At 36.3% G+C, this 121,896-nt stretch overlaps 2 protein-coding genes across 3 annotated transcripts; one reads left to right on the top strand and one right to left on the bottom strand.

Annotated features, from left to right (window-relative positions):
• Nucleotides 1–3,703: 3,703 nt before the first annotated feature.
• On the top strand, nucleotides 3,704–62,197 carry LOC133517444 (paired box protein Pax-6-like). 2 transcript variants are annotated; one of them, XM_061850771.1, is made up of 6 exons: nucleotides 3,704–4,058; nucleotides 22,303–22,488; nucleotides 42,053–42,193; nucleotides 59,892–60,167; nucleotides 60,268–60,452; nucleotides 60,677–60,984. In XM_061850771.1, the coding sequence occupies exons 1-6, from the start codon at nucleotides 3,929–3,931 to the stop codon at nucleotides 60,839–60,841; spliced, it is 1,083 nt and encodes a 360-aa protein (XP_061706755.1). In that variant the 5' UTR covers nucleotides 3,704–3,928; the 3' UTR covers nucleotides 60,842–60,984. The 2 variants fall into 2 exon arrangements, with proteins under 2 accessions (XP_061706755.1, XP_061706754.1); XM_061850770.1 differs by having other exon boundaries at nucleotides 3,708–4,058; nucleotides 60,660–62,197.
• A 13,457-nt stretch (nucleotides 62,198–75,654) lies between these two features.
• Nucleotides 75,655–78,148, bottom strand: LOC133517235 (golgin subfamily A member 6-like protein 6). The gene is given in 2 exon segments (XM_061850453.1): nucleotides 75,655–76,088; nucleotides 76,090–78,148. Coding segments are annotated over 2 exon segments (1,785 nt in total). The 5' UTR covers nucleotides 77,524–78,148; the 3' UTR covers nucleotides 75,655–75,737.
• Between the last annotated feature and the right edge of the window lie 43,748 nt (nucleotides 78,149–121,896).

Genomic DNA, 121,896 nt, shown 5'->3' with positions numbered 1-121,896 from the left:
TTGTTTAAGACATTGAAATCATTTTGTGATGTAGATATAGGTACATACAGCATACTCATGCATCACTGTAGGTATCTATAGTCTGTATCTTTAGGTATTTAAAAAAAAGGTAAACAAAATCTACCCTCAAATGGCTCCTTAAGGCAGTTGAGGGTAGATGAAAACATTACATGATGAAATAATGTAGGTTTAAAGTCAGGTCGTTTAGTGACAGATCCAGGCGGTTTTGTATTTGGTTGGTTAACCAATAAATATTAAAATTACCCGAAAATGTACAAATTGTTTGTTTACCTTTTTTTAAATACCTAAAGATACAGACATTATGTAATAGTAGTTTTTAAAGGCACTATATATAAGCTGTATGTTTAGTTAGTTACACGGCAAGATAGGTACAATGTACATGTCCTTCGGCAAGGCGGTGTCAGATAAAAGTCGGCGAGTGTCCGAGGTATAAATAAATATATTCATTAGGCGACACCCACGCTGTACCGCGGCACTAAATCGTACGTGTATCGCCCCTGTCCCGGCGCTACAAGGCGATGCGGCCACTTTCAAGCGGCCGAGAAAAAAAACACGGACCTGCCTTCTTATCCTTTACTAATATGAATTGGAAGAGTTTTGGTACGCACACTTGAAAGTTAAGTGATTTTGTAAGTGTCTCATACGTATGCCGAAATACACACATAATCAGTGTAGGCGGTTCGCATAAATATATTTTTATGCGATATGGATGCGCAGGCACTGAGTAAACAAAAGCAAATAATATGTTTCTTAGCTTATCTTACCTACGAGTTGTTAGTGCTCATTCCACTATTCATATTATAAATAAAAAAAGTATATTTATTTTAATGCTTAGAGAAAGCTTAGGTTTTTGTTTTACATTATTTACATACTTAGGTATAAATATTGACTTGAAATCAAATAATATTGACTTCTTAATAAAAACTTGTCAATTTAGGTATTCAATCCAGTTCCAACTAGTATGCGACGGCTCTTCTATACGCGTTCATTTTAAGTGGATTTACTTTGTAGTTATTATATGTAGTTGTTCATGATACAAAATAGTGTAAACGAAGCCACAAATCATTATAATCATGTGACATGACAATTACGTAAGTTCATATTTTTTTGTACGCTTATTATTGGGTTTTAGTCTACATACTTTGGTTTGTACCTATATTTAATAAGGTTCTGTACTTGAAGTGGGAATTTTACACTGCGTTTAATATACCTTAATAAATAAATAAATAAAATAGAACAAGCAAGCGCCTTTAGATACATCGGTAGGTTACATACATACATTCATACATATAATCACGCCTGTTTCCCGGAGGAGTAGGCAGAGACCAATAGATTTCCACTTGCTACGATCCTGACATACCTCTTTCGCTTCCTTCACTTTCATAACATTTCTCATAAACGCTCGCCAAGAGCAGCCTAAGCTCTTGACCTGGCCTTTCTCCAGGATTTACCCGATTTGATCAGAGAAAGTTCGCCGAGGTCTACCTCTTCTACCTCCCTCTTCTACTTCTCCCTTATACACTCTCTTTATTAGCTTTAATTCTAAAATTAAGTCCTAATTTCATTGAAGTTTGACGTATAAATAACACTTGCACTGCGTGTGCTATCAAAATCGTTGCAGACTTGTCTTGGTCTGACTCTAGTCTACATACCTTGGTTCTATATTTAATACTTCAAGTGGGCCTTTTATACTGCGTTCAATACTTATTAAAATAAATAAGAATAGGCATGACCTTTAGGTACACTGGTATTGTTACTTCTTCTAAAATTAACTTTAGCTAGCCTACTTCATTTATAAACGCTCAAAGACATGTTTATTAAAATTCGCGGCTCAAGAGAATTGCAAATAACTAGTTGCAATCAATATTTCATACTAGATACCAGCTCGATTCGAACTTTAAGATACGCCAAACATTTGCTACAGATACGATATGGATTAGATATGTCAGTGTCAAAAAGTACGTATTTGTTTGAAGAACACTTTTGACACTGAACGTCACTTTCGTGAACGCTGCTCGTACTGTTAGTGCTTGAGAAAGGAGACCTAAGTTCTCCGAAACATGTCGCACGAGTGACTAAAAATACGTGAGTGTAATCCGTAGAATTATTTTAATGTTAGTGAGACATCACAACAGTTTAAATTCGACATTTAATCCATATCGTGTCTTTAGCAAATGTTTGAAGAAGTTGATATTCACCGGCTAATTGTCTTCAGAAAGCACGTGCCTTCCTAAACCTTGACGTTGGCGGAATCATCGACAATATCGATGGAGCCATAACGCCCAAAGATTAATTAATTGAAGAAACGTCACTTTTGATACTGACATATCCAATCCATATCGTATCTTTAGGAAATTTTTGACGTATCTTAAAGTTCGAATCGGGGCGTTTGAGTTAGCACGCCTTAGTAAACTGTATTACATTTGTTTATGTCTCAGTGTCAAAGTAGTGTGTATTTATAAACAGGCAGATTTGTAGAGTTCATCAAAAGGTTTCGATACTGTAATTACTAGCCGTTTCCTGTAATTACCTAGGGTATTCAAAATAAATCCTTCCAGGTCCAACATATTGCATTCAATAGTAGGTACCTACCACATGGCGTTCTACTTAAAGACGGTGATTTTATTCCACATATGGACACAATGGGAATCCTTAATTGTGCTTGCACTATTGTTATGTATTTTATTTCTTTTGTTCTTGAATGAATGAAACCAAACTCAGTTGGTAAAAAAACAGATTTTAAAGTGAAGTTCAATAGAAATTGAAAATAATGTAAACAAACCAATTTACCTTCATAACTTCGTAATCTTGTGTTTTTTAAGGACAACAATGACCTTATTAATAGTTAAAATATTTTTAAATGGTTTATTGATTCATTTTTTATTTAAAATATATGTGGATTATTAATATTTCAGTTATAACAACCTTTGGTAAAATTTTCGGTTACCTATATGTCAAATGCTAACAAAATCAGTCATAATTGTTTACATTATTCGTAATTTCTATTTAACTTTACAGTACAGTACTAAGAATTAATCAAATTGTAACTCAACTCAATAATTATTTTCGACCAGTTTTGAATTAAGTTTTGGGCTTCGGCTAAAGTAAAAATAATCAGAACTACGAATGTACTCTTCAAATTAATTAAATATGAAAGCAACCTTACTACGCACCGCGTTTATTAGAACGGATGTTAAGCATGGTTAACTCGAGCCACTTTTAATTAAAAAGCATACATTACACTGTATCTGTCTCTCAATATAGCTGTTATCTATTGCGTGCCAGACAGGGATAGACTTACATTAACACCTTCGCTAAAGAGTGGTAAAAGATCACCTGTGCTCACTACCGTAATTCTACCGGCGGCGGTAGTGCACCTGTCCCTTTCATGCGATTCAAGCTTAAGCTGAACCAAACGAGTGCGAGTAGGAGTAGTTCCGTTTGCTCTCGATTCCAAAACATCCGTAGTGCAACGTTTTTGTAATTGTGAAATGAACCGTAATTGTAGGAACTTTATGATTCTGAATCGTGTTTGGCAAAGTAAACCTTTCGAATTTAAAATACCAAGAACGGGACGGAAGGTTACAATCGAATTGAGCGCTGCCGTAATTTTTGACGCGTTCGGAAATCGAATTAAGAGCGTTAGAGTGAGAGGTGCACGGAGGCTCGAGTCCGTGAAGGCAGTTCTTGTTATTGTTTGGCGGCGGTGATTTTTTCCGAGGCGTGCGAATGGGAGTGGGCGCCAGTGGGCGCGTCGGGCACCCAGCGCGCTCTTCAGTGTTCTGGCTGAGCTTCGAGCGAGCGCGTGCTTGCCCAGTGCGTCCGTGCCGAAGGTTCTATAGGTCTCGGTTCCAGTGTCGGACTGATAAGACGGAGTCTGAGTGTCGTGGTCTGGCCGCATGTTATCATGTTGATATCGGCGGGCAGCGGCCCCACGCCAGAGTTCTCCCCCGCCTCGTGCTGCGCGCCCTGGAAGATGGAGCCGGCGCCGCCCGCGCCCGCTGCCATGCCACAACCCCTCAACATATCACCCAATGGTGAGTTATTTTCGTTTCCTCATTAAATAGATACAAATTTTGGAGTACCTATCTTAAGCTTACCAATGTTCTAGATCAATACGACATTTGTGTGTTTTTTTAAATGACTGACTCGACTCGACATGTACTTTTATTTACTGTTTTTATATAATTATTAGCGTTAATCATATGTGGTGGTATAAATATAGTATAACTAAGACTAGTGAAAATAAATTATAGCCTCATACTAGAGGTAAATATTAAATAGTCTCTTAATAGATATTTTTATATTATTTTCATCCGTACACAGAAATACTCGTAACTACATTTTGTAAACGTAAAACATAGTGAAACAATATTACTAATCATAAAATTAGTTATCTTGTCGCGCCGTCGCTAAGGCGTCCAAATCGGCGACACAACAGCGACGCGACATACTCGTATATATATATTTCATGAGGTATTATTGCAGTGAACCGATCTTGATATGTTTTTGCAGTTTTAAAGTACGGTCAATTTCCTCAACAATAACTAACATGCCCAATAATGGGAGAATATTATAAGGAATTAGACAAAGAAAACTGTTTCCTTTCCACCTTTCTTTTAAACCAAGCCATGTTGGGAATGGTGGGCAATGTTGCGGAAGGAAGAAGGAGGCCCAAATGGTACCTATTTACTGTAAAGATTTCTTTTTCAATTTCAGCATATAAGAAAATTACAAGTTGCAAATTGAGTTATAAATATTTTCTGCTTATGTGGCTAATTTTGTTACATTTAGGGCTCTTATTAACTAACTTTATTATATTATTGGAAGACATTTAAATTCAAGGCCATAAGATAATGCAGACAGAAATTATTATGCATCTAATACAATTCAGATCAGACAGTCTTAGTTTTGCCATAAAATAATACGATGTTTTTTCTCTGCATACCTACCTATTTTTTTCTGAGTAGAATTGATCACTTGGTTAAGACAAAAAATATGTTATAACATATATCTATTTCATCATCCATAAAAAACTGAATTGAACTTAAATTGCAAAGAAGCTTATAAAGGTTTCCTAACCGTGTTATGGAACTCTTATATATCGTATTACCGAATATGTGAGTGTTTATAATTTTTAATAGGTATTAAAGTATTGACTCATTTCACTCTTTGCCCCATAAACTTAATAGTTTTTTGCTACATATTGCACCGATAACTTCCAATTTTTCTTATAGGGAGACACATTTTTTTGAGAGTCACTTCACTTCAAGCTTTATTTTGAATGATTTTCACCGTAAAAGCTATATGTTGCTAACATATGAATATGTATATTTAATAGTGGTTCAATTTAAATTCACTCTCTTTCCGATCGACGCATCAGTTGAATTATGATTTTTAAGGAAATTTTGCAAACCAGTTATTTTCGTCTCTTTCATGGTCTTGGATTGGAATTTAATGAATTCTGTCATTTTACAAGCATTTATTATGTCAAATAATATTCCGAAATATAACGAACTGAGCAGTATAAGTAGAAATGATCAATCGCTCACTAGTGCACTTTATCCTTATACAGTATTTGTAAAAACAAAAATACGGTACGGGCCTTAGCTAATAATAGCCAGCCATTAATTAATTTATTAGACTCTAATTTTGAATTTACTTGCTGGCTCGATATCGCATTATTCAAGAAACCATTTTTTTCGAACTCCTTTGTCTGTAACAGTATATAAATTGGTATTGAATTTAATTTGAACCTATCATAAGAACTTTTTAATGTAAGTATTATTTTAAAACACATTCTACCGACGTATAAATCGTAAATTTTATTAATTCCATCAACAAAAATCTTGATATTTATAATTGTCATATGCATATTTCATAGGTATTCAATGAAATTAATTTAAGTTTAAATATATAAGTAACTTTATATCACGCAATAAGAGTTTCTTGTGTATATGCGAATTAAAGTTTTCAAAATACATATTTCAAAAACGTTTCACTTTTATAGAAAATAAAATGTAGTAGAACGTAACCTTAGCCAAAACCGTCTGCTATGTATTTGAGATTTTTTTAAATATTTCATGCAAAAGAGATAAAAGTTAAGGCATGAAGGGTGTGAGATTATATTTGATTTCATTCATTGTGGTTGAGTTAACATAACAAAGCCAAACTAAGATATACTTTACAAAAGCATAGAAAACATACTGTTCAATCTTTTTTTTTATGGAGGATAGGCAGGCGTTTGACCACGATCACACCTGATGGTAAGTGATGATGCGGTCTACGGTGGAGCACGCTTACCTATGAGATACCTATTTACTCTAACCTATCTAGTATATAGTTAGAGATATCTATTTTTCAAGTCCCTTCGTGAACCTATGATCTATTTATAAGTCTCTGCCGTTTGTATCTATGTCAGCCTACAGCGTATGTTTTGGATACGGCCACATACTCTAAAGGTATAATATAGTAGCTATAGGTATAGGCCCAAATTAATGACCTTACTTTCATATTATAAAAAATACTTTTTTTTAATATTTTATTTACTGTGTTTTACTTCGCACGTTAAACTCATACTCATACTCATTTATTTATAATATTATTACATATTACACGTCACAATTTTATTAACATAAGATTTTATACTTACAGATTAGATTATTACTGTTTCGGGTAGTAGGTATCAATAGTTAAATATGTCAAAAAAATTCAATAGTGAGCATTATATATAATATACATTAAATTTGATACATTCAATTATTTGTTTTGTTGAATGACAGTTAAATCATAATTATATATTGTAGAATTCATTCAGGCTATAAAAAGCGTGGGAGAGGAGCAGAGGAGCCATTTTTTTAACTCCCGCGTAAATGAGTTGGACGATTACGCCTTTGGGCAATTTGTTAAAAACTTTGGGGCCCAGTACCTGCATGGTCTTGGAGGACTTAATCAGTCGCACTTAGTGACGCAACACGTCATAACTGTCATGTCACACCATGTACGCAACATATTGCCGCTCGAAATCAAAAATTCACGGCACTCTGTTAGTTAAGAAGATAAAGATAAAAGATATAGATAGATACTGAGCCACGGCCGCCCTGAAACCGACTTTTCATACAAAAGTAGTCCTCATTTTCCTTTCTGGATATTAACATTATTAAAAATATGTTGACACAGTTGGTTGTATAGAGACCATAGCTATGTCATGGACGTATGTTTAATTTTTCAAATCTTTAGTGATTATAAATGTGAGGAGCATTTAAAAAATTGTATGATACTTATCTGTTCATCGGTCCTAATTTTTAAACAAAAAAAATCGAAAAAGAGTCAAACATACAAATATGTGAAAACATTTTCCATAATGTCAATTTCCAGAGAGGAAAATAGGGACTACGTTTGTATGGGGAAGCGGCTGTGGCCTATCCTCCTAAGGCTTAATTGATAATAAAATAAAGAAATATTATAGGACATTATTACACAGATTGACTAAGTCCCACAGTAAGCTCAATAAGGCTTGTGTTGAGGGTACTTAGACAATGATATATATAAATATTTATAAATACTTAAATACATAGAAAACACCCATGACTCAGGAACAAATATCCATACTCATCTCACGAATAAATGCCCTAACCAGGATTTGAACCCGGGACCATCAGCTTCGTAGGCAGGGTCACTACCCACTAGGCCAAACCGGTAGTCAAAAATTTATATATTTTAAAACCTTTTCATGGCACTGAAACCTACGCCTCGATTCCATTTGCGGTTGTATTAAAAATCTACGCTGTATAAGCAGGTATCTCATGAACCGTAGTAGAAATATAGTTGAATATTTAAATTAGGTGTATAATTATAACAAAAATGTAGACGTACCAGAAACATCATTAATTTGAAATTCCTCTCTCCTGGTTTTATAACCTCTTATTTATTATAACGGTAAAACATAAGTCTCAAATTAAGTGTACTACCTACTTATTTTGAGTAAATACTCAATTATTAAAATATCGGCCAAGAGCATGTCAGGTCATGCTCAGTGTAGGGTTACGTAGTTACCATTCTGTCAGAATAGGCTAAATGGCGGCTATTAGTAAGTATCATGTAGGTACAGTCAAGTGCAAAAATATGTATCGAAAGAATCGTCTCATAAATATGGTACTACGCTCTTATTACACTGGAATAAGATGCTATGGGACATATTTTTGAGTAAGATGTGTACACCCATATCTCTACACTTGACTGTACATTGCAAGCATAAGGGACTACTTTCGCAGCACATACAAAGTATTTATCAAGCTTTTTTCCATATTTTTGGACGCATGGTTTAAAAGTTATTCATTTTATCAAAAAATGGTTGTTGGAGACCCTTGTTCATTTTGAAAGACCTATTCAACGATACCCCATACGATTGGGTTAAAGCATTTAGAAAAAAAAAAAAAAAAACATTTTTTATGGGGTTTCCCTAAAAATATTTTATTGTAGTTTTTATTTCCCCGTTCTATCGTCATACATAATTATATATCCATGCCAAATTGCAGCTTTCTAGCACTAACGATCACGGCAAAGCCGCGGACGGACAGACAGACGTAGGTACATGGCGAAACTATAAGTTGACTACGGAACCCTAAAATCGGTCAATTTTTTTTGTATGACTTACGGTTTCGGTTTCCCTGTTAAAACCTACTTCTTAAAAGTTATATGATGAAATTATCTTAGAAAAATTTATCAACATCGTTAACTTTTGGAGCGTCCATATAAATGACGCCGATTATCCCGAAGGTTTTTAACCCTAAAATCGTATTGGACTTTGCTTTGCGATCCTAACGAAATAACGGTACTTTTTCCATGAAATTCCATTTCGGTAGAAAACGGTTTCCACTAACTAAACCTTGACAAATCGCTTCAACATAATATATACAAGGTTTATAGGTCTGGTTTTTTTGAAAAAAAAAAAAAAAGTTCTTTTTAGTTTTGCTAATATTGAAAAAATAAATGGATGGATACAAAGAAGATCTACCACAGAAGATCTGTCCACAACGTGGCCGTAACGTTACCATGGAGATCTGTCCATAACGTGACACTTTTTCGTGCATGCTACCGGTGTTCATCAATTTATAAGACGTTATCACGTAAAAAATATGGATAATGGAAAATATTTAGAGGTGGATAAACATTTTCTCTTTTTGTACGGATGAGTGGATGCTATACTTACCTCTTAATTTTTACCACTCGTTGAAACGTTGTGGGCTGTTGTAACCCTTAAATATGATTCTTACACAAGTAGGTCATATTACTTTACCTAGTTACGGAAATATGGTAATAGGCTAGATGACATTTTTTTATTAATGGTATCAATCGTTCAGGTTCGTTTTTAGAATCAAATGTCTATATGGGACCCATTGCATTAAAGCAATACAAAAGTCAGATATGATAGTCATAGTCCGACAGTCGTACTTCACTCGCGAAACGCTCCCAACAAAACGATAAGCAAACGTGACGTCACGGTCACCAAGAGCCCATCTTGAAGTATGAAAAACATTAAAATTGCGATTTCGTCGGTGAAATATTGCGTTTATGTATATATTTGCTGTACAATATTTTTTTGGATAAAATGTAAGGAATCGAATGATTGATAATTTTTTTTTGTTTTTTTTTTATTTATACTTTATGGAAATAAAAAAAAAACTTTAATTTTGAAACTTTCAGGTCCTATATTTTTTTATCATTTCCATATATTATTTGAATAACCACATTATTGCGATAAATTGCTCATTTGCTATCTATTTTACTAGATTTTGTTATAAAATTCAACATGTGTCATCATCCCCATTGTGCCTTCTGTAGTGCTTTCAATAAGTACATTTTAAAATTTATTTTCAACGTTAAAAAAACTAAGTATTTTTCCTCGTAACAAAAACCAGTAAGTAATATTTTTATGCAGTACAAAATATCACAAAATGTAAAAAAATACTGGCCTGGCCTATATTTCTAATACCGAGAAATCAAAAGACAGAAAACGCAAATAAAAAACCGCTTATATATTTTTTTAAAAATAAATAGTAGTTCATTAGGTATAAGGCAAAAATATTAGGATTGATTAATAACCTACAGGATTATAATACACTAAACAAACACCTACATATTTAGTATGGACAAATTAGAGGAAATAACAAAACATATTCTCTAAGAATGAAACAGGTAGAATTATACAGGAGTAGGCACCTAGGGACTCAGAGCACACTAAAGAAGGCAGTTTTTCGTAGCAACCTCCACATTGCTACATGCTAGGTTGTTACATATATTATATTGGATATTGCTAGGTTTCGTGGAAGAGCTGGGGTGGTTGAAGTAGGAATCGCTTCCTCGTTTTTCACGCAAAATGGGCACAATGGTTGTCGATTTGTGGAAAAAAACTTACCATAACTAACTAATTAATGCATCAGCATATATTTTCTATTGCAGCTGCCCACTTTAGCTCAATGTAGATTGGAGACTTATTATACGTTCATGTATAATTGACGCATATGATATAAATAGGCTCATGTTTCATTTATATATATATATTTTGGTTATGAACTCAGGAATTTTAAAAAGTCCGTTTCACCGAATCAAACCGTCCATCACACCACGGTTGATAGTAATATTATAACCTCTCATTTACCGGCCGGGCTCAGCGGAAAACTATTAAAAAAAAAAGTTCCAAATAAATAGGGATCCTTCTAATAACCTACATATTGATAAGCAATGTCACTTACATACTTAAGGGGATCCCTAACGCCAATGACCTTAGATCTGAATCCCTTAGTTTCCAAATGCTTTTTGTAGCTTATCATATAAACAGCAACGGCTTTAAGCAATATAGTATCCCAAATTTACTTCAAAGTTCACTGTATTCGAGATATTTAGCATCAACTTTGAACAATTTTAGGCCAAAAAATTCGTTTTTGGCCATAACTTTTGTGTGGATTAGTTTAAAATTAAAATCTCTGACCAGTTTTTAGAGACGTCAAAGACGAACCCAAAAGTGTAGATTTCGTACATGTTAAATTGTTCACAGTAATCGAGTAACGAAAAAACTGTTTTTTTTTAGACAATGTTTAAAAAATATATAAATAAATAAGTGTTCATTTCTTTTAAAATCCGGTAGACTAAAAGACTGAAGAACCGGAAGCCGTTTGTTTTATAATTCTATCTATAGTGCAAACGAAACTATTCAAAATTATCAAAAATCTATGAAAACCGCGGGGAGCCCCTTAAATCGAACAACAAACACTTCATTATAAATATTAAATATTTGGAGATACTCAGCTTTCCTATTTCAGACAACAGACATAGGTCATAGGACCCAATTCGAGCAATGCCTATAAGATGTCACAGCGACACGATACCGATCTGTTATTGTCAAAAGTGACATTTCTGGTTGAAGAAATGACTTTTTTGACACTGACAGATCGGTATTGTATCACTGAGACATCTTATAGGTAAGCATTGTTCGAATTGGGCCGATAGATACATATTTTTTATTCTAATAGGACTCTCCTATAGTACATCTGGCAATGTCTATTGTATAGCCTTATACGAGGGGCAAACTGAAAGTTTTTAGAATAGAGGAAACTATACTCGGAATAATTAGAAAACTGAAGTTATTGGATATTTTTGTTTTAACGCGTGATTAAACTATTTCTAATCACGCATATTCTCACAAAATTGGAATTTTCCCGGAATGAAGACGGCTCCTTTTTCTAAAGCTCTTTTAGTATGGCGATTTTTGATCCTCAGAGGCTTTGTATGAATATCATGAGGTCGGTAGGTACCCTTCGAGATTAAAGTTCTTTTTCTCAAACTTGCAATGAAATGTTGACATGACTTACATCAAATTAGGTCCGGAAATACTACGTTTCCGGTGCGATGAGTGAAGATGATATGTAAAGGTATACAACCTTCTAGTATTGCCAAGAACATTTAAGTAATAATAAGTTTATCTGGGTATAAGTTTATTTGGGTAAGCCTTTTGGGTAAAGCCCGAAAATTAAATCAACTTTACTTTGTATTCGGCGTTTACCCGTATACATCTAGGTCTACCCAATACTGTCAGAAGTGATGACGCAACACCCATATGTACGGGTAAATGCCGAATACAGATTAATGTTGTTAAAATTTCGGACTTTACCCAGAAGTGTTGGGTAATAATATACCAGGGTAAACTTGAGTTTAATTAAGCTTCTAACATTACCCGTAACATATACATCTCTAAGTGGCCCATTCCAAAAACATTCAGCTTTACCTATGCACATTTCATATTGTATTTTTATAGTTATTTATTTATTTAAATTTTATTGCACGATGTAAAATTGTATAAATGGCGGACTTAAGGCCTGAACTCATTCTCTAGCAGTCAACCATTGGGTCAAAGAGAAACTTGTAGTTAGTGGTAGTTAATATTATAGAAGAAGTATGAACTTAGACTTTCCAGAAAGTAATCGTAGATAATGTTCAAACGCACACTTTCGTCAGTCAAGAGCCTTAGCGCGCGTACGGCGTAGATCGTCATTTGTCATCGGCGCCCGCGCCCGCGCACCCAGCTGCCGCGATGAGTGAGCGAAAACCACTGCCATCGGGACATTGTTCGCATTGTACCGCCGATCGAACTAATTAATCGGTAGATCGGCCGCTAGATTGCCCGGTAGCGTTTCCGGCGAAGGTTGCTCAATATTCACCCGATATTAGACGGGAGCGTAGCGCCGGTGACAGGCGAAAGAGGTTTCGGTTTCGGTTTTCTTACAGTATGATTCAAAATTTATATTTTACTTAAGTTTATTATTTTTCACTGTTTAAGTAAATACGGTAAAAGCCATTTTGTTATATTTTATTCTAATTCGATATATTTGGATAATATCGTCAAACGTCGATATCATCCAAATATATCGTCAAATGAGTCAAAAGAGTCAAATTGCTTGGATACGTTAAGCATTCTCCGAGGCTTTGGAACGTTTCATTTGCTTTTTCTTACAACCTTGTATGTTTAACTATTACACTGGTGGATCTGTGAGCTGTAGATCTCGCGTTAAGCTTAGAAAATATTAAAGTGAAAAATACTTAGTTCGTTATCACTTTTTTTGGTTTTATGCCTATTTCCGGATTTTGAAAAATTTCCAACAATTGGATCGGCACCAAAATTATATTTAATTGTAGAATCTGGTTACAAAATTTCACGAGAATCGGTTAAGAATTGCAACCCGTAGAGGAGAACACCCGGACATACGAAAGCAAAATGCCCGAGTCAAAACAGTGACCTTCGCTAACGCTTCGGTCAATTAGCAGTAAAATATTATAATTAATTTTATATATTTAATTATTTATTTACATAATAGATATTTAAAGAGGTATTACAATTACTAACTAGCATACATCTAAAATAGGCCCTTGTACCAAGGATGCTGGCGGCAATTCCTCGTTGTATCGCAATGCTGATAAGTTGTACGAGGAAGCTGCCAGCTCTTCGGTCATCAATTACGTCAACCAGACGCTTCAGGATTTCTGCAAAAAACCTGTGCGCGCATGGACCTAGAGTTTCAAGAGAGATTTTACTATTTACTTTGGTTTTTATTGTCAGTCATGTATGACAATGAAAACCAAAGCCTGTAGAAATATACACATTATGTAATTATTACATCCTCCGCACTAAAAAGTTACTCTGCTTATAGGTACCCCATGTTTGATACGTTTTGATTAACGATACCAAACAAACCGACAGCAGCAGACGGAATTTATGGCCGTAGAAACGTCGTCGACTATTTAATCCGATCGAAGATAGTGTTTGTAATAGTCGAGAATGCAAACGCAGTAGTAGAATCTGGTATAATAGCTCCGATAACCATCTAAATGTGAATCTTAAACTTGTATAAATGCTGAGAATAATTTAATTACTAATTAATATAGTTAATAATTAGCGGCGACGTTACATTTGCTAAAACATACACGTTTGTAGTCGGTGTGAGTCACAAAAATACATTTGATAGGCGAGGGCTGGCAACAGGCATTGTATTCTGAACGTAGGCGAGCGTTTGACTAAGGCGAACTGGTATAGTTTTACTTTCGAGGTCCGTAATAACTATGCGTTGTAAGATCCCATTTTATATTGGCTTGCCTGAGCCAAATGCTCTGGTAGGTGTCCGCGATAGGAATTTTCTGTAGTCTGTTTTTCACGTCAACGTTTATATTGAGGCAGGTTTGATCAGGTGCGCTAATAAATCTAATTAACATTTAAATGGTGATCACGCATAATAATCAGCTGGCTTGGTAAACTGAGGCGATGCTGCTTAATTAGTAGACAATTGGAACTATGTGTTAATGGAGCGTTAAGTCGGTTACACATTCAGCCGCTCTTTGTGAACACTTGTACAAACCGAATGACAGTGTTTGACGCAAGAATGCCGGCATTTTGTTAATCCCAAAATCGTTAACTTGATTCAATTTATTATAATCGAGTACTCGAAGCAGAGGACTGTCTCCCTTACCATAGTACCATACCATATTTGACATGTGCAAACTAATAAATACTAATGAATAATGATATATGAATGAGATATGATGATATGATTTTATTGAGCCTATAATATTTATTTATTTATGATTATAATGCATGGTTTATTGTTCTAAACTTTTTATGTAAGTACTATACTTAGTTATAGTACCTAGTTAATAAGGAAAGTTTGCATGCTTCATTAAGTTAAATGTCTTCTTCTTTTCATCCTGTTACCCCCTGCTGGGGTGTACGGCTCGAACTATTTTTTTCCACTGACTTCGGTCCTGGGCAGCTTGAGTAACCTCCTCCCACCCCATCCCCAATACACCCAGCTCTTGCTCCACGGAACGGCGCCAAGTAAATTTTAGGGCGACCACGTTTCCGTTTTCCGGGCATCTTCCAGGTCAGGGCCACCTTGGATAGGTGGGTGTCAGGCTTCCTGAGGATATGCCCAATCCAATGCCATTTGCGCGTTTGGATCTCCTTATGCACGGGTGCTTTTCTGATTATTTTCCATAAGTGAGCTTTTGTGATCCAGTTAGGCCAAAAGATGCGCAGAATTTGCCTTAAGCATTTGTTCACAAACACTTGGAGTTTTGTCATTAGGTCTTTGCTGACAAACCAGGTTTCGCACTCGTACAGAAACACGGCCTTTCCATTGGAATTGAAAATCCTCACTTTAGTTTCTTCTCGTCAGGGTAGAGGAGTTTCACACAGGTTTAAGCTAGCTGAATGCGGCTCGGGCTTTGTTTATTCGTGTTTTAATGTCAGCTTCCGTTTCTCTACTCTGGTCGACAATACTGCCCAGATAGCAAAAGCTAGTTGTTCAATCTGATTTCCCTTGATTAGTATTGGGGTTCGGTGGTGTCCTGGCGCATTTCCTTTGTTTTATTGTAGTTAATGCGCAATCTTTCCTTTTCAGCCTCTTCTGCTAGATCTTGTGTCTTGTTGTTGTATTAAGTTAAATGTACGCACTTAAAATCACCTTCAGACGAACTATGGTTACCACTACATTTTTACAAATAAATATATATTTATCTTTTTTTATCGTAATGTCATTTTGTAACATTCGCGTTACGTAGTTACTCGTAATGCCTTAATCAAAATTAGATAAAATCCTCTAGTTTGACTTCTCTGTCGGTCATATCTTTTGATCGTAGAGTTCAATCTGGGTGATATGTAGATCTGTGCATAATCGGTTATAAAAAAAAGTATTCCCCGAGCACTTATAAGCACGAGCCAAATTAGCTAGCAGTGTCAAATCAATGTTATTATCTTTAGAATCTTTATAGACGGAGGAACAATATATTTCACATAGCCTGGTTACGGTGACAGCCATCATCTCCACACAATAAATAACCTTAAAACGCAAAATTCTATATAGGTGACAGCTGTCATTATAGCCACGTGAAAAATAAATAAGCCAGAGGCGCTAAACAGTGATCAATGTTCACATTGTTAAGTAACTAAGGCAGACAAAGTAGCACAGTAGCATGACTCGGTATATTTATTAAAACCTCACTTCCGATCTTGATGCACTTCCCGCGAAGGCTACTAAATCTCTCGATCATCCTCACTGAATATGCAATGAGGTAATTTGCGAGCTTAAACTTATGCGATGGAGAGATGAGTATGTTTCATGTAGCATGTGTGCAATGCGTGTATTTATTTAAAAAAATTATATCACATTGATGGACAGACGGGCGGATAGAGAAGCAGATAGACAGACATGGCAAAATTTTGAAGGCTCCTAGATACCACGGAATCCGAAATATAAATATATGTTTAAGTACCTAAAAAAACCTTTATATAGTTTTAGCAACATAACACTGACCTGGTTATTAAATCACTGTAGTAGGTACTGCATAATAAACAGTAAACGTAGTGTAAGAATGGTCAATTTTCGTCTATTTTTCTTAAATATCTTCAAAACTGTTTGTTTTAAAATTATAAAAAAATATGTTTGAAATCCTTACAACAAGCCTTTTCATGTGATATGCCAAACAAAATAGTTTGCAAAACTTTTAAATTTTCTAATTTATCCCCCAAAAGTGGCCCCTTTGATTCATTCATATACTTTACACGTCCTCCTTGGGTCACCGACTTACAAATCTGTAGCTACCAAATTTCAACAGAACTAATCGGTTAACTCTTTATATTGTATTAGGCATATTATTATGTACTCATATTCCTTAAGCAAACTGGCCTTTATTGAAATTGCTTTCTGTGACACTGACGTTTTCGATTCCTATTTTGCCAATTTAAAATTCGTTTTAGTTGATCATCATCCTATATTTAAGAGTAAGTCTTTGGTCGGTGGAGCAATTTCCATGTTTGGCGGGCAACCGACTTCTCTGAGACAGCCTGGCACGTCACGACGTTGAGTTTTTCTTTTATTTAATAATGTACGCTCCCCTCGGTCTTCCCTTCTTCCTCTTTGCTTCAACTCTCCCTTCCAAACAACTAACAAAAACATAATCACCATTAAATTATCCTAATACCACAGGATATTTTTTGCAAACTAAACATTATTAATTTTAATCGAACTCGACAGGAAATAAATGTGTATTATCATCAACAACATAAATCCAGACATCATCCGATTACCCATTTTTCGAAGCAAGAACTTAAGCTAATCTCATGGGCAATTTAACACGAATCATTCGAATATATATTTTATTACCGGACAGACTATACGGTTTTTAACTTTCAACATATCAACATAATACATGCGAAATTTTAAAAACAATTCAAACGAATTTTAGTTGAACGTGGGTTTCTTGCAACCATAAAGGGGGCCCGCGTGTACACTTTCGATTTCATATTAAAATTTACACGAAAGGTGGTAATTTTCCGGCTGCGCGATGACATTAATAGCAGTGAGTCTGCTCGGTAAACAGTATTTTTTGTATAAAACTGTTTCACATTCGGACGATCTTGCAAGAAATGTAAGCTCCCCTCGCTCCGTTTTGCATGTTTAACGTGATGTGCAGGTGCCCGTATCGCAAGCATCTACGTTATATAAATATAGTTTGTCGATAGCAAGAACTAATTGTGTAAACTTACATTCAACAAATGTCTTAAAAGCGTCATTAAAATGCTAACACATTTCAAAGCTGCGTCGTGGAGCTTATCTTTTACGAAGATAGTTTAACCTGTACACTTACGTTAATAACTAGGTACTATTTCTAGCGCTTATCAAGACATACATTGCTACTTAATTATTAGACACCTAGGAGGACACTAGATACTTAATAAAAAAATGATTAATGTCATGTTTGTTACCTATTTGCATTGACACATCCACAACATTGTAAAGGACATAGCTCTAGTATGAACTTGTTAACCAAACTGCTTCAAATGATAAGCATGAACCAAAACAGGTGAAATAAAGTAATAAAAACTAGTGGTCGATAAATAGGAGCCACGACTGTAGTCACCGTCGAGTCAATACATTCTAATCAGTGATTTATTGCCCCTAATCCTCAGCTCAGCACAAATAAGCTATCTTGTCGGCTTAATGTTGTATCAGCTCAGGCGTGAACTCCCGCGTACCACTAAGTGGTCCTTCCAGTTTCCACTCGAAATATTTTAATAAGACCTCACGGCTCACGCACCCAAATAAAGACACACACACGCACGCACCCCGGCACTACATTAAAACATGGAGCGTTCGAGCTTACTTTATTTATAATAGTAGCGACACTAAGGATCTACATTTTTGCTCTAAACGGTGTTAATTTATTGACCGTGGGCAGATAATATCACTTTTTTTCTTCCATTATGAAAGCGATTACACGAGAAATTATACGTCGATGTCCAGTTCTTCGTGCCCGATCAAAAAGTAAACCAATACAAATAAGACCTTATATAGTCTGTATTGAAAGCCGTTTGGGCTTGTTCCGAGTGGAAAGGCATGATAATACTTTTCTCGACAGAATCGTCTTGTAGACTCGCTAATAAAAAGTGTAAAGTTATGGGCAAGTTATGCCACTTGCATTAATTTCGATGCTTAACCTGATAAACAAATTATGGTGTATTAAGTTAATAGCTTAATTTATAATTGAATTTTTTACGATGTATTCGTATAAAGCCATATTGGTGTCACGTCGTTTAACATAATTATCTGACGCTTTTGAAGACAAATTAGGCAAGATTGGAGGCGTTGCTCCTTAGCTAAATATGGCCGATAATATGCCTAAACTTAGAATCCATTAGACTAATCAAAGCAGAGTGGTCTGATTTTGCACTTGATAAGTTTACTCAGAGGTCAGTTTAAAGGAGATATTAAAATATTTATTAAGTTTAGTGATTGTTAAGTTCATAAATACAGTAAAATCTCAATAATCCGTACGGTTAGTGATTGTTAAGTTCATAAATACAGTAAAATCTCAATAATCGGTACTTCAATGGGCCGGTACCGGTACATCCAGGTATCCGGTACTAAAAAGGGGTGCGAGTAATCATTCTATATCCACATTTACTATGTGCTCTTAGATTATCGCACTGCCTACTCTTTAGAGCTTACTCAAAATTTTCTTTGAATTTCTTATTTAAGTAATGTATTTCTACAACACACTTAAAAACGCATCAAAATATATACAGTATTATTATTCCGACTTGATCTAACTTCGAGTAATCTGAATTTTCGACTAATTTGGCTCTCTTGTCTCAACATTAGTACCAAATCAGATTAGCGAAAAACAAAGCATAAAAAAATGTTTATAATGCTACCCTCAATTACTATTGTTTATCTGTAACTATTTCAATAACAGATAATCTTTATCAGGATATCAAATGTATGTCCACTAAATTCTTTTTATTTTATTCGCTTTCTTTCAACAATGTTCCTTTGAAATTATGAAGAATTCAATCAGATTAAAGGGCCTAAGTGTCGAAGCTTGTCATCATGGAATAACAGGGAGCTTCATAATGCAACGATTGCAACCTACCGCGAATCACGTTCGACGTGTTGCCTCTCTGTCGCACTTGTAAATTCGTACGTAAGCGTGATAGGTAGGTAACACGTCGAACGTGGTTCGCGGTAGGCCCTCTGGCGCTGACCCTTGAATGACAATGGCGTAAGTGACGTGAGCGCGTTAACGATTGGCACGTTGGCTACGCGGGCTGAACTCGATGGTGCGTAGATACTAAAATGTACCTACCTTACTATAACGTAGTACTATTAGAAAGGAGAAATTAGTTATTGATTGTAGTAGAGAGTTTAAGTCTAAGATAAAAACGTGCCGGCTTGTTTGAAACAGATGGCGCTATACTGCACCATAATGTTTTCTGGTCACTAAATTGTCAAATGTCTAATTTTGACTACCAAAGTTACTGCATACTGTATGGAGCCTTACAACGCCATCTCGTTTAGCTGTTGTCACTTACTCAATTAAGTGAGATCACCGACTGTACATGCCTAAGTAGCAGTAGCGGCGCGTGAAAATTCTGGCTAGGCAACTCGGAACAAAAAAACACCTTAACATTATGTACTTTTTTTTCATGATAAAAGTGAGGCGTGCGCTAGGTGTGTCCGGGCGCGACCTTTTGCAGTTAGTGTATAACCACCTTTGCCATAATATTATACACACAACATACAAAATATCACTGGTTTAGTAACTTTATATATAAATTTGTGCACACAAGTAAGTTTTAAATTTTTGTGATTTTAATCACATAAAAACATTTAAAACTCTAATAATAACAAGCCTTGGTAACAACCGGGACGGGAGTGTTCACAAACACACAAATTCTAAAACCTATCACTACAAACAGTACTTTCTATGAAGAAACGTTCTTTATCAAATTATTAAACTTGAGACTACATAAGATTCTTGGATTTTTCTATTAAAATTCATCATTTTTTTAAAGGTTTTTACAAAAATTGTTATCAATGATAGCAAAATACTGTAAAATTTTACCCATTTATTCAATTCAATGTTTTTGTATGGCAATATTAAGCATTCGCGCGGCAAACGCCACTCTATTCAAAAGTGTAAACCATTACACTCCAATATAAATCTTACCTGTTTGTATTTAAGGTTTAAATTCAAATGAAGCAGCATGTTAATAATAACTGACGTTATCGCGGCCGTGTACAGCCTACCGCGTACCCCGAAGTTCGCAAATTGCGAGCATCTTTCTCTGTCACCCTAATTACGCCATTGGAGTAAAAGAGAAAGTAGCCCGCAATCTGCGTACTACGGTGTTCGCGGTAGGACCCTCAGTGCTCGCGGACTTTATGAATATGTGCGTGCATTTTTCCAATATAAACCTTAAGCTATTACGTTTAAGGTTTTTATTCAAATGAATAACCCGATACAAGACCGAGTTGCTTTGAAGCTCATTCGCGTGGACTCTCTATAGCAAACTTTATGAGCGTGTGCGTGAGCTTTCGTATCTGTGTAGTGGCGCATGAATGAATAGTCAAGCTTAGCTTCACTTCGCGCGCCTGCTATGATTAGTGCTTTAGTAAATCGTGTTATCAATTCCAAGGTAATGTAATACGTAGTGTTTTCATTATGGATATATTTTTAATTCTAATGATGATATATAAGTTTGGTTTATGTAGCAATAAATTTTAGGCAAGCCGGTGGGAATCGAGTTGTATGGACCCGCCGCCCCTGCTAAGTATAGGTACATGGATGAAAAATCTGCAAAAAATGGACCTAATAGTAGATTTATTGATATTTTATATTATTTTCTTTAAATCAACTTAACATTTTTGGGACCATAAAACAAATAATATTAGTTCCTAGTTTATTGGAAACTTTTTATTTTATTTCTGAAATGGATTTTATCATGTCTTAATTTATGTCGCATACATCATTTCGGCCTTCAAGCTCCGACCGCTTGGAGGCTTTGCCTGTGATTGCATAGCTGTGACGCGTAAATCTTTTATTGTCGCATAATGACGCGGATAATGACTGAGCAATGTAATCTGTGATCATAGAATTGTTACCCCGAGGCGCCTTCATTATGGACACTGATAAAAAATTAATGCATTTCCAACGAGACTTGTCCATGGCAAATCAGTGGGGTAATTTTCTGTATGACTTAATTTATGGGACTAATCTTGACTAGTATTATGTAGGGTGCCTCATCATGTACCTATTGATACGAGTATAAAGTGCCTTATCGTTAGTCAAATACCTCTTGTTCTAATTTCGAATACGTTTGGACTTCAATGGATTTACATTAATTTAAATTGAAAGTTCCTGCTTCGCACAGCTAAACTGTAGAATGAACTGCCGCCTGCGGTATTTCCGGACCGATACGACCTTTAAACCTAAAAGAAAAGAGCGTACTCCCATCTTAAAGGCCGGTAGCGCACTTACAACCCCTCTGAAGCTGCGGGTGTCCATGGGTGACGGTAATCGCTTACCGTCCGGCGATTTGTCTGCTTGTTTCCTTTGCCTTCTATATCATTAAAACTTTTGAGGATCAATATTGTCCAAATTTTAAACCTTGTAAAATGGCCTAAATCGGCAACCACTTCGGTAAATATTAGTAGCTGTAGGTACTTACGATGAAAGGTTTGGACAAAGAAAATACAACTATCATAGAAGAATTCCTATGAAAATACTGTATAAAGGCGTTACGATGTAAACAAATGACTTAAAATACATACGTTAGAATCGTATTAACATATGTACTCATTTCTGAAATCTGGTATCATATACATACGTATGTAGTTTTCACAACCTACCCTGGCGGGAAAGTACCATGTAACAGATTTGTTTCATTGTTTCCAGTACCAGTGTCCCCGTCGTCGTCGGGAGGGACCGGTGGCTCCGGGACCCCGCTGTACCCGCCGTCGCACCCCCTCTCTTCCCTGCTGTCGCAGCAGCGCTTACTCGAGCTGTCGCGCTTCGGCCTGCGACACTACGACATCGCGCACCACGTGCTGTCACAGCAAGGTGCTGTTACCAAGTTGCTTGGTAAGCAAGTTCTCTTGCTCAGGTGGATCTATGTATTCCATACCTGTGGATCTTAAAAGGGTGTATAAAAAAGGCCCCGTGACTCAGTACTTTTTTTCAGAACATTTTTTAAAATCTATTATTAGTCTTTGCAATACTAAATAGTAATGTTGTAAAGATGTCATATTGATAACATAATAAAAATAATACAATTAGACCGTCAAGCATCAGAATACTAGGGTATACGTTTTTTGTATGTCTTTACCCATCACCGAACAATGGTGTTTTGGAATATTTGAGAGGCGTGTGCAAAGCCAACACAGATTTTAACTCTTTAATGAAATGTGAGGGGTACACCGAGCATATGCAGCCCTTGCCCGTGTCATGGGACGCAAGAAGAGGCAGCATCTACCAGGATATAAGGACTACCAATTGGGAGTTGATGGAATCTAAAAATAAACTAAGCTATTACGTGAAAGCATGGACAAGATAGTGTATTATTACGTTTAGAAAGTGATACTATTTGTTTGTGTCTTTTGTAAATAATAATATACTAGAACTTTCTGCAGGCATATGAATACTTTTCATTAGCGAAATACGGTATCATTGAAAATTGTACTGAATCACGATGAAACTACAGTTTTTATTGGGCCGTTGGCAATGTGAGATCCACCATAGATCGCCTGCTTATGCTCTTTTCATCACACTTATACTAACTTTGCTTGCAACTAAATAAGTAACAAACAAGTCGATTTTAATAGTCGTATGGATATGTAACGTTGCAAGTTTATATAATACAGATGACATTACAATAATTTGGTAATTGGTACTGCCTAGCTGATCTGATGAAGGAGCCAGAAGATGGATAGTGGAACTCTTCGGTTTCTACTAGTAGCCTCGAGAGGGGGCTCATATTATTCGTTTATTACGAGGCGAATTCTTTGGGTTTTTTTTTTAAGACCTGCAATATTTAACAGTGTAAATACTGTGAAGGTTTGAAACTGTGATTGTGTATTTGAATTTACCCCTAGTGTACATTTATTCGATAGCGAAACGTGACGTACGCGTTTGCGTTAAGTCTCATTTTGTATGGGATTTTGAGTTTCCAAAACGTCCCGCTTGGCGCGCTGTTTCTAATTCCGCCACGTTTCGCTATCGAATAAATTTACACTAGGGGCTCTGAACTATCGCCCTGCTAGATGAATAAATACTCATACTTTATTAATAATATAAATTACTGGTCAGACTTACATATAGAATAAATGGATTCAATTGACAAATTACCTAACAAATCAATTATGATTACTATATAACATTAATTATTATTAATAACATTATTTGTTTTATTACACTACTTATTTATACATATTTTGAGGTCAAATATTCTTCGACACTATGGCCGCTCAATATATATCAGCAAGCGAGCATTTGGGAGATGGCAGTCATTAAGGGTAGTCGATGTTTGTGATCTAGCTGATTGTTAAAAGAAATATATAAAGGTTGATGAGTATATCGCGTATATGTTATCTGTACTTATAAAATGTGGGCGAGCTTGGTAGTTCCGTGTTGGCTTTTACAAACAACAGCAGCAAGCTCGGCCGAATTTCACCTCCCCACAAACGGAGTTTCGTTCTCATTTTAAAACTACGCGTTGGAATGTAATGAAACTTTGCACATATTATGACATGAGGTATATCTATGCCTGTAATATTTTTTTATAGCTCCAGTTTATAAAACAAACGAAATAGAGAAAAAACGAGTTATGTATGAGAAATTTAAATTCGCTGTATTTTTTTAAAATATGGTATCTGAAGCTACATAAACGAATTACAGGCAAATATATACATACCTTATCCTATTGTAAGTACAAAGTTTCAGAGCAATCTAGCTACTCGTTTTAAAATGAGAGCAGAACCACGTTTGTATGGAGAACCGACCTTACTGCGGACTCCTCATTGGCTTAGTAACAAACAACTGCGATATAAATTGTAGTAATTAGGATGTATTATGACTAGTAGTAAAAAAAAATATATAAATACAAATTTGACTTAAAGCTATACACCTGATTATATATTATTTTCTATCTACAGCCAGATATAAAAGCTTGTTTAGCCAAATATAAGCCAGAAACATATAGCTTTATGCAGTGTGTTCCATAAGCCAAGAAGTATGCTTTAGTACATATATATGAGATTTCGCTTGCGCAAATATGTAATAGAATTTGATTACATGAAAATGCACGAGTACCGAGATAGGCAATCTCACGAACAGGAACAAGTAGGTGAGGGTCTTCAGACAAAGGTGTACCATTTACTTTTTTTTCAAAAAACAAGTATTGATCAAAATAAAGAAAAAAAGAGACCCCCGTTTTTCATACTTTGGGTGTCAGTTCTGTGACGGTCCATACAAAATGTGTGTGAAAATGCGTTACAAATTGTAAATCTTTTCGAACACTTTTTTTACCTTTTATAATCGATAGTCTGAGTAGAAATAACCCAAAAGTAAAATAGGAAATTTGCAACGAGTGTCGAATTGCCTATTCGCACATGTATCATACAACATTTTACAGTACAGTCGCCATCAGATATATCGAAGCGGCCAAGGTGCTTACAAATATCGGAACACGCCTCTATTGTCAAGGCGTTAGACGCATGTTCAGATATTTTTGAGCACCTTCGCCGCTTCGTTATATCTGATGGCGACTGTACATATGGCCCGTTAAATTTTCGGCATAATCACGTAATATGCTAATTATCACAATAATGCGGTAAAGTAGCACCAGATGTATACTGTCAAGAAAATAAATGGCTTTAATCTGAAAATGCCCAGGTATTATTGTCATTATTGCTTACTAACGTAACAGTTAAATTACGTATGTATTACTATTAAATACGCACATTTACGCGCATAAGCTAAGCTTTTGTAAGCTTCTTGTCGTTAAGTTACGTATACAAATTTGTGTTACATGCAATCAATAACTAGCCATAGTTTGGCACAATGTTGACGGAGATGAGCGCTTCATTATACGAAATAAAATCTATTTAAATAAGTTTTATTTTAGGTCACTCAACTAATTAGGTAAATTTTGCTCGACATATTTCGATACCTGCTACCTCAAAAGCCGCTTTAGCGTTGCTCGGTCCGTCAAATCTTCCCAAATTATCTTTTTAAAGTCCCGTCATCTTCTTCTAAATTTTTTAATGATTCTTTTACGTTCGATTGTGCAACTCACTTCTGAATAAAGGTATGCTATATTACTTCATGTTTTTTAAACTCATATGATATTTATGTATGTATTATAGTGTATGTAGTTTATACTATTTGCTATTTATGTATATGTATTATTATTTCTCAACTTCTATCATTCACTGCATCTACTACTCACATTACTTGTTTTTTGCATTGTACTACCCTAAGGTTGTCTGTCAATAAAGAATATTTGTATTGTATCTGTTAAGACGAAAGTGGACGGCCACGCGAAATCGCCTTTTCATACAAACGTGGTCCTCATTATTTTCCTCTCTGGATATTAACATTATTGAAAATATTTTGACACAATTGATTGAATATCAACCACATCCCCTACGTTTTTCGAATGTCTATTTTAAGAGTTAGGAGCATTTAAAAATTTGTATGTAATCTGTTTTTCGCTCCAAATTTTTACAATAATCAAAAAAATTAAAAAAAGTAAACGTAGGAGCATAGCCATGGTTAAAATACTTCAAATCAAAATATTTTTAATAATGTCAATATTCATTGAGGTAAATGGAGACTAAATTTGTATGGAGAAGCGGCCTTCCCCTTTCCTTTTAAGAGGATTTTCGTCATCAAAAGCCCGACGGAGACCCGAATCGAAACATGTCGAGGGAAATTCAACCTAAATCACGTAAATATATAAGTAGATCAGTTTTAATCTGAGTCCTAAGACTCCGGGGTACAATTTTTAAATACTTATTCCACAATATATTTTGCACTTTTTAAATTACAGTCCCCAACTCAGAAGGATAAATGTACTCGTATTTTCATGTTTTCCACATTTTCTAGTATAAATAACTAATATTTGTTCCTGCTAGCCCTGACCATTGAGTGTGTACAGTACACGCAATAAAATACAAGCACCTAATTATCGTCACCATGCACTAGTTTCATGCGGAAAGTCGCTCATGCGTTACAGGTCGTTCCCCCGTAAAATATTTCGTTTAATAATAAGGCTACAATAACATCGTTACAATTTTACTACACTACTTACTACTATACAAATAATTAGTAAAAAAATATATATTATGGCTATAAATTCTAGATGAGCGAGCGCGAGGGAAGCGTCTCAATGTAATACTCTTGCAAATGCAATGTTTTTTTCAGGTTTTCTCATCCAATTCGATTTTAAAATGTTCGATAGATGTTAATGTTTTATTTTTCGATTTAGGCTTTTTTAAAGTGGCGGATTTTGATTCATAAATATATATTAATTTGTACACTAGTGTTATGTAGGTATTACCTATACCACATATTATGTGGTATAGGTACCTACATAACGTCATGCACCTTACGAACTACGAAACTTATGACTTGCACGTCTCTAAAATAAAACTTTAGCTTCATGTTACAACGATATCAACATTGTACTGATTGTGTCTATAGCACATTAGATGTGTGTTCAATTTGGATTTGTGTGGAATTTTCAACTTTGAGTTGGTTAGTACGATAATTGATAAGTAAAATTCTGCCCCGCGGCTTCGACTACTACAATTAGTGCATATATTATTTATAGGAAGGCACACATTGATTTATTCAACCGAGCGATATAGCCTGGGGTCCAATACAGCCCGCAACTAAGTTATTTGCAATAATTACCCCGCCCGCTTAGAATGATCAATACGTAACCGACAACTTGCGACTGATTGCACAGATATTGGTAAGAAGTAGGTACCTATGCATAGTCACGTCAGCCGCTGTAGGTAAACATAAATAAAACTATACACACAGCAGTGGAAATAAAATTACGAGCAATTTAACTAAGCTTAAAGTTACTTTCGTAACATCTGTATAAAAATATACAAATATGCAGTAAAAGCCGATATCTATAACATTAAAACATGAAAGCAAAAATTGATGCTCATACTTTTGGACTTGTTATTAATGCACTTTTAATAGCTTCATTCACTTGCCTCTTATTGATGCTTAGTTAACTACTTACAACGAAATAAATAATCGAATATCTTACCAATTCACATAGCAGAGGGTGCAACTAGAAAAATAGCGGGGCTAAGTATGCTTTCATAATATAGTTGTCGTCATTATCTTAAAAACCATGAGCATTTTAGCTAACACCGGTATCTCATTCATATATTGTCATCCTTATACACGAAGTAGCGCGCAGTGAATGCTTTCAACATTCGGTTTTTACTCGTCGACACACTGTATTACGAGGCGTAGGTAATGAAATAAACGATAAATTTGCATATTTACCAACAACTAAGCTTTCAGATATCTTAAAAATAACAACATCGATAGCTGTTGGCGTAAGAACAACCAACTATTAAATAAATATAAATGATATGAAAACATTCATGACAAGTCCGCAATTTGTCGACAGAGAGCGGGCCGGGGCTGTGGTTTGCCGTGCTCTAATAACCAGGTTGCAGTAAAAATCTCAATCGCTATTAATCAACGATAAGGCATCGCCGGAGCCTGCCGCGACGAAAGCTGCCATTGACGAAAGCTTAGATCCTAATCGATTCATAAAACTTGCTGCGTGTTAATTATAAGCCACTGGGCTGCGTCCGCGCCGCCACCGCTCTTCTGCCCGCAGGCCGCCGCCCAATCCGTCGCGAACCCACTCTGATGTGAGAATGAGAACCATCTTATCGATGATCCCTTGTAGCAATTACCATTTATTTGACTGTGCTGTTTATCACTTCAGTGCTGCCGTCTGTATTTAAGTTTATCAATAAATCGTCATTCGGCACTTGCCTATCCAATCTATGACACATTCAAATTGCAATTAATCGTCTTCTTGGTATCATTAGGTATGTAGAATCAGTTTATAAAAACGTAATCACATTAAGTAAGTAAAGCTGTGAGAACAACTATTTTGTTTACGACATCGTCTATTGTCTATTAATTTAATGGTTTTAAGAATAAAGAATAAGAATAAGAAACCATTTATTGCCACACAAAATACAAAATACAATTTACGTGTCTTCACTTTGCAAATCAAGAGAACAATTCGCTCACAACCGTCTTTTGTCGTTTCGAAACAATTAGATATCAATTGAAGGCCAATTGTTAATACTTTGCAGGAAGAGAATGCACGAGTAGCGTGTAATTAAACCCGAGACATTGTGTATGTGCACTGCTCTTAGTAATTTTAATGCTCTTCTACAAAGCGGAGAGGTCAATTAGTGCTCTATAATGTTAGGTTTGACTGCAAACGAAGCGTGGTCACCACAACGTTGTGCAGACACTTGTGCCCAGTCTTTTAATTTGATGCTTTTTATCCACACGGTGTGTAATTGGAACACATGCTCCCTTTGTATTTGCTCAAGCGTCGTGTACGGGATGTTCGAGGCAACCAGGGGTGTTGAAATAGTCGCCTAGACTAGTGTCTAGATACCTACTGTACTTTTTTCATCCAATACTTTACATATAGGCCCGACTCGAAGAATAGGATAAGTTCTGGTTTAGATAAGTTCTCATTTAGATATCGTTTATATGTCGTATAATTGACAGAAGCAGCTCGATTCGGGCAACCAATGTCACTTTGATGTTAGAAATATCGTAGATAGATCTTATTGGGATCACGGCGGAATCGAAATAAACGTCAATTATGACAATGTCGTTTAGTTATCGTTTTTTCCAAGATCTTAAACGTAACTTAATCATTCTTCGAATCGGGCCTTAAGCATAGTTTGAGCTAGGAGAGAGCTCCGAGGAATTATTCGGATTAATCCCTGCCACTTTTTTCCGCCATTGCCCTACGCAACAAAATTCTTGGCAGTCCTCAACTGTGCGTTTCTCCAGAAACTTCCTGCACAGCTGAACTGTGAAATGAACTTACGCCTGCGGTATTTCCGGACCGATACGACCTTCAAGAAAAGAGCATACTCCCAACTTAAATGCCGGCAACGCACTCACAAGTACAACCCCTCTGGTTTAGGCTGCGCGGCGGTAATCGCTTACCATCCGGCGATCCGTCTGCTCGTTTTCCTCCTATATCATAAAAAAGTAAGATCCCTTTCCCCTTCGCTGGTTTAGAATAAAGTTGTTATCGGTAAATTTTAAGAAACAGTCAGTCAGGCAGTATTTTTAGTGCAGGGTCTCTAAAACAGTGTCGTATGCAAAATTATTGTACCGCAGTTTATCTTCTGATTATTGTAGTAGGACTCCCAGGTTTTAAGAAACTTGATGTTGCCAGGCTATAAAGTGGTGCCAATCTCCCACCTGGTCCTAGAAATTTCTCCTTTACAATTCTCTTGCATTCGCCGAAGAAAAAAATTACTCCGTTTTCGTAAATCTGACTTTACATTGATTTTTTAAAAACAATAATTGGTTTATTTTGAACACATGTTTGTTGGTTTGTATATTATCAAGATTTGTGTTAGAATAATTATTGTTTTGGCCCATTATTACCTCACCTGTCCTATATCTATGACAATGGGTACAATCATACTCAACAAGAAAGTCTATCATTTAGAAATAGAAACCAAACAAATTTAAAGTGCTTAACTTAAAGTATGGTTACGTTACCTACGAGTACATTCAAAGTGTCGTGTCAATCAATTTTCGCCTGTGGTGGTTTCGTAACGTCACGTGTCTGTTCCCACGGAAGCCTGGCCTACGTTCCGCCCAGGGCCGTCATGTCCATCCACTTAAGTATTTAACATACATGAAGCCTTAGCTCAAAACTATCTAGCCCAAACATTTTCTAAGCCGACGGCATGAAAATGGGCACGCATAAATTACGCTACACGATCGATTCCGAATATTTCAAAAGTTGTGGTTAAATAACGTACACATAGACGAATGAAAATGTAATCTAATACTTCATGCTCGATTATTACTAAACGTAATTGATTCGTAAAAGTTTGTACCATTTGTTATTATTAAGCGAGCATGAGAATCGCAGTTAATGTATACCAACTGAACATGTCATTATACCAGCCTAATAAATGCCTTAATAATTCGGATTCCGCTTTGTTGAATAGATGCGTAAGTAATAGAAGACGAACGTCGAAATCACGACTGGAGTAATTTCATATTAAACCGGTCATTTTATTTGAGGTAAATTTGGTAGGTAGGTAATGATACCTACTCGGAAAGATTGTCCGCGGATCGCCGAGGCGAGTAATGAAGCCATATTTAGGCTTTGGTCCTATAATCAAAATTGAATTAGGTACCGAGGTTGACATTCTTACTTTGTGGACAAAGCTTTTTCCTTTTCTGCTCCAGTTCTCGACGTCAATTTGAATTTTTAATGGCATCCGCTATTCATGAAACGTTATTTCTAGATAAAAGCGTTTAGTCTGATCTATCAATTACCTACCTACTATAATTGTATGGCCAGTGCTTATTTTTAAGTATAAAACATTAAACACATACATTTATATGTATGTCTATATAGACATTTAGAATGATGTATGCATATAATAAGTCATTGTGATAAGTGGTCTATAAAACGAATACGTTTAATCTCAGTTTAAAACCTGCGAGAAATTTACAACTAATATAACTTAGGTGCTTTGGTCTTAGACGACATAGTTAAATGAATACTTTATCGCCCTTTGGACATTGTTTTTACAGGTTTGATGAGTGTTAGACATTAAAAGGTGTTAAAAGTAACTGTGTGAGCAACTTATAAAACTGTCTCATAAACAACATCTAAGAAAACGTATAAAAATGTACTTAAAAGTACTTTTAATAATTATTACTTATAAGAGATTGGCTTGTAAAATTCTAATTGCATGAATGTTTACTCGGTGAGTTCTTATGATCACTAATATTTTGTGATTTCATAAATTTCATTTTTTTTTGTTGTAGGTATAGTCCATTTTGAAACTATAAAATTACATTTAGGGATCAAATCTTAATTCTTATTAATGCTTTATGTGATAGAATTAATTGTTAAATGAACTAAGTTTAGCTTTGAATTGCATGCATAATAATTGATTAAGAAGAGAAAAATAAGTAGGTATCTAGGCTGAGGAAATAAGTCTAGCCATCGACTTTCTTAATGTCATAACTGTCATAAGTTACATCAGGAACCAATAATTAGAGGGACAGAGCCTTATTCTGTTTAATAATCAGTTATTTACTATTATTACAATAGGCTGTTGCAAAAACTGTAGAGTTCCAGGGTTTATCCGTAGAATTATGATGACGTACGTAGATTGTTTATAATAACAGCAGGACACGACACCATGATGTTGTCATTGCGACATGATGATCGATTTCCGCAAATGTGGTGTGTAAATATTTTATTGGAATTGCATGGTTTCTTGATGTTGAACTATTGAATATATTTTTTGTTTTTTGGTAAGTAATTTAATTTTTTGTGACAAATTATAACCCCTATCTGTAAACATCCGTAATCCTGTCTTGGTCATACTATGCCATATGCAATTTATTTATAATTATATCAAGTATTTGACGACCGGTCTGGCCTCGTGGGGAGTGACCCTGCCTATGAAGCCGATGGTCCCAGGTTCAAATCCTGGTAAGGGCATTTATTCGTGTGATGAGCATGGATATTTGTCATGGGTGTTTCCTATGTATCTAAGTATTTATAAATATTTATATATTATATATATCGTTGTCTAAGTACCCTCAACACAAGCCTTATTGAGCTTACTGTGGGACTTAGTTAATTTGTATAATAATGTCCTATAAAATTTTAAATTTTATTTTTTTAATTTTATAAATTAATAAAAAAAAATATTTTAAATTCTGGCATTAACAGGAAAGTATGCCACGTGATTGACCATACCAAAAGCGAAAACGTTTTTCCACTTCTAAATATTTTCCACTCTCCATGATTTTTAGTATGTTATTGACACAATGAAAAACTTGGTTTTCCTTTTTTTCAAAATTTGCAAACTATTTTTTTTTTCAAAAAAGCGACTCCTGTTACCCTAGAACATATTATACTGAAACGACCGACATAAAAATCAAAGTGATTAGTTAAGCTTTAGGTAGTGGAGACCGTTTTCTCCCGAAATGGAAAAATTTCGCCCAAAAATTACCGTTATTTCATTAGATTCAAAAAGGTACTCTTCCCTATTAAAACAATAATCTTTTACTCTCTGTCATGGAATTATCCTTTTAATAAAATCTACCAATAGGTAATCAGGCGACAATTAGAAAGCCAATTGAATGTTTAGAATTAGAAGCACACCATTCTAACCTACTTACCTATGGTGAAGGGTTAGCTATAAAAGCAATCAATCAGGCATCGTTTACTCCCTTGAGCTTGAATGAACAAGGGCCTACATTCCACAAACCATTTCAATTATGTTTTTTAATTGTATACCTATATGTTGATTATCAATGCGTTGTGTGTAGTGTTGTTAAAAGACTAGTCTTGAAGACTTTGAAACCTTAAACACTCGCAAACCTTGAAGGTTCAAGCTTTGAAGACTTTTAAGCGTTGAAGGTTCTGAATCGTTTGAGCTCAAAAACAATTCAGAACCTTAACGACTCAAGCTTTTTATGAGCTCCTAAGAAAAAGTTTTTAAGACTCGGGCTTCATAGAGAGCTCAAGCTTTAAAAACTAGGGCCTACTGAAAGCTCAAGCCCCTCGAACCTCGAAGGCCTGAGTCGAGCGTTAAGTGCTCAAAAAATGAGCGTTCTAGGCAGAAAGTATTACTTATTGATTTTTTTACGAATATTATGTACCTAACTAGGTACGTTGCCACTTTGTATTAATGTCGGGGTGTAGTGATTAACAGACCGCAAAAAGATTAATGTCACTCATAAAATTGACCTGCAGTCGAAATAAAAATTTTAACTTTATGTTTAGAGATAGGTACTGTTTATCCACTCTAATTGATATTTTACAAACAAAAATGAGATAAAGTCCGACTTAATTTTCTTCTTTTTTCCCCTATTTCACAAAAATTGATATAATATTTTTTAATTCTAATGACCTCAGGATTACCCTGTTAAAATCTCTCGGGTTCCTCACGGGCATCCTGTATAACTATCAGATATGGCATAGATTGATCTAATTTATTAGAAGCTTTTAAGACTTAAATGCTTTAAACCTTTTAGACTTAAACCTTCAAAGCTTAGGAGGCTTTAAAGCTTGATGCCTAAAGACTCGAGGTTTCTGTGATCGTAAGCAGCAACGCGAACTTATTAATTTGAGGCTTATGCGGTCGAGACTTTAAGGTTCAAGGCATCTAGACTCAGCAGTCGTGACTCGAGTCTTGTAGTTTACGCCTCAAAGCTTAAATTCACAATACTAGTTGTGTGCAGTAAAAGTTTGTGGCAAATCAATACAAAATTTGCTATCGTTGTTAGGCGTCAAAAATATTAAAATGTCCTCAGTGGTGTGCATTTATGCAATCAGTAAAGCTTGCACTCGCCAGCACAAGGAAACCAATGTTTGTCCCATTCAATCTTTGTACGATATTAGATAAACGAGTTTAACAGTATACACGGTGTAACATAAAGAAACCGAAAAAATTTAACAGTGTGTTCCTGATCAGATTTAGAGACTAACATGTCATATAAACTTTTTTGGATTTCGCCTAGTTTCAGAGTTAATACCAATTAAACCAATAAAAAAATAACATCTTTTTATTGGAACTTAGTGCAAAACACCTTTTTGATGGCGTTGATGCCATTATGGGGCGTAGTCTAAATATCCTTATTGATAGATGTCAAAAAGTGACAAGTGACAAAACCTTTGCGAAAATTTGGTTTTACAAAAAAAATGGTAAAAAATTATTTTCAGTGCCAGTTTTGTCATCTCATTAACTCCTTTTTTATATAAAAATACATTCAAAAATATGAAAATAAAAAGTTTTTTTTTTGACGAAATTTACAAATTCGTATAACATGTTTTCCTTCTTTTGGCCTCAGAAGTGCGTGGTAAAATTCGGGTTCCTCGTGTTACACCGTTTATAACGGTGCAGAGGTTAATTTTTTTTATTTAAGTCATTTAATTTCACGCGCATCTATAAGTGCGCGCGAGATGGCTAATGACACAGCTCTGATGGCATTTCGCGCACACGCTGATTGCATGATGACCCATTGACAAAGTCGTATCATATCATGATCAAAACTAACAAATCGGCCTCCCAGTCACTTCGCTGAAATATTTTGATCTATTAGCGTCGTGACGCGGCAAAACGCACTAGCGCCGGTTAAGGGGCCACTTTTTAATACAAATTTAATTACCTCGATTCGGGCCCTTTCTGTCACTCACAATCATCTTGTCCTTTATGGGGCACCGTGTAATGACTTCGGGCGCCCATAAACGACTCTTGTGTGGAAATTTATTAAGCGTTTTGGGAGTGTATTGTGCCCTTTAAGACTCTCACTTCCTTACCGGTATGGTGATGATTAATTGTTCGGCTTTGTTTGGCAGCAAAAATGCTTTTAAGTCGATAATAACCACGGAGTTTTGTTTTGACACCTCGTTAATGTGTTGTTTTATGGGCATAAGTACGCAATGATATCCATTAAGTAGTAATATGGTTTCAATTATTACACAAGCAATACGCGGTGTACTAATTAGTAAGTAGTAAAAACAACGTGTTTATATCGGGATATCAGTGACCGTGGGAATTCAGGCGAGACCTGTATTCCTAAGCTGGGGTAAAAAGGCTGAACACACATTAGACTTTTTAAATGCCTCGTGAGGTCCGATGTGGATCTTAGGGCTAATTTGCAAAATGAAGACCCTATCACTGTGTGTTTGTAAATTTAAAATTATGAGAAAAGTAAAACACATAAGTAGGTATATAAGTGCATTATATAAAACTAAAATGTAGTTAAATGAATAGAGTGACTGATTTCATACATTTTTAGGCATTTTTATTGAACAATTCAGGTATAAAAAGGATGTTTATTCGGGAGTAGGAGTTATGTAACAGAATAGAACACGTTAGAATAATCTATGATTATATAAAAAGTGAACATTATAAAGTAGATATAGAGAAAGAAACGTCGTAGTAACATAAACAACACTTTCTTCGATAATATAAACTAAATCGCTTTAACAAGTCTACATCATTCGGTCTACAAATAGGTATCAATCGAGAAAAACTTTCTTTTTATTCATCACGGTCAGTAACTGTAACTAGTTAGGCAATAACTAATAATCGGATAAATTTATCCGAAAATAAGTTTTATTTTACAAAATTAGAATAAAGGCATTGTTTTGTTAAACTAATTTTATAATTAGAGAGAGTATTCGAATCGACAAAGTTTGCTTAATAGAGATTGACAAGGTGACGGGATTAATTTCATTCTCATCAACTATGACCTTCTCTCGTCTTTGGGATAGCAAGTTTAGTCTGACGGAACTACATACGCTTTTTCACCCAAATAAACACTTACATTTTTCCATAACCATACCTAATAATTAACTTGTTTAACTTTTTTTTTTAATTCCTGTTCTTGATAACTTAATACTCACTTACTAGTGCGAGTTGTGTGTACTACTATTGAAGCAGGTAATTATGATAAGCGCAAGATCGCTCTACAGCTACACACGCGCACGCATTTCACGCAAATAATATACATTTAGCAACAGTTTCAGGGCAGTATTCCAAACGGGTTCTATAATATGGTTGCATTATTTCTTATGCTGTGCTATAGGTATACTAATCTTTCGAAAAAAATAGCTCAAAATTATTATATTAAAAAATTACTTTTTTTTCTAAAAGTACTATATCAAGTTTTTACCAAGAAGTAACGACGATAGTTTTAGTAAATATTGAATAATTAAAATATATTAATACATACAAATAACCATGCCTATTTCATGGAGGGGAAATATATTAATAAGTTAATAAATGTACATATATTTAAAATACTAATCAGTAGGCACATATCCTTAAATGGAAATTGAAGGCAGGCTTGCAGGATAGGCACGCATCAGGGTAAGCACGACTCTTTTACTCGCCAATTAGCTTTATTAAAAAAAAGGTTAAACTATTCCGTTGAAGTGGACGTCCGCTGATTGCTACTGCAATTTTACGATGAATGAATTTTACCTACGTTAGGGTTTACTTTTAAACTTCAACTGGTACTGAACATAAAATAAAATACTACTGCACCCTGCAGAACTATTAACTAGATCACCTACCGTGATTTGCGTTGTGGCATGCAACTTCAGATTTAAAGTCGCGCTTGAGCTTGCGCCACACATCATCTACCATACTTTCGGTTACATATTGTCAGCAATATCCCAATCGCCCAACTTCGCGTCATTGGAATAGACCTGCCGGTACCTCACACGATCCGCCTCTGTCTAGGCAGCACGTAATTGCCCTCGGTCATGCGATTACGTTCCTGGCCAATTTAATTATCGCAAAATGATCAGTGTGCCGGCCTCCAGCAATTTACCTATCAATCAACAGAGGTTGTCGGCTGCGGGTGGCGATGGCTTTCAGGCTATGTATTCCTCACGCACATTCAGCTCGGCGAGCGATCGATTCAGGAGTAACAATTGTAGGTCTCCCACTTATCTCAGGCGGTTTATCGAGAACTTACGCAGAGATAATTTAATAGACAGCAGCAGAGTTTTGGGACCAAAACTACTTTCAATAATTAAAACAGTTTTACTTACTTAAGAGGGAAATATACCACGCGATGGTCCATACAAAAAGAGAAAACGTTTTTCCATTTCCAACTATTTTCCATTCTCCATGATTTTTAAGTATGTTATTGACACTATGAAAAACTAGGTTTATAGGTTTCCTTTTTCTAAAAATTTGCACGATTTTTTTTTCAAAAAAGCGAAACCTCTAAATTTAGAATATATTATGCTGAAGCGAAAATCAAAGTGATTTGTCAAGATTTAGTTAGTCGAAACGGTTTTCTCCCGAAATGGAATTTCATAGAAAACACACCGTTATTTCGTTAGGATCGCAAAGCTATTCTTTCCTCTTAACACAATACAAATCAGCTTCATGCCGCCAATCCTTCAACAAGTCCACAGCTGACCATTATATAACTACTTACGAACCACCTTAGAAAAACGTTTGACCTATAGTTATGAGTAATTAGAGAACGCGCTTATACTAGCCTGATCTCAAACAAAGGCTCGCTAGTGGCCAGGGCGTGATGGACAAAACTCAGAAAAAGGAAATGCTGGAATGTATTTGGACCGATTGTATGATTATACTAGCTGTTGCGCGCGACTTCGTCCGCTACGGAATCTTATCTTGAACATTTTACGTCTTTAGTAGGTGCAAAATATTTATTACAATACTAATTTTATAATCTCAGTAGCGGCTTTGCATTGATTCTAACTTTCAACGCATTCTTGAGTAATTAAGGGGATACATTTTGAAAACTTGTTCAGGTTTGGTACCCAAAAACGGGACCATATTACGAAGACTCCACTATCCGTCTGTCCGTCCGTCTGTCTGTCACCAGGCTGTAACTGATGAACCGTTAAAATTTTCACAGAAAATGTATTTCTGTTGCTGTTACTAAGAACAAAACAAAATGAATATTTAAGTGGGGCTCCCATACAACAAACGTGATTTTTTTTGCCGTTTCTTGCGTAATTGTACGGAACCCTTCGTGCGCAAGTCCGACTCGCATTTGACCGGTTATTTTTTTCTTGTAGGTACACGTCATAAATGTAACCTGATGTGCTAACTTCAAGTTTCTGGCCATAGTAGCTCCCGCTTTGCGTTACTTAAAAAATTCAACTCATTACTCCTTCAGGGGATGAATTTTTATAAACGCTGAAACATGCGCATAAACAAAGTTAAAGTACCGCATTTGATTTTTTCTTTATCTTTATAATAATTTTTAACCCCTTTTTGACCACCTTAGGGGATACATTTCCAAAAACTCTGAAATTAGTTTTCTTGTATTTTAATATATCTTTTTCTATTTAGTATATCTTTTTAACGAAGTTTTAAATTCCTTTAGGGGTTAAATTTCCAAAATTTTTAAAATACATATTTTTTGTAATCGGGTATTATGACTATCTTAGTCTAGTTTCAAAGCATTTGTAATAGATTCAAACTTTCAACCCCTTTTTAACCCAGTTAGGGGATGAATTTTTAATAATGCTGAAATTACTTTTCTTGCAAACATACAAAGTTTTAAGTTCCGCACTCGAATAAACATTTTGATCTCCATACAATCTCTTAACCCTTTTTTGACCACCTTGAGAGATGAATTTTCAAACACGCCGAAATTATATTTCTTCTCATTTAATAAAATACCTTTTTACGAAGTTACAAGTTACTCGCTTAAAATAAAATTTGAACTTATACAAACTTTCAACCCCCTTTTAACCTTTTTAGGGGATAAATAAAAAAAAACACTGAAAGTAGTTATTTTCCCTTTTGTTAAAATACCTTTTTACGACTTTTCCTATCTTACTATAAAATATGAACCCCAAGACAAACTTTCATCCCGTTTTTAACCCCCTTAGGGGTTGAATTTCCAAAAACGTCGAAATAACTTTTATTTGTTATCAGCTATTATGCCTTTATAAGAAGTTTCAAAGAATTTGTAATATATTCCAACTTTCAACCCCTTTTAGGGTTCCGTAGCCAAATGGAAAAAAACCGGAACCCTTATTAAGCCTGTTAACAGATTAATTTTTGAAAACGCTGAAATCACTTTTCGTGTGTTTTAGTAATATGCTCATGTACAGAGTTTCAAGTCCCGCACTCTAAAAAAATTTTGATCTCCATACAAAATTTCAACCCCTTTTTCATCACCTTAGGGAATGAATTTGCAAAGACGCTGAAATAATTTTTCGCGTGTTTTAATAATATGCTCATGTGCAGAGATTCAAGTCCTGCACTCAAAACATTTTTTGATCTCCATACAAACTTACAACCCCTTTTTCATCACCTTAGGGGATGAATTTGCAAAAACGCTGAAATTGGTTTTCTTGTATTTTAATAGTATATCTTTTTAACGAAGTTTTAGATCCCCTTAGGGGTTTAATTTCCAAAAATGTTGAAATTTTTTTTTTTGTAATCGGGTATTATTGCTATTTTAGAAGTTTTATAGCATTTGTAATGGATTCAAACTTTCAACCCTTTTTTAACCCAGTTAGGGGATGATTTTTCAAATACGCTGAAATTATTTTCTTGTATTTTAATAAGATGCACATATACAAAGTTTCAAGTTCCGTACGTAAGTACGAAGTTTCGAATTCCTAGCTTAAAATAAAACTTGAACCCCATACAAACTTTGACCCTCATTTCATCCCCGGGGATGAAATGAGGGTCAAAGTTTTGAAAAACTATTTCTTAGTGGATATTAACGTTATAAAAACTACCTATTGTGAAAAATTCAGCTCTCTATGTCCATCGGTTTGGGACCAAAGTTCTGGGCGTTGATTTAAGTGAGTCAGTCAGGACTTTTACCTTTATATATATAAATAGATTATTATTATTCAATAATATAAATTATACTGGCACAGAATACCGTTGAAACCATTTTAAGGAAAAAATATCAGCCAAGATGCCTGGACTGACTTGCCATTAACGTATTTATACTTACATATTTAAAGAAATATAATATTCGATATAAAAATCTAGAATAAGAGAATTGTTACACATATGCGATCTACATAATAATGAAGTTATGAATATATTACAGGCTGTTCTAAAACTAGACTGAAATAATTAAGCAAATACGTTTTCTCTATTTAATCTTAACGTTACACGCGATTTTTATAAATTATTAACACAGTAATAGCACCCTAACGTGACCCCGACGTCCACTTACAGCGATCTAAATTGTAGGTACGGCATACGGCATATACTATATGATCGACATGTAGGGTTTTTGTACCATAAACAATATGGGTATGCACTTAAATAAATGTAACTGCGTCAACGCAAGCACTTATGGTGTTAACTTGGTGCGTTGTTTCTTGCAACGCGATCCCATTTTTGGTCGTAAGCTTTAGTTTTATCAAGACATAAAGACCCGAATGAATTTATCGAGAATGGCGTTGACAAAAATGTGAATATAAATATTGCAATGAATAATTCAGCGTGTATCGGTATGGACGGCGGCGGCGAAGGCGCGGGAGCTAGTAAAAACGCTGCGCTAACGCCCGCCCGGCCGGAATGCCTCGCCAGCGTTTTTACCTAATTGTTCTGGAGCACGCATTCATCCATTATCTAACTGATTTAGGCGTTGTTATTTTTTAGTTAGGCCTTCGCGTCATATCACAATCGTTGTCCTTTGAATTTTGAACGGGCGAAACAATTGGATTTTCTAAATTTAATATCACAAATTTCGTTTTTTCCATTCCATAACAGGACAAAATAGTTTTCATGCACAACGCTAATATATTATCGGGTGTTAATATCACACCAACACATTTCTTTTTACTCCCGCGCCTGAGGTATTTAAAAAGACCTTAATTAATTCATTAATCGCATTGTATTCAATTTGTTAGGATGCTGTTGAAGGCCGAATTTTGTTGGCAGTGTTAGTTTAGCATAAATTATTGAATATATTTGGTTTAAGAAATTAACGAACGTTAAAAAAATACAGTTCCAATTTGTATATACTTAAATGTGAAGATGTAGCTTGTTATTGATAAATAAAGCCCTATTTAGATGGTTTAAGAATTTAAGTGCAAAGTTCGATCAATCGACCAATTACCGCAATATAACAAAATCGCTTGCAATTTCATGATCCGTCTAAATGGAGCTTAAGAAAACATTCTCCGGGACGATTTTTTTTAAATAATTGAGCTCTGTCCGTACAAATGAGTGGCGCACACTATAAAATAAGAACTCACGTGCGCTTGCATGGATGTCAATGATTCTGTAATTAATATTAATTTGGTTAGTTGTTATTCCGCGGCGCTGCCAACGTGCTCGATTATCCATGTTTTTAACAACCCGCGACCACCTTCCTTTTGAACATAATAGCGCAAATATTAATATAACCAGTGACCGGAATTTGGACCTATATTCTTTAGCAATATGGCTTCTTTTCAAAGCTTTGGTTTTGCGATGTAATTGAGTAGGAATGGTCATACTGCCGCGAGCCGCGTTTCCTCACGTTTGACGCTCGATGCAATTGCCTCTATAGGCATCGTGTTGCTATTTTCGGTATTTTCATTTGTGCAACGCTGGTTTATTTTCCGCTCGTCGAGTACAGGTGACGGTGTTCAATGAATCGATTAAATGCCGCCACTTAATTATAATCTCCGTCTGAAATCAGAGTTGTCTTCAAATCCCTACAAGTCATGCAACCGAGCCGTTGATATTGTAATGAGAGCTTACTGTCTGAGAGTATTTTTGTCAGGTACACATTGTTCCAGTAGTTCTCAACTGGAGTAAAATGACGGATAGAAGTTTAGTATTTGGAGAGATTCATAAATTTCACATTCTTTTACCTATTTTAGGAACCCTTCGACCACCGGGGCTCATCGGAGGAAGCAAGCCAAAGGTGGCCACGCCGGCCGTCGTCTCTAAGATAGAACAGTACAAGCGGGAAAACCCCACCATCTTCGCCTGGGAGATTCGGGAGCGGCTCATCTCTGAAGGTAAGATTTTTTGGTACTGGCCTAATATTTCTCAGTATAATTATCGGAGTACCTATATATGTTTAATAGTTCCTGTTTTAATATTGACAGGAATTTTCAGCATTTATTATTAAGAGTAATTCAATGATAAACTGACATAGATGTCATATATTAAAGAAAGATTGACGAAGCCCTCCTGTGGTAAAGGCTGGATACGAACCGGCGTTAAGCTAACCGGGCTAACGCCGTGAACCCATAGGCCACCCCGTCACGGCGGAACTGGTCCCAATTTCTCGACTATATGCCATTTTAGTAAGACTAGGCGTCTTTGACTAACTCTAAGGGCGAGCAAACATGGTTTTTGGCCCAGTAAGCTAGAGACGCCGATCCGAATCCGATCTTCGCCACTGGAGGGTTTCGTAATTTTTTTTTAAATACATGACATCTATTTTAGTTTATAATTTATGTAGAGTACACTACTTAAAAAGGAAACATAAATCAAAATAATTTGATTTGTTCCTAAATTTGAATAAGTAATAAAATGATTATTTTAGTTACATAAAATATGTCATTATGATATACAAATAAACTTGCGAAGAAAAGATATCAACGCGCAGTTTATCTTTTTTCTTGTATGCTATGATCAGCTTATGATCAGACGGATCGGAATTATGTGTCTTTAGTTACGACTCCACAATATTGCATTGCACCAAACTTTGCATATTATATCCTAACTTCAATACTAAATAATTAAAATACACAATATATGATAAATGAAATATGTATTATTCACGCTCAACCTTTCGCGCACTATACATCTTACCGCTTGAATATCGTATCGCCTTCACATTAATAATAAGGTGTAATTAATATTTAAAATTTACCAGTATTTTGGCTGATTGCAGTGCTTACAATCTCTATATAAAATGAAAGGTTGTTGTTAGCTATATACCAGCCGACACTTTTACTTACACATACATTTTATGATAAAACTGATTACATATATAACAAAAACTATTCTGTTTAGAGTCAAATTAGGTAACTTAATAACACTGAAACCAACTTAAGATTGCTTGGGATAATCTGTGACTTCCCGCACGCAGTACGCGATTGTTAAGTCAAACGCAATGATAAGTTCTAGTAACAAATGACGATGATTTGGCACTGGCATGCAATTCTCGTGTACATTACGAACGCCGAGAGCGATCACGCGTCTGCGCCCGCGCTGCATTCAACACATACTCGCATTAATTCTTACTGCGAATTTCCAATACTACGTACTTTCAAAATTTTTGTAAACAGGAGCCGAATAAAAAATAATTCTGGTAACATTGAATAGGCCGTTTACACACCACTTTTTTTGATATGTATTTTTTTGTTATTTCCATTCAAAATCACGAGCCCCTTCTTTTTTTCAAACTACGTCGGTGGCAAACAAGCATACGGCCCGTCTGATGGTAAGCCTATGTACGCCCGCAACTCCAGAGGAGTAACATGCGCGTTGCCGACCCTAACACTCCGCACCTTCGTTGAGCTCTGGCAACCTTACTCACCGGCAGGAACACAACACTATGAATAGGGTCTAGTGTTATTTTTAAGTTAGTTCCTACGATCCCAATAAAAAAAATGCCCAAACAGTGTGAACAATAATAGGTAATGGATTAGAAAAAAATGGGATACTTCTTTCTCTTATTATAGGACCGAAAGAGCAGATTTGATCCTGATTTTGATCTATTTTTATGATTTTACTAGCGACCTGCCCCCGCTTTGCATGGGTTACACAAAATAAACCCCTTATCAATAATCAGCCTATTGATACGTCAAAACCGCATGAAAATCCGTTCAGTAGTTTTTGTGTTTATCGCAAACATACATTACACAGAGACGGACGCGGCGGGGGACTTTGGTTTATACAGTATTAATGATTTCTACTCAGACTCAAGACATTTATAAATTTAAAAAAAGTGATGTTCACACATTTTAAATAAAATGGTTCAAATAATCTTTCTTTTATTATTAAAATAAATGATATGATGATAACTTCGTAATTTAGACACTTACGCGACATGTTTTGAAGAGTACATCTAGGTCTAATTTTGAGTCTTATAGCTTAGGTTAGGATAAATTACTCGTACCTCACCCCGCGGCGGCAAATTTTCCGAATCTCAGTCAACTCAACGCCATACCGAAACGTTCAAAGCGTTCAAAGTGACGATATATTGTGCAATGGATGGCTACGTGTTTTCAGCAAATAATTACAATTCTTGGCAAAATAGGTCGATTTCCCTGTACCTCTACCAAATTAAAATCATATGCGATTTATTTAATCTTAAACATTGTTAACTATCAAGTTGGTTTTCTTTTTTATGATAAAAATATTTTAATAATTTGCCAGTACTATTATTGTGACAGTTACAACGACAACACGTAAACTTTATTGCAACTATTTAAGGTATACCAATGGTCAGTGTGGACAGTGTTTATTTCCATCCGTACAGTGTGCAACGCAAGTCACTCGCCCGCGTTCATACTCATGCATTTATAACATAATACCAGTTAGGTAGAGAGCTCCTCGTTGCGTGCGCGAGGTCCTGCGCAGTAGTTCGAGTATCAATTCGTTAGGGATCTATGGAATCGACATAGACTAATATATATTATAGACTATTTCATATTTATTTAGTATGAATCTTTTTCTTGCGACGGTTAAATTACCCCCTTACCCTTAAATTGACAACAAGACATAGGAGGCACATTACCTTTGACCGTGTTTTTGCATTTTTTAAATTAAACAGGATCATTTGTTAGTACTATTGGGCTTTCAGGAGGCTTGAACGAATTAGGGTTAGATAAGACTAGACAATAATAATGACCCGAAAGAAAATAAATAATTAAGAGGTCGTACGTACGCTCGCTAATCGCTTAGCTTGTAAATGTTGTAATTGGACTAAACGGCACACCGGGCATATAGTAGTAACTACTGGTATCAGTAAAAGTTAAGCCGATGTAAAGGCCGACCGCCGCCATTAGGTAGGAAAAACAGAACCTCTGCTTACTCGGTAACTTTATATCCGATTAACGGATCTGTTTATTTGAGTAATGAACTTTAGTAGGTTCATGACAACGTTTTTGGGGGTCAATAAGTAAAGCCATTAAAGTGCAACCCCCAAACCGTTGGACAGTTTCGTGAATGGCTTATGCGTAACGGATATTATGTCGGTAACGCGATATGTTTTGGATTAACGCATCTATGTGCACATAGACTTGATGGCTGTTGTCCTTACATAAGTAAAGTTAGGTTATATTATCATTCATAACACAAAAATATACAGCTAACTTATACCTATACGACCGGTTTGGCCTAGTGGGTAGTGACCCTGCCTACGAAGCTGATGGTCCCGGGTTCAAAACCTGGTAAGGGCATTTATTCGTGTGATGAGCATGGATATTTGTTCCTGAGTCATGGGTGTTTTCTATGTATTTAAGTATTTATAAATATTTATATATTATATATATCGTTGTCTAAGTACCCTCAACACAAGCCTTATTGAGCTTACTGTGGGACTTAGTCAATTTGTGTAATAATGTCCTATAATATTTATTATTATTATTATTTCCTTTATTTATTTTTGGTCTTAGGCTAGGTCATTTATAATATGAATATAAAAGTAAAATATAAAAACACTCACAAAACAATACAAAATATATATAAACACATTATAAAAAACCTAACCTAGGGTGCCGCCAGCAGCGGGGCAGGGCCCAAGCTGCCGGTGGTCAGGGCCGCAGAGAGAGGAACCGCCGCACTATCCGCGCCGTGTCCAAGATCACCGCCTTCTGCATCTGACCCTTGATCCAACCACCTAGCGAGAGTCTCTCAAGGTGTTGGTCGAGACTCTTCGCTATGAGACCGTTCGCTGAAACGACTATTGGGACAATGATCGTCGAATCAACATCCCACATGGCGGTTATCTCATGAGCCAAGTCTAGGTATTTGCTGGACTTGTCCTTCTCGGCTTTCACGAGATTCTCATCATGGGGGATGGTGATATCGACGAGCACGGCCCGGCGTTGCGATCGATCTATTATCACGATGTCAGGCTTATTGGCTACAATAGTCCTGTCAGTGATAATAGATCGATCCCAATAGAGCGTGGCACGACTATTTTCGAGAACTGGCGCAGGTGAGTACTTGTAGTACGGTACTTCGCGGTCCACAAGGCGGTATAGAAGAGCAAGTTGCTGGTGAATAATTCTGGCTACGAGATTATGTCTGTGTAAGTACTCGCCGTTAGCAAGATGAGAACAACCGGAAATGATATGCCTGAGTGACTCTCCGGGACGGCGGCATGCCCGACAAATGTCGACCGTACCGTCCTTCAGGATATATTTCCGATAGTTGTTCGTCATCATAACTTCGTCCGCAATTGCACAGACAAAACCCTCGGTTTCTCCGAAGAGGTCCCCGAATCGTAACCAGTTCACCGACGCGAGCAGGTCCACGTCAGGTCCCGTGAGGGCCTTGTAGAACCGCCCGTGTAGCACCTTACTCTCCCATGCCGCCTTGCGATCCGCAGTACTTAGTACCACAGGTTTGCGCCAGTTCTCGTTTGCCAAGGAGAGCGGCGTAAGGTTCCTGTCTACTGCCACCACGTCACGATGCATCCCACACTCGTTGTTAAAGAAATAATTCCTGAGATTGCACACCTCGCGGTTGTGGAGATCTTTGGCGTTTAGGAAGCCTCGACCTCCACACTTCCGTGGGATGTACAATCTCATAACAGACGAGCGTGGGTGTAGCATACGGTATGTGGTGAGCTGTAGTCGGACCCTCCGATCCAGGGCGTCCAGCTCGGTCTGAGTCCACCTTAGTATGCCAAAGGAGTATGTGAGTAGGGGCATTACCCAGGCGTTGAAGGCGCGCACTTTGTTGCCTCCTGACAAAAGACTGTTAAGGACTTTTGTGAGCCGACTGAAAAAGCGCTCCTTCACCGACTGTCTAATACCCTCGTCCTCAATACCCAACGACTGTGACATACCAAGGTATTTGTAGGTTTCTGATTCAGAGATAGATCTGAAAGACATTGTCTCAGAAAGTTGTAAATTTGTTGAATTTACAACCTTCCCCCGCTGTACATGCATAACCGCACATTTATCGACACCAAACTCCATGTTGATGGCACTACTGAAGACTTCGGTGGTTTTCAGTAGCTCCAACAAATCTTGGCTATTTGGTGCAAATAATTTGAGGTCATCCATGTAAAGAAGGTGAGAAATTACTTCACCCTCTCTCCGAAGCCGGCAACCTAGTCCCAAATCCTTCAGCAGGGTGCTGAGGGGATTCAGAGCTAGGCAGAACCACAGAGGACTCAGACTATCACCCTGGAATATTCCTCGCTCAATCCTTATAAAATCCTGCGGGCCAGGGCGGTCATCCTCGCCTCCTGGTTGACGAAGGACTGTGGTCCACTGCCTCATACACGCGCTTAGAAAGGCTCTCAAAGCTGTATTAACTTTATACAGCTCTAAGACCCTCCCCAGCCATGAGTGAGGCACCGAATCATAGGCCTTCTTATAGTCAATCCAAGCGGCGGAAAAGGCCCCCCTGTTCCATCGGATTTGTTGGCAAATAGTCATGTCTATGAGGAGGAGCTCTTTAGTACCACGGGACCCAACCCTACATCCATTTTGAGCAGTGGCCAAAATGTTATTAGCGACAATATGCGCGTTGATTTTTGATCTCAAAATGGATGTAAGGAGCTTGTAAAGTGTAGGCAAGCACGTGATGGGTCTGTAGTTCTTCGCTTCCGTGGTACTACCGGACTTATAGAGCAGGAAGGTGACACCAGTTGTTAAGGAAGGTGGGAGAGAACCAAGCTCGAGGGCTTGTTGAAATTGTGCTGCCAAGCGCGAGTGCGAGCATCGAAACCATTTTAGCCAGAAGTTGTGCAATCCATCCGGCCCAGGGCTTTTCCAATTCTGGGCCGTGCGAATGGCACAACTTACGTCATCGGGGCTGATGGTGACTGCCCCCATAGGTTCGATGGACTCGCACTCACGCTCGACAACACTCATCCAACTCCCCTCGGTGTGTCTGACAGGCACCGACCAGATGCTACGCCAGAAGTCAGTCATGGCAGTAGCATCCGGCGGCCGCGTGTCGGACGCACGAGGGTTGGTTTCCTCCCACTTCCGGTACACCTTCCTTTGGTCACTCTGAAAAAGACGATTCTGCTGGAATCGATCCACACGCTCTCTGTAGCGGCGAATACGGTTTGCCCATGCATAGACTTTCTGCTTTAGAAAGTCGATGCGCTCCGTGACATTGGCCATGTATTCGCGGGGCCTGATATTCGTCCCCGCGAACGCCTGGTTCACAAAGCGCATTACTCGAGGGCGATTGTTGCCCTCCCTGAAGCAGATCAGCTTTGCAATGAGAGTCCTAAACGAGCTGATACGACGCTCGATCCGCGCTTGCCATGCAGGGACACCTCCGACGGTCCTAGGTGCACGTTCAGCGTCCGGAAACTTGACTCGAGCAACACGGCACGCCGCGATGGCTCCGCAGTACATGATCGAGTGCGTATCATCTAAATCTTTACTAGTCCGTATGTATGGCTCTAGTAAAGCGTTTAGGGCTCCCACTAGCGCTAGATTGCGTCTATTCATAGGCAAACGTGGTAATCGTGGCCTAGAATTGGTTGTGGCGCGATACTGCGTAATCGCCTCTTCCAAAGTCCTCCTCAGTTGCTCATTAACAGGTATACTCACGCTCTGACTCGCAACGTCCCCCTCGTCGGTACTGAAATCAGCCGGCGGTGCCCCCGGTGCCAGGTCGGGTGCGGGCACCGGATCCGGCGACGTGGCAGGCAGATTCCGCACCGAGGTGGAGGCCGTGCGAGCAGAGAGAGCCTCCTGGCGAAGCCGATCAAGTGTCGCGTCATCCAACCGCTTTAGCCGTTGAATGACGCGCACCTGATCCGATAATCGCTGCTCCGACACGATGATGGTGGGTTCAAGAGCCTGAAACAGAGGCAGTATTCTTGAACGATACGCGGATAGTTTTGTTCCCCCCTCTGTAGCCCCATAGTACGCTCGCATGACGTTCTCGTTTATAGATGGAGTCCATTTCATGCGGCGCACTGCACCACCGGCAGCGGGAGCCTTGGGCGGGGCAGGATGTCCCGCAGGCCCCAAGCGTGCCGGCAGCGGTCGCCTTCCTCGTCGCGCTGGTGGTGGTGGTGGCGAGGGCGACGGCCCGCGCTCGTCACTGCTCGACTCGCTGCTGTTCGCGTCAGGCGCAGTAGCGTACTCGTCGCCTGACGACGAATGCGAGGAGCTGGACGACGCGGGCGGGGGTGGTGGTCGTGCGCTTTGTTGTGCCGCTTTCGTACGCGATCTTGTTATCATTGTCACTATTTTGAATATTCACATCGCCGTTTGACAGTTTACGTAATCCGTGTATTTAGCACTATGATCTTGGGAACACATGTTGGATGTTAGGTATATGTAATTTCAAAAGGGTAAAAATACACAAAAACTGTTTCCAAAAGTAAAAACGGCGATAAAAATACTAAAAAGTTAAATAAAATAGTGATTTTTTTCCATTGACGCGTATTATTATTATTATTATCTCCTTGGATTTCACGGGCCTATAAATCCCGGTCTTTTGATAGGCTTGCATGGGGATATAGATCCAACACGTAGAGGCCTCTTGGAGAGCTTTAATGTCATGTAGAACGCCTGCTGGAACCCGTTCACGGGCGCAACAATAGACACCAATGAACCGGTCGCAACAGGCATTGGGACTATTGTAGTAAAGTGAACAGTATAACGGTCTATGGATTGAAGTTTGGGAGGACAATGAGACTGGGTTATTGCAAAGACGTCCGGACACCTGCCATAACAATGTTTTCACTAGTTATCGAGGCAGGCGGTGACTCGCCGCCCACTAGATGGGCCCCTGAAAATGCCGTCGTGAAGACGACCAGGAGCAACACCGGTGTGAGCGGCTCAGGGGTGTCGAGAGGTGTACGCCGCTTTCTACCCAGTGGCTGATAACAGCCACTGTGCCAACTCGCGTCTTATGCAAGTTTTCACTTCCACCCCTGGAGCATTTAGCTCTAACGACTCCTCTCTGGACGGCCAATGAAGGCAAGCCAGAGCTGAGAGTCCTGCGGGTCCCCTTGGGGTCCACTCCGACCGACGAAGACACGCCGGAGACGGAGACCCTGACCGACTCTCGGGAGTACTCGGGTCCGTGGGGTCGTTACTCCCCAACAGCTCGCCACAAGCTGCCCTGCGGTTTTATTATTATTATTATTTGTATGTCTTTCCATATCTCGGGACCATGGGGTCCCGGACCTTTGGGAGGCATGCGTGGGGCCGAAGCCAACAGCGCAGAGGCCCTTTTAGACAAAATTGATGTTATGTAATACACCAGCTAGAACCCATTCACGGGCACAAATAGATACCCGTAAATCGGTCCCAGCTGGTGTAGGGGCTATTGTAAATAAAGTGGAGAAGAGGGCCAGTTATTATGCTGTTGAACTTTGGCTGGTCAAAACATTGGGCTATTGTAAAGATATTCGGACACCTGCCATAACAATGCTTAAACACGTTATCGAGGCAGGCGGTGACTTGCCGCTGACTAGATGGGCCCCTGAAACTGCCGTCGTGAAGACGACCAGGAGCAACACCGGTGTGAGCGGCTCAGGGGTGTCGAGAGGTGTACGCCGCTTTCTACCCAGTGGCTGATAGCAGCCACTGTGCCAACTCGCGTCTTATGCATCTTTCACTTCCACCCCCGGAGCATATAGCTCTAACGATTCCTCTCTGGACGGCCAATGAAGGCAAGCCAGAGCTGAGAGTCCTGCGGGTCCCCTTGGGGTCCACTCCGACCGAAGAAGACACGCCGGAGACGGAGACCCTGACCGACTCTCGGGAACACTCGGGTCCGTGGGGTCGTTACTTCCCAACAGCTCGCCACAAGCTGCCCTGCGGGCTTATTATTATTATTATTATTATTTACCTATATCTAAAAATTACAGGTAACACAAAACTATATAACTGACAGTACCAGATGTTACGAGTATGAGTACGAGAATGAGATACGATAACGATAAGTTCTGGTTTAGATAAGTTCTTATTTAGATATCGTTTGTATGTCGCATAATTGACAGAAGCAGCTCGATTCGGGCATCCAATGTCACTTTGACGTTAGAAATATCGTAGATAAATCTTATTGGGATCACAGCGGAATCGAAATAAACGTCAATTTTGACATGTCGTTTAGTTATCGATCTTTTAAAGATCTTTCCAAAATCTAAAACGTGTCTTAATCATTCTTCGAATCGGGCCGTTAGGTAACTATAGGAATACCTAACGACCCGTTCAGTCAATCAGTACTAACTGATTACCTAATTATCTTCTGAAACTTAAACTCAATTGCTAGTTAAGGTAAATTACAATTTGGAAAAACCAAGATAAATATTACCTAAGTACCTTCATAGGTACCTATCTACTTTGTGAATTTTTTACAATGACTATTTCTTAATAAATCAAACGTGAATGGTTCCGTCATGGACTCACAACTTATTGCACAAAGAAAAACGCAACCAGAATAATTATATTTAATATCTCAACATTACAATTACCATAAATAGATGCGCAGATTGGTATTGGAGCGAACGATGGGCGTCTCTGCTTGGAGGCCAACGAGCCAATTGCGATAATTACTCCCGCGACACCTCCGCGCCATGCGTGACGTGGAACGCGGGTAATTCTACAACGGCCTATATGCTCACACGCCTGACAATCAATATGTAGTCGTATTTCACTCATTATAAAGTTGAATATGGCTTGTCATCAGAAGTGCTAAAGAGCACCTTTTGCAACTCGAACGTTTGCCTTCGTGTTTTGTCTAGCGCAGCATAGAATCGAGAAATGCATACAGTTTAAAGTAACTCGAGTAAATTCAAATTGATACGTACTTATAGCCTTTTAAATTAGCAAAAGTAGGGAGTGACTGCGAGTGCGTGCGATCGGCTGTGAAACAGGTTTCACTTACAAGACCACTTCTGGTTTACGATATCACTGGGGACCGGATTAGGCGACGATAACGCTCTTGATGGGAAACACTGTGCTCAACCAACTTGTTAAATTGGTTCACAGTCATTAAATCTACAGGGGGTGCCGTAACTTGGGGCCATGATCAGGTAAACATCGATATAAAACCAACTTTATTTATAAGAGTTTTACAATATCGCTTTCGAAAGGACTGTTTGCACATTCATTTTTTATGACTTAATTCACCGATTGACCGAAGTGTGGTGCAGGAAGGTAGATATTTATATTTGAGTTGATAATGATTTTTCATACATATATGGGAATGTTATTAAACTCAATACTAATATCTATATAATCTACTGGATTCTGTATAAAAATAAAGTAATTTTTATATGGAATCTTTAGAGTAAATAATAAACACGTATCCAGTTAATAGTCGGTTGAAAAATGTGAACAAGTTGTTATGAACAGAGGGCGAACAATTGTTCAGCGAGTGCTTTTATTTTCCATGTTTTTGTTCTTATCTTTGTGGTCGGCAGAGACATTATCGTCATTTGTTGAAATGTATTTAAAATAATTGGTCAGCGCGGTGAGCAGTGTGCCCTTGCGTTGCCTACCAACCTCACGCGATCTCGTGGGCAGTTTGGCGTAAATGCTCACATATTTGCTGTAAACGTTCGAATATTTAGTAAAAAATGTCCGCTTTTTGTTGGTTTACAGTTATGTTTTTAATGTAGGCTATATCTGACAGGTGTCGTAACTTTCGTGTACCTATCAGATAATCATTGTACTTAAGTTTCATAACGACATGTTTTTAAACTCGTTATAATAATATATAGCAAAATAAAGGAACCAGTATCGATTAAACAAAATAAACTTGAGTGTAAGTAAGCTTGACGTGACACATTTATTTTCCAAACTGTAGCATTTGATCATGTTATTGTGTTGTCGTCGCTTTTATTGTATGCACCAACTTGGCGTATACACCATTTTATACAACGACCCATTATTTTGACCATTGAATATAGCACCTAAAAATAATATAATAAAACACAAAACAACACGGCCATGTGCGTTTAACTGTCGTCCTTCGGGTAGTGATTCCGGGCGAGAATTTTCTGCATTTTGTGAGCAGTATATTAATTGTAGTATTGCGATCTGTGCAAAGAATGCAATTTTCTAAAAAAAACTACTAGAAAATAATCATTGCATCTACAAGTCAGGTCGCGCTCACGCTTGGCAGTGGCCGTGATGTAGTTATGATTGATTCCATTATATCGGACGACGGTTTCGGTGTATCAAAGCGTGTTGACCGGGCGGACCACCTGCTGCTGCTTAGCCGTAAACTCTTATTGAATAAAGAAGATGTATAGAATAGAAGTGATATTAAACATTTGATAATTTTATTCTTATTATTGTAATACTTAAGTACTTACCTTGATTACAGTAATTATTATCATCCTTGTGCAGTAAATATCCATGTTTCAAAGTTTCTTTAAAATTTTAGCTGTCTCTCTTTTCAGCTGTTGTGTTGACAGCAGAAAGTAGATTAAAAAAAAAACGTATTTATCCATAAAAAAACATTAAAGGTAACATTCAGGTAGCAACTGTAGCAATGTTAATGCTGTAGAGTTGACAGCAGCGACGTCACTGTCAATATCCTTGATAAAATTAGTGATGGATTAAACGTTCTAATCGTGACAGGATGAATAAGGCATGGAGACCAACGCGATTGATCTAGGAATATGACAGTGGCATCGCCTGAGTTTACGCAGCAGTAATGCCGTTTCAGTTGCCGACCGGATGTGAAATTTCAAGTTAATCCTCTATATAGTTTGGTTAAATCCGTTATCTAATCTGGCCTTAATCTTATGGAATAATCTGCTTTATTAAAAAAAATAAGGTCCGATAATATTTCACTTTTAGTTTTTACAACAAATTACTTCAAGCACTACAATCTGCTTAAAATCGATTAGAAGAAAACTATTGGCACCAAAGCCTATCTTATATAGTCATAAGTCTATGGTTGAATACTTTTAAAATAAGATCGAAATAGAATTTCAATCAAATTTATATCATAATGGCCTGACGTACAATGCGGGCTTTTGATAACAGCGCGTGCCTAGCCATGTTTATGAAACGAGCCAAAATTGATTAATTTCTTAACCGTAGTGTCACGGTAGCCACAAAAATATTTTTTAGATCACATCTCCGTAACGAGTGCGGATCAATGGGAATTATAAATACTTAACTAAGAAAAATATTAAAAGATAAAAAAAACCTATTTTTATTTAATTGTCGTGCAGAGGTCCAATTTAACACCAAACTAATATTTATAAATGCCAATAGATAATAGGATTCTGTTAAAAACGGGGCATCCACTTAAGACAGGCGCGCTCGATGAGCGGTTATTAAAACAGATCGGCTCATCGCAACCGTCTAAATTTTAATAAGTTGCCCACTACCGCCTTTGTTAACCATGACGAGGCAGTTTTGGACAATGGCTTGCGCAACTTATCGACTAAATAAATCGATATCGGTTTACGAGGCGTTACGGGGCTCTAGCTACTGACCGCGGTTTGATTAATTGCATTCTTGGGAATAGGCCAGCGGCCAAGGGGCTCGATTCCCGAATCTAACGTTGGCGCCGATTAATTAGCGAATCGATGACGAGACTTTTACGACTCACATGCCGAGGATCTTTTTGAGGGTGTATAAAAAGGTTTTGTTTTTTATTTAACGACTAATTTTATTTTCATATCGAGTTTTTCAAATAAAACAACAAATCTGGTATAAATATGTTTAAACAAAATCAATTAAAATAAGCCCAGAATCTCAGACCTCCTCTTGGTGTATCTAATGGGATGGAGGACTTTTTCATGCGCTTTTTGACATTTACTAACAAGTCTTGCTTCGTTCGCTTCTATTGTGCGGCCTAAACATGAAATCGATGGCCTCACAGCTTCCAATAAATCGATACATTTATTGATTTGTTACAGCTTTAAATTGGTTCCCAGCAGTGCACCGGACCACGTGGTTCTTGCTCTTGGTTTTTGGGACTTTTCAACGCGCTTTATTTTAATTTCTTTCAATTTATAATGAAATAAGGCTTTATCTGACCGACCTGGCCTAGTGGGTAGTAACCCTGCCTATAAAGCCTATGGTCCTGGGTTCGTATTAGTAGTAGTAGTAAGCTCTTTATTATACAAAAATACATATTAAAAGTAACATACAATTAGTAAGAAGTACAAAGGCGAACTTTTCCCTTTGAGGGATGTCTTTCAGTTAACCTTTGGGTAGATGAGAGGAGAAAGTGAAAAGATGGTCACAAATGCAGCAAAATGTACAACAAGGTACCAGAAAGACAAAGGATATTTATTTATGTCATCTTCAAAAATACCTTAATAACTGGTATACGAAATACCGACAAGATATATTAACCTTTAAGACGATATAATGAACGTCCGCTTCCCCATACAAACGTAGTTCCCAATTTCCTTCCTGGATTGTGGTAAAAATAATTTATAATCAGTTTTTTGATTATTATAAGAGTTAGGAGCGAACGAATTCCATACAAAATTTTCAAAGACTTAGAACACTTTAAAAATCTAAAACGTCATTCATACGAAGGGTCATAGCTATAGTTAATTAATATACATCAAATTGCGTAAGAATATTTTCTGCGAGTGTATTGTCCAGAGAGGAAAATGGAGTCTGCGTTAGTATGGAGAAGCGTTAGTCCACTATCCTCTTACCCAAAAGTCTCTCAAATAATATTTAATAAATAACACTTAAAAGGTAGCTCGCACCAGTTGTGCCCACTTGCGCTCTGTACAGTCTTAGTCATTAGTAAAACTGCTATTTATTAGACGCCGTAACGCTATCTAGTCATTGCTAATTGAAATTTGTAGGAAAGCGGGTGTAGGCGTTTAGCGCAACGGTTGCTGCAACCGGCCCCCTGCTGGCGTGGACACCTTTTTACTTGGGCCACGCCGCGGGTGCCGCTTGATTGCCTCCGATCTCATCGTTTTATGCTCCCCATAAAGCCAACAATAATTCATTTAGACGACGTGACGCCACTCACTCGTTAACTGGTGTTGTTCGACGCGGACGTGATTCCAGGGCGGTCAGACAGTTCCGCCTTGGAAAATATCAGTCGCGCATTTCAAATCTCTCACAGTTAATTATTCGATACATTTCTAATCGAATCACTTAAAACCGTAAAGAAAGCACCCATTAATCGAGCGCTACCATCAATACATAAAATCAAAATTTAATGATCTTGAATAGCCAGTTTAGCGTGTTACAATATAATCAACTCGATGACCGTGGAAGATGCTCGTAAGTATTCATTTGATTTCACGACTCATCACAAGAAAACTAATAAAAAGTCAAATTCACTGTGCTTTAAAGAGATTTGAGGCTAATTAACTTGATCGGGTTAAGCCGTCCACATTTTTCTATTTCTTTAATTTAGTTGGAAGAACAGTCTCTATTTAAAAACCGGTCTAAGTAAAACAAACAAACAAATTCATTCCAAACCATTAGGCACGAGATCTGACTGTTAATGTCTCAATTTAGAAACGGGCGTAAATCTTTAAAGGCGTGACAATTACTGTTACTTTCCGGCAATACAAATAAAAAGGCTTTCCGTCAATTATCGATAAATTAACCCGATTAAACACTCCACGGCCGACGGCGCCGGAGCGTCTTATCTCGGGACATGTCACGCTTTTAGGCAGGTAACACTACGCCGCAGAAACATTTACATTTTTAAACAAATTTTCTGTTTAAATAAAATAATTTTAGACAGTGTACTTACCTACTAAATCCAAGGTGAAAAACTTTAAAATATGTGAACACATACCATCGCGTCATCTAATCATTCCCGCCGATATTGATATTTATTAGGACCTATCTCTATAATAAGTGTAAAGCCAATAATGTGTACGAACATTATCATGTTATTAGATCTGATACTTACAAAAAGTTAACGTTGTAAGAATTTAAACGCTGAACATAACTAGCTCCTTCTATTGAAAATAACTAAACCTTTTAATAGAAGCGGAGCCCATTGTGACTAATCATGATTAAACGACTTTAGACAAATTGCATGACCGTGACTGGGCATGTAGGCAACAGGGCTCGAGCTCAAATCATTAAAAGAACAATTATAGATATCGCATTCATTCCCACCTGCAACCGTTGACTACGTTAATGATCTCGATCTAAACAAATACCAAATCTGACCACTCGCCGATCATTCTATAACCGATTGCCATTTACAATTTAATATAACATTGCCAATCATGTTTAATTTACACTGACAAGATTTGGAACATATTTTTTATTTCAATTGATTACGAGTACCTATAGTCAGAATCTTATTGATAAACTGTGCGAGCTGATTACGGTAACATCCAATTTAGTACTGTTCTTGATCAAACTCATGCAGGTTTTTTGTGAGTTAAAAGAAAACTAAATCGAACTAGATTAAAAGAGGCGACGCGTCGCTGAGCTCTCACAAAACCTTAACGGATTTTCAACGGTTCGTTTTCTTTTTACTAAACGCTTCTCCCAACATAATTAAAGATCTCGGTTGGTAAGTGATGACTGGTCACCATTAGATGTATTCTCAGCCATATCAAGTTTTTGACGTCTGAGGGCGGCGGGCTGACGCCGCGCTGCCTCGCCGCGCCGATTACGGACCAAACAAATTGTGTGGAGGGCACCTCTTTGTGCTTTAGACGTGTTAACAATAAGAGAAGCCCCGCAACTGATCATTACTATTATACCTCCTATGCAAGGCTTTGTATTTTGAGTAAATTATAACAGCTCGCTTGTATCATCTACGTCCGCCAGCTCTCAGACAGCACGTCATTACCAACAGTGACAGCATTAAATCGATTTGTTTCATCGCGTTGTTATAGACCACCAATCATTATATTAATATTGTTCATATCTAGAAGCTATTATTTTTCTATTTATTCTCACTGACAAGCGTTTGACAAGGCGGATCATTTTCAGTTACCGATAGATACATAATTTGCTTTAACTAGCGTTGTCTAGAAAACGTTTCACCTGTGACATGTTAAGAGCGTCCATTAAGCAATTATTTACAATTATTCTTCGTGGACGTAATTGTTCAAAGTATGGATAATTTATGACTGCAATAATGAGTAAGCGGAAAAGTTTAACTTCAAGGAAACAATTAGGAACACCAAACAAATTGCGTGCACATATGTTATGTTACTAACGCCTGAAATTACCATTTGACATTATTCGATGAATGATCGTTAATCGCAATCAACACAATAATCATAATAACATCATCATTTACATTCATATACTCACGTCATTAAATTTACGTATGTTTTTCATAACGTAATGGCAACGTTTAACATATAGATGCTTGCAGGAACATTAAACGGTGGGTACCTACCGGAACCAAAATGAAGTTGTTTAGTAAGTTATTTTAATGTATTATAAATGGAATAGTTGACACTCTTACCGGTGTACTGAAATAAAATATAAACCTAAAGGTTTCCAATAATTGTAATAAATTACGCCAGCAAAACTACTGGACGCAATTGCTCAGTAGCTGAACAACGAATTCTACGACAATTATTGTCGGCCAGGCTATGATTAAATTATGGCACTTATTCGAAGTGTTTCCTGAAAATGACATGGGATGGCTCTCGCAAGGTTGCGCGCGCACGCGATCCGAGCACGCATTAAACTCTATAATGGCCAACCATTCCGCAGTACTAGTCAGGAACAACGTAAGCGTACTTGGCGTATAACATACTTACGGCGTTTTATGTTGGCGTGGCTGACCGTTTTAAACGCGACCAATGACGCATCGGTTTTAACGCTCCCAGTCACTCTTTGAGCACAAATTGTAATTAACAATGCGCTCCTTCCAACCTGACGTCGTTCAAACCTGGCACGAAGACGCCGATGGCGGTGTTGAATTATAGCAATACTTTTTCATCTTACGTATATCTTTAGCGCTAAATGTATGTTTATAAAATAGTGTATGTTATTGTATGGTTTGCCTACATAAAACTATTTATATATGTGATGGCAATTATGGCGCATTGTCGTAACAGTCGATATTAAAATAAGAATATTAATTACTGTTTATGATTGTAGTGTGAAAAAGTCTTAAATTAGTTGTTATGGACGTATCAATTATTACTCGTACATTAATACTCTCAATTATTTTACGTTTCTGTCCTAAGGGATTTGATGTATTCATTTCCGTTTTGTTAATTTCCGCTTTCAGACTGTTTGACAGACGTACAAAACTCAATTGGTTTACAATATAGATGCAATATTTAAGTATGTTTATGACTGACAGTTGAAGACTTGTTCATTAGTAGATAGAGTTTGCAGAAAGAGAACAGTCGTAGAATTTCACAACTCTTCTTTTTCCGCACAGACTATACCACCTTTACTGATGAGAATCAAAGACTGAAAACATAGTTATTAATTAATTCGTACCATGATATGGCTGAATAGCATGATATAAATTGTTAATTATTTCAACGTAAAAGACCACTTAAAGTTCGAACTTGTAAGTAGTCATGAAATATTTTGTGGCCAATTCTTATTATTATTAATGAATTTACAATTTTCATTATTTTCACAGGCGTATGCACCAACGCAACTGCTCCAAGCGTGTCCTCGATCAACAGGATACTGAGGAACCGGGCCGCGGAGCGTGCGGCGGCGGAGTTCGCTCGGGCCGCCGGCTACGGGTTGTACGCCGCGCCGCCGCCCTACGGCGCCTTCCCCTGGGCCGGCGGCGGCGGCGTGTGGCCCCCGGGCTCGTTGCCGCTCCCGCCCGGCGTGCCGCCGCCTTCAGGGGTACCGCATCCTGATATGCAACAGGGCTTCTTAACTTCTTCCGGGCGAGGACTAATAGGTAAAAAAAAAAAAGGAAGAGCTTTTCGATGAATATAAGTACATATTCGTATTTCTGTTAATTTTTGTGACAATACTCAACATTCTTATCTTTCTCGTAGATGTCGATGGCGATGACTCCGGTTCGCTTGACGGAGAACAACCAAAGTTTAGAAGAAATCGCACCACCTTTAGTCCAGACCAGCTTGAAGAACTAGAAAAAGAATTCGAGAAATCTCATTACCCGTGCGTCTCAACGAGGGAACGCCTCGCTTCCAAGACTTCATTATCGGAGGCGCGAGTTCAGGTAACAAGACCACCACTTGTAAGCCACAAATTAATAAATTCCTCAATCATAAACCAAGCAGCCAATTAATAATTTATACTCATAATGTCGAGCTAAAGATATCTTAATCAAATCACAGCTATCATTTTACATCAATTTACATTCATGAATATTTGTTAAATCAGTGAGAACAGAATACTAATCATGTTTATTTACCGTTACTGACAGGTTTGGTTTTCCAACAGACGAGCCAAGTGGAGACGCCACCAGCGCATGAATCTCCTCAAGCGCGGTGGCGGCTCGCCCGCACACCGCCTGCCCCACTCCCCGTCCCCCTCCCGCTCCCGTTCGCGTTCTTTGTCCCCCGCGCGCGCCCCTTATCACACGCCCCAGATGGGCGGCGAGAATAGTGCGTTCAAGTCACTCTCCCATCAAGATACGGCTCTGAAGGCTCTGTCTCACCAGGCTCAGTTCGATAGCAACGCACTGAAAGCGCTGTCGCAGCATACGTACGACAGCGGTGCATTCAAACCGCACCCTGGGCTAGAGAATAGCGCGTTCAAAGCGCTCGTCCCACATTCAGCGGCGGCTGCGTTGCTGGCGGCACAGTCGATACACCTAGCTCGCGGATACGAGTCGCACTCGGACACGGACGAGGAGATCAATGTGCACGACGAGAGTGAAGATGAGGCTGAGAGACACATCAGTAGGGCGCGGTCGCGCTCGCGGAGCCCCGCGCGGCCGCGCCCGCAGCCGCCCAGCGATTTGCCTCTGCAACTCACCAAGCACGACCGTTGACGGCTCATATTTATTCAGTATTACAAGGTTCAGTCTGAAATTATTGACAATTAAGCTTTATACCTAAGCAACGGCACTGATTAACAGAAAAAATTAAATGATAAAAATTTAACGTCTTATAACACTTTTAAAGATTTGGATGTGACCTGTTCTTATGGTTTTTATCATTCTTTGTAAATGTACATTCCATGTTAAGTTGTAAATATTTGTTTTAGGTAGCCAATTAAGCTCGAAAGTAATTATTACTTAGTTATATTATATACAAGTGAATGACTGTGCACAAAAAGTAGATCTTTAAACACGATAGGAATGTTGACATTCTGCTATTTTAAAGCCATCAGATTTTTATGAATACTTACCAAAGCAGCTATTTGGATTGTAAAGGCACGGTTTTAGGCAAACCAAAGTTCCTAATATATTCCTACTCGAAATGATCGATGTATCGTAACTTGTATTGTTATTAAAAATGTACTTTTAATACGTTGTCTGTTGAATTGTAGTTGTAACCGAACCCGATTCGAACTTTAAGAAACGTCAAATAATTCCTAAAGATACAATATGGATTGGATATATCAGTGTCAAAAGTGATGTTTTTGTTTGAAGAAACATCACTTTTTATACTAACATATCTAATCCATATCGTATCTGTAGCAAATGATAGATATATTTCAAAGTTCGAATGGGGCCGATAAATGCCAGCGACATACTAGGTTATTTTATTTGCGCAATAGCTGGATCGCTTCCGTTTTCAAAAGATGCGGCACAAATATTTGAGCAAATACGGCCAAGTATGTTTGCGGCCAAAGTAAAATGTACCTATGTTGTTTTGTAAATACTGTAATAATTTCGGGCACTATATGTAAATTATTTATTTCTTAGATAATTAATATTTGTACAGTATGAGAAGTAGCAAATTACATACTTACGTACCTACCTATTACGATAAATCGAATAAAAAAGTTGAAGTATATTGCTTTTTATTCGTATGACTTTCCTGTACGCGAAACAATGTTCCAGAGATTTGGAATGCTTACGCAGAGCTGAAACCAACGCATAGAGGCTATGTTTCCACAATTTAATGAAGTGTAAGTATACTGAGCGAATGCCGCTCTTGCCCGTTTCATGGGACGCACGTAGATGAAGCACCTGCCAGGGGATAATGATTATTAAGAATGAATGGTATCTAAAATTTACTAGGCTACAGAGTGAAAACGATGGACGAAGGAAAATATTGGAATAAAAAACTAGGTAGCAATTAACCCTAACAAGATGGGCCCCACGCAAAGGAGCAACTTCGGCGTAGAGAGGTGTCACTGGACGTTAAGCATACAGGGTTCGTTTTGAACCGTTAGCCATATTTGAATACGTCATTATAGATCAGCATAGAGCAGCCAACGATCCACGTAGCTACCCTTGAAAACGTAGCTCTCGCAACTCCGTTGTGAACGACCAGTTAAGGCAAGGCAGAGGACCCTATCCCACCCATCCTGTTGGGTGATTGAAGCTCCCCCAAGGAGTATCTTCGTTGACAGATTGTACTGGTATAATTTTCATCTAAATCGGTTCAGTGGTTATTGATTCCTCATACAAACTTCGATCCCCATTTCAACCCCTCAAGAAATGATTTCTGGGATAAAAACTATCTTTTGTCCTTCCCCGGGACTCAACCTATCTCTATAGGTACCAAATTTCAATAATTCGGTTCAAGCGTGAAGCATGATTTTTTATTTTATATGTTTTACTTCGGAACAGTGCCAATATCATACCGTAAAAGAATTTGTAATCCCAGATTTATACGAAAACGACACCAAACTTGGCCTAGTAGCTTAACTCATATGGGTATCAAGATAAAGTTTAGAGCACCCAAATAAATTTTGTATCAAAAATTTTGGTAGCTGGCTCCACTGCATACCTTTACATTTCTTGGGTCTTAAGGACAAATCCTGCCAAAAGAAATCTTTGGTTCATGAAACGCCGTATACATCCCTGAGTACCTACCCGTATGACAACAATCTCACAAAAATATTAAGACTTTAAGAGGATAGGCCAGGGCCGCTTCTTCATACAAACTTATTACTGGCTATTTTCCTGTAGATACTGACATTATGGAAGCCGATCAAATAATTAATTTGCCAACCAAATCAATTTAGAGTAGCTCAGTATGACATTAATAATTGCAAACTGGTTCAGAAATACTTGCTAACCATAGAGATTAATCTCGAGGATCAAGGAGTTAAAATTGTCATACAAAATTTATCGGGTCGTGTGCTTTTAAAGTTAATTTCATGGTAACGAATATTTTATTCTATGTAGGAATAAGCGGTAAAAGGAATTTTAGCTCTTCGTCTCCTACTGGGTGGAATTTACAGGTTTATGATTTGATGATAAATTTATCTCTGTAGTCAATCCAGAAAAACACCACTACTATATTTACCTTGCCTTGCTTTTTATAAAAGTTAGAAGCGGAAACAATTACCTAATTGAAAGGAATCAGAAGCAATCTATTTTTTCTTTTCAATAAAAACATCCTGTATTGACCTGAATTCTCAGCCGTCGCCAGTAACAAAAGGAGAGCACCTTATAATTTTAACTCTTACAGTCATATCATGCACGACAATTATCTTTTTTGCTCATTGTTATTAACAAAAGTCCCGATTTGTTCCATCCCGGATATCGGCAATCAGACCGTGAAAGCTGTCTAAAGAGCAAAAACATGAACCGAGGACAAAGCCTCATTAACAGGACTCATACCTTATACCGAACTGCATACACACATAGGTTTATTGCAGTTATAAAGATAACGACTTTGTTTTTTAATAATTAGAGTAATAATATAAAAGTATAACAAAAATAAGGGCATATTCGTTATCGTGCTCTGATTAGAAAAAGAGTAGAAATATTATTTTTTTCATGCGAGAAGTTTTTGGAATTTGTATGGAAGGTTGGCCGACTTATACGACTTACCCAGGAACATTTTTCTTCTACTTTATCCTGATCAAAAAATGATACCGAATATTATACCCTTAAACGGATCCCTACTATTTTTGTTACATCTTGTATTTGTTGCACTTGAATAAGTTGACACAAAACAGACAAACCAAAGTAAAACATACTATGAGTACAAAGGCGAACTTATCCTTAAAAGGGATCTCTTTCAGCTTACCTTTGAGAAAACGGGAAAGGAGCAAGCCCTAAAAAGTGAAAGACAACTTAATATTAACAATAACAATATTCGAATTCTGGATACACACCCCCGGAAAAGGCTGAAAGTCCCGCCATAAAATGATACTGGGTTACACCATATCTGCTAGTTTGGAAATACAATAACGTAACACAACACTATTTAATCCGAAATTTAAAGCCCTTTGCCAATTGCTATTAGGTCGCAATTAATTTTACTGACAAGAGAAGGAAGTTTGTCAATGTTAGCTACCGCGTAAATCTGTAAATCGTCTGCATAATCCTAAAGATGGTAACTGGACCTTAATTAAAGCGCGCGGTGGTTTAGTGGTTATGCCGCTGTGACTCTATAGCTGTTAAGGTACAATTAATGAATACAAACAATAGTGCGATAAACGCAACGTTGAACGCATGCGTCAACGGAATGTAGGAAAAATGACAATGCCGCTGCGTTTACCGCGTAAAACATTTTGGTTTATTATCGGATGTAAAATGGGTATGCGGAAAACACATCGCGTTTAACGCTGCATTTATCGCATAACACAACCGTGCGCTTTAGTAATGTCGTCGATAAAGATGGAAAAAATAAGAGGAGAGAGCACTCCACCATATACATTTGATTTGATTCAAAACTTGTTACTTAAATTTGAACCAATTCCCAACGTCTGATTGAGCTCAAATGTGGCCGGGATTGCCAAACGTCAGGATTTCTCCTGACATGTCAGGATTTTTGGTCCTTTGTCAAGTTTGCCAGGGGGGTATGCGAGTGTTAGGCTGCCGACTAGGCCAGACCGGCCGTCCTTAGCGTTATTTTGTTTTGATGGCTGTTGGATCTCCGTAACATAAATAAATAAATAAATCTGCTACCATACAGCTAAGTAGCCAAAGGAATGGAAAAACACAAACAAATGAGTTTAGGTTCGTTATCATTCTGACATGATAGAAAAGAGAGGAAGTATAGCTTTAGCCATAAACTACCTAATTTACCACAAAACATAACGATATTAAAATGAATATATGAATTTTCGACACTTTAATTTCAAATCACAGTGTGTTTCATATTTATTTTGGTTATCGAGGTAATATGTAATGTGCGATACTTAGCTACTGGGTCATTCTCAAATTAATATGACTGCGGTCAGACTCAGCTCCGCCAAACTTTTCATACATTTAGTATGGTTTGACGGAGTTTAAACGCAGGCATAAATCTGGAGAATGACTCTACTAGTGCAGTGTTGATCACTGGGATTATTTGCCCGAATCACAACAGTTTATTTATAAACTATGCAAGGAAAAGGCCTGACACACAAGCTCAATATATTCTAATATCAAGGGTACACTTTACCAGATAACACAATACTCGTACTAGAGTGCCATGTAAAGTGAGACTGAGGTTTTTTGGTGCTGGTTTTTCTATAACACACAGCAATTAGAATACTTATACATAAAGTAGAACTTTGACTAGCAAACAGTAGTATATACTTTATGGAAATAATGTACTTAAACAAAAACTGTTCGGCCTATAACAATTAAGAAATAACCATACCCGCGATCACGCTCACGGCCAATGAGAGTGAGAAAAGAACGTAGTCACGGCGCCTTAAGTTTGTGATTAATTTAAAAGCCTCTGTTGTGTACTTTAATATATTGTCATGTTTTCAGTGGTATTAAGTAAAACAACTTATTTGAATTTTAAATCTGAACTGATTGTAAAGTTAATTCATGATCGTGAGTTCATGCTGTAACAGCGTTAACATTAATCTGGTTTTGGTAAATCACAAAGCAGAAAGTGTAGTAGAATTTGTCTGTACGCCGGTGTCCGCTCGGCGCTTCAATCGGCGCTGGGAATTTATTGTTATTGGATCGGCGCGCGGACATGCATCCACACTTCGCGGCTATTACGAGGGAACAACTTTATCGGCCGCGCCACTATTCTGGACCCTGGAGCAGCATTCAGATTTTAAAAAATGTAGTTTTTTATTGTTATGTTACTATATTACTCGCAGTGTAGTTTGCATCTATAATAAAAAAAATTAACGACCGGTCTGGCCTAGTAGGTAGTGACCCTGCCTATGAAGCCGGTGGTCCCGGGTTCGAATGCCGGTAAGGGCATTTATTTGTGCGATGAACACAGATATTTGTTCCCGAGTCATGGTGTTTAAAAGTTCCTTTTTTAGTTTTTCGTAAATAACTCAGAAACGGTCGCCCATAGCAAATAATGTTCTCGAAGGAAAATAATCTATATAAAATTGCCTACAAGAAAGATGTGTACTATTTTTCGTTAGGATCAATATTTAAAAAGATATTAAAGCGGGAGAGTTAATTAAAATCAATTTTATGGTCCATTATTCTATATTTTCTTAAATAACTCGTAAAAGGTGGTCAATATGATTTGAATTTCAATCGATTGATTTCATGTTCTCCCTTCTATCTCCACTACCAGGCATTTCAATTATACTAATAAGTAGAATTGAAAAGGACTAGTCAATACCACTAGATTCCCAATTTCTATCCCTCCTATTTCAATAATAACTTTTCCACAGATTTTCGAGAGACGAAATCCAGCGCTTGAAATTAAAAACCCTTGTGCACATAAGAAAGTAACTCCTTGTATATGTACAAAGATGACGCCAGAACTTGAAACTTGTGTGGGATGAAAAATACCCATTAAATGAGATTTATGCCAAGCCAAATAATTTTTCTTCCCAGAATAATCCCGTGCCTGCATTTCGCACGTACGATCCCATAAACTCTCCTCACCATGGGTAATTTGTTAAATGATAGGCCCCATCTACATAATATGAACATTCGCGGACACTACCAGCTGTAAGTAGTTCTATGCTCAAATATATTAACAGCCATCCTACGCGCGTCTCGGTGCGATATCGCCAAATTAAGTTACAAAGAAGTTATTGATCAGATACGTATAGGTATGGTCATGAACAAAATCTGTAATAAAGTTTCACATGTATATTAGTGAGATAATAATTTCGATGTTACTCATAGGTATAACTTAAATTCCTTTAACTTTTGAGCTTTCTTAACATTAATTGATCATACCAGGTGAAAGCGTGTAATTTAATAAAATATCATTTTTCGTTTTGAGGCTTTTGAAACTTTCAAGTAATGTTATAACCGTTTTTTTAACAATCCCAAGAATTCAAGTGGTTAAATTATGTGTAACGCCGACAATAACAATTATGCCAGTTTACAGTAAAGCCATAAAAAAAAATGCAGAAAATACCTCAATTACATTAAAAGCACATAATAAATTGAGTAAAAACAACCATAAGCTACCTCTCTAAATGTTTTCACACATTTCTTAACGAAACACTAAAGGATATGACATCATTGGCGCGTAAAATTCACAAATTATTTATATGCAAATTGGCTGAGCAATCATAACATAAATTCTTTATAATCTCGCTAAACTTACCGAGGCCAGGCCGCGTAGCCAACATGTCAATCGCTTACGCTCCGTATCGATCGAAACGCAACTGTCACTGTCGCACTAATATGGAAAAGTGATAGAGAGACACAAAGAATTTCGTTGTCGTAGCGATAACGATTGTCACCTTGGCTAGGTCGGCAGTAAAATTATCTGCGGGGTATAAAAAGTGTTTCGATATTGGTTATTGGTTCCCACTGACATTCAGACTTAGCCTTTCCGTACGCAACTGCTAAAAAGGTAAGGCTCTCGCTACACCGAGAGCGACAGCTTGTGCTCTTAATGTGACGTTTCACTTTATTCAACGGTAGGCATATTAGTCTCCTCGTATTTATGTAGCCTCATTGTATTTATTTATTTATTTAGCATAGAGAACTAACAGCTATAACTATGCTAATAACAACATAAATAGTTATACAGAGCCAATTATAGACTACGATACAAGGTAATGTTCGGATGTTAACTGTATCTGCATTACTGTTGCGGCGTCGTTGTTGCTGTCGCTATATCCGTTAATTTTCTTGATAAAAGTTAGTGACGTTCGCCTCCACATTACTGCCGCAATTATGACGTTCATTCCGTCACTCATTTTATTTTATTAATTTACAGATATAGGCGATATAGCGGTAGCAACAATGACGCCGCAACAGTAATGCCGCTGCAGTTAACATTCGAACGTTACCTTTAAATTATACTTCTTTAAGACTATATCGTAGTCATACAATGAGGCAACTAAGGGCCACTTGCATCAATCACTTACCCGGGGTTAACCGGTTAAACCTGGAGTTATACCAGTACAATTTGACACTGGGTTAACGGTTTAACCGGGTGAGTGGGGTGGTGCAAGTGGCCCTAATATGCCTACTTTTCCGGGTTAAATAAACCAAAACCCGGTGCAATGCTTTTTAATTTTCGAAATAATATGTGTTTAAATGACCATGTCATGAAGAGACCAGAAGATCATATGATTAGATAAGTCCTGAGCATCAACATCGGCTCAAAAAAGTCGAGCAGAGGTCACCTTACGACCTGGACGTCCTTCATTAAATGACCTTAAAAAAATTCAAATAGATGTCTGGACGACCCAGAACAGATACGCCTGGCTGAGAATAACGAGGAGAACCGACCCCAAATGATATGGGAATAAGGCTAGGCAAAAAAGAAGATAGATATGTATGTACCTACTTAATTATTTAGCTTTTACAAAAGAATCCAGTTGATCAGTTTAGAGTCAGACCAAGATAAGTCTGCAACGATTTGATAGCATACGCAGTGCAACTGTTATTTTAAGCTTCAAACGTCTATGAAATTATATTATATATATAGTATTTTATATATTCGTGATATAGAGCACTTTTCAGTCGAGTATCGTTTAGGCAACGAAGCTTACTGAGTCGCCTAAGTAAGGTATGAGATTGAAAGCTTGTTTATATCACTATTATATAGAATACTTTTTCTAAGACTTTAATACTAAAATAACACTAGTTTACTATAAAACCTAAATAAAATAATAATAATAATTCAGCCTATATACGTCCCACTGCTGGGCACAGGCCTCCTCTCATGTGCGAGAGGGCTCGGGCTATAGTCCCCACGCTAGCCCAATGCGGATTGGGGACTTCACATACACCTTTGAATTTCTTCGCAGATGTATGCAGGTTTCCTCACGATGTTTTCCTTCACCGAAAAGCTAGTAGCTAGCTATCATTTGAAAACCTAAATAATGAATGAAAATTGGTTAGTATCTCGGCAGACAAAATTGTAGTACAAAAGACATAAACTTACCGCCAGTCCCCCTTTTAGTCTTTTCTATGTGAGCGCGGCGGCAGCGCGCGGCACGTGAGTGGCCAATTTTTTTATAGTTGACTACAGCTTATCGAAAATAATATTATAGTTGAGTTGGGAGCCCATACATGAAAAGTACGCAATTATAGTTTGTTATACAATATCGACGAGTAGAAAAACATATAAATCACACAGGCACTGTGTGTGCTATCAAAATCGTTGCAGACTTGTCTTAGTCTGATTCTATGTATAGTATCTAAATGCGACAGACCTTAACTAAATCCAAGCATTAGTTGACACGGATTGTGTCAAACATATTAATTTAAATGTTTATCTCTAATTCACAGGCATTAACATTTCGCGCCTACTTAAGCCGTGGTTTTAAGAAACAATTGAGTCATTAGCGCGTTATTTACGATCTGACGTTAAACCGTTAAGTGACAAACCGGCTCTATAAAAATCATCCCATTAACCGACCCGGACAAATCACAGGGAAAGAATCTATCTTAGTTTCCCATAAAACCATGAGCAGATTCGAAATGTAAGCACATTAAGTTATCAGTGGAATTATCTCGTACGTGTTACAATATTTATTTGTTTCTCGCTCGGACGGACGGCGTGATTGTGGCGGAGTGTTCTCTCCCAATTAGGTGGTTATTGACATTTTACTTTTATCGAGGCAATCTTGGGACGACCTCTCTGATTCATAGTGCTGCACTTTGTTCAATAGTTGACAAGTGTTCTTGGTTATTTTTTTTATTAAATTAAGATTAGGTTATATGCCATATTCCTTTCTTTCTTCTTCGCGTTGTCCCGGCATTTTGCCACGGCTCATGGGATCCTGGGGTCCGCTTGGCAACTAATCCCGAGATTTGACGTAGGCACTAGTTTTTACGAAAGCGACTGCCATCTGACATTTCAACCCAGAGGGTAAACTGGGCCTTATTGGGATCAGTCCGCTTTCCTCAAGATGTTTTCCTTCACCGAAAAACTACTGGCGAATATCAAATGACATTTCGTACATAAGTTCCGAAAAACTCATTGGTATGAGCCGGGGTTTGAACCCGCGACCTCTGTATTGCAAGTCGCACGCTCTTACCGCTACATATTATGTTATTTAAGTTATATGCCACATTATCATGTGAATAAAGTTAGGTTATATTAATGAATTGAGTATTTAAATTAAAAAAAAAAAGGCTTTTGTTCTCACCTCTGGGAGAGCTTTAAAATGTGATATTTAATACCTATAGTGACTGATGGAAATGTACACTTGTAGGTACATAGTCCATAAAAATCTTTAAATGAATGCCTTAATAGGTAATCCCCAGTATCCTAAAATAGTACTATAAATGCGAAAGTAACTCTGCCTGTCTGTCTGTTAAATACCTTGTCATGCCTAAAGCGCTGAACCGATTTAGACGAAATTTGGTACAGAGCTAGTTTGAGTCCCCGAGGACGGACATAGGATGGTTTTTATCAATCGTCATCATGCACTTAATTGTCAAGCATGTACTTAATTGTCACAAGTAAAAAACGATTTAAATGTAGCCAAAAAAAATACTTTATTTCAATTTAATCGCAACGTGGCTATTTTAACCACTTGACTTTATTAGAAAAATAAATCTTTTCACATCAGCTTGTAATTAATACCGAGTATTCTTTTATAATAAAATACAATGTAGATTTATATTTACTGTATATGAATTGAGAATCTGGACCTTCCACACACTAGCTATAATCAGCTAATATCTTCAAATAAGGCCTGCACTATAGATAGGGCAAGTTGTGACAGCGCCTAACGTCGAAATTTATCCCAAAAAGGGAAGCTGTTAATAGAGTCATTCAACGTTACCGGTGGAATTATCTACAAAGAGAGAAGTCTCAGAGTCTGTTGGGCTGTCGGTCGGAAATATAAATTTATTCAGTGGTTGTCGCTGCGACACGGGCGCCCGGCTGTATCTCGCCGAGTAATCTTGAACATTGGCGTTAAAGAATTTAAATTATATGCCGATACAAATGAACGGTCGAACCCATCTCATTTATTGCTCTAATCCGTATTATATTGACTAGATATTTGGGATTCTGAACGCATTGTCACGTTATTTTGTAGTGTAATATCGATTTTGGTAACTTATAGAACTATTATACGCCTAAGCGGCTTCTCAGAGCCGTAACAAGAGTAATATAGTAAACTACAATACTGATCGGGATTCGAAAGTCGTGCGTCGTCAATACCGGTAGATGTAATAGTTTTGAGCAACAAGGCGCACACCAAGTTTTGAATTTACATCACAAAAGAGATTTATTGTTTATTCACTTTTAACATACACTGGACAGTGCCTCGGTGCATTTTACTGGTAATGTACAATAAATGGTAATAACTAAGCTGTACAATAAAATAGATTTGAAATTAAAGATAAAAAAAGTTGGTCGTTAAACACAGGACCCTATAAGGTGCCTACCTAAAATTATTACAATTTAAATAAGTTATAGAACTAGATATGATGTAATGGAATGTGCATCAAAGGCATCGGACTCATATATCAGGCCATTGCTTATCGTGTAGCGTATCGAATCAAACACGTATCCAACCAGTGTTACTGTGGTTTCTAGATCTGTAACATCTATGCGTATTCGGAAAGCGCACTTGATGGTTCACCTGGGCTTGCTAGCTTGGTAAGCAAATGGAATAATGCTCGAGGCCAAGCGTTAGCGCTGAGGCATAAATTCCGATTACTATTAGGTATTTCATTACTCCCGCTAATTAAGCGCAGCAACCAATTCGCGCGCGTTTGCGCATCCATCGGTGCTCGCCCGGAGACACCATTACTCTTGCTACTACCATTTTTACATGTGTAGAGTTATTCATGCCACAGACCCTCTCTGTATTCACTTATTGTCATTCTTTATTGTAAGAATGAACATAGTTGTCATAATAACGGGGGTGTCCATAAATGTCCATGATGCCATCCTTCATAATGATAACTATGTAGTTGCCCTTGTGATATATATCTTATTAAGTTGAGCTACTATTTAGAGCGGTTCATCCAAATTGACCACACAATGTTTTACTTTTCCTCCCTTGGGACACAAATAACAATATCGTCACCATCCTAACTCATCTACATTACTGTTTTGACTACAGTATACCGGATCGTCTACATTCCTATTTTGACCACAGTGCCACTCGTCAACATTATTGTACCATTCATTATCCTGACTGCCTTTTATAAATAAGACAACATCGGCACTTTCCATTTAGTGGACCATATAGGAATGTGGACAAGATAGGAAAGTGACGATATATGAATCTCGACGAATCAGAACAGTAATTGACCATATAACAATAATGATAAGTTAAGAAGGTGACGAAATAGGATTGTGGACGAAGCGATCCTGCTGGCCGACAATTGCTTCCGCAACGATAATAAATCGCTTTGTGTCTCTCTATTCCTTTTCCATATTAGTGCGACAGTGACAGTTGCGTTTCATTAACTACGGAGCGTGAGCGATTTGCATGTTGGCTACGCGGCCTGAGCCAAAAGAACCTAAAAAAAAGTGTGCAATCATAAACAAAAATTTGTGACACACACGGTTAACAGCAGTTCGTGTCATACATGATGATACTCCTAAACCTTTATAACATGACAATAAGCACATGTCGTCCTGAATGACACACGATCTATATGAAACAAAGTACTCTTAGTTTTATCAAAAGAGCGACAAGGAAAACAACATGATATGAATACCTACACGAAGGTGAAAAGAAATAGCGTAACTACATCCAATGCGGGTCAACTCTATTTGCGTCTAGATCTACTGGACATTGTAAATTTATTACAGGACATCTCCATCTCAAAGCACTATATGCTAATACGGACAGAGTAATCAACTTTATTAAGTCGATGCCCTTAGGTGCCTGTTTCATTCAAGTCGATTTCTTGTATGGAGTATAGAGTACTTGCATTCTGCTATGTACGAGTATCTAGACTATATTATGTCACTGTGTAAGTATTATTGTATTTATTACATAAAAGTCAATCCAAGCTGAATCTGGAGGGGAGAAATCTGGCAATACGAGTACAATCAATTATAATTTTCACAGAAGTTTTAGTCTGCAGACTTAGCTTAGCAGACTTTTAACTACGAGTAAGTAAAAATTACGAGTAATATTTTAATAGTTACGAAGTGGATAGTTAGTTATTCAAATCTAAGAGGTTTCATAGAGATTATACACCGTGTTTTTTATTTCCCTTAATTTCAGGGGTGCATTTCTGAGGTTAAATTAAATAATTATCTCAAAGACACTATTCTAATTAACTCCATTTTGGAGATAATCAATAATTTATTTTTATTTAATAAGGCCCCTACAAACCTGTACACTTTAACGTGTATTAATTAGTGTTTAGTACGAGTTTATAGAACGATCGATGTCGAAATTATATTGATATGTCACAGTTTTAAATTGTTTGGTTGAGATAAATAATAATGCTCATATAACACTATATGCAGCATTTAATTACTTTTCTTAAATATAAATAGTTATAAAAAAAAGAATGAACAAAGAAGTAAGTATAACGGTTTAGCACTGATTGACTAGTACGTTATCTTTCCACGAATTAGCAAAGTAATATTTTTTGTTTTAATTATAAAAAGATACAACATATATATTCCATTTACTTTCTATGCTATATCTATGCATTTAGTTTTTTTCGACGTACTTAAGCTACACCCCGAAGTTAACCGAATTAAATAAAAACACGGTGTATATAGGTATATTTTAATGAATTTCTGTAATTACATATATTTGTGACCGCGACCAGTAAAACGTCCCACTTTGTTGCTTAATACGATGAGATAATAATGAAATTTGCTTGCATCTTTATTCGAAAAACCTGTCAAGGCATCCTTATGGCAAGCGACTAACTGGAAAGTTTTGTCGGCCGCGGTCACATTTATTCTACACCGTGTTTTTATTGAATTCCGTTAATTTCGGCTTACTACATATATTATGGCTAAATACATATACGTATTAATTACTGATTACCTGAATGGAGTTAATTAGAACACCGGTGTCTTTGAGAAAGTAACTTAATTTAAGCTCAGGAATGAACTCTTGAAATTAACAAAAACAAAACACGGTGTATAATGACTAACATTTACACTAATGGCTCTGTGAGCTGTAGAGTTTACAAGCATAGCTTAAAACAGAATAAATGTCCACCTTTACCATTGTACTCCACCATTTAGAAAAAAAAAACAAAAACTGAATCGATAAAATATTCTATTTAATCATCGAACCGGCTCACAAATTTTCACGAGAATCGGTTGGGAATTGCGACCTGCAAAGGAGAACATCCTGACATACGAAAGCATTTTTGCCCAAGCTGAAACGGAAATCTTCGGTAACGCTGGGTCAATTATGTCTGATTAGGTCTGTTTTACAAGCTTTTCTTATTATTTAACTTGCCCTGTTAGTATGTATGGGACAAATCTTGCAAGGTAAATTTGATCCACTTCCCGGTTTCCGATGAAGCTGAAAATTTGCATAAATATGTAAGTCTGGTGACAATGCAATATTATGGTGCCATCAAACTGATCTGATGATGGAGACAGGAGGTAGCCATAGGAACTCTGTGATAAAACAAGGCAATCTAATTGTGTTTGGGGTTTTTAGAATTGTCTCGAGTCTGAGTATTAGTTGCCTGTGGAAAAAAAGACAAGTCAGTGATAAAAGCTTGTACCAAAAATGAAATTTTTGACAAAAACTGATTTAAACGCATATTATTATTATCATACTCATATAAGCTATTTATTTAGGTAGTTTTAGTTTAGTATTGTGTAGTTAATAGTTTATGTATTTTTGTTAGTTTTATTAATCATTAATCAATATTATAAATAATACTTTTACATAAAAAAACTGGTTATTTTCAAACCAGAAAACTTGAATATGTTATAAAAAGGGTTGTCATTAAATGTTAGTAATATACATTACAAATAAAAAACCAGATACTTGTTTCTAAATCCATTATAATTAAATTATTATGAAAAAAACTTTTTTAACTCACAAATACCGCACTGGACGCACACAAACATTAATTAGACATTTTCATTCTTAATTTCCGTTTTTCCGTTAGAATTTTCTTCAAATCGTCAATTTCCTTTGAAGACGCATTTTTGGTGCTAGAAGTGTTAGATTTGCTTTGTTTTCTCCATGTAGCTTTTTCGTTCATGTAAGACTCGATGGACTTTTTTGTTTCTTTTAACTCTTCTTTTTTCTCTTCATTCACTTCTTTTATTGTATTTCTCTTTCGTTCTAGTTCATCATGTAAACCTATTTTCATTTCATTTATTCTTTCTTGAAGTTCTGCCATTGACATCTCACACAGTAAACCGAAGCCAGATGTTTCTGTCAAGTCTATAATTTTGGGTACTTTTGCTTTTTTTTGCTATAATAGCCAAAATTTTGAACTCCTTTATCATTTTAACTCTGCGGTCTAACTCATCCTGTTTATCTTTTAAAGCTTTATCTAACAAAATTTGATTCTGCCTCTTAAAATTTTCGGCAGTTTCTTTATTTTTCATAACAGTATTGTGTTTAGCTTTTAATACATTTAATTCTAACATAGACAATTTTTCCATTTGTTTGCGATTTTTTTTCATTTCATTTTTTCTCCAATTATCTATTTCTTCATTCCACATTTCTTTCTCTTTCAGGAACTGTTCATATTTCTTTTTATTTTCAACAAGAACTCTTTGTTTCGCCAATAATGCTTCTTCATACGAAATTTGACCCATTAAATGTTTCTTTTCTATGTCCAGTAATCGTTCTCTTTCGTTCTCTTGGCGGTCAAATTCTTGTAATTCCTCTATTTTGGCAGTATTTTTGCAGTTCATAACATTGTTAAACCACTCAACTTCTTCTTGTTCAGCTAATTGAATTCTTTTTTTCATCCGCTTGATTGTTGCTGCAGTGTCTTTTACTGGTTGGCTTATTTTTTTTATTGAGTTTGTGCTTTGTATTTTCGGTAATGGTTTCATAGAGTTATTTATCTCTTCTTTAATACTATCAATTTTTTGAAAATATGCATTAGATTTAATCATGGCATAATGACACTCTATATTTTTAACACCGTTAAGTAAGTGGTCAGCCTTCTGCTTATTTTTCTCATAGCTTTTTTTCAATTTTTCATCTATATCATTTCTGGATACAATCCGTTTCATCTTAGGTTTTGATACATGGGGTAATGAAACTGGCGATGAAGGTAAAGGACGTGTTGTGCGACTAGCCGAATTTAGTCCTTTTCTATTCAACAGACTAGGTGCTATTGGCACTGTTGGTGGCTTTATCCTGCGGGATTCCATCTTTTTAACATATTCTGCATAAGTATTAGCCATTTCACTGATGTAAGGTTGCCACGTATACAAGGGAGTTGTAATTTTTTCGGTAATATAATTTGCGTCATAATAGTCTTGACCAACTTGTGCCAAGAAAGTCAACACTTCGTCGTTACTCAAGAAGGAAGTAAATGTATCCAACAAAGGCTTGCTTAAATTAAACAGACATTTGTACAGAAGATGCACGTCTTTAGGTTTGATTTGGAAGATTACAGCGTGGAACAATATCATAAAAAAGTCTTTATCTTGATCTGAAAGTTCCTCGGGTAGGTGAAAAGCTATGTCTTTTAAGAATTGACCGTGTTTCTGAATGCCTAGAAACGTTTCAGCAACCCAGCCTAGTTTGGAATCTTCCGTGTCTTTCGGACACTTATCGATGTACGACTTCATGTATTCGTGGGGCACAACTGCGACAGCAGAGCCATAATCAATTAATATATTTCTTACCATTTTGACATTTCCTGATGTGTAATAGTAAACCATTCTATTGTTGGAGATGGTTTACTATATTTCATCTAATATCACAAACTACTTAAATACATAACGTAAAATATGAGTACAATCACAATAAATATTTATTTGACACTGTCCGAAATTTTGACGCATGTCATTTAGCATATTTGATTTATTAGGTTAGTAGAGGTTTGATTACAACGGGTTTGCTGCAGGGGGGCAATACTAATAAATGTAATTAACATTAGTAAAGATAGCGGCAATTTCTATTAATGGGATCCGATAACATACTTTTGCATAAAGTTGACTTCCAATTGTGCAAACTACATCACCAGATGTCACTATAAAATTGATACAATTTAAAGGCATGAATATAACATTAAGAGGGTTGCATATACCTCGTATGTCAAGACTTATCTTTATTTATAATATTGTTACCTAGCAACTGTTGTTTACTGTCAAAAAAAATGTAATTGATATGAACTTATTATTTCTTTATTCATTTTAAAGTGCAGAGCAGAGCAGAGTAAAATCGGAGCAAGCATTAACACGAGTCAAATTCAAATAGGGTAATTAGAATCACAATAGTCCTAATGTTACAAACCCTGGAGGTTTTAAAACTTTACAGTGTTCAAGGCAATGCCGGGAGGTTTAGATATTTTCGAAGGTAAAAAGAAAATATCATCATCATCATCAGATGAAAACAAGCGATGATTATTTTCATTTTGTTTACAGCAAACATGTTCGATGAAACTCTGCCAAGATTTGTGCAATTTCATTCCGCTAAGGAAGACGAGATAGAGTGCATCTATGGAGGTACGTGCGTAGACAAGACATACGTCTTCTATGCCTGAAATTCTTCTTCTATGCCTAAAATGGGTTAGCTCGCAAACCGTAGCAATACTATCTGCCGCAATATTAATGCTATTTTAGTAACTACTGGACGCTAATTGGTGGTTCACATTGCGCCGTAAACTATAAACCAAATATTAAATAAGCATGCTCTACAATGTCGACCGTCAGGCAGGTACCTTTATAAAAGTATGACTTTAACAGTAATAATGTGATACATTATACAATTAATTGTAGTTTATTGAAAGGATAATGAATTTTAATTAACACACAAGTGAGTACACGATTCTATGCACTCGCTGCTCTATTCGTATCTAGTATTTAATTAGGTAGCCGACCTGTTTTCGCCGGAGCCGTCATTAATCAATCACTCGGCCAAGAAGCTATTATTCGACACCTCGGGCGGGGCTTCAATACGCGTAAAGTGCAAGTCACATGGGGCCTCTTAAAATATAATAATCGTGTTAAACGCGACCATAAAAGCCATATTCGATTAGAGAACATCAAATGGCTCTGTGTTCGTAGCTCGTTATCTCCTTGGCACCTATTGTGCTCCAGTAGGTAATATTGGGTGTTGAAGAGTGATGAGTTTTGTTAACTATTTTTAATTAGGTAGTTTTATACGGACGGTATGATTACTACCACTGTGATTTGCTCTTTATTTTTTAATAACATTTTTTTAAATATTAAGTAGTTATTAGAAAAGATACGTATATTCTCTTACAAATATAGTGGAAAACTATCTAAAAAATAACAAACACAAGACATTATAGGTTTGCTTAGCATTTCTGTACCGTTAACTACGTAACTATTTATTATAACTAACTAAGTAAACCGCAGCGTAACAAAACTAGACCCTAATCGTAGTATTGTGTTTCTACCGGTGAGTAAGGTTGCCAGAGCTCAACGAAGGTGCGGAATGTTAGGGTCTGCAACGGGCATATAACTCCTCAGGAGCTGCAGGCGTACATAGGCTACGGAGACTGCTTACCATTAGGCGGGCCGTATGCTTGTTTGCCACCAACGTAGTATTAAAAAAAACTACCCAATAATTACTACATCTATTATATAAATGTGTTTTATTTTATCACGATAATTTAATACTTATAGATCGTGTCATTCACAAAGACGCGTGTCTTGACTCGTATGGTTATGGTATTAAAGGTTAGATTTGACAAATCTGCGCGTCATCGTAGATGACACGAACTATAACAGTCTTAACAAAAAGATACTTATCCCTAATTATGTAAATTCTCATCCACTTACAGTATGTAACTGGATGAGAAAGCAGTGGCTTATTGACTCTGTCACAATTAATTTGACAATGATTGAAAATCAATCTCGGGATAATATTAGCTGTCAGAGTCTGTCAAATTATCGTTCGTAATTAACGACCGGCTCGACTTTTTGACTAACACTTATTTGGTGAGAACTCATTGTTATCTTGTTCAAAGTACTAGCCACTTATTCCTTATATATCGTTAATAGGTCTTTATGTCGTTAAAGAATTGAACGGCAAAAGTAATGGTGTATGATTTGAGTGTTGAGTTGAATTTATTTGTATGAGATTTGACAAGTGTATTATTAACTACTTAAAGTGTTAAAATACCCGAGTGAAAATAGGTATTCGTGAGGTTTCCTTTTGTTCATTTTTTTGCAGGTTGTCTTTAATTTGTCTGTGATTTGAATTGATATTTTTATATTTTTTGGTCGGGAGATAAGATTCGTATTTTTTCGCCCGGAAAACTGCATTTCCGTTGTAAGTAGGCGTCGGTTATTTATGCGTCGTTTAATATAATTTGGTAACAGCAAACGCATCCGTCGGAAACAATTAGCAAGCTGGAAGAGCACGTCGGTGATTTTTCTTCATTATTGCTTTGACCACGCCTTGTTTCTGCAGGTGTTTTTTGAACTGTGTACTGTACAATGTACAAATTCCATATTTGACAGCCTAGCCAAGGTGACAATCGCTATCGCTTTGACAATGAAACGCTTTGTGTCGCTCTATCATTCTTCCATATTAGTGCGATAGTGACAGTTGCGTTTCGATCGCTACAAAGCACATTGGCTGCGCGACCAGATCTGTCCATTAAAAGTAAAACATTTCCTCTGATTTCATTAATATTATCAGTGTAAATGACAAGGTGTAGACTGCAGAGCTACTTTTATCCAGACCGCAAACTTAAAATCTAGACGTCTCATTGATATTATAGTTATGCAGGTCTCAAAATAAAGTGTTTAAGTCTGACGAACGAGCAGATATTATTGGTATTATATTGAAACTTATTGGTTCGCGCTTACTCCGCGTCCGCTTACGCGTGCGTGATGTATACCTATAGATAAAGATATTCCTAATATGCTATTTATATCTAGTAGATGCAACATTTTTAAGTGTCTAAGTTTACAGGAGAAAAGGTGTCTGAAAGACTACTTTTTAAATATGCATTTTTTTTTGAAGTTTCTGAGTAGTACATCCAGCTTCAAAATTGTATTGCCACTTTATGAATGAATTACATTCATAATGTGTTCTCGCAATTTCGCAGCTCGCTGTACGTGTTTGTACGGGACAATGTATTGGCATCCGATGTGCGTTTCACACAATATATAAAAATGGAAGCCGAAACTGATTGCCTATAGCACAAGATAAACGCTAAGTGGTACGTTAGTATGACCGCTCGTCACGAAAGGTTATACCTGTTATTTATTGAATCCTGCGTCACGACTCTTGGACGTACGGCCTAAGATGTGGCTCTAAGGATACCTTTGTAGGTGCCATATTTTCCTTATATCTATTACGTAATAGAGGCATTGGTTTAAATCGAATGACTTGTTCTACGTCTATTATTGCTTAGGCTATATAAATATAGCGTGTTTCCATTTTATACTAATTGGATCATTATGAAATTTATATTTTAAAAATATTATTTATACTGAAGTTTAATATTCATGTATACACGATTTCAAGTAGGGATGATGAAACTATTAGCCGAGATAAGAAAATTATACAGATATCTATCAATTTATTTTTCACCACACCAACTGGTAAAGGCGCTCTTGATTGTTCAAAAACTAATGAGAAAGTTGCATTTTATCCACCTGTGTGGCAAAGTAATCAGATGCAGATTTTGAGTTGTTTCCTTATGTTAGATGGTAGAATTGACTTTTAAATGATGATTATGAATAATAAATTTCTTATTACGTTCAGTTGAATTTGATTAGGTTTTTTTTTGTTATTTCATAGTTAGTATTTTACTCGTTTTGGTGTGGTGAAAAAAGTTGTGTTTCACTCGGAGGCAAAGTTTGTTTAACCCTCGTGCCTTGAAACCCTCGCAACGCTCAAGATTCCACTTCGCGAACCACTCGCTACGCTCGTAGTTCAATTTTGGACTCTTTCGCTTGCTCGGGTATCAATATTAGCACGAGCGGTTAAACAACAACTTTGCCCCCTTGTAAAACAAATAACTATTAATTTTGATTTAAGGAAGTTTATGCTGAGGCTGTCAACTAAATTATTTCTGTTGGCGGCAAGATAATAATGGATTCCTGCTTCTGATTGAAATAAAACATTAAAGTATTTACTTGCCCATTCAGTAGGTGAAATTTTATTAAGCCCACCAAAGGAGAAATTCCATCAATCTTGGGCAGCCACAAAGGATCTCAGCAGAGAATTATGACTCCTTAGGCGCGGAGCACACGGAGCAAGTGCAGCGTTGCGCGATTATGCGATTAAACTTTTAGTATTTCAAAATCGCGACCTCATCACTAGCGCACCCTCCATGACGGCAAGTGATTCACGGTGAAGCATGGTTAAAAGCTCGATGACGTCGCCTTGTCGTTGTGCAAACGTTGCGTCGACGCTGCGCGAAGTATGCGTCACCGCCATGCGGGCGCTGACAAGATGTCAACGCCCAAGTGACGCTATTAAAAATACGTTAAGGGCCACCCCACACAAGCGTCTTTTGAACGTCGGCGTCTAGTCAGCGCCATGGAAAATGGCGTCACTGCGCAGTTGAGCCAACGTTGCGTTGCGTCGAACAGCAGCCATATAGTTGACTAGACGCTGACCCTCGAGAGATGCCATTGTAGTTACACAAACAGTCGATCGCGCTTCACCGTGCTTTAGCACTCCGTATGTTCTATGCTCTATACAAGCCCGCTACTATGTAGAAGGTTTTTATTATTACTCGCATTTAATGACCTCAACGTGATTAGACAGTGCCTCTCTATGGCTTTATTTAGTACATAAATCTCGGCTGAATATGGCGAAGGCAATAACAATAAGAATGTCTAGGCGTTATCGATGTTGGTAAAGGCAGCTGAAAGTTAATGCTACAGGGATTTAATTACCTACCTACGTATATTTTATGGGTGTAATGATGTCTTTCCATGTAGGTATTTTTAAATTGACTAAAATATCTAGGAGATTTCCTTTGTTACTGCTACAAAAAGCACGAAGTAGTAAATACAATAAATTGAGGCAAAATACAGTGCAGATCATATAAACAACGCAGGTAATCGCTTACCATCAGGTGATCCGTCTGCTCGTTTGCCTCCTATATCATAAAAAAACCAATATATTTATACTTTTGCAGTTTTATTGCACTTGATTGCTAATGATAATTAGTTAATTATAAGTTACACCCTTCCAAAGCGCGTCTAATATTAAAATAATAAAAAGGGCCTTTAATCGAACTCAAAATCTCTATGTGAAGAGAAAGTTATTAGGAGTCAAAATATAGAATACGAGTAAATTGAATTAGCTTCTTATGTTAACGTATCTGCCCGCGTAGCCAACGTGCATATCGTTCACGCTCCGTGGCGAACGAAACGCAACTGTCACAGTCGCACTAATATGGAAGAGTGATAGAGAGAGATGACTACGATTGTAACGTTGGCTACGCGGGCAGGAGTACAGAAGTAGTAGTTGGTAGTAGGTATATGTTAGTATTAATGACCATCGGACGAATTTATTTTAGTTAATATTAGATTCTTATAACATAGATAACTTCTCGTAAATTCTGCGTTAAAAGATGACGTCGATGATAAAAAACTATCTTGTGTCGTTTCTCTGGATTCAAACGAATTTTATACCAAATTTCATCTAAATCGATTTAGCGGTTTAAGCGTTAAGAGATAACAGACAGATAGACAGACAGACAGACAGACAGAGAGACAGACAGACAGACAGACAGACAGTAGACAGATATTGAAAGGAATAGTAGGGATTAATGCATAAAATGGGTCATGACCGTTGCCATAGTCTTTACCGTGGGACATTACTGAAGCTTATGGTAACATCTGGCCAATGACCATTGCCTCGTGGCCACGCAGAATATGTCAAGTCAAAAAAAGCCTTTACGGCACTTCTCGGCAGAATAATGCTCTCAACATTTGATGACCATAGTTTTGCAGCAATTAAAACTATTTTCGCCCGTAGTGAAAGATTTATTCATTTCATTAAGTATAATCAGAGTGAAACAAGACAATGTTAAATCCCGATGCAGGGCAATCTCCGTCCAAGATAAAGTTTGATGACCACGGATGTTATTTATTTGTTTAGTAATTTATATAAGGTTAGTTACTGTTTTATTGGCCGTATTAAATCAAGCCCCAATAAGGCAGCCATTCATGTTTATTTTTACGAAGTTTCTGCTTGGTATGTCCAATAAATTATTAACTTGGTCACTTTTATCACGAGGCTACGGTAACATTTATCGATCGTCTATACATAACATGGATCTGCTACTACTACCTACCGGTACTCATTTCTTTTACTTTTAACCCACTTAACTATATTAAATTTAATAGACTTGAAATAAAACTATGGAAACGGATTATATCGCGTATAATGTATTTAAAATGTATCCTGACGTTCGAACCCTGTACAGCGTTCGTGATCAACGGAAGTCTGAGGAAAAAAAAAACTTTACCTCTATCAAAATTACAATAAATTATTTATTTTTGCGCCATCGATATCGCGGTAACCGAATACAGTATTATTTAATAGTCTTATTTGGGTTGAATTAATATTAGTTTTAAAGTAGGAGTAGGTAGGCCGCATAATCACATACATGATATAAAAAAATAACAAGCTGTAATAGAAAACTCCTATAAAACTCAGACATGTTGTTTTTATGCTAAAGCTAAAGCGGTACAACTAATTCGTAGGGAGGTCGGTCGGTCCGTTCGTTTAAACAACTTGAGTCGATATTCAGAAACTGGATCTAAATTACTTGGGCTATCTTAGGAATATCTGAAATACTAGGATTGCGTGGTGGAGTAGAAACTCAATACCTAAACCATACGGAAAAACCTTTTAGTAGATTCCTACAGGCACCACTTTCAACAAAATAAACGATGTCTGTCTGAAAAATAATTCAATGAGCAGTATTCCTGCTCATTGAATTATTATGCAATACCAAATAAACAAATTTGGTAATTTGTTACTAGTTTGGTAGTTTGCTAGTGTGAACCGATAAATTTGGTATTTATCGGTTCACACTAGCAAACTTAACTACTTATGCCTATGTGGGAAGTGGTCATGTCCATGCAAATCTCGTCACAGCACAAAGTGGTCGAGCTCACTCAGCCTTTATTGATTGACAAGCGCAGACTTCGATTAAATTCTCGCGACTCGATCCAAAACATTAGCTTTACACCCAGTTCCCTAAGATATCTCAAATTATACCTTTAGGTATCTTTCTAATCATTAATGGGATAAATAATTTAAATTACCAACTAGCAATGGCTGCCGTCACGCCAAGTTAAACGCTGTGTTTAGATTGGTAGAAAGAAAGAATTAATAATTAAACAGACAAGTTGACTTTTAAAAAGTAAAACTGAAAAAAAATGTATTTATGGTATACTTGATTTATGAACTGAATGTTTAGGTCGCCTCTATTAAAAGTCGTAGGTATGTTATAGTAATATCAAATTATAATTTATACATTCCTGCTAGATGTCAAATGAACTAAATTTCAGTTGTTGCCAGAATAAGAGCAGTCATGCTCATGTCATAGAAAGGTATAAATCTTCTCTAAAAGTTTTTATTGAACCCCAAAATCTGATCATGAGGAACCATTCACTTGTAATTGGGCCGTGAACCTCGTAAAATATGAGTTCTGCCTCGAGAAGGTTTTATAGAGAACATAAACACTTTATTGTGTTTTTGTCCGGATTCCATCATGCACCGTGTATGTTTAAAGTCCTAATTAGCCGGTCAATGTTAGCAATTAATTAAATGAATTAAAAGCATTTATCGTTCTTAATAATGCATTTTGCAGAGTTTCTGTGTAACACTTTAAAATCTCGCGTTTGGTATACGTATTTAATGTCCTTAAGCGCCATTAAATTCCATTATTTTACGTTTTATCCGACGTTTCAGCCAGGTTGCACTAGCTGTGGTCACGGATGACTGTTCCAGCAAAATGTCAATGGAGATATTGGTAAACAACACTAAACTACCCGATATTAGATTATATAGATGTTCGGGGTAGACAAATAAATTAACTACCCGTTTTTGGTTAATGTTTATTATCCACGGCACAACACGCAACACTAACAATATCCGCACACTGATCTGAAAACGGGTAAAATAATGGAATTAAATCTCATTAGAATCGTTAAGGACATTAAATGGGGCTCTGTAGTCTTCTTCTTCTTAGAGCCCTTTTCAATCTTAATCGGCCCATTGATTAACAGTCCGCCGAACGGTATTGGCCTGTCAGTGGTTCGGAACTGTCAACGTTTTGTTCTGACAGGCCCATACTGTTCAACGGACTGTTAATCAGGGGGCCCCTTTAGAGATGTAGGCCTCCGACAATTTTTCAAAAACTAAACTAAACTTTTTCTGTAGTATAAGAAACAAATTAACATCGATAAGATAAAAATATTATTCTTCTGAATTACTTAATATTAGGTTTTGTACGATCTAATTTATTTCGGAAGCACTACACTCTCTCGATCTCAAGTTTCGTATGTTAAAATTTTTCAAGTAAGTATCAGTAGTATCACTTCAGCCTATTATAATGGCAGGCGGCTTTAAATAGCAGATTGTTAACCAAGGGAAGGCACTCATTTCTTTTGAGGTAGTTTAGTAATAATCCGGGACTGAAATGATGCCCTTCACCTGAGTTAAACACTACTTTTCACTTCGAATACGAGGAGGGTAAAATACATGTGTATTTAAAAATACATGCTTCAGTGGAAAATTGAGGGTATTACTTTCAATTATTAATTTAGGTTAGTGTTGTTATTTATAAAATGGGGAGTTAAATATCAGAATGGACATTGTACAGTCAGCATCAAAAGTAGCGGATCAAAAAACGCTTCACAAGTATCTATTCATTCTGTAACAGCTTAACAAAATGTATTCTCTTCTGGTTGTCTTTAATATAGAACAGTTAAAACTGTAAAACATATACTTTGGAATGTAAATTTTAGAAATGTATCCATATTCGGAAAAGTTATCTGGGATGTCAGATACTTTTGGCGCGTTGTTTCATCCGCTACTATTGATGCTGACTGTACAATAAATCCATTTATAACCAAATTATAATTATATATCGTAAAAAAATGTATTTGAAATATAAAAGACACGTATCACTTTTTAGATCAACAATGACCCTCTTTCATTTCAGAGCATGAGAAATGACAAATATGTTTGTGTTTTGATATGACATAAATAATGAATTAATAGGTGATCTATAAGATGAAGAAAATATTTTAAAAATTGAATTATGCCTTTGTATTTATTTCTTAGCTATGCAATAACAATAATATGGTTTTCACATTGGATGCGGATCCACTTGTCGCTCCGGTGTGCAAGCGAGGAATTGCTGCATATGTGCATAACCCTGTCTCGCTCACACACCGGAGCGGCGTGCGGAGCCGCATCAGTGTAAGAACCGCGTTACGTTACAACTATAACCATTGACATATATCTAAGGACGGGCCTTACGGGCAATAATAAAGTCTAATGCCACAACGCGATTGGTTGCAACTAGTTGCGTTAGATTGCACGCTTGGCTCAAATTCGTGAGTCACACCACTGAACTAGAACCCATTCATAGTGCTCGTAAGGCCCGTCCTTAGATATATGTATGTCAATGACTATAACGCCCGCTTTAATAGAGGCGCCTCGCTGACATTTACGATGTCTACCATGGGTTATAATTACAAAATACTTGAGTTTTAAAGATGTTTGGTAACACTGCTATTTCCTTCGTATTCATTAATTACAAGATATAAGCTAGAATTTATGCGGAAATGTTAAAACTTCTTGTTAATTATCAAATATTGATTTTTATCATTTTAATTGCTTTTTAGATTAGCTGAATTATGCGTTTGGCTTTAACTCTGAGCTTAAAACAAACTATAGATTACTTAATAATCTAATGTGGAAATGATTTAATTAACAGATACAAATAGGTAATATAAATTAAAAAAAAATAGATTTCGTTAGGTATTCCCACTAATTAGGTACCTAACAATTTATTAACTGAGTGCCAATACGTCAATATCATTTTAGAGAACTTAATATCCCTATGACAGTTCATTTTTGTACGGAGTTACTGTCAATGGCAAATGTTTTTGGATTTTTTTGGTACTTTAACACATTTTTAGGGTTCCGTAGTCAACTAGGAACCCTTATAGTTTCGCCATGTTCGTATGTCTGTCTGTCCGAGGCTTTGCTCCGTGGTAGTTAGTGCTAGAAAGCTGAAATTTGGCATGGATATATAAATCAATAAAGCCGACAAAGTCATACAACAAAATCTAAAAAAAAATTGTACACGTATAGTGGGGGTAACTTTTTTTTTTACTTCAATCCTACAGTGTGGGATATCGTTGGATCGTCGTCGTCTTCAACAAACATTTTTGATAAAGTGAATATATTCGGAGATAATCGCTCCGAAAGAAAAAAAAATGTGTCCATCCCCCTCTAACTTTTGAACCATAAGTCAAAAAATATGAAAAAAATCGTGGAAGTAGAGATTAAGAAAGGCATTAAATGAAAACTATAGCGGACATGATCAGTTTAGCTGTTTTTGGGTTATCGCAAAAACTTTCCCCTTCATAGTAAAAAGACGTAAATCCACAGTTCATCCCTTGGTTAACAATCTACTATACTTTAAGCTCCAGTTTAGCTTATTGTGACGGAAGAATAACTACGGAACCTTACTCTGAGCATGGCCCGACATGTTCTTGGCCGGTTTTTTTATTGAGAAGTACGGTAAAAACCCATTACTTCAATTATTTCCTAAATTGAGTCTATCCAACAGTGAAATTGAAAAACTGTCATACGGATCATCATTGGCCGCGTGAAGTATAATTGCCACCCTAATACTTAGTAATATAATTTTTATAATTGGTTTGGTAATATATTTCTTTTCTACAAGGCATAGGTACATACTCTTGGGGGCAATGATAACCATTACAAGTTTGTTTGTACTATTAGAAGTATTAGAACAAATTATATTATTTTGAGAATATATTTTAATTTGTTTTTATTTCAAGTAGAAACACTACTATATAAATTATAAACTGAAATAAATGTCATATACTAAGAAAAAGTGACCAAGGCCTCCAGTGCCCCAGGCTGGAATCGAACCAGTGTCCTCTGCTATTGCGGCAGGTGCCTGAGCCACTCGGCCACCGGGATCACGGCAGCATTAGTTGAATTTTTCCAAGTATATGCATCTCTTACTGAAGGCTTAGGCGCCCCCTAGCCATCTCTAAGGTAGAACAGTATGGTTCATACCTTCTAACTGGATCAACTCAGGTGATACCGAGCTAGCGAGAGAGATGGCGCTGCCAATTAATACTATTAGAAGTATTAGAACAAATTAAATTATTTTGAGAAAATATTTTTATTTGTTTTTATTTCAAGTAGAAACACTACTATATAACTTATAAACTGAAATAAATGTCATATACTAAGAAAAAGTGACCAAGGCCTCCAGTGCCCCAGGCTGGAATCGAACCAGCGTCCTCTGCTATCGCGGCAGGTGCCTGAACCACTCGGCCACCGGGGTCACGGCAGCATATGCATCTCTTACTGAAGGCTTAGGCGCCCCCTAGCCATCTCTAAGGTAGAACAGTATGGTTTCCAGCCTGGGGCACTGGAGGCCTTGGTCACTTTTTCTTAGTATATGACATTTATTTCAGTTTATATTTGTTTGTGTTAGTCATAGATACCATCGTGACCAGGTGGCTTAGAAGTTGTGGCGTTATCCGCGAAAAGTGTAGAATCTGGTTCAATTCCGGCCTTGGCTAGTGAAAGGCTTAAATGTTTTTGGTTTAGTTTATCATATTTATTTCAGTTTATAATGTATAAAACACAGTACTGTGACTAAGTACCTAGTTAAAAAACATTAAAATATTAAACGTAAAAGTTATTTGCCCTCGTTGTACATGTATTAAGTATTTGAATAGGTATAGGTAGGGATGACAAATACCTGTTTTTTATGTAAATTTTATATATACGTGTCTGTCAATATCCCAAAATTTACTTAAAGGTGACTCTATCATTAGATTCATTAGTGCCTAAGCGATTTTGTGTTTACGAGCGCCAGTTTCAACAGTAATCTCATTAAAGAATAAGTTATAGGTATTTTTTATCTCGCACCGCGAATCATCAAAGAAGTTTCTGCAACAAAATTGTCTCTAACTAATTAACATTGAAATTACCTGACACATAACAATTAGAAGTTAATTCACTTTAGACAAATTATTCAGAACAAAACAGACAATAAATAAGCATCAAATATGTATCTTTTATAATACGAGTAAATGTATTTGCATCAAAAAATTACAATGTAAATGCGTTTAATTAAATTTATATTGAGTTGCATTAATTGCATATTTATTTAAAATAAACATACCAACAAAGTTATTAATTTTTATCACCATCTGTCATTTCTATATGAAAAATTTTGGTGACCAAAGAAAAAAAAAATACAATAGACAATCCGACTTTAATACCTATCAGATGTATCTGCGATGATCTTAAAGGTAGCAGGCCACTCTGAATTTCAACCTGCCATCAAACCGATATTGGAATCATATCTGTTGTCCGTACGACACGCCCACGCGACTGTCAGGTAACTGATATGATTCAAATATCGGTTTGATATCAGATAAACGTACGAATTGGCCTGTATGTATACACGGTGCCAGTGAGCATTGCGAGAGATTTTAACAGTATATTCCTAATCATATTCAAAGAATAAAATGTACTATTAACTTTTTTTGGAATTCGCCTAATTTCAGATTCAGAGTTATAGCCACTTACAAAAAAAAACATCTTTTTATTGTTACTTAGTGCCAAACGCCTTTTTGATGGCGATTTTGCCACTATGGGACCTTCTTCTTCTATTAAAATATGGCCTCCGTCAAACCTACGATGATTTTGCCAATGTCAAGTGTCTTTGTTCAGTAGTAACTTTTAAGTGTGCTCGTAGAGCATGACGTTGTTCGGTAGTTTCTTTTTAGTAAAGAGATAGCTGGACTTTAAAAGTCACGATGGATTGCCGGGTGTTGATTAAAGCTTGTTTAGTTTAGTTTAGTTTATTTATCTCTCAATACAATATTCATAGTTAATGTAAAAGGATACATAAGCAATTACTTATCGTATAGTGATCGTCGGATACAATGTCTCAGAAATGCGTGGTTAAAATCTCTCGGGTTCCTCGTGGGCACCTTGTACAAGGTGCTAACCAGTTAGTTACCAATATTTTAAGAGATGGTACTTTACATCAAAACAATTAACTTTAATTAACTTCAGTTAAATGTTTTAATGTAAAGTCTCAACAGTTGTGTCGAATCTCAATATATAAAAACTTAAGTACTGTTGAGATCTGACGAATCGAAATGTATAACAAAATTCTCTAATGTTTGTTTAACTTATGATTAACTATTTTAGTACATGGCAAATAAAATATACTACACTACACTACACTTTACTCGTACATTTGATGTATTTAATTTAATTTATCACCTACCAATATGCAGTTACTCCAATGAGTCGACAGAAATAGATACTAAACTTATGTAACATAAAACATTGGTATCTCTACAGATTTTTGTCCATTCCTAAGAGATGCAGTCTACAGCCGTTTCGGCACATGCTAATGAGTCAATAACGCTCCGAATCACTTTATTTAATTTTCTTGCACAATTAGCAACAGGGTACTTACGCGGTGGCGACAAATAGCTTTAATGACTACTTTATATTCTCAATATTTTAATTGCGATCTCCAAAATTAAGGCACCTATAAAATTAAAATACCTTCTTTAATTGATATTGGCCGCCGCTAATGCATTGCATTGCATTTGCATAATCAAAACATACTTATTATATTCTATCCTACTCAAGCAATGTTTATAATAAATTATAACTTACATTTTACGAGTTAAGTCGCTATAGTATTTGTAAATGAGTTTGGGCTAGTGTTGGTGGTAAGCAACGTACGGTACGGTGGTAACGATGGATAAATTTTATCCATCGATTGATCGTAATATATTGATAAATACTGTAACACTAAAAAACTCACTTAACACAAAAAACTTTGCCTCTCCAATAGAAAACATCCACATCTGCCCGCGTAGCCAACATGCCAATCGTTAACACTTCGTAGCGGACGAAACGCAACTTTGGGCTTGTGCACAAATCACGCGAGGTTCGATAGGGGGGTAAGAGTGGTCACGAAAATCTCACGACAGATCACGTTCCAAAAATCCAAAAAAATAGACGTGAGGTTGCGTGGGGGGGTATGTCGGCTACGCGGGTTGATCAGCTTTTTATTTTCGCTTTGGTCCCAAAGTAAACGTTACTCAGTATGACCTTCATATTCATCTTGCAAAGGCTAAGGGTTGACAAACCAGCCTGTATAGTAACTACTCTAAAGTTATAAAAAAAAAACGTCAAGAGCATGTCGGGCCATGTTCAGTGTAGTTCCGTAGTTACCATTCTGTCAGAATAGGCTAAACGGGGGCTATTAGTAATAATAGTCAGTATCGTGTACATGATACTCACTATTAATAGCCCCCGTTTAGCCTAGTAGTACATTACAAGCATAAGGGCGTACCTTGGCAGCGCTTTGTACATTTTTTCCTAAAAAGAGAACACTTCTTGTAATAACTCAAAAACGACTGGACCGATTATGAACGGTTTAGTTTTCATTGAAAGTATTTCTTTTACGATTAAGCTTTTCTTAATATTTTTTGGGCCCATGGTTCGAAAGTTAGAAGGGGGGGACCATTTTTTTTCGGGGCGTTTATTTCCAAAAATATTCAGTACCTATGTAAAAAATGGTTGTTTGAGACCCCTATTTATTTTATAAGATTTATCCAACGATATGGCACACCTTAGGGTTATCCCGTTATAAATCCGCACCCGTTTAAAACTAGAAAACGATAACTTACATGACCAGAGATGTGAAAAATAGTTTATAAAAAGTATTTAAATACAAAATACAAAGATTTCCTTGATATAATATTTCAAATGCAAAATACAAAACAGTTTTCTAATTTGTATTTAAAAGATAGGTATTTGCAAAACACTTTTTTTAAATACAAATACTTTGTGATAAAAAGTACTTCTTTAATACTGAATGCCTGAATAGTCTGAATTAAAAAGAATTACTCGGATTTTCCATTTCTTTATTCTTTAAAAACAGTGCGTCAATCAGTCCTCTAGAGTGCAAATTTCGTATTGTTTCCTCATGCTAACCGGTTGAATGGACTTTTAAGTGATGGTTTTTAACGGTCAAATATTAAAAGTATTTATTTAGATTTGTAATGTCTCACAGCTAGTGTATACCTCTCGTTGGTCGGTGAAAACTTCTTGTTTGTGTGAACCAGGTCAGAAAATTTTGTACACCTCTCGTGCCTTGAAACCCTCGTAACCCTCAATATTCCACATTTTTAACCACTCGCTACGCTTGTCGTCATGTGCGGCGTTACTAAACAGATTCACCAGACCAGTTTCATGTTAAAAGAATGAGAGAATTGAAAGTATTGTAACGTCAGAAGAAATTGTAACTCCTACCTACTTTACCTACTAAGAAGTATTTTGCAAATAGGAAATAGGTTCCAAAAAATATTACAAATAAAATACAAAATAGTTTTTCTAAAAAGGTATTTAAATAAAAAAATTGGTACTTTGCATTTTGTATTTGCATTTTAAATACAAGTACTTCAAATAAGTCACATCTCTGTACATGACGACTTTTACGAAATGTACATGCCCGCCATCTCATTGTCAGTTTTTAAAATGAGCATCATTTTCGAAATTTGTACCCCAGAACTTATGTAGAAAGTGATATCCATGATGAATTTACTCCAAAATACTATCACAAAAAATTACATACATACCACCATTTATTGTGCTGATCGAGGTAGAGACGAAACCAACAAACCCGAAATCTTTAAAATCAGTTCAGCCGTTCTTGAGTTATAAATGGTGTAACTAATCCGACTTTTTATTTATTTATTTTATTTAATAAATCATACAGCTATCTTTACAGTTTCCCCGTGCGATAGTGCAGGCAGGTACTTTACATAATAAAAAAGTACTATATTCTATGCTTCTTTGTTTTACATTGGTTTAGAAAGATATGTCAAAGCAGTCTTCAAGGATTTAGAGGTTATTACAAAACGTATTCGAAACAGTTTCTTTTTCATTCAAACGAGCACATAACAGTGGAAAGCTGTTACGCTTCTGTTGTTATATAAAGCATAACTGCAATTCACGCCATGAACAAAAGTGTGAGACTGCGCCACCAAAATTGCCATTGAAAATTTAGTGAACGGGTTCGACTTTAGGCGAGGTTCATTTAAGCATAAAATTACCTACATTGTCTTCTTCACTTTGTTGAGTGGCAATGAACTGCACTTTGACATAAAATCGGTTTAGACGTTATAAATCTATTTCATTACCTTAATAAACAACGAGACGCTGTTACGATAGGCGAGTCATCATTTTCATGGCTTGTATTTAAGGGATGAGTGCTTATCAAAGCCTTTAATTTTATTAATTTGGGAAAAAGTGACTTGTAGCTTGTAGTTTTTGTCAATCTCAAATGCATTCATTTTCATACTTTTGCTACACACTCCAAAAACCAGTGTAGTTTTCGGGAGCAAATTTTGATAATTTGTATCACCAATGTTTTTACCTTTTGGGCACAGAAAAGACAAACGAATACAACTAAATATATGTACCACCGTTTGGACTAGTATCATTATAGGATTACAAGCGGAAAAGTGGTAAGTTCTTAGCAAAGTGGCAAGGCGCTAATTTGTAAAATTACTGTGCTCTTGGGTAAGATGCACAAAAGCCAATTACGAATAAATTAGACGTTAAATTGTTAACAATCGCTAACAAGGTGAAAATAATTATGTGAACATTTTTACTCACAAAAAACTTATTTTATGAGCGTAATCCTTTATTATATTCTGGGTTGCAGTTGTCAATCACATGCGGTTAAGTTCAGATTTTGGTGGTTGAAATAATAGCCCTCGTTAGCTTCAACAAAGACCTGGGAGATATGTAAATTCGAGAAACGACCGACAAAAAACCCAGGCTCATGCGTGTAACAGGTGTGTTCCTGATTTCTAATAGCAGGATTCGGATCGTAATTGTGATGAATCTTGTATTAAATTTTACTTTTTAATGTTCGTTGGATGTCAGGACACCGCAAACTTTCGATTTTACCTTTTGAAGAATAATGTTCGATTATTTTGATTTCGGGTAGCTACCTGATATTTTTTGGGCCCGCAATTATAGGTTGAACAGAAATTTCACTCTCAGTTGCAGTGGGTTTCACTAACCTTGAATGCTCATTTCAGATCAGCCCGTGTAATGTTTTAAGAAAAAAAAAACGATTCAATTACATATATGTAATAAATTTAAGTTATACTTTTGGTAAGTTTTACTAATTATAAACTGAAATTAAATATATGACATAAACTAGAAGTCAAAATAGCTAAATGTGGTCTAGGCCTAATGACATAGTTTAGTTAGACACTTAGACATATACATAGTTAAAGATTAGTTCAGTCATATACACATTTATTAAATTCGTGTAGATATATAAGTGACGACAAGCGAAGATAGTAGTATAGAAGCGCCGGTTCTGCCCCATGGTTTCACGCCCCCCCTTTAGCTCCGCCCCTCGCCCACCAGGTGTCCCACCCCTGATCCCAGTCTTCCCGACCTAAAAAAAAAAAAAAAAAAAAAAAAAAAAAAAAAAAAAAAAAAAAAAAAAAAAAAAAACAAATAGGGCCCCATTTGGATCGATTGCGATAGGTCCCGACAGTGCCCGGAGTCTCCTTCTATCACTTCTGCACTCCGCTACATAAACAATACACGCTCGTCGACTCTACCATAAAACCCTCGCCGGCCCTTTCTATTGTCTCTATTGTTACCACGACTCGGCGACATGCTATTGTTACTGCCTGCGGTCTCACTCCGATCTTATTTATTCTGTACGTGTTTGCAACAATTAATTAATTTAATAATTATTACATATTTACTTACTCCATATCTACTTAGGAATAAGTATTTTACCTGACCTATTTATATTACATAGGTTTTTTTTATATGAACACCTATTACGTTACGATTTTGCATGTCGCCTCCTTCAAACTGTACAGCTCTTTGAGAAAACAATATTGGTTGCAAAGCCTATTTATATATAATTACATATTTACTTCCTCCTTATGTACTTAACATTAGGTATTTTTTTTATATGGGCCCTTAACGTGCCACGATTTGCATGCTGTCTCTTTCAAACCTGTATTGTTTGCAACGCCCATTTATTTATATACAATTACATACTTACTTACTCTGTATGTACTTACGACTAGGTATCATACCTATACTATTTTTATTCAATTGGGTTTTTTTATATAGCCACCTCTGTTACGTTGCGAGAACAATATTGGTTGCAACGCCTGTTTATATATAATTACATATTTACTTCCTTTTCTTATGTACTTAAGATTAGGTATTTCTTTTATATAGGCCCTTAACGTGCAACGATTTTCATGCTGTCTCTTTCAAACCTGTATTGTTTGCAACGCCCATTTATTTATATACAATTACATACTTACTTACTCTGTATGTACTTACGACTAGGTATCATACCTATACTATTTTTATTCAATAGGGTTTTTTATATAGCCACCTCTGTTACGTTAGGATTTGCACTCGCACGTTGCTGTCTCTTTCAAACCTTTGAAGAAATCAATAATGTGTATTTACGATAGGAATTATACCTAAACTATTGTATATATACATAATGGGTGATGATTTCATCCCAAATATTTTACATATTTACCTATATGTTAGCAGTTTTTGTCTTAAATTTTATTGATTCCAGATTATTATTGATCGAGACATTTGTGTTGTCTTGATTTTTTTATCCACTCGTAAATAAGTTTGGTATATGTGAGAAATTGACTGCTAATTATTGATAGACAGTTAACATGGCCGTCTTTAGGTCAGGTTTCAACTTGTAGGTATATGTAAACAAAGTTTCCGTTATTTAGTGCTATAATTTATTGCATTCCTGTTTATACCAGTTAGATAGGTGGGGTAGTGACTTTCAAAATCCTGTTAAAACGTGTCTCTTCCTAGGTGGTCCTCTGTTCCCACTAGCGTGCCTGAGGTTTTTTTTAAACACAAATTCATATAAAAAGGCCGCTGCTGAGGGTGAATTATATAGTATCTTTAGACCACCAGTTCAGTTAAGAGCTCTTGGTTTCTACACATTGAAGTTTTGATTATCACTTGTGATCATGGATGTAAGTAATTAAATTGTGTTACTCTATAATTGTTTAATTATCATGTTTAACTCTTGTGTGTATGTTTGTGTGTAATTTTAATTCATATTATTATTTCAGTTTACCGAGAATACCTTCAAGAACTACTACTTCAATGAACACGAAGACGAAGCGAGCGATGAGGAAGGGACGCTTGCTTTCAAAGTCAAGCAGGCCATAGCAAAGAAGCGACCATCCAATAACATCGACGTGTTTTTCGAAAAGTCCAAGAAGAAGCCGAAAGTCTACAAGAAATCTTCCACGGTCGCCAAAATGACGGAAGACGGTGTCGCATACCTTACATCTGGACAAGACGATGGGGCATATGCCTCACATCTGATCAAAATAGAGGTATACGACATGGAAAAAATAAAAAATGTTTCGCCATTGGAGCATTGGAAACACTGCGATCTTCGTGTTAGATACTACACCGTCGGAGAAGGGGACACGCATGAACAAAGTGCTCGTGATGTCATTTACAACATCACAAAAGAGTTATCGGCAAAGCCTAAGTGTGTTAAATATTGTTTAGGAACTGAAAATAAATAGTGTTAAAGTGCTTTGTTTAATTTCATAATCTTAGGTCTAAAATAAGTTTTTCAAATATTGTATTGTTTAAAATAGTTTTAGTTAACGTTTAGCTTCAAACTTATTTTAAGTGTCTTAATTGTAATACTGTGTATATCGAACTTTTTGTGTAACATATATATTTTTTATAAATAAAACACATAATTTCATTGTACATATTCTTTTATTTCACAAAGATTTGTTTAAACATATTTCTTAATACTAGATCATTACTCAAAGTATTATCAGAAAACAAATTTAGAAATTGATACATTTTTTTCCCTTGATACTTAAAATAAAGATAAACTAAACAATATTCCCCACAAACTGAGGTAAAATAATTTTGAAGTGATTTATGGTTATGAAACCACCTTTTAGCATTTCTTTTTAGAAATAACTTATGATAACCAGTAGGCTTTCGGCCAAAAGAGTCAAAGTATTCACCATATCCGTTCACATCAATGTAAATTGCGATCCAATGAGACCCAGGTTTAGAATCGGGGTCCAAATTGCTAATAATAAAAGCAGGTAAATTGATCCAAACAGGAATGCGATTTGCAGGAAAAACATTTGACTTAAACCTTTGGTTTATTTTATTCATACCCAGTTGTATTTCATTCGAATCCATATCAAACAAAATGTATATGTTGACTACTGATGATTTTACAACCAACGTTGAAGGGGTAATGATAAAAATTGTGTGAATACATTGTATTTATTTAATTACTAACTGTTATAATCTACAGTGACATCGCGATTTTTATTTATTTCAATTATGTTATCAAATTCAGCATACACAACACAGTTTATAGTGCTATTTAAAGCTGAATCAAAACGAACTTCGATTCTAACACTTCCATGTCTAACAAGATTCCAGTGTGAAGTTGAACTAGCAGATAAATGAGGAGTCAAATCAAAACATAATAAAGAATAACCACCCATATAGTTGGATCTGCTTATAGCATTACCTTCATTATGGAAATGAATACCAGTACCAGAAAACAAAGTATGATAAGCAGTGGCTATTAAACCTGAAGAGTTAAATGAGGGTTGTAATGTTTTAGAAGGAATTTCGTGACCATCTACATACAAACTAAATGAATTCATATGATAATGTTGGAAATTGAATGGATTTATAGCTAAATTACCGTTAAACCCAGAGTTTGAAACAAATCCAATAATACATCTTTTAGGAACTTGCCCGAGAAATATATTATCCAACGTTTTACCCTGTATACCTGCGGGTAATGTTATAACTTTAACTTCCGCTCTTGTTATCGGGTATTTGGCAGTTGTTGTTGCTAATACTTTTTGATGGGCTAACAAAACACTCGTATTTATTCTCGCTCTTCTGATAATGAGACTGGCATCTGTTATTTGTACTTTAAATTTACCATCCTTATGACAAATTAAATTAAATGCTTCTTTCGAACGGACTAATTTTATTCGCATTTCCATACCATTAATAAGAAATTTCTCTTGGTTAAATATGTCACCATGCAAGTGTCCGATCATTTCAACTTCATTGCTTTCTTTGACAAACTCCATTCTTTCGTGAAATCCTTTGTTATTCGAGTCAACACTGTCCATGTAGTTGGGGGTATCTTCATACCACAATCCACAAGTCAAATGAGATTTTTTGGCTCCTGAACCATAATTAAGCAGATTTTCCATATAGGCTCGGTAAGCATATGTATTGTTTGGAGGTGATATGAGCTTCTGATTTAAATAGATGTCTAGCTGGCTAAAAAGGGAATGTAACCAATTATTAACTGGGGCAACGTCTGCGTCAGCTTTTATTTTCGTTCCATCCTGATTCAATATTTTGGCCTTTATAAGCAACAAAGTATGTGATAGATCAATGTAATCATCGCCCGACCCGGGAACTTGAAACTCGATAGGGCCATCATCACTTAGTGATGAAATTGGTTTATAATGAATCCACTGACCACTTTCAATGCTGGTTTGAGTTGATGGTAGAGCAAATAAGTCTAACTCAGATTTGGCGCACTCACATGAATGACTATGTAAGAATGACATTTTTTAGTTTGAAAATATATCTTCAATATTATTTTTCTTTTGTTTTTTAGCTCCTCTTCGTCGCGATGCTTTTAAGTTAATGAACGGTTCACGTCTTTTTGTAGACATTTTATACCCAGACCCCGACATCAATGAATCAATTTTTTCATCTGCTTTTCTTTTTAAGTTGGCACTTGCTTCTTTAAACCTAGATCTAATCGAACTATCCATTGGTCGTGAGTTTACTATATCGGATAAAAGGCCGATCCCTGCATCTAAAGTTTCTTTTCCCACTGTTTTAAAACCACTAGATAATAATGGTAGCACAGACCTAAAAAGACCACCCAAAAAACTTCCAATTCCATGTCCTCGTTGAAATGGAACCCCTTTATATACAATTCCGATACCAGTGCCAGCTTGATGTGAATAGTAATGTTCATATGGACAGGAGATAGATGATCTTTTATAATTCATTTTATTCGTTGGAAGTGTAGTTTCACGCAAGAAGACCCAAACTGGAATGGTATTCTAGCTCCGGTAGTTGATCTTATATCTATTTCTATAGTATCAAATTCTCTTCGTAATACGGGTACATAGTGAGCAGGTGAGAAAATATGTGTTTTGTAAGCACCATAGATAAACTTAGTTGGATCTAATGGTATTATTCTTAGTAATGCTGTTATAACATCTCCCACTACTTGTGGATGAATGATATCAGTATAAACGAACATTTGTGAGGGTAAACCTAAGTATAAATTGGCTGGATGTTTTCCCATTGAGATGTCTTTTAAATTTGATCTCGGTGCAAAGCCTAACTGCAGACTTAATATGGGAGTTGTTGTAATTGACATAATTTCTTTATCCATTGCTACCGCTGACACCATTTTCGAGATTTGATCATATTTGAATCTAGCTTTATTCTTTAACAGTGGATTTTCATTGAATGCATTAAGAAAATGATCAATATTGTCATATGAAGTCGCTGGTATATGAGTTTTCATATCAACAATTTTATCTGTCTTGCCCGCATGTCCTTTTACTTTTTTTTTAATATAAATTATATTTTCAAGATCTTGAACATTATACATGGAACAAGGGTATTGAAATTCTACTAAGCCAACGACCCATTCTCCTTCTAATTTAATAGTTTTAGGTAATTTTGTTAAAAAATGGGCAGTGGTATTATCATTGTAATAATCAGATGAGCTATTACTCAACAAAGTTAAGTAAAAACTGTTTTCACTCATAATGTTTCTAAGCTAGATGACGGTATCCAGGAATTGAATTTATTGGGATAACCTCGCCACTTCACGAACACCTCCTTTCTGCCGCCAATACGCCGCGAGCGTATTATTTTATCGATTTTATACTTGATGGAGGGGTGATGAGTTACTTTTTGTAATTCTTTAGAATAAAATGTACCAATTATAGGTTCCCCTTCTAAATCTTTTAAAGTATAAACAACCCACGGATACCTATTAATAACGGATGCAATCACAAATATTTCATCACTCCAATTAGTTTCATAACCCTTTTGAAATATATGTTTATATTTTGTTATCCTTACATGATCACCTACATTTAGCCTTGCCTTTCCTAATAAAGGTCGTGTATAATTTTTTCGTTCGTATAAGTTACACCAAACAGTTCTTATATTACCAAAGTTAACATCAACTGGACGCATTTTTATGCTGGAATGATAGCTATGGTTATATGAATAAAGAAGATCTTGTAATATATTAGTGTAATTGTAAGTGTTATTATGAGTGAAATAACGCCACATTTTTGTTTTAAGAGTTCTTTGAAATCTTTCAACTATGCTAGCCTTAATATCTGGATTATTGGTAGTATAATAATTTATATTCTTGCTTTTAAAATAAGCTCTTACTGTCTTTGAAACAAATTCTGTACCCTTATCAGATTGAATGTGTCTAGGAGTTGCATTTGCTTCCGTAAATATGCTTTCAAAACATGTTTTAACCGTTTCAGAATCCTTCTTTTTCATTACTCTTGCAAAAGCATATTTACTAAATACATCAATAACACAAAGAATATATTTATACCCATCGTTGTATTCACTATAGGTACGCATATCACTTAGGTCAGCTTGCCATAGTTCATTGTAGTTAGACAGGATGTATTTGTTACGCGAAAAACGTTTATGAACAGGTTTATGTAGAGTGTACGCTTCTTGGGACTGCAACCATTTTTTCACTTCCTCTCTATTCATATAACCTTTCATTTCCTTTATCAGATTATTTAAACTACTATACCCAGCTGGATTTGATACATCGTAGTATATTCTATTTATGTCTAATAAGGAGTCCATTTTTCCCACTCTAATTTCTTATGAGATCTCGTTTTTGGCTTAGTAGATAGAGGAGTAGATGCGTTTTTTTCTGTTATTGATAAGTTTTGAGCGCTAATAGAAGCCTGCGAAGTGCGAGGTTCTGCTGAATGGAGTTTATTAATAAATTCCAAATTTGTTGGGTTACCAATACATGACGTTGGCACTTTTATCTCATTTAACATACTAGCGAAATCTTCCCAACCGACTGGTTTTGGGCGTTTAAGCGGTCTAACCACATCACCTACCAAATCGAGAATATTACTGTTTCGTATAGTCTGACTGTTTATAACTACTTCACCGTTCTCCTTCCACCAAATTTTAGGTTTATTCAAAATAATATTTTGTAGTAGCGTCTGTGTTTTTGTCTTGTAAGATTTAGGTATAACATCTATAATATAAGATGGAGAATATTGTTTAGGTAAATTAAACTTTGATCCACCAGGAGGTGTAGCAAAAACATTCGTTTCAGGCTCAGGTAAATTCAAATTTCCGCTCAAGTTTTCAGTAAATGATTTCTCAATACGAACATTTTCATCCTTTTGGACGTCATTCTCCTTTTTATTGGATTCCGAAGCAAAGTTGTAGATCTTATCGCTAAGGTGGTTAACTTCATCCATCTCTATTGGTATTTTAAATGGTCTTCGGTCTGTTTCAGCAAAATGTAAATATCGTTGTAGTGCTTGAGAATATAAAGCCCACTTTTCTCGATCATTTATTTTCCTTCTAAGAATTTTATGCATTTCGCCATCTAGACGAGATGTTGAATTTTCCACCTGGTTGTCACTTCTTTTAAGTCTTTCAATTAATTCTGGTTCTACTAACAACATTTTCTTTGTATTCTCCATTGTGTTTAAGATAAGGAATTTACCAAAGCACTTAAAACTGCACCTAAAACAATTGGTAAAAATGCACCCCCTTTCTGAATAATAATAGTTTTTCTAAGCTTGTTCTTGCCTTTTGAAACTAATTTTCGTAATATATCCTTATATTTTTTGAGTTTGGATTTTACTTTGTTATCTAAAGGAATTTTCCCATTTAGAACATTATAGATACATTCACAAATGATATTGATCTCCTCTTCATCACACGATTTAAGTAAAGCTGTGCGATATTTCGGTTTAAGTAACTGAAGTGCTTTTAGTAAATGTTTATAGGTGCTTACCCTTGAATGCATCATTTAGAACTGACTAAAACTTGATGATCCTTGTTGTATTTAAAACCTTTCTTTGGGATATACACCGTGCAATGACCATCAAACGGGAATATTTTAGTTTTAAAACGGCACATGTCATCTGTATTTTGTTTTAGATCAATCATGAGATAGCCGTGGGCGTGTTTAGTAGCATCCTTGTAAGCTTCGTCCACGAACTTTGAATTTTCTGGGTAAACTTGACGAGCCAAATAACGTATTTGTGTTTTATCTCTAGGGTTTTTAAAGAACACTAAATAACTTGTATTCAAAGACATATCACGTTGACCTTTACCTTGATGAAATATATTTTGTGTGATATAAAACACGCTCAAGTTTCTGTGGTGACTGCCTTTCGTAAAAATATCGACAATTCGTCCATCTGATTCCCTCATTAAATCATCTATTATAAGCAGTTTAGGTTTTTGACCATCAAACATAGATATGTCGGGTATTCCTTGATTATAATTAACATTTTCTAAATTGTATACAGGTTGCATTTCATCATAGCACCAAATAATTTCGTCAAACTCAACATTACATATTTCGTTTGAATTTTCCAAAAAACTTGTGACAAATTTAGTTTTACCACATCCACTAGGACCAGCTACAATAGTGGTAAAAGGATGGTAAAAATGAATCATTTCTGACCAGTTTAAAGTGTGCATGTGCTGATGTCACGAGAAATAAAATTGAAGTGACATATTTCATTTAATTCAGGTATTTTAAACTAAACCACGAAGGTTACTTGCCGATGAGGGATCACAAGAAAATAATATAAATCAATTATTACTTATAAAAGTTTTTATTTTTGAGATTATATAATAATATTGTCATTATAATCTAATTTTACTATCACTTCGGAAAAATAAAGAACCAAGAAGAATACACATACACGTTTTTTTTTTTCACTATAAACAAAAAACTTTTTTTTTTTTTTATTGCTTACAAGGAATATCAAACAAAATATTCTTACAAACAAATATCATAAGTGAGACGACAATAACGACTGTAAAATAATAAAAATAAAATCACAAAATAAAAAATTACGATACAACTTTCTCTTCGTCGTTGTAGGGCACTATTATAAAGGAGCTAGGAATTTCAATTATATCCTAAAAAAAAAAAAAAGGAAAAAAAAAATACATTAAAGTTATAAATACAGTTTTTTTTAAGTTACGATTACAAAATATACATTTATTAACGATTATAAAATAAAAATAAAAGCAACTATGTACAAAAATAATGATAAAATTATTTATTGTTCTGTGTATCGTTAGAAAACTACTTGTGCTTAGTGATTAGGAATGCGATGATGACCCCATGCCAGGGTGTCTGTTGAGTTTTCAATTAAATACCTTTTCGTATCATTAGCAGACAGTGATATTTTATGAATTCTTTGTGTGTATATTATGTGTTTTATAGTTTTAAATCTCAACATTGTATTCAGTTGAGTGGATTTTGAATATAAACATTTCTTATACTCTTCAAGTTTCATTTTACTGGTAACGGATTTGTTGACTCCTTTGGCTTTAACTATAAGTTTGTTTTCATTCTGAATATCCATGGCATACATTTTTGATCGAAGACCTATAAATTCTTTGAAAATTTTCCCTTTTAGTTCATCTTTGAAATAACCCAATTTCATGTTGTTTACTAAAGGTAAGCCATACTGATTGTTAATGGGGTAATCAGATGTGTCAAAATATGTGTCAAGATCTGATCTAATATCTTCGTAAACATTTTCAGTAAATATTTGGTAAACTAAACTATCGGTATCGGTGTAAAGTAGTTTTAATTTTTCCCCCTGATATTTCTGTTTCATATATTCATAATGAAAACTATACATCAGGGTTTTAGATAAATCTAAAACACAAAAACCAAGATATATTGGTTTGTTATAAAATACTTCCGTTTGTTTTAACTGAACAGCTGCAAGATTTTCAGAAAATATTGATATACTATGAAATTCAGGTTTGGCTATTAAAGACTGAACTCCTAGAGAATTTCCATTATTTTCCCAGTGATTTGTTAATCTGACATCAACACGTTTCAAAACGTTCTCCATTGTTTTTCCATACACCGCATTGTTCATTAATTTATAAAAATCTTTCTCAAATACAGAAGTTGCATGCATTCGCATGTGAGTATTTAGGTCTATATAGCACTTCATCCAAGCAGATTGTTCAAATCGCAATATTTTGTGAATTTTTACTAGCTTTAATCCATTTTTTAAACATTGCTTTAAGTTTCTATAATGAATTACATAGTTACATTTTTTGTTTAAATGAGCTATTAGCTTTTTTTCTTTTGAGTCACCTAATATCACATTTTCTGGACAGAAAGGTAAATCAGAATGAGCGTCATGAAACTCAAATGGATATTCTAAGTCAACCTCCAGGATAAAACCATGATCAGCATCATCTGGAATATCAAAATGGGTATCCACATCCACCCATTCAAATTTACCCGTAGGAAGATGTTGTGACATAGCCCAGCCATAAAGGTTATTGGCATCGAAAAACATTAGAAAGGAACTCGGTATATTTTGATCATATTCGGTTTCCGTCATAAACTTGTTATTCGCTTTTGCATATCTGTTGCTGCATTGCGAAATACCGCCGCGAATATTTTTTGAAATAAATGTGATTTTATCAACCTCTGTCAAAAGTTCTAATTCTATTTTTGTTACACGTAACATTGCATCCCAACTTAAACCGGGAGCAGTATAATAGTGAGCCGGATCTAACCCATATGTTTTCATACAAACGTTCCTAAAATTTTCGAAAACATCAGTTAAAAGTAAAACATCTGTTTTCAAGTATAAGTCAGAATATTCACCCATATTTTTGCAGTTAAAATGGTTCCATACATCCAATGCATGTTCGTAATCACTTTGTTCGATGTCACTTCCGGTCAAAGAATTATAAAACTCTTTAAATTGAGGAAGAGATGTTAATTTCAGACAATCGAACGATTTCATATATTCGTATGGATATATACCCTTACGTATCAGCCGTTTAAAATCTGCCCCACTAGGAAAATTCAATTTCAGATCGTAAAACTGTTCGGGTTTTAAATCTTTAGTCAACTTATCAAGACTACTAGCCATGAATTTCAAAGAATCAACAAACCTTAATTTCATTATACGATTATTAACTTTTATGGATTTTGTAAATGATATGTATTTTTCTTTGTTTTGGGGGATAATTTCTATTTTACCTTCCTCAAAACCTAACCCGTGGATAATAAAATGGCTATCATAATTACTCAAATTATGAACAAATATGGGTACAAAGTCAGGAGACCTATATTTTTCGTTACAATGTGAATGAACGACTCCTTCATAAAGTCCCGTTTGCCAGTGGTAATAAATTACCTGTTCCCCGTTTAATTTTTTTTCACAAATATAACAATGACTACTTTGTGCAATATTTACTTTGTTATCTTCAGTCAAGGGTTGAGGGGTTTTTACAAACGTGTTTTTGCAACAAATTCGTTGTAAATCCTTTTTTAACGAATCCATGAAGGTACGAGCACAGTTTTCACCCTTATAGGTCCTATACACAGATAATTTATCGTTGTAGGAGCACTTAACATAATATCCATAACTATAGACTTCATGTTTTTGAATATTAGTGGTTGAAGATGTAGTTTTATCGAAATTATTAGAATGTGGAATCGGATTTAAAAATGCTTCGAAATCAGCATATACAACGTAGGGGATTCGTAACTTACGTTCATAATTCTTGAAGGTAAGCATGTTAGAGGGAACTAGTTCATTAAACCAATTTCTTTGTTTGTGTTGTTGTGATGGCAATTTAGTACACACATGAAAACAACCATTTTTTTGGTGGCTTTCTAAATTTTCGTTTGATGTAAAGTTTAGTAAACACCCATCGCAAATAAAAACACTATGATCTCTACTTTTTAATTGATTAGACACTAATCGAGATAAGTTACGAATCCAACAATAATGTCCTCTGCTACCTTCGGTTATGTACAATAAGTTCAAATGATTTGTTTGTTTACACTTTGAAAGGTGCAAAGGACCCACAACATCATGTTTTTTGCTTTGTGGTTTGTATTCCAATCCAAAAACATTAATACTCAAGCTATTCAGAGTCTCAAACTTAGGAATATCAGTAAGTTTCATTGGGAAAGAAAGTTGTCCAAAGTTCAATTTATCCTTATGTTTCATGTATGTGCCCACAATATTTGCATGGTTATTCCTTTGAGGTGGATATAAACCTGACAGTACAGCCCATCGAAAACATTCGTAATCATTATTTTGAACATTAATTATAGCCTTTTTATTGTGTATATCACGCGGTAATTTTATGTATGATGAACCATGCAACGGATTATATTTGTTTATATTCACATCTAGATAATTAATTTTTTGTAAACTCCAGCCACTATCCTTTTTTTCAAAATTTGATAATCTCATTAACATTTCATTCAAGAGAGATAAAAAGATTTCATCGCTATCACTGCTTCTGGTAATGATATTGTTAGTTAATTGAAAATCAAAAGTATTTGTAAGTTGTTTTGTTTCTTGAAAGAAATCTGCATAAAGAATGAAGTTAACTTTTAAGCTACAATGACTTGTAAGTGAACGGTTCCACAATGTCTGTATTTTTTCTCTATTATCCTGTAAAAATATTTCAGGGGTTTCAAGATTACCAAGAGTACTATTATTAGAGACGACCCTATACGTTGCAACCCTATTTTTAAAAGCACTTTCAATCAACTGAACATTAATTAGTTCATAATCTGAATGTAAGACATTGTTTTTGTGTCCGTTGCTATTTACATGGTTTGCATAAAATTTTTTTGAAACATATATACGACACACAGAACATTCGATTTTATCACTATTAATTGCACTTACATCGGTATCAGGTGCTTCAGGTGATGCAGAGGTGAAAAGGTCACGACTGGTTGACGGGCAGTTTTTCTTGTAAGATCTATCTTTAACCGGATCCGCTGCAGTTCTTTTTTTCGTACCGGTTTTATCGCTGTTAATTGCACTTAAATCCGTATCAGATGCTTCAGGTGGTGCATAGGAGGATGGATCACGACTAGTTGATTGACGGTTTTTCTTGTATGGGATATCGATACCTGGATCCACCGTAAGTCTTCTTTTTATACCGGTTCCGACTTGTGAAGTTCTGTGAAAGGAAAAAAGAAAACTAATTATTATACTTACTCATTTAACACATCATTAAATTAGTATTCACACAATTACCATTATAAAATATACTAACTAGATTCTTTTTTACAATGCAAACAATATGCTTGCATTGGTAGAACCCCATCTATTTCATCAGGGTTAGATGTAAATGAGACATCCTGATAAGATTCCATATGACCATTACAAGGTGTATAATAAGGTATTATATCCCAGTCTTCAATAAATGAATTAGGTAAAACCCCTTCAATATACCATAATCTTATAAATCTGTGGAATTTTTGAAGTATAACAACTTTATTAAAACACGCTATCTCATCTGAAGTAAATCCCGACCGAGGATAAAATTGGAATGCCATTATAAGAACTGTATCACACACCAATATAACCTTGACAGTTGACACTTAAATGGATAATGGTGTAGAATGGCTGGGAATGGGTGGTCGGGCTGCTTATATATTAAGCTCCTACTCCCACTCAGCAACACAATAAATTCATGTTTTAACAAGTTTAGCGAAACGCGACAGAAACAAAATAAAAAATATGACAAGTTCTTGCAAGTACGATGGACGATACCAAGTAGTTGTAAATAAAATAAAAAATAATACTCACGTTTTACGTTGCAACTGGCTGAATAGTTCACCGGCATCGTATAAAGCTTGATCTTCCTCGACATCTTCACACACTTTATTTAGTTGCGAATCGTATATATCACTGTTTAAGTTATCCATAGTAACTGCTTGAACAGAATGAAACTGAACTGGTGGTCTAAAGATACTATATAATTCACCCTCAGCAGCGGCCTTTTTATATGAATTTGTGTTTAAAAAAAACCTCAGGCACGCTAGTGGGAACAGAGGACCACCTAGGAAGAGACACGTTTTAACAGGATTTTGAAAGTCACTACCCCACCTATCTAACTGGTATAAACAGGAATGCAATAAATTATAGCACTAAATAACGGAAACTTTGTTTACATATACCTACAAGTTGAAACCTGACCTAAAGACGGCCATGTTAACTGTCTATCAATAATTAGCAGTCAATTTCTCACATATACCAAACTTATTTACGAGTGGATAAAAAAATCAAGACAACACAAATGTCTCGATCAATAATAATCTGGAATCAATAAAATTTAAGACAAAAACTGCTAACATATAGGTAAATATGTAAAATATTTGGGATGAAATCATCACCCATTATGTATATATACAATAGTTTAGGTATAATTCCTATCGTAAATACACATTATTGATTTCTTCAAAGGTTTGAAAGAGACAGCAACGTGCGAGTGCAAATCCTAACGTAACAGAGGTGGCTATATAAAAAACCCTATTGAATAAAAATAGTATAGGTATGATACCTAGTCGTAAGTACATACAGAGTAAGTAAGTATGTAATTGTATATAAATAAATGGGCGTTGCAAACAATACAGGTTTGAAAGAGACAGCATGAAAATCGTTGCACGTTAAGGGCCTATATAAAAGAAATACCTAATCTTAAGTACATAAGAAAAGGAAGTAAATATGTAATTATATATAAACAGGCGTTGCAACCAATATTGTTCTCGCAACGTAACAGAGGTGGCTATATAAAAAAACCCAATTGAATAAAAATAGTATAGGTATGATACCTAGTCGTAAGTACATACAGAGTAAGTAAGTATGTAATTGTATATAAATAAATGGGCGTTGCAAACAATACAGGTTTGAAAGAGACAGCATGCAAATCGTGGCACGTTAAGGGCCCATATAAAAAAAATACCTAATGTTAAGTACATAAGGAGGAAGTAAATATGTAATTATATATAAATAGGCGTTGCAACCAATATTGTTTTCTCAAAGAGCTGTACAGTTTGAAGGAGGCGACATGCAAAATCGTAACGTAATAGGTGTTCATATAAAAAAACCTATGTAATATAAATAGGTCAGGTAAAATACTTATTCCTAAGTAGATATGGAGTAAGTAAATATGTAATAATTATTAAATTAATTAATTGTTGCAAACACGTACAGAATAAATAAGATCGGAGTGAGACCGCAGGCAGTAACAATAGCATGTCGCCGAGTCGTGGTAACAATAGAGACAATAGAAAGGGCCGGCGAGGGTTTTATGGTAGAGTCGACGAGCGTGTATTGTTTATGTAGCGGAGTGCAGAAGTGATAGAAGGAGACTCCGGGCACTGTCGGGACCTATCGCAATCGATCCAAATGGGGCCCTATTTTTTTTATTTTTTTTTTTTTTTTTTTTTTATTTTTTTTTTTTTTTTTTTAGGTCGGGAAGACTGGGATCAGGGGTGGGACACCTGGTGGGCGAGGGGCGGAGCTAAAGGGGGGGGCGTGAAACCATGGGGCAGAACCGGCGCTTCTATACTACTGAAGATACATTGATTCAATTGATTGTTAAAGATGTGTAGTTTAAGAAAAAAACCATGCCCTAAGTTTAACCGCTTTATAAAATGACGCTGTACGACGCCATTTTTTGAGGAAACTGGAAATTGTCAAAGTTAACTTATGTGATTCAATGGTGCGTTTAATTCTATCGAACAAAAATGATATAATCAGGTTTCAAATCAATGAAGTTACAATATTCATAAGTTAAAATATGCATATATTTCGGCAACTATAACCTAAAAACGCGTTAATATTTTTCTAAAACCCTGCTGGCTGAACGCACTTCACCTTAAGAAATAATTTTTGTACAAGTCTTTAGACAAAAGTACGTCTGACGGAAATCAAAAACTTCTTTTAAATTTTGAAATTTATGATTAAGTATATAATTAATTACCTATTTTTGTCGAAAAGGTTCCCTTTTTACTTCCTTTCAAAGTAGGTAAGTGTCCATTTTCAGACCTTCGTACGATATGGAATAGCCAAACCACCAAACGATTGAATCACAAATTGTAAGTAATTTTTATCAGTACCGTAAAATTGCACATTATTCTAACCCAACCGTCTCTAAACCAGTATTATTGCAATATTTAATAACAATGAGATATAATAGGTGTGCGTTATTATCAGCAGCTCCTGAGATGCGCGGCGTGGGCGCCGGTCTACGCAGATTTATGGAGCAGGGAACCACTTCGCGCCTGCGTCGCTGCGCCCTCTTTTTTAATAGTCATTTAAAGTACAAACATTACATCAAAAATGTATTTGTTACGTTTATTCTTCCCTTTCGAATATGCGCTAGATACAGACCAAGATAAGTTGGCAGCGATTTTGATAGCCCAGACGCTGCAAGTGACAGTCAAGTAAACGTCAAAATTTCATATATAGAAGTTTGACGTTTAAAATAACCCGTGCACCGTCTGGGCTATCAAAATCGCTGCCAACTTATCTTGTTTTGACTCTACGTAGGTAAGTGCGGTCGCGACGCATTCTTGTCGTTGAATTGGTATTATATTGCCATTAAATTTTCGTTTCAGTATCATTGAGAGTATTGAGACTCAGAGCTCAACGCTCAGGCTGTCTGAGAGATTCGCCTTTCAAAAACGAAAGGACTCGATGATATATCTTGTTAATATAAGCTGTTTTAACCACCTAATAGGACTGAGTTATTTCTCATTATACTATTATTGGGTACACTAATACTGGACAGTTATACCATGCTTAAGAATAGATTACGAGGATACAAAACGAGATAATACTCTAGACTGGTACTTGTTGATTGATTATTATGACACTTATATGGTTACGACCAGGCCTGTAAAACTTCATACTTCTTCTTCATTTAAAAGTATTTCATTATGTAATATAATTAATAAAAAAACGACTTTACAAAACAGTTTTAAATGCCATTAAAATTATTTAACTACGACCATAGTGCATCTCATAACAATTACATTTAGCCCCAAGATGTAAAAACTTGTCATGGAAGAGTTTCATTTAGGCCTTCATAAGCAGTTCCATTAAAGCAAAAAAATTACTATCAAATCCGCGAAAAAATAACGTGCTAGTCAATCAGTGCTAACCCGTTATACTTACTTGCGTATTTTTACATGCGATTAATTTTTCCACCCTCCCACCGCAAAAATAAATATAACAACCCATCATCAAAACTCGACATGTGTTTCGCCTCTCTACGAGGCATCCTCAGGAGATGCTGGAGATGTTGATGGTTTGACGCCCGACTGAATATTATTGTTATTTTTTCGCGGATTAGCAAAGTAATATTTTTTGTTTTAATTTGTATGCATTTCCGCAAAATAACGCCTGATTCTATTCATTTTTTCAGTCCCCGGTTCCATTTGACCAAATAACACACACTCTCTCTGTTCTATATCACCAAACAGCACTGTTTATTTATTTTTACAGTCTCTGGAATTACAGGAGCCCACAAAATACGACAGCCGATTACTAACAGGGGGGTTGCAAGTTGGCGTGTTATTACCTAAACAAAGGAAAAATAACATTCTATATTAATAAAGTGTTGCAATTATGATACTTAGTGCCTTTTTCAAAATGTCCAAGTAAAGTATTGGATAGCTAATTAACAATAAATATATTATATAATTATATTAACTGCCAGATAAAACTTCCTGCAAAACTTAGCACTATATAACCATTTTTATACCAGTTACGCTTATTTGAAGATTGTGAAACGCCAACACTGACTTTATTCGTCAGATAAGTGACAAGTAGCTTATTCAGGTCTTTACTTGGATATTGTGGAACAGGACCTTAAGCTTTTATTTAAAGATGTTTTAAGGTAAGGTTAAGTTAAATATAAGGTATCATTAAATCATGCGATCGTTTCACTGATTGCCACATTGTCGAGTGCCGTCGCCGCGCTTTCATGCCACGTAACACGCAGCTAGTTTCCAAGCGAAGCAAAACGCAACAATCATATTTCATTCACCAGATAGCCGCTATGATTTATTCGCCACGCCGCAATTACACTATTTGTGCGTGTCCGAGTATCAACTCGACCACTTACCTCTATGTGATTTTATTATCACGTCTTAAAGTGAATATATTATACATCAATAAGTGCTTTTAGTTGTACCATGAGTATGAGTGTGCTGTAGGAATTTGTTTGTTGCCCGAATAAAAGTGCAAGTGATGAAAGCAAAGCAAAAGTTTTAATAGGTATTATGTACCTAATATGTTTGTTATCCCGATTTTATAAAAAAAAAAATTATTATATGACTTTACTGTTTGGCCGCGCCTGGGGCCAGTTACAGCTTTTGGTGTGGATGGGGTTAAGCCGCGGCACTGAATAGAGTGAGAGAGAGAGTGAGAGAGAGAGAGAGAGAGAGAGAGAGAATAGAGTAGAGAAGTATTTTTGACGATAAACATATATACGAGTACGTCCCGTACGGACGCATATTATTTACTGTGTTACGACTTTTTTTTTCACGGCGTTTAATGCAGGCGATTATTTTTCTGTACATATTTTTCACCATTAGTCATATAAAAAGAAACTCTTGTACCTGCAAATCTTCAGCAAATTCGCGTTTGTGCTGGACAACGGTAGACAATTCCTCCTAAAATGGTCGATAGGTCGATACCTAGTCACCTTCTCCCATCAATGAGGCAAGTAATTGTATTGAAAAACAAACAAAAAAATCTCAAAAGAATTCATGCGTATTAAAAACTAATAGATTCTCGATTCCGATCAGATCACAAAGCTTACGTTCTTTGTATTGAGTCGTCGCGATTCGACAATGACCTCTGTGTGACGGTTCCCACCGCGGCCGTGTGCGGTCCGTGTGTCGCGCGTCTGATCGATGGACGGCTCCATTCAGAGCTGTCATTCTTACCGATCACGGGCAACCGTTCGCCTCAGTCGAAAAATCGACTCCCTAATCAGTTGCTCTGAAGTAGCAGTTAATATAACTCGGAATATTTTGCTACGCAAGGCTTTGTAATTACAACTAGGGAACAAATCAAATTATTTTATATTATTATTGTGTAATTGCTGTGTGGGATGCGAGATATCTATAGCTCGATATTAAGAGAGGCGGTACCTTTAGATAAGTAAGGTGAAGGTAGCAAGGTAGATGCAGTACGTCATAGACGAACATAATCTTTTAATATAACTAAATGACAAAAAGAAATGAGATCCCATCAAAACATAAGACGTAAAAAAGTGCAAGTCTCGCTGCTAAAAAAGTTGTAGGTATGTACAATACAACCTATGTTGTTAGTAAAATAATTACGTAATATTTTATTTATTAAAAAATTGTTTGGATAGATACTCCTATAGATAGGTACAGAATAAACACTTACAACTTTTTTGTCCGAGAGACTTTTAGTATTTACATGTTATGTTTTTGTTGGGATACACATAAAGAAAAACATTCATAGATGGAATATTATTATTATTACCCAAATGTTTCCACAGTTTAAACTTCCCTCCAGAGTAGGACAAGTTCACTGCATGTTTAATTAAGCAATATGATTTCCCTTACTTAAATAAGTTTTAACTACTATTCCACCTTGGTACTGTATAAGTATGAAATATTACTTATTTTGTGAAAATAAATAGGAATTTTTAACTTAGTCTCCGGCGAGCTCGCTTTCACCTTCCCATACAAACGGAGTTATAATATTTTTTTATTATTATTTTTATATCTAGTCCGGAAGTTAGTTTTAAAAGCTCCAGTTTATAAAACAAAAGAAAAAGGGCAAAAACAAGTTTTGTATGAAAAAACTTAAATTCGCTGTATTTTTCTATGGTATCTGGAGCTACATAATTACTAATTTCAGGCCTAAATATACTTTACCCTATTGTAAGTACAAAGTTTCAGAGCAGAGAGTTAGTCGTTTTAGAATGAGAGCGTAAATACGTTTGTATGGAGAACCGACCTTGCTGGGAACTCACAAGCGAATGTTCGTTAGGCTGTATAAAATCCAGGAGCGGAACTTTAAGAATAATGGGACGGGAACGGTTTCTAGATGAAGAGCTCATGAGACCTCGCCGAATATTTTTTTAATTATTTGGTGAAACTGAGACAAGGACGTTTCATACTTAGTTATCTAATCCAGACTTTTATTAACTTGAAAACTACCATAGTATTTTTCTTTACTGTGGTACATCAAGGAATTCATTCATATTTTCTCCATGAGATTTCGCAGCTCACTGTACAAGGTGGAATTTATGTTAGTTATGTTATTTTTTTTGGACAAAGCTTGTTGCGGATTTTATCTCGTTCATTTTTGACGAAGCCTGTGGCGGATTATCACGAATATAGGTTGGACGAAGTTTGTCGCAGATTCCGTTTAGTACCTACGCTTTTGACGAAGCCTACGTTGCACTGTGGGCTGAAATTCGGCTCTCATTGACATAGAAACCGAAGTTGTTCTTTTTATGTTTTTTTGGTTGAAATAGATTTTGCCCAGCATTGTTATGGTAACCTATGAATTTTAGACGACTTGGAATGAATAAAGTGGAGTTACGAATTTTTTTCATAAAAAATGTATGGAGCAGGAACAAGAAATCATTATTACTCAAGAACCGCTGAACAAACTGTAATATCCTAGCAGGTGGTTATAAGTACTACGAATTATTTGTGATTTTTTGCCATACTACGTATATATCCGTCACTATCTATCTATCCGTTGAAAAAAATTCGTAACTCGACAGTTTTCATTCCAAATCGTCTAAAACTCATAGGTTACGCATAGACTTCAATGCTAGGAAAACCTATTTCAATAAAAACAAAAATAACAACTTCGGTTTCTATGTCAATGAGAGCAGAATTTCAGCCCACAGTGCCCTGTCGCTGTGGATTCAGATGATGGTTGTGTTTAGTAAAATAGTCCAAATTTTAAACTTACATAAGTTCATTGTTACGTATTTTTACGATTTTTGTCCTGTTTATGAGGAGGCTATAATCTTATACATGCGCAACTGTTAATACTAACAAATAAGAGCTTACAGGTGCGTAGATTTTTATGAATGATAGAAATTGATCAAAACCGTCCGTCCACGTAGCATCCCTTTTCGTTCCGTCTGTGTCGTTCACCGTGTCGTTACATGTTCCATCGCCGCACAAAAAAAGTCCTTTCAAATGTAAATCAGCACGAACCGACAAAGCAAATTGTCACAAATAAACACTGATACGTTTGAGTTTTTTGTGAACTCCTGCTCGGTAAAGGGTCAGACTGAACCAATCAATCTGAGATAAAAATGTCCTTTTTTATTTTTTTCTGCCCTATTTTTAACTGCCTGCGAAAGATGCAACTCTGAACTTATGATTGTTATCTGTGTTATCGTCTTCGGGATTGATTACGGACAGGTAGGGTGCCGTTGTGCAAGTGTATCACTATTTTAAATGTCTAAAGTAGCCCGGTTTTTATACTTTTGATACGGTAAGCCATTATTCTCACGGTTTTTGAGGTGACAGATGTGGGGTTAATTTAAACAAAGTCTGATACTTTTAACCTTACCACAAGTGACCACTCATGATGATGGTGTCATCACTGACATAAACGCTAACGTGTATATTTCTATATACGTAAATAACTTTTCACCACATCAACTGGTAAAGGCTGGATATTCAAAAACTAATGAGAACGTTGCATTTTATCCACATGTGGGGCAAAGTAATATGTTAGCTGTCATAGTTGCCTTTAAAATAATAATTTTGAATGATACATTTTTTTATTGCGTTTGGTTGGATTTGATTTGGTTTGATTTTTTTGGTATTTTATAGTTAGTATTTTCCTCGCGTTGGTGGAGAAAATTTTTGTGTTTCACTCGGACGCAAACGTTGTTTAACCCTCATGCCTTGAAACCCTCACAACGCACAAATTTTGGAAAGTTATGCTTGCTCTGGTATCAATATTAGCACGAGTGGTTAAACAACAACTTTTCCCCTTGTAAAACAAATAACTATTCTACGAGTATGCATCTCACTTGTACTGAATATTAGTGCGACCGAGAGGTATAGAAAGTAAGTTACGTAGACGTTAGCATGAATGTAGGTACTTATTATTAAAAGTTTATTCCAAATTCCGTTTTACAGTACCTAAAATACCTAAAAAGGTATATATGCATCCCAAAACCCTAAGAGCTACATTTTCGACCTACATTTCTGCTTCATTGTGGTTAAAAACTATCTACTTTTTTCGTACCGACCTAAAGTGCGGTTTATTACGTACGTAATGTAAGTAACTAACAATTATATCTAGGTAAACTGCAGAACACTTATATGTACTATTGAATTAAAAGATTTCTAGCATTACTAAATGACAAAACGTAGCCAGTAATTCCTATCAGTCAATAAAATAAGACGAAAATAATTGAAAAACTTTAGTCCAAATATTGATTTAACCCTCTCCGCGACGGAAGCAGGTGCCTGCGCACGCGTCGCTCACAATCGGTGATCCTCTAACTATGAAATTAAATGATAATCACGTCTTTTTTCATATTTATATAAAGAGTTTTTAAAGTACATTTGGTCTGTGAAGCAGGGGTGCTCAACATTATAAAAATTAAAAGGCTAAATTAAAAGTTAACAAAAAGCTTACTGAACCTAAATAATATCAATACTTTAGCAGGTTTATTCGTTTGGTAGGCATATTCTGATTTATGAAAACGATCTGGATTAGTTATGGATCTGGTATGTCAGTGTCAATAGTGACGTTTTTGGTTGAAATGTCACTTTTGACACCGACAGATCAGTACCCCTAGTGTAAATGAATTCGATTTCGAAACGTGACGTACGCGTTTGCGTTTAGTCTCATTTTGTATTGGATTTAGAAAGAGCGCGCCAAGCGGGACGTTTTGGAAACTCAAAATCCTATACAAAATGAGACTTAACGCAAACGCGTTCGTCACGTTATGATGTCGATCAAATTTACACTAGGAGTAAAACACGACTAGTAGTAAATATATTGGAAAATTGAACCGTCATTATAGTTTTGGGCAAAATAGAACTTCCTACCTACATTTCTGTTTTCTTTAAAATGTTGACGATCTCTTCTAACGCCACAATCACTCATTTTAACGGTTCGGGAGGGCGCGTCACGGCTCCGATGCTACGCTAGATACGTAAGCCTTTCGGGCAGATGCGTGCTACAATTAGAGCGTATCAAAACATTAGTATGGGACACTGGGGTCTTCGAGCTATCCTTGTTTTTTTTTTTTTTTTTTTTGTTTGGTCAGAGGCTTCTGTCGTCTTAGGTATAGGCTGGTAGGTACACATGATTACTTTTTACACTATGTATAGCGTACATTATTTCGTCATAAATAAAAGGCATGCAAAAAATCTATAGGTTTCTTTTTACAAGCAGTTATTTCTGTGTATTTTGGACGACTTTATAGTTGGTATCCCTAAGAACTTTATTATTCTCTCATCGCTGTTCATCTACATTTGTTTTAAGATATTGCTCCCATTCTACGACATCTCCAATTGAACCAAATTAGAAGTCTATGGAATTCTGGCAGATTCTAACAGCAAGGTACTCAATATATTCCACCGAAGTTGGAGGTTTACGTACGTGAATTCTTGGGAAAGATTCGACCAGTCTTCAGGTTTCCTTTTGATCCAGCACTACCAGCGGCAGACTTAATACCTACTTGAAAATATGAGGAATAAACACAGCTCCACCTTACAGAAAACCGCAGCCAAATAACGTTTCTGTCCGGGAGTAAGGTTGCCTGAGCTCATCGAAGGTGCGGAGTGTTATTAGGATCAGCGACGTACATGTAACTCCTCCGGAGTTGCAGGCGTACATAGGCTACGGAGACAGCTTAGGTACCATCAGGCGGGCCGTATGCTTGTCTGTCACCGATATGGTATACATATAAAACATACTATTAAGGCAAGATGAAATAAAAATAATGTGATGAGATGCGGATGATGTGAAGGCCGAGAAGAAATGTTTGAAATATTATGAAGCATATAGTTTTGTATTTGTACTCGTATCTTTTAATTAACGGTTCTGCAATCATTGAGAATTTATTTTAATCTAAACTTACAAATTGCAACAACATACTACAGAAAAATATCTAAATTATGATATCGATTAACCAATAATATTTCCTTTATCTGCAATAAAAAATCATAACCGCCGGGAAAAATAATACGCGACTACCGGTAGCCGGTATCTGGGCCGAAGGATATAGACGATTATGTACGGCCTGTAATTTACTTGCCAGTGTGACAACCGGCCAAGAATATGAAATATGAATGGATTTTTTTCGCCTTAAGCCTGCTCCACATTCTCGACAAAACTACAGGGGACTTGCCGAATACGGGAATGTGGAGTGAGTATTCATCTATGTTCGTATTGTCTTGAATATGTTCACGTTGTCTCCTTTTCGTGTCGGTGGAATGTCCAAATATCAAAAGGCTCTCGTGTGGTTTCGTGTTTGCGCGACACTATCCCTCCACACTCTCCCTGTATTTAAATAAAAAATAATTTTTAAGAAAAAAAAAAACCGACTTCAATGAGAGAGACCGGTCAAAAAAAGATTATTGTTGATTGTGGATTTCATACGATAAAATTAAGAAAAACAGTGTCCTACGCCTATGTAGAAAAGGAGGTAGAAGATTTCAGATTTGCCCTATGGTTGACGGGTATCTTACCAGTCCAATAGGGTTTTCGACTGTATTTAAAATAAATATTTCACACCAAGTATGAAATAAAGCAGCAATATATTTCTTCCCCGAATTAGATTTTTAGAGAATAAAAAATGATAATCCGGAAACCTCTATAATCCGTTGTAATTTGCCCATCCGGATTAACGAGATCTTACTGTAAGTACACTGCTGCCTTTTACAGCTTTCAAGTTACAATTTTATCCTCCCACTCTCTCCTCGTTCCTCATCTAAGCGCTAACCCGGTTGCACCCTAAAGCAATCCTGGGTTGCGCTTTGGCAATCCATACGGGACACTAAGCCTTAATGCAGGGGTCACCAATTAGAGCAAGATCCCAGAGCCGCCAGACCTTACTTATTTTCTCATGAATAAAATGTATGGGATAATGTAGTATTCGTATGTACTTTTAATGTCTGCATATTTGCTATATTGCCCGACGGCCATTTGTCCGGTACAAGGTGCTAAAGGTAGGTAAAAATAATACTAACCTTTCTTAAATTTTCATGGCTGTTTTTTATGTATATTATTCATGAGAATATAAGTACCCGGCTCTGAGATCTTGGATTAAGTTAGTTTCTTCAGGGTTCCGGCTTTTGAAATAAAGTGACAATTTTGGTCACGTTTCTACTTGAGCTTATTAAAATAATTTATATAATAACCGCGGTCCGGATTCGGACTGCGGTTTGCCATTTGATGACCCCTGCCTTAATGGGATTAGCCGGATTCTTCATACAAGGTATTTCGTATAAACTTAGTTAAAGCCTGACCAGTAATATATGATCACGCGTCATATTGCGCAATTTATGTGGAACAAAATTTTTCATATTAAACTAAACTGTCACCATATACATGAGAAAAACAGCGCCCTCTTGACAATGATCATATATTTCTGGTCGGGCTTTACAACCTTCTTTTGTATCTTTCAATTCCTAATAGCTCTAACCTAAGCTTATTCTCTGCTGACTACTAAATCTAAACTACGAACTAATTTATGATTCCTTTACTAAAAAGCATAACAGTATAACATATAAATATGATATTTTGTAGCCCGTCCTCATGGTAAAAATCGCTATCATTTGCCTAAAATCTCCAGTAATGGCATAATTTGTCAAGTAAAGCAGTATGCATACGAATTCGCGTCACCCGAGGGCGGTTCTTAAGCACACGTGCTACACATCCTGATAATGAGACTGATGGCACCCTATTTGTCGAAGGTTACTGATAACATGATAGGTATACTTTATTACAACATCGTGACTGCTTACAGATTTTATCCGTGAGTTTTTTAAACCCATTTGCGCCCAGCTACGACCACTGTATGATTGCCCACCAGGTGCCAGGAATACGTTTGCTTTGCTACTGATGTGATACAAAAATTTGGGAAACATTCAACAACAATATAAAGTTAGGTAAAGCATTTTCACATTGGATGCATCGCTCGCCGCTGCGCTGTGCGAGCGGGATATTGCTATATACCCTGCATAGCGCTGTCTGGCTCACACACCGGAGTGGCGTACGGCTTTGCATCAGTGTTAGCGGAGCCATACACGTACAAAATGGCTAGATATTTTTCCATTTGCACCCTTGGTTTCGGTAGTAAACGCACTAGTATAGGGGGGGGGGGGGGGGATTATAAGCTCTGCCTATATTTTACAATAATTGACACTGTTGATTGCTTAGCAATCATACCATCAGCATAAACCATACATAGATACATAATAATCATTTATGGAGAGCCTAATGTATAGTTTTTACAAATGTAATATTTTTATGGATTAATACCGCCATCTACCGTATTTAGTAGGTAACTTTTACGAACCTGCTTGGTATGAGTATTGCTTGCTAAGCTAT

The sequence above is a fragment of the Cydia pomonella genome, chromosome 4, assembly GCF_033807575.1.
Source record: "Cydia pomonella isolate Wapato2018A chromosome 4, ilCydPomo1, whole genome shotgun sequence".
In the NCBI taxonomy this organism is placed as follows: Eukaryota; Metazoa; Arthropoda; class Insecta; order Lepidoptera; family Tortricidae; genus Cydia; species Cydia pomonella.
This window is presented reverse-complemented; position numbering and strand designations above follow the sequence as displayed.

What these genes read in the sequence shown, in the direction of transcription:
- LOC133517444 (XM_061850770.1), top strand. Translation starts at nt 3,929, where the DNA reads ATGTTGATATCGGCGGGCAGCGGCCCCACGCCAGAGTTCTCCCCCGCC. An exon ending in CCTCAACATATCACCCAATG is followed by an intron (nt 4,059 to 22,302) that starts GTGAGTTATTTT and finishes CATTGTTTCCAG; the next exon opens with TACCAGTGTCCCCGTCGTCG. An exon ending in TGCTGTTACCAAGTTGCTTG is followed by an intron (nt 22,489 to 42,052) that starts GTAAGCAAGTTC and finishes TACCTATTTTAG; the next exon opens with GAACCCTTCGACCACCGGGG.